We start from the raw sequence: 144,179 nt of genomic DNA, 5'->3' as shown, positions 1-144,179 counted from the left end.
TGCACCATATGCATAGTGCCATGAAAATTAAGATTGTTGCATCATATTATTCATGCACTTGTGCTTCTAATGGTTATGTGCAAGAGAAGAGAACCATCATGATGCATGATGTATTTATCTACCTTGCGCATACGTTCTTTGCTTTTGTTTGTGCATGTGTAGGATACTTGGACTTCGTGTCGCCTTCCATGTCACGTGAGTTGACAATCCGAGCTCTTGAGAGCGAACAACTTTCAACCGACGCGCTTGTACATCGCACTTGCTTGTGCTTTGGCATTGTGAAGGGCGCACAAGGACACACTTTTGAGGTGATATCCTTCTGTTTCGAGAACCCCAAAACCTTGATCATGGATATTGTGGATCATACTACTTGTGTTGCTTCCACCATGAGACTTATTGGTCATCTTGGACCACTTGATTGCGCACATGTTGGAGATCTTGCTTCGACTTGTCATCTCCACCTTTCCATGCCTCATGACATATATACCTTGTGTGTTTCATCCTATTCTTGGATTACTTGCTACTATGATATGCTTGATTGCAACAATGTCATTTCTCCACATATGCCATGTCCCATTTCTTGTCACAAGATTGACTTGATTGCCTCACACACGATGAACAATTGCTCTTTCTATTGTGTTGAGTGCCACACTATCTTCACTACACCCTATGCACGTTATGCTTGGATTGTCTTGCACTTTACCCATGTGCTTAGACATATCATCTTCTTTGGTGTTGTGAATGGTTCTTATGCATACCATAGACCATTTGTTGACCGCTTTATGCATGCTTGCTATGAACTTGAGATAGATGCTTATTCTCTTGTCACACATATTTGCATCACTACCTCACATTTACGTGCTTGTTTCCATGATGACCTTGATTTTTCTCAATTTATGTGCTTACATGACATGCACAATCCTTTGTTACACCATATACTATGCATGATGACGACTTGTTTGGTGAATAACCACTTGAATGCTTGGTTTTGCACTAACGCTAACCATATTTGTTTTTCCAAGTGTTTGTTGTTCTTGCTCCTTTTGAAGGAATCCCAAAATGGTGCGAGATTGGAGCTTGAAGATGATGAGTACTTGGTGAACGTCCACTTCTACATGTCGAGGAGGGGATGATGCAAAGCATCCTACGGACATCACCATGTCAAGAGTTCGTTTGGCAAGTGACACATGCGACATCTACTTCACATACCTAAAGGTGGATCATCTCCTTTACATGTGTTCACTTGACCCCTACGAGGATGGTATACTACTTGACACTCCACTTGTGTGCATACACATGTATTGTCGGAGCTTCGCGGATGACGAGGAGGAGTACAAGCGCCAAGGAACGACTATGCCATCTGCGAGGGAAGCATGAAAGAGGAGACAGAAGAAGTCGGAGCTTCTGAAGCTACAGGATCTGGACATCCGACCCTGACAGCCCGTACATTCGGCATTCCCGTGGAAATTCGGCAAAGGAGTACAGCATCAAAGGCCATCAAATGGCCGGACATCCCGCCAGTACCCAAACATCCGGCATCTCGCGAACAGCCGGACATACGGCCCCCAACACGGACATCTGGTGCCTGCCTGCGCATGGACAGGGCCCGAGGCCCATGTATCCCCTCTCACTTACCCCTTCATGGACTTGCCTATATATACTCCACCTCCACCTTCATTCTAGGTTTAGAAAATGTGATAGCTCATCTTAGTTGAGCTTTTCTCCTACATGTACTTCTCTTGAGAGAGAGAGAGAGAGAGAGACCACTCCCATGGTGTTCAAGACCTCCATGCGAGCATGTGAGAAGATCTTGAGGGATTCAAAAACCCCATTATGGGAAGGATCTACCTAGATCACCAAGACCCCATCTCCTTTGGATTTGGGATTAACTCTACCTTGTATCTTTCCCTTTCATTGTTCATGTACCTTGTGGATCCATGTGTTTGTTACTCTAGTGGATGTGTGATTGGACTTGCTCTTGAGTGTTCTCTTGTGATTTCTCCCCATTCTTCCCCATGTTCTTCGTGTTCTTCGATGAATCCCCCTCCAATTCGTGAAAGCTCGACCCCTAGGTGTCGTGCGTGACGATCTATGGGACCAACAAAGGCCCATTTGTGGTTCTACTGGGAGATCGGTGAGCACAAAGAGCGGAACTAGCAGAACAAACGAAGTATACCCAGGTTCAGGCCGCTGTTAAGCATAAAACCCTGCTCCTTCTTTGGTTGTATTGATTGTGTATGCACAAGTACAAGGAGCACACTTGTTAGCAAGGTTACACGCATACGAAGAACAAGCAAGAAATTGAAATTGCAATCTGAATATTACGAATATAAGAGGAAAGCTTTATTAATGAAGGTGGGGTTCTATGGCGTATTTGTCTGGTCGTTGAACACAAACTAAGTATGCAAAGTTGCAAATATGGCGGACTTTTAATCTAAACAAAACCCAAAGTCTAAACGGTGCCTTAAGGGTTGTATTTGTAGGGGGGAAAGAGAGGGGATTTCTTTCCCCTTGGCAAGGTGGGAATAAAGCACATCCTGAGTCATTTCCCCTACAATGCGGACTCTAAAAAATAGCTTATAAGTAGTATTTTGAATTACATGGGCCTGGCCCAAAAATAAGGTGGCGTAACACCTATATTAAGCTATGGAAGAAATTTATGAAAGGGCATCTTGTATATTCGTCCATGCACTTGTACATCATCATGGTGGCTCCAAGTGTTGAAAACTCCACCAGAAACTCCGTTCTTGTTCCCCTTGCACATGCCATCATCTCCATGCTTGATCATGCTCCAATGTTCATCTTTCTTGTCCAATATAGTCCCTTCATTTGTAATCAAAACAAATGTATCCAATTTAGGCAACATCATATTCTCATGAACATTAGAATCGTTACCGAGAAACGAAAGTACCTGGTAATTTAATTGGCATGTGTGTGCTCTAGTAATTGGTCCCATGTATGTAACAACAGGGGTTGTGGGTGTAACTGTGGTAGTGATGTCCTCATTAGCACTTCTATCCTTACCAGGACTTCTAAGTTCCTTGAGGATAGGACCGCATATTAGGCGTTACATCTAGCCCCTCGAATCGGCCTGAAATTGCTACATGGGAATTGGGCATGAGCACTTTTGCTTTCTGGCGGAGCGATTCTGCCGGGGACACTTCCCTTCGGGAGGGGGAAATTGAAGCCATCGACATTGCCAACAACCCTCTCATCGTGGGAGGATCAATCTTCATCAAAATCTTCACCAGCACCATCTTATCTCAAACCCTAGTTTATCTCTTGTATTCAATCTTTGTCTTAAAACATCACATTGGTACCTGTGGGTTGCTAGTAGTGTTTATTACATCTTGTAGTTGATGCTAGTTTATTTATTTGGTGGAAGATTATATGTTCAGATCCTTGATGATATTCAATACCCCTCTAATCTTGAACATGAATATGATTTGTGAGTAGTTACTTTTGTTCTTGAGGACATGGAGAAGTCTTGTCATAAGTAATCATGTGAATTTTGTATTCGTTCAATATTTTGATGATATGTATGTTGTTGCTTCCTTTAGTGGTGTCATGTGAACGTCGACTACATGACACTTCACCATACTTGGGCCTAAGTGAAGGCATTGTGGAGTAGTTATTAGATGATGGGTTGCTAGAGTGATATAAGCTTAAACCCTATTTTATGCGCTATTCTATAATGGGTTGATTTGGATCCATATGTTTCATGCTATGGTTAGATTTATCCTACTTCTTATTTCGTAGTTGCAGATGATTGCGAGAGGGGGTAATCATAAGTGCGAGGCTTGTTCAAGTAAGAACAGCACCCAAGCACTGGTTCACCAACGTATCAAATTATGAAAGTAGCGAACGCGAATCAAACAAACATGATGAAAGTTACAAGATGAAACTCGTGTGTGTTCTCAAGAACGCTTTGCTTATTATAAGAAACCGTTCCGGCCTATCCTTTGCTATAATGCCTCCAACCCAGTAGCAATAGTAATTGCTTCAGACAAGAGATCAACACCAACTCTGGTACTCACAAATACAACAACAGGAGGTTAGAAGTACTGCTTACTCTTCATTATCTCAAAAAGCTCTTGCTTCTTCTACTTAGACCCCACTCAAATTACCACTTGTCTACCTGATTTGTTTGGTTTACGTGGGTTTCCACAAGAAATATGTATATACCATGGTGTAAGAAAGTGAGTTTGACAATTTCTGAATGTAATGTTGCTGAAAACATCATGACTTGTGGACGTGAGGACATGCAAAAGATCTGCATGCCCTGATCTGATGAGGACATCACTAACAAAGTTACACCCACAGCCCCTACTGATACATATACAGGACCAATTACTAGAGCTCGCGCATGCCAATTAAATTACCAGGTACTTTCGTTTCTTGGTAATGATTCTAATGTTCGTGAGAATATGATGCTGCCTAAATTGGATACATTTGTCTTGCTTACAAATGAAGGGCCTAGCTTGGATAAGAAGGATGATCATTGGAGCAAGATCAAGCATGGAGATGATGGCATGCGCAAGGAACAAGAACGGAGTTACAAGTGATGATTTCAGGACTTTGAAGCCACCATAATGAGTGCGTGAAGCCTTGGACAAAATATACAAGATGCCACTTCATAAATTTCGTCCAGAGGCTATTATAGGTGATGTGTCACCTTATTATTGGGCCAGGGCCATGTAATTTCGAAATACTTGAGTATAGGCTGTTTTTAGAGTCTGTATGTGTGGGGAAACAAGAGTTAGGGTTGGTTTCGGACCCCTCCTCCAAGGGCCACGAAATTCCCCCCTCTTACTCCGTATATACAGCCCTTAGGGCATCGTTTAGACTTCGGGTTTTGTTTAGATTAAAGTTCGCCATAGCTGCAACTTCGCGTACTTCGTTTGTGTTCAACGACCAGACAAAGGCGTCACAGAACCCCACCATGATCAATAAAGCTTTCCTCTTATATTCGCTATATCCAGATTGCAATCTTAGTTTCTTGCTTGTTCTTCGTTTGCCTGCAGGAAGCAGACCTTCATGGTCAGGTTGATCGTGCTCCGGCGTTGTCAGTAACCTCTCGGAGTTGGTTTAGCGATTGCTAAGGCGCGACGTCCTCGCACGTTCGTAGTCGGATCGTCAAAGTCGACTTCCTCCAAAACGATAGCCACCATCTCATCGAAAGATGCGACACCTTTGCCTCTATCAAGTGGTATCAGATTTCCAGGTTGCTCGGTGAGATTTTATAGTTTTTTCGTAGTTTAGATCGAGTCTGTTCTTCATACCTATAGACCACAAAAAAGCCAAAAAAAATTAGGGTTAGTTCATCCTATCCGAACCAATCTGAGCCTTTGCATAATCTTTTCTGTATTTGCTTTGTTGAATTTGTGGTTGCATCATCGTGTCAAGTTGCTGGTCTTAGCGTCTAGTCCTTTAGAGTTTCGAGTTCTGTTCATAGGTTGTCATGTCGCCGCTGCCATATATAACCACCACATCATCATCACCGCTGCTGCCGTATACCACCACCGCATCAACTTCATCGTCGCTGCCATATACCACCACCACATATTCACCGTCAATCCGAGTCCATATACGCCGCCACCTATCCGCTGCCATCACGCCAATCCGAGTCCACCTGCAACATATATCCGCCACCTGTCCGAGTTCCACCAGATTCATCGCTGCCACCAGTCCGAGTTCCACCAGATTCATCTCCGCCACCAGTCCGAGTCCAGTATTTTGTTACTTTGTTTTGGATTTCCAGATCACGCCATACTCCGAGTCGTGATAGAGTAGGACTCCCGAACTTTCGTGATACTCGCAGTAGAAAAATAGTTCCAGTTTAAAAAACTAACTCTGGAAAATTCTGGCTAGGCAGTTTTTAGACCATTTGTAGACTTTTTCGAGAAAAAAAATTGTTGCGGAGCAAAAAAGAGAGGAAAAAGGTGCAAAAAAAAGGAAAAAAATTCAGAGTGTGCTCCTCCCTTGTTTACGTGTAGCGCCGTGATTTTGTTAGTGTTCTAGGCTCGCGTCTCTAGCATGGTCTAGCCTAGGACCAGCAGAGTACCGTCGTTGAGCGTTAATTCAACTTTGCATCTCTGAATTGATTATTGCTGACCCTTTTTGCTACCATATTATAAGCCTTCCCAGCTCCACATACATCTACGTCGTGCGTTTGACTCTCCCTGGTAATCGCTCTATCCAAGCTTTGAGAATTTTGACTACGACGGTTGCCGATCACCGCCTGCTACTGGGTAAGAACTAGTAAGAATTTGAGATTTGCTTGACGGATTTGTGACGCCCGATGTCTACTACACAACCTTCTTCTTGTAGACGTTGTTGGGCCTCCAAGTGCAGAGGTTTGTAGGACAGTAGCAAATTTCCCTCAAGTGGATGACCTAAGGTTTATCAATCCGTGGGAGGCGTAGGATGAAGATGGTCTCTCTCAAACAACCCTGCAACCAAATAACAAAGAGTCTCTTGTGTCCCCAACACACCCAATACAATGGTAAATTGTATAGGTGCACTAGTTCAGCGAAGAGATGGTGATACGGGTGCAATATGGATTGTAGATATAGGTTTTTGTAATCTGAAAATATAAAAACAGCAAGGTAGCAAGCGATAAAAGTGAGCACAAACGGTATTGCAATGCGTTGAAACAAGGCCTAGGGTTCATACTTTCACTAGTGCAAGTTCTCTCAACAATAATAACATAATTGGATCATATAACTATCCCTCAACATGCAACAAAGAGTCACTCCAAAGTCACTAATAGCGGAGAACAAACGAAGAGATTATTGTAGGGTACGAAACCACCTCAAAGTTATTCTTTCGGATCGATCTATTCAAGAGTTCGTACTAGAATAACACCTTACGATACAAATCAATCAAAACCCTAATGTCACCTAGATACTCCAATGTCACCTCAAGTATCCGTGGGTATGATTATACGATATGCATCACACAATCTCAGATTCATCTATTCAAACCAACACAAAGAACTTCAAAGAGTGCCCCAAAGTTTCTACCGGAGAGTCAAGACGAAAACGTGTGCCAACCCCTATGCATAAGTTCACAATGTTATGGAACCCGCAAGTTGATCACCAAAACATACATCAAGTAGATCACGTGAATATCCCATTGTCACCACAGATAAGCACATGCAAGACATACATCAAGTGTTCTCAAATCCTTAAAGACTCAATCCGATAAGATAACTTCAAAGGGAAACCTCAATCCATTACAAGAGAGTAGAGGGGGAGAAACATCATAAGATCCAACTATAATAGCAAAGCTCGCGACACATCAAGATCGTGCCAAATCAAGAACACGAGAGAGAGAGAGAGATCAAACACATAGCTACTGGTACATACCCTCAGCCCCGAGGGTGAACTACTCCCTCCTCGTCATGGAGAGCGCCGGGATGATGAAGATGGCCACCGATGAGGGATCCCCCCTCCGGCAGGGTGCCGGAACAGGGTCCCGATTGGTTTTTGGTGGCTATAGAGGCTTGCAGCGACGGAACTCCCGATCTAGGTTTCTTTCTGGAAATTTCTGTATATATAAGAGGTTTTGGCGTCGAGAACAAGTCAGGGGGGTCTCCAGGCTGTCCACGAGGTAGGGGGGCGTGCCCCCTACCCTCGTGGGCAGCCCCGGACTCTTCTGGTCCATCTCTGATGCTCCGTGGGCTTCTTCTGGTCCAAAAATAAGTTCCGTAAAGTTTCAGGTCAATTGGACTCCGTTTGGCTTTCCTTTTCTGCGATACTCAAAAACAAGGAAAAACAGAAACTGGCACTGGGCTCTGGGTTAGTAGGTTAGTCCCAAAAATCATATAAAATAGCATATAAATGCATATAAAACATCCTAGATGGATAATATAATAGCATGGAACAATAAAAAATTATAGATACGTTGGACACGTGTCAATGCCCCACCACCACCATTTTCTAGTAGTTTGTAGGATCATATTCTTGTGTGTTTCTATTGCTGCTAACCATGGCAGGATCACAAGTCGATGAGACTGACTGGGAGAACATGACGAATAAGGAGTTGCATGATAAATTTTAGCAAATGATGACTGAACTGGTGCAAGATGTGCTGAACAATTTTGAAGAGGCCATGGATAAGATAACTGGCCTTGAGAAGACGTTCGAAAGAAAGCTTGATAACAAATTTAATGAACTGCTTGCGCGTCTTCCACAACCACCACCAGCTGCACCTGCCGCACCTCTGCAACAACAACAACGACGACGACGACTACCTCCACGTCGCGAAACAGCCCTCTGCCGAGCGAGCCGTATCCCTCTTGAGCCTGGCCAAACTGTTGGTGCTGCTGTTGATACTTCTGTGGCTCCTGGTGCTGATGAGGAGGAGGATGATTATGCGGGAGATTACGAGGATGAGGTTGATCAAAATCAGAACTACGTGCAACCACCAGCACCACAACCACCAGGTCGTCCACATGCAAACAATCGCAATGGTAGGGCTCCCCCTCAGGTACGAGATCATGACCATCTCCCTAAACTAAAATTGAATATTCCACCATTTTAGGGTAGATATGTTCCTGATATATATCTTACTTGGGAGTTAGAAACCAAACAACGTTTTACATGTTTAGAATATCCCGAGGAGGGACGTGTTGTTGCTGCACTTTGTGCTTTCACTAGTTTTGCTTCTGTGTGGTGGTCTGAACATCGTAGATTATATCCGAATAATATTCCAACTACTTGGGCTGCTTTGAAAATTGCTATGCGTACTCGTTGGGTTCCACCATATTATCAACGTGAATTACTTCAAAAATTGCAGCATTTAAGACAAGGAAAAAATTCTATAGAGGAATATTATCAGGAATTACAAACTGGCATGATTAGATGTGGTACTGTTGAGGATAATGGAGCTCAGAGGCATGGCATGCACGTTGGGGGCATGCACGTCGATCACATCGGCGGGTGCAGGTGCAGCGACGGGTTCCTGGGAAGACAATAAATCATCATCTACAGGAAACAAGTCAGATGAAAAATATGACAGGTCGTATTTCCGCACATGGACATCCAAAACCGGTTCATTAGATGGAAAAGTGAGGGCATCCTCAAGAGAAGCAATGTCAACCGAAACACCTTGGTTGGAGTAAGGAAAAACTGTCTCATCGAAAACAACATCACGAGAAATATAGATCCTCCCCGAGGTGCGATCAAGACACTTGTAGCCCTTATGCTGAGGGCTATAGCCAAGAAATATGCACATCTTGGAACGGAACTCCAGCTTGTGAGCATTGTACTTGCGGAGACTAGGCCAGCAAGCACACCCAAAAATCCTAAGAGAGGAATAATTGGGTTGAACATGAAAGAGTCGGAACAAGGGCGTGTCCTTGTTGAGAACCAGAGTGGGCATACGGTTGATGAGATAAGATGCCGTAAGAAAGGCCTCATCCCAAAATCGGAATCGGAGAGACGAGTGCGCAAGTAAGGCAAGGCCGATCTCGACCAAATGACAGTGTTTGTGCTCGGCAATACTGTTATGCTGAGATGTATGTGGACACGACACACGGTGGGAGATGCCCGTGCGTTGAAAGTAGCGAGGGAGTTTGTGGTATTCACCACCCCAATCGAACTGAATGGCCTTGATTTTGCAATCCAAAAGGCGTTCGACATGAGCCTGGAACTTATAGAAGACTTGCTCAACATCAGACTTGTGTTTAAGCAAATAACACTACAAAAAAAATACACTTCTGTGATGATACGTGTTTGTCACAGTAGGTCGCGTTTTTTGTCATGCATGTACATCCATGACAAATTTATGACAGAATCAAGATAGTCATACATGTGCTGTCGTAGAAGTGTTCCATGACATTACCAAAATTATCATCACGGAACTGTCCACTTCCATGACGATAAATCGCGCGTCACAGAAGTGCTTTCGTCAAGGGTGACCGACACGTGGCATCCACCGTAACGGAACACCGTTAAGCTATCGGGTCGGGTTTTGGATTCGATAACCCGTTAGCAGCCGCGACCAATGGGGATTTTCCACGTGTAAAATCATCATTGGCTGGAGGAAACATGTGTCGGCTCATCGTTGGGACAGATGTCATCCACTCATTGGACAGAAGGCGCCTATGATATGTCGACACGTGGCACGGCCCATCAAGTTTAAATGGGCCGGCCCAACTAAAGGCCCACAAGATTTTGCAGACCATAATGGGCCGGCCCAGCTAAAGGCCCACGAGATTTTGCAGACCATAATGGGCTGGCCCAGCTAAAGGCCCACAAAATTTCGTGGGCCATAATGGGCCGGCCCAGGTAAAGGCCCACAAGATTTTTGTGTGCCATAATGGGCCGGCCCAGGTAAAGGCCCACAAAATTCTTGCGGATCATAATGGGCCAGCCCAGCTAAAGGCCCACGAGATTTCGCCGACACTAATGGGTCGGCCTAGCTGTAGGCCCACAAGATTTTGAGGACCCTAGTAGGCCGGCCCATTAACTGGCTGCCATGTTTTGGGCCAAATGCGAGCCCATATTTGATCCGGTCCATTAATGGCCTGCCATGTTCCGGGCCTAATAATGGCCCATATGAGATCCGGCCCGTTAAAAGCCTCCCACGTTCTGGGCCAAATCACGGCCCAGATCAGGTCCGGCCCTTTAAGAGGCTTTGGCCTCAATTATGGCCCATATCAGATTGGGCCCGTTAACTGGACGCTATGCTTTTGGGACCACTTGCTAAAGGCCCATTTAGTAATTCGGCCTGATATTAGTTTCGGCCTGTTAAGGGCCCGTTTAACATTTCGGCCCTATATTAATTTCGGCCTGTTAAAAGCCCGTCATATAGTTGGGCCTAACTACGGCCCGGGTTTGCATCCGGCCTGCTCGCAGCCGATATCTGATTGGGCCGAACAAGGACCGAGACAATTTTGGCATGTTAAAAGCCCGTGATTTGATTCGCACAATCATGGGTCGGGGTCCATTTCGGGCTGCTGCCGGCCCGTGAGCTGTTCGGCACGTTTCAGGCCCAACCTACTTCTCAGCCTCCTAAAAGCCCATTGAGTTTTCTTGCGAAAAGAGGGCCGGGGGTTACTCGGCCTATTAAAGGCCCGAATCTACTAGTGGGCCAGTTTGACGAAGCCCATGATGTGGATCATACATCGTGATTGCATGACGGCCTGATTACGTACCGTAATTTTACGGTTTGGCCAGTTTACTGCGAAGACAGGATATATATATACAATAAAATAACTGCAGCATCGTGAATAAGAAAAAACCTAGACTATACAATAAAGAAATTACGACATATTACATCCACTGGGCATCAAAGTTCGCCACTATGATAATAAAGCACAAGCAGACAACAGATTACATACACTGGGCATCAAAGATCGCCACCAGTGTAAATAAACACGCCGATAAAATAATATACAAAACCGACAGCACTTCAATAGAGTTCAAGAAAGGTTAGCCCTGCTGGCGAGCTGCAGCGCAACCACCTGAGCAAGATGATGAGACAGCGCTTGTTCAACACTTATATCTTCCTCACTCTGAAAGATAAACAAGCAAACAGATGACAGGTTTTGCACATAAAAGTATCAGTGCTGACAATTCATCACATTTCTTACTGACGAATAAAGTGACACGGTTTAAAATTGCATTAACACAATATGGTATTGTTCAGGTCAAGACATGGCAGGAAATGACATTGTGAAGGAGTTGGCAGCTTCACGACACCACTGGATTACAGATCAAGAACTCATAAGTATCAATGGTTAGTGTGCTGTCAATTTATCCCATTTCAGATTGGCAAATAAAGAGGCGGTTTAAATAATAGTAGAATGATATGACATTGTTCATAGTTAAGACATTGCAGAATATGACATTGTGTTGTAGTGGGTAGGTTCACCACACCACTGGATTACGGATGAAGAACAGAAGCATACATGCAGTACAAAAGAAGATCACTTGCTTTGTATAGTTTAATTTACATGGTATGAAGAAGGAACTTGGTTGTACAACTGAAAACTTAAATTGAGAAGGACAAACTTTTGTTTATGAACTACATAATAAACTTTAAACATGCAATTTGATGCAAACACCAAAAATAAACAACTGTTGCAATCATGCCTAACCAAATATACACAACAAAGTTTGAAGGCTTGAGAAGGACAAACTTACATTACTGGTGAAGACAGGCTCTATAAAGCCCTTGTCCATGCTGATGGGGGGGGGGGCAATTCAAGAAGTTTACCACAGAATCTTCTTCATAAGCATTGCCTTTATTCTACATTTTGTTAAGAGTAAATATAGATGTGATAATATACGAAAAAATGGAGAATATTTAAGATAAAATGAAGAGTGATGCTGCATAACCAAGTAGCTATAAATGTATGTGCAGCGATACAGGCAAAAGGCACAGCCAAGAGCAATGCACAGCTAAACTTCTTCAGTACCAACCTTATGGTAAGAGTAAATATATATCTGATGTGTAGAAAATGGAGGGCAAAGGAAAATAAGCTGCAGAGTGATGATACATGAACAACTACCTGTCAATATAAGTACACTGATAAAGGACAGCATGTACTTACAAGAACAATGCAGAGCTAAAAAAATCATTGGCATTGGATATATTCTACACTAATGTAACCATTCATACAGATCAGATAATTTGGAGCGAACAATTGATAAGCAAGCTATCATGCATACTGTTGTCACATAATGAACAAGGTATGTATGCAAGTACAGTGATACAGGACAACAGGTACTAACAAGAGCAAAGCAGCGGGCAACATATTTGCGATATCCTGTCGTTCTTTTCAAACCAGAATTCTTCTTCGAGCAGATTTCCTGCAAAAAAGATCCATAAGGCACATGCGGAAAAGTAGAAGTTCAAATTATCATTTGATTTCATAGACAGTACCTCATCCTGGGAATGAGACCAGTGCATAACAAGGTTTTTCCATTCAATGTCTTCTAAATTTAGCACAGGAGACTTCACCGGAAATTCGTTTATAGACTTGCCATCAAAGTGTGATTTCCTCAGGTAACACCGATACTGCTGCAATGCTTCCTTGAAAAGCACAAGCAAGCTTTGCTCGTCATGACTATCCAGATTGACCCTCGCCTAGTTACAACAATGTAATGTAAATCATTGATGTGTTCGATCAGCAGAAAACAGGAAAATAATAACCATGAATAATAGCACTTACATGTAAGTTGGACAGGAAGATGTGTAAATGGTGTTTGTCTTCACTATAATCTTCCCATGATGGGAATATATGCACGTAGTCCCTAACAACATTGAAAGCATTGTCTTTTAAACTGGGAATAAATGGAATGGGGTTCCAATCTGCAGGAATTGGCCGTCTCTGCAGTTGGGATAGTTCTTCGGCCGGTGGACTTGTTGTACTTTTTGCTGGAGTGGGATTTTTCTGTGGTACAGCTGGTGCTATGGCAAATGAAATCGGTATACCTTTTGCTGGAGTGCAGGTCCTGTGTGGTGGGACTAGTGGTGTGGCCAGTGAAGTATGGGTACAGTCTGCTGGAGTCGGTCCTACGTTTAGTGTCACTGGTTGTACAGCCAATGTAAGTGGGGCGTTGTCTGATTTCTCCGGCACCACCACGTTTTTCAAGGACTTTGTTGGTGCTCCTTCAGGTTCGGCAATCACCCTCTTCCTTTTTGATGTCTAATGCACAAGAACAGCATTTGAGTGGAAAAACATGGTATGATGACAGATGGAATATGTATTGATAATGGATGGGCATGGCATCTCGAGTTATATGATGAGTAAACTAAGAAGATGGCGGTGCAACAAAGTAGAAGAAATGCAAGACAACATATGCAAGATACGCGCAATCAATAAAACCTTGCCAAATTAGAACAGGCACCTTGATGGGTGAACAGGACATGCCATCTGCCTTTGACTCCTCGAGGTTAGAATAGTCATTAGGATGATATTCTGAACAAGAATCAGCAGGTGGGGAGTGTATGAGTTTCATTGCTTCCAGAATGGCACTCAATGCCTTGGTGCTAATTTTGTAACTCATTGCAGTGTTCCAGAATATTCTTCTGATGCGCGGATTCTGATATTCACTGTAATTGCGTATAATATCTGAGAACCATGAAAACATAAATAGTTGTGAGATTATCTTTGTAATGCAGATGATATTCTAATATAGGGGCGCCCCTGTAAACACTTGTGTGCTATCACTGGATTCTGATGAGAGAGCTCATGTGTGCTGTAATATGGTGCATGCATTTATATAATCTGGCACAAGTACACAAAAAAATAGGCTCCAGAAGTAAGGATAGCTGGCAGATGATAGGTTCATAATATACTATATAGAGAGTTTATTGCCAAACCATCATAACAAGAGCACACAACAACTAGGCATCATAGTGTACATAACAGGGGTACACCATAACCACGATATATAAATCGGGAAAGTGGAACTGGCTTGAAAATACGGTGTTGTATTGCCGCTAGTAATTGAAAGGCTATCGATCAAGTACAGGCCAGCTCTATCAGCTGTTGACTGCAGATGTCCCTGCGCCCCTTCCTGACAAGGAACATACTGTACGTACTAAATGCAGAATAAACAAAGAGGAACATGTTAAAGAACAGAAGAGGAAGCATATTCTTGAGGTTTCGCTTCATTGCATACAATGTTGGTTGCCCACTCATGATGAATCACAGCGCCCAAAGAAATGCAATTCCATGATGTCTCTCTATATGTGGCAATTTTGAACAAGAGTCATTAGGATCATATTCTGAACAAGAATCAACAGGTGGGGAGCGTATGAGTTTCATTGCATCCAGAATGGCACTCAATGCCTTGGTGCCAATTTTGTAAGTCATTGCAGTGTTTAGCTTCAAGAGTGGACTGCTGCTAGTGCGACACAAAGCAGCTACACAGATCATAGTGTAGATATAACGGGGAAAACCGTAAGCATCAGAGTAAAATCAGCAAAGTGGAACTTGCCGGAATATATGTGCTAGTATTGCCGGTACGGCTAGAAAGGCCTCGGATACCAGCTCTCTTCAAGTGAAGGTGCGGTACTGTTAATATCAGTGTTACTCTCAAAGGTGACACAGCTCCCCGCATTTCCTTGCTATTCTTATAGGATTCAAGTGGGAAGGTGACTACAAATCCTATTCCTATGTTTACAAGATCCTACGAATCAAAGAGGCTCAAAGTGTCCATCACAACCGACCGTATAGACCTCTACACTGCAAAAGTCCCTGCTCATCTTCAGTACAAGGAGCATACTGTACCACTATCATACTCCCTCCGTTCCAAAATATAAGTCTTGGTAGAGATTTCCACTATGGATCACATACAGATGTATCCAGATACATTTTAGAGTGTAGATTCACTCATTTTGCTCCATATGTGGTCCATGGTGGAATCTATACAAAGACTTGTATTTAGGAACGGAGAGAGTACATATTAAAGAAGAACGGAAGAGGAACATGGTAAAGAAGAGCAAGCAGATTTTGGATAACAAAATGTTGGTTGCACAGTGCCCACACATGATGAACCAGAGCGCATTAAGAATGCAACTCCCAGCTGTCTCTCGACCATTTCAGGCGGTTGGATGAAGATCCTACGTCTCCTAACCCATCTTCTTCCTCGTCTCTGATTCTTCCCACACAGAAGACCGCACGGGCTGCCGGCCGGACCACCGGCCCCCGCCGCCAGTGTTCCTCCGCCACCCCCACCCCCCACCGCCGCCCCAACCCCCACCCGCGTCGAGTTTTCTTTGTTCGGCGAGGCCCCACAACCACCCGAGCCCCTTCGTTCGCACCGGCGAACTCCGACGAGCTCTGAAAAATCGACTGACCCAATTTTGAAATTTAGTCTACTATGAACTAGTGTGGAATATAAAAGGGGAAAAGCATAAGCATTGGGAGTATAGTGTTGAGCGTGCCATGGCGGATCTAAAGGTGCAACCGGACAAAGGCAACTTCGCAACCAAGACAAGAAATCAGAGTAAAGCAGTGGCGATCTATTTTCTTGCTGCGATAAATAAGTTGAGCAGATATGAAAGAGTACCGCCTCTGGTGCGGCGCCGTGTACGCATCTGCTGAGAATTTGACGGTGCTGCGGTAGCGATGGCTGTCGGTGGCGTGGAAGCAGATCTAGAGGGTAGACGGTGGCGGCGGGGCACGGTGGACGAGACAGTCGTAGGAGCGGCGCCGGCAAGGTGGACGACGGCGGGGATGAAGCGAGAGGACGGGATGCAAGGATCCCAGTCCGAAGTCGTGGATGAGAGAGGTCGATCTCTTGTAATGGACGGCGGCGTCGGGGTATCAGCTCCGGCATGGTGGAGGAGGACGGCGGTGGATGGGGTGGCGAACGGCGGTGGATGGGGGAGGGTGGGGTGGAGAGGGTGTTTTGGCGCCCACGGAGTACGAATGGGGAAAAGGGGGGTAGAGAGGAAGGGGGAACCATGTATTCAGGGCGCGCTTGTCTCAAATGCGAGGAAATTTACAAACTTAGCCCCCGTTTCAAATTTCTACTACATCACAGCAACATTAGTCGGTTGGGGATAGGACGGTAATCTCGCATACACCGAATATTTGCCGACGAGAGTTTGTTTTTGGTGCCCACCGTGTATGAATATGAATCGGGGAGGGAGTCGATTTCGGCCGAGGACACACTGTGTTTTGGCGCCCACCGTGTATGAATCCGGGTGAGAGGCGGTTACGTCATGTTTGGGTGAAATTACAAACCTACCCCTATCAAAACCTATAGAAATCCAGCAGATAGGCTTTGCGTGGCAGGGATAGGCAGTAGTGATTTCCATCTCGCGGATTTTGGTTTCGGGCGGTTACTGTGACTTTCCCCGCTTCGTTCAAATTTTGCAGAGTGCACGTTTACCGTGCCAACTCAATTCGAATCCCGTTTGTATTCTATTTTTTCTGGGCGGGATCCATTTTCAATTGGAATTACATTCTATATACATCATTTTTTATATATACTTTCAAAAGCACAACACCATTTATACATAAATATGGTTTACAAATGGCATGATCTCGGATTCATAAGATTGTATCCATCAATTTGGATTTTCAAATATTTGAAACCACTTTATGTTGAAATCCAATGTATGCATTCCTCGCTAACTGTCTCCAATTAATGTGTGTTTCATGCGCTTTTTTTACTTCTCAAACATGTATAATGTGTTTCACACACGCAACATATAGTGTAATCCCGTTTAGACATTAATTGCATATAAACCATGCATTGTTTGTAATTGAAGAATCTATGGATCACCAATATTGATAAACTATATAACATTACACATGTACCCAAATTCAAATGAATATGCATGTTTGATACACCAATTTGCATTATGATATTATCGATGTCGTGATCTCTAGTTTAAATATTTGAATCCCCTTCAATCCAGATATTCGTCTCATATAGCTATCACTCATGCTTATATAGGACTAGCTCTCTAGACCTATACGCGTTCATCGTCTCTCAGGTATCTCTCGTGCTACCTGTATGTCGACAATGATCTTTTATCTTCGTAACACACTGACGGTACTCTCTCCCTCGACCTTCATCACTCTATCTCTCTCTAAGTATATCTCGCTCCCTGCTATGTGTCTCTAACTATGATTCTCCATGTGGAATCTCTTTCTCTCACACAAACACAAAACTTTGTCTCCCGGGGTCTCATTTCTCTCTACCATTCCCATGTGTGCCACTCGCACACCCCTCATACAGAGATGTCTTTCGCTCCTTAGATATGAGAACCTACGACTCTTCCTCTTCAATGTATCTTTCTCACACACAAACACAAACTCTGTCTCCCAGGGTCTCATATTTCTCCATTGTTCTCTTGTATGTCGCTCACACACACCCTCTCTCCCTAGAGATATCTTGCGTTCCCTCGTATGTCTCTCTAGCTATCACTCTCGTTGTGAAATATCTTTCTCTCTCGCAGACACAAAACTCCGTCTCTCTAGATCTCATTTCTCTCTGATATCTGTTTGTATGTGACTCACATGCACCCTCTCTCTATCTCTCTCACACCCACACACATAACCCAGCCTTCTGATCCACTCGACTCCTATCTCTAACGCACACTAGCTAGCATCTTTATCTTTCTATTTATCTGTTTCTCCATCAACCTTCTTTCTCGCCCTCACTCTTGATTCCTATCACGCACACCACATATGTTTCTCTCTACATGCAGTCAAGTGCCCTCTCACACACATATATAACTTCACCCTTTGAACCACCTGACGGTCATCTCCAACACCCAAACTAGCGGATGTCCCTCTAGCTAGCATCTCCATCTCTGTATCTATCTGTAGTTTCTCCGTCAACATTTCTTTCTCGCACGGAGTCTTGCTTCCTATCACCCACACTATATATGTCTCTACATACATATGCATTTATAGGTTGGTCTCTTTTGCACAATCGTTGCGCCTCACTCCCTCTGCTCGCCATAGATGCATGCTTCAGCCCACGCCACTATCTCTTAAAGACAAAAACACATGCTCAATTGTCGGGCCTTCTTCCCTGCATTCTCACATGCATGCATATTGTCATACCGATCCGTCTCTCCCATGTCGTTGATCTTATGACTTATGTCTTCTTTCTTTTATCTCGATCATGCGCACGCGCGCACACACACATACTTATGTCTTCTTTCTTTTATCTCGATCATGCGCACGCGCGCACACACACATCCCACGTATACATGTATACCTCTCACACATGCACGATCAAGGTCTCTATGTATCCATACGTAGTTAATTACCCTCAATCCTAACGCAACATCGAATCGTTCTCCTCTTTTGTGCACATAACTTCCGCCTGGATGGGTAAAACACACACTCACACTTTATTTACTTGCATAACATGGACAAATTCCACTTTACTTTAGTAGTCAGCAAACTTATCATCTGTACCCTTATAAAAAAACGAGTCGGCGGTGATGGTGTGCCTGCCATCTTGTAATACATACCGTATGATCTATATCTGAGGATAGGAAGCAAACTATGATAATTTTACAAAAGATACCCGCACCTCTCTCCACATCATTATCTCCCGCAACCTCATTGCTCAGCAATTAAAAAGGAATAAGTCTCTGGAACAATCTAGCATGCATGGTGGCCGCTGCCGGCGCCGTCCATCCCCATGCCTCCGCCCATTCCGACCACCAGTCACCACCACGCTCCACTCCTCCTCGCCTTATCTCTCATCTTTCATTTTTTCGATGACATTCTCGAGATACCAGTTTTCCGATAAAATTCTCGAGATATCATTAGTTTTTACACATGGGATTACTCCTGCATGGGTCAATCACAACAGGTGTTCTGTAAAAAAAATGCATATTGATGTTCCGTGCAATGCACGAGAATCTTGCTTGTAATTATGTAACGCAAATCACGAGCAGGAAGTGACATTTTTTTGACACAACCACGTTAACATGGCCACGTAAATCACTAGCTAAAGTAAATACCATTATACTTATATCCCGATGCAAAAGGTTGAGTACATGTCCGAAGAGTAGAGTCGCACACACGCACTCTGTCTCTCAGAATCTCTCTCACACACACACCAGTTACGTGATGCCCACTTAAGCAGACACGTATGTTACAATTTGTGCACCCGCGGGTACACGTGATGCTGCGCATTTATTTAAGCCGGAAGGCGAACCCAAACAGTAGCTGCATTCATTCCCCTCCCGCCGCCTCTTCTCTGGTCGCCGTCGCCCGGTAGCCATGGGCCGGCCGAAGGTAACAACATACGCCATACTCCCGCCGGAGCGGCGCTTTAATATGGAAATTTTAGTGGTCATGCATGCATCTTTTTGTGCTAGCACTCCTATATAAGGGTTGACCGGTCGCTTCCTGCGGACGTGCGCGGGCAGTGGAAGAGGAAGGAGAAGGGAAGCGGGCTGTGGAGTAACGTTTTTTACCACAATTTCTTAGGAAACTGGGTGCAATAATTGAGTAGTTTTGCAAACTACCAGTACTACACCTGAAACGGTTCAAAACCTATACTCCCTTGCCAGCGCGCGCTTCCCGCGTGAAAAGGTCAGCGTCGCTCTGGAGCGTCAGTGCCGCATTAATGCCCGGCCAAAGCAGAGGCGACCTCTCACTGGCGCCGGCTTTGAAGTGGCGCGACGGCCGAGAGAGCGCCGCTTCCCGGTGCACGCGACTGCTCCGCGTCGAGACTGGCCATAGGCCCTGTTTGGATCCATGGGTTAGAGTTAGTTTGAGCTAGTTGGGGCTCAAATAGCCCTAAAGTATCCAAGCATGAGGGTTTAAATTGGAGCAAGTTGCACCGAACCCACCAAAAAAAACTATCCCACCCAAGAGGTACTAACTCGAGATAGTTCTCATTGGGACCACTGAAAAATCACTTTTCTCTCTCCATGAAGTGCATTTATTGTCAATCTAACCCTGTCACCCAAACACCTCTTTGGCTACAGTTAGTTCAGGGTTAGTCATGAGTTAGTCTAACCTCTAGCTAAGTTAGAGTATCAAACAGGAGCAGTATAGGACATGCAAGTTGCTCAAAGCATACAGGCAAATTCGTACGTGAAAGGATTTTTTTCTTTTTGAAAACGGAACGTGAAAGGAATTTTTTTTAGAATGCTCTTGGCATGTCGCTAACATGTGATAGTTAACCGACCTCAATAGACGGCAGAAACGCCAGCCCGCCGCACTTTGATAGAGACGAGGAGGGAGAAGCGATACAGGCTGCTGGATTACTAGAGATAGGTGTCGCACGGAAGCCAAGAAATATGGTGATAGCGTGGGTTAGCCATGTACTAGTATGATGTAACTACACTGGGCTGCCGTGTTTCGTACTCTTCCAGTCCACTGTGGAGATGATTGGTTAATTTTATATCGCTGAATAATATTAAATATTATGAGTGCAGACGCTCCACCACGAGGTTCCTTGCCCCTTCTCGGTCGTCTGGAATCTATGTTCTTCCACTCTATTTTTTTACGTGAGCTTTGTTCATCCTTTTGCCAACACGCGAGACATCTAGCATCAAGGTGCACGTGTTATGTAAGGATCGTTCCATCTATATGAAGAACACATGGGACTGGAACTACGAGACGGACATGTACCCAGGAGTGGACGTACGAACCTGAGTAATGTAGCGCAGTAAGTGAAGTATAAAGGAACAAATGGTATGAACATGCGTGGCATATAGGGTGTGTTTGGTTGCGTTCTCGTCTCAGCATAGTTGTTCCCTCTTCATGCATGCTCAACAACACCCCTCTTCATGCATGCTCTCTTCATGCATGCTTCTAGTGTATTTGTGCTAAACTAGTGTGGACTCATGCACCCTCCATACACTCTACCAAACACCCAAAAGTAGGTCGAGAAGGGAACTCTTGGGCGGCATTTGTCTCTTACTACGTACTACCACTAAATGTTGTACGTGCAATGCACGGTGATGTTATGGAGTACGTGCCTAAGTACTCTACTACTACTATATTAGTTGGAGGCACATATTAACTTTTATATTTGTTTACGTGTATGCCCCGAGGCCTTCCAACTAGACGTGTCTTTCTCTCCAGGTCGCACTTTGTATCGTTCATACCACTAAGTACTACTACGTGTGGTCTCCGACCCAGAAGTGGAAGAAGTGGAGACGCTCTACCACGCTATTTTTTTACGCTGGGCTCTACCACGCTGTTCATGTCCCACTCCTTTCACTGACGTGTGGGACATCCAGCACGTGCCGTGTTTGGCACCCTTCGTCGTAAGAGTTGAAACGCTAGCATTCATCAGAAATAAAAAACAATTATAAATTGGCAGTGATACTATTTTTTTTGCGAACCAATCAGCAGTGATAGTATACCACGCGGTTTCCTTGCTCCTCGATATCGGAAAGAATACTTCCGTTCGCCAACATGTGGGACGTCGACCATCCTGGTCCACTTGCCATGCACGCATAACTCCAAGGGAGAGTCACCCAGGTCGTCGCGCCGCAGTAACAATGACTAATGAGCCGTCAAATCACAGGCCCACTTCCCACTTTGAAGTTGCTCGAACGAAGGAACCATCATGACTTCGTTGAATTCCGCTTCTTGAAGAAAACTACTGTACCAGCAGTACTGCTAGCTATAGTAGTTACTCCAACAGAGGCCTCCTTTCGTTCATAGGATAGGAATATGAAAATCATAGGAAGTGAGATGACATGCATCTCAATTCCTATAGAGAAAGAGATGCCATTTGATGCTTAGGATAGGAATTTTTCCATTTAGTCTAGGCTAATGTACTGGTAATTTGCTCTAAAAACTACAGTAGTAACTAGTAGTATTGGTACATGCTCGTACTCAGACACAGACACACACACTAACTACTAGTACTACTACTTCTCACATGCTGGCCAAACGCCGTCGTTCTCCTTACCGGCGTTGTCGGCGACACCCCACCATGCTTGGATCTCCGCCGACCTCTCCGCAGCAGCGCGTGCGTCCTTTTCTTTCTTGCGGCAGCGGGCCTCTCTTTTCTTGAGTGCTTTCTGACTTTTCCGCTCCCTCTGTGCGGCTTTGGCCGCCTCTTGCTCTACCGCCCATTCGGCCTTGGCATCTTCAAATTCCTCCCACATAGTTGTGAGGTCGCGAGCGGCGATGAAGTCGGCACGGCGGGATGCCATCGCTTCCCTACCATTTTGTGTGCGGTCGTGGGCGGCGAGGAACTCGGCGCGGCGGGATGCCATCGCTGCCTTACCGGTTAGTGTGTGGCGCGGTGGCATGAACGACGCTTGGTGAGAGCTCTGGGGTGGAGTGGCCGGATAACCGTATAGTGCATTGGTTTGTCAAGAGCTCAAGGACAGAAGACGAAGCAAATTTGGATTCCCCTTCAATCCTGGTCATTTATTACCGAGTAAAATGCATTGACGGTCATCGAACTTGCCTTGATAGCTCACTTTGATCATTGTATACGAGATATGGTGATTATACAGTCACTGGCTCAGCGTATAGCTCCGTATTTATCTGGTTGACCAGTCAAACAGTCTGCATGCGCCTCCTCAGCTTGTGTTCTTTATTTATCTACGCAGGCCTACCTGTCAATGGAGAAAGAAATACTGTAAAAACCAAAATTATGCGTATGTGGGGAATCAAATCACGGACTCGTCGCTGCAACGCACCCTCGTCAGCCAAATGAAAATGAAATACTTCGCGTCAGACACTCACGCTCACGCTGTCAAAGTATGCTAATGCATGCACGTCGCCCTCCAAATCAAAGTCCTGCTCATGGCGCAACGCAAACTGCGAGCCCATCACCTGCGCGCCCCGGCGGTGTCTAACATTACTGTTTAGACGTTTGATGGAGGCCTACGCGAACGCCGAGCATGTATTCACCTAGCTCAACACCAACGGTCATACTCGGACCGCCTTGCTCATGTATATCGTCCATCACAACGACAATCTATAAAACAGCCTAAGCTAGAGAGGGTACTATGGTAGTATGGTACGGAGTATGTACTATCGTGAGCGACCGATCTTAGTGCCACTGCACACCGAAAACCCTTCCATCGCTAGCACGCGCTTCCTGCCTGAAACGGTCTCCGTCTCTCCAGAATGTCAATGCCGCATTCACCAGACATAACTGCAGGTGCAATTGGTGTGTCACTGACATGCGGGCCAGATGCCCGTTGGGCCCACATGTCAGTAACCCAAACGCATCTGCAGTTAAGTCACTGAAGCAGCGTCCGCATTCACGGCGACGAACCTACTCCGGCGCCAGTTGTCCATCAGCACTGCCGTGGCTCATTGCCATTCGCCCGCTATATTAACTTGAGCCCCAGCTCCCAGCCATAGCCAAAGACCCACACTTATTCTCCTCCGGTCCCTTCCTTCTGTCGGCACCACTTCAACCATGGCCTCCTGGCGCTCCGAAGCTCTCTTGGACGTACTGTCGCAGGAGCAGACGAGGGACATCGGCGGCTCCGCTCCGGGCGCGCTCCAAAGCTCTCTTCGACGTACTGTCGCGGGAGCAAACGAAGGAGATCGCCGGCACCCCCCGGGCCGCCCTCCGCGGCCACGACCACGAAGCCGGCGCGCGTGCGCGGGCGCAGCCGGCAGCGAGGAAGAGTAGTACACGGTAGGTCACCGCCGCTCTGGAAGAGGAGGTTATCGAGGCGGATGAGGAGGAGGCAAAGGCAATGGCCGGCTTTCTCGGGTTCATGGCCGGACATGGTGGTCGGGCGCCGGCGATCGTTTAGATTAGGTTTACAGTAGGTTTTAGTACGGTTTGTGCGAAATATGTAATGAATTTCGTCCATTTTGTAGGAAAAGTTTTCGAAATGTAATGAATTTCATCCGGTTAATTTGAAATTTGCTTTGTTTGCACGAATTTCGTCCGGTTAGTTCATATAGTTGTCGAAAGGTATGCGGGCAGCATCGGATGGCATCCATCAGTGTCCTCGGACAGATGCCGGTGTAAATTTGTGGGCCAGCGCTGGAGATGCCCTAACTATCATGCTATAATCGCTAACAATCCTCCATTATTTGGCAGGGAACAGTTATCCCTCGATCAAAATCAGATCCGCGGTGTTTTGCACTCCTCCCGCGTAAGAGTGTAAACTCTTGCTTACATAAAAATGGAGCAAGTGGACGGCACTGTAGCACGTCATATCACTCGAACTAGCCCGCCTAACGAGCGGGAAAGCACCGCCCTCGTCATTTTGTTCTGGATTTCTATCGATCGATCGCGCGAAAATGTTACGCTTCGCAAGTTCTAAAGGAAAAGGCGGCACACTTACGACTTGTACGCGTCGCAACCCCGACAGTCCGGCTCGCACACCGCTCACCAGAGGGGACACACGTTGTCTTGCAATTTCACTGACATGTGGGACCGTAATTGAATAAACTGTCGATAGCCGAAATCTAATCGCTCGGCGGGCGTCGGCTGAGAAGAGAGAAACGGGGGAGGGAGAAGAGATCGCCCGCCCGCCGCGCACGGACTCCAAGAAATATATGGTGATAATGCGAGGTGGGCCATGCTGGAGTCCGGACCGCTTCCGGAGCCCGCTCTCACCGCCCTGGCCCCTCAAGACGCCAGCTGCCCGCCGCATGCATGCATAGCAAGTAGTACTCCTTATGTGGAGGAGAGAGGCATTGACAAAGTCAAGGAGTGGGCTCTGCAAGAGCCCGTCTCTACACGTGCTCCTAGGTATAAAAAAATAATTCTAAAAAAAGGCATAAAAACAATTGTGTCTTAAAAAAAGAAAGGTAAAAAACATTTGAGAGGAAATAGATAGAGAGAAAGTGAGAAAAAGCTGTAACCTGGGCATTACATGAGGAAGGAGGGAGTGGTGCACATGCCAAGTTCACTGGGCTGCCGTGTTTCACACTCCTCCGTCGTAACAGTGGAGACAATAGCTTTCATCAAAAATAAACAATGAATACTCGTTGCTCGTCCTCTATATCGGAAAGAGTACTTTCATTCGCCGACATGTGGGACGTCGACCATCCTGGTCCACCTGCCATGCACAAAATTATCCTGGTCTACCCCGGTCGTATCGCAGGCCCAACCTTTCCCACTGTAAGTTGTTCGGACGAAGGAACCATCATGACTTCGTTGAATTCCGCTTCTTCAAGAAAACTTACTGTACCCGCAATACTGCTACCACACGCGAAGACTGAACGGCACTGTACCACGTCATATCACTGAAACCCACTAGGGCAAACTAGCCTGCCTAGGTCATCTATTTTGGAACGGAGGGAGTACGTCTCTGCACTGCTATGATTTTGTGTTGCACGTTCTCTGTACTTTTGCTATGATTTTCCTACCCTATGAACCAAATGAGGCCTGAATGTATGTCGACTATTGTCTGATCGATCGCTAAGCCTACAATTTTAGGAGCTAGGGCTATTGGTCGATCGACGAGGGATAAGTATAAGCGTACCACGAGCTCATCAGCCCCAACGTTTCTCTTCGGTGAGTGTTTTGCAAGTACTATAGCTCGCACAGTAGCTAGCCTACTAACACCAAGAATCATCAAACAAGACCTGCTAATATGATAAACAGTTCAAACTTACATCTAAGCATGCCATATATTACATCAAAAGCTAGTGAGGATACATCTGTTTCCATAACTCGGAGAGGGTTCGCATGATTCATCGCATGATTCACTATCAAACAAAAGTAGCAAGATCCGCCCACACAAGACAGTGCACTAGCCCTAAGATGGTTTGATAACACGCATTGTTCTGGTAATTAAACACAGGGCAATGCAAACTACCCTGAAGGATTAGCGCGACCAACTATTTCTTGTCATCAATCTCTCGGGCAATGACCACAGCACGGACAGCGGCATGGGAATCGATTTCTGTGGCGATGTCCACAGGACTGACCGCGACATCGGAATCGATCTCTGGGGCGATGTCCACAGGATGGATAGCGGCATCGGAATCGATCTCCGGGGCGATGCCAACAGGACGGGCCACGACATCGGAATCATCAAGGACGTCCACCGGCACCTGCACAACAGTAACGCCCGGATAATCAAGCTACAGTAATCCCACGCTAATGGTGCCTCGTCACCACAGTTACTGTTGCTAATCTACCGTTAGGTCGAACCGTTTCAAAATTCAAATTTAAATTAATGTCGACAATAAAAGTTTTTCAAAAATTGAAACAAAAATGTTCGGTGGGTGCCCAATATTACAAGGGTAATTATAATAAAGAAAACATATTTTTATAAAATTCCTAAATAAATTAAATTGAACTAAAACAGAAAAGAAAATAAATAAAAGAAAAGAAATTACAAAAAAGAAAACAGAACAAAAAAAAGAGGGAGGCCCCCCCCACTGGGCCATCTGTGGCCCAGCTGGCCAGTCCAACTCGGCAAGGGCCCAGCCGGCCGGCCCACCCCACCCCCACTCCCTTATCCACCACCCCCCCCCCCCCGCAAGCCCCCCACCAACACCCCACTCTCCCCCCTCCCTCCCCCGATCCAGATCGGATCGGGCTTGCCCCCGACGCCGCCCCGCTCGCCCCCGACGCCGCCCGGCGACCCCGTCGCCCCGCTCGCCCCCGACGCCGCCCCGACGACCCCGCGCCCCGCGACCACGCTGCCTCGCCGTTGGACGTCGCCACGCCGGAGCTCGTCCTTGCCGGACCTCCCCGCCGGCCTGCTCCCACGTCGCCGTCGTCCCCGTCCCCCACCTCGAGCCCCGCTGCCACTCCCCTACGGCCACAGTGAGCCGCGCCCCTCCTCTCTCTCCCTCGCCCCGTGCTCGTCCCCTCCCATGCTCGCCGCGCCCCCACGCGCGCTCGGCCGCGCTCGTCGCCACGCTCACCGCCTCCACCACCGCGCCCCACGGCCCCCCTCCGTTCGCCCTGCACCACTGGGCCGCGCACGCCTCCCCTCGCCTCCGCCGCTCGCCCCCCGCGCACGTCGACGCGTCGCTGCCGCCCGGCCCGCGCACTGGCCGCACCGCGGCCGGCCTCTGCCGTGGCCGGCGTCGCCGCCCCCTGGTGGCCTCGGGCGCACACGGGCGCCCACGCCCGCACCGGCCACCCGCGCCCCCGCTTTGGCCCCCTGGGCCACTGCCAGGTGGGGCCTCGCCCCCCTGAGCCACTGCCCCTGGGCCCGAACCCCCTTGGGCCACAGACAGGTGGGCCCCCGCGCCCAGAGAACGTTAAAAAAATGATTTAAAAAAACTAAAAATAAAATAAAATAAAAATAAAAATATATAAATAAATAAAGAAAGAAAGAAAAATAAGAAAAATAATAAAAATAAAACAAATAATAAAAATAAATTTATTTATTTAATTAATTAAATTAATTAAGTTAATTAATCATGTTTAAATTAATCTAATTAGTTAGTTAATTTAATTAAACAGTAGTTAATTAGCTAACAGCCCCTGACAGGTGGGACCCACCTGTCAGGTTGACCAGGTCAACTGCTGACGTCAGCATGACATCATGCTGATGTCATAAATTCAAATTTCGAATTAAATTAAATAATTAATTAAATTCCAAAAATTAATAAATTCTTTTGAAAATCATATCTTTTAATCCGTAACTCGGATGAAAATACTTTCTACATGAAAGTTGCTCAAAACGACGAGACGAATCCGATTACGCAGTCCGTTTGTTAGCCACACGTTCCTAACATAGCGAACATGGAACTTTCCCCCTCCGGTCCGTCTGTCCGAAAATGCGAAACATCGGGAATACTTTCCCGGATGTTTTCCCCCTTCGCCGGTACCACCTACTGCCGCGTTAGGACACACCTAACACTGCTCATTGTCATGTCACGCATCGTCATGCTTATGTTTGCATTGTATTTACTGTTTCTTCCCCCTCTTCTCTTTGGTAGACTACGGGACCGACACTCCTGCTGCCCAGTTCGACTACGGAGTTGACGACCCCTCCTACTTGCTAGAGCAACCAGGCAAGCCCCCCCCTTGATCACCAGATATCGCCTATTCTTCTCTATACTGCTTGCATTAGAGTAGTGTAGCATGTTACTGCTTTTCGATATCCTATCCTGATGCATAGCCTATCCTTGCTACTACTGTTGTTACGTTTACCTGCAATCCTACATGCTTAGTATAGGATGCTAGTTTTCCATCAGTGGCCCTACATTCTTGTCCGTCTGCTGTGCTATACTATCGGGTCGTGATCACCTGGGCGGTGATCACGGGTATATACTTATATACTATATACACGACACATGAGATGACTAAAGTCGGGTCGGCTCGTAGGAGTACCCGCAAGTGGATCTTTGTGGCGGAGCGACAAGGCAGGTTGAGACCACCTAGGCGAGAGGTGGGCCTGGCCCTGGACGGCGTCCGCGTTTACTTCGACATAACACGCTTAACAAGTTCTTGGTATTTGATCTGAATCTGGCCATTTGGTCTATACGCACTAACCAGCTACGCGGGAACAGTTATGGGCACTCGACATCGTGGTATCAGCCGAAGCTCTTTTTGACGTCAGCGACGGAGCGGCGCGCGCCGGATTGGACTGGAACGCCACTAGGCTAGGTCTGCTTCCGGCCGCCCTCGCAACGTGCAGGTGTGCAATGGGCGATGGGCCCAGACCCCTGCGGGCATAGGATTTAGACCGGCGTGTTGACCTCTCTGTTGAGCCTAGGTGGGGTTGCGACGTGTTGATCTTCCGAGGCCGGGCATGACCCAGAAAAGTGTGTCCGGCCAAATGGGATCGAGCGTGTTGGGTTATGTGGTGCACCCCTGCAGGGAAGTTTATCTATTCGAATAGCCGTGTCCCTCGGTAAAAGGACGACTCGGAGTTGTACCTTGACCTTATGACAACTAGAACCGGATACTGAATAAAATACACCCTTCCAAGTGCCAGATACAACCCGGTGATCGCTCTCTAACAGGGCGACGAGGAGGGGATCGCCGGGTAGGATTATGCTATGCGATGCTACTTGGAGGACTTCAATCTACTCTCTTCTACATGCTGCAAGATGGAGATGGCCAGAAGCGTAGTCTTCGACGGGACTAGCTACCCCCCTCTTATTCTGGCATTCTGCAGTTCAGTCCACCGATATGCCCCTTTACACATATACCCATGCATATGTAGTGTAGCTCCTTGCTTGCGAGTACTTTGGATGAGTACTCACGGTTGCTTCTCTCCCTCTTTTCCCCCTTTCCTTTCTATCTGGTTGTCGCAACCAGATGCTGGAGTCCAGGAGCCAGACGCCACCGTCGACGACGACACCTACGACACTGGAGGTGCCTACTACTACGTGCAGCCCGCTGACGACGACCAGGAGTAGTTAGGAGGATCCCAGGCAGGAGGCATGCGCCTCGTTCGATCTGTATCCCAGTTTGTGCTAGCCTTCTTAAGGCAAACTTGTTTAACTTATGTTTGTACTCAGATGTTGTGCTTCCGCTGACTCGTCTATGATCGAGCACTTGTATTCGAGCCCTCGAGGCCCCTGGCTTGTATTATGATGCTTGTATGACTTATTTATGTTTTAGAGTTGTGTTGTGATATCTTCCCGTGAGTCCCTGATCTTGATCGTACACATTTGCGTGCATGATTAGTGTACGGTCAAATCGGGGGCGTCACAAGTTGGTATCAGAGCCGACCGCCTGTAGGAATCCCCCTTTCCACACTCCTTGGCCGAAGTCGAGTCTAGACATTACAAAAACTTTTACTAACATGGCTGTGTGTCTTACGGGCCCACGTCGCCATTGGGTGGTACTAGGATCTTTTACTCCTCGGCCTTTACTCTGGGACTCTGAACTCTCTTCTACTTGGGTTAAACGAATTTACTAACTCTAACACTAGGATCCCGTGACCGCATTCAACCCAAAGTTGGATAAGCCATAGTTGTTTCTTAGAATAGTATTTTGAACAATTCACACACTGTCATTTGACTCCTTTGAAACGTCTTTGCTTTCAGATGGAACCCACGAGGCAGGTCATGCGCCACACGACGGCCATTGGTGCCTCGGGATCACCGGCTGTGCTAGCTGAGATGATGACCTATCTGGGTTATCGCTGGCACCCCGAGTACACCGTCTACGAGGAGTACCAGGACTTTAACCAGGAGCAGTATCGTGCCATCGTCCACCTCTACTCGCGGGAGTATGACTCCACTACTGTGCTGCACACCGCTCATGGTGTTGGTGTGACCATCGATATGGCTGTCCACGATGCTGCCTATGCTGCTCTGACACGTCTTCGTGGAGAGTATCGGGAGTTGGACACCTCCCCTTTCAGGCACATTGCTATCGCATCTGATGTTGGTGCGGAGGGATACTATACTGCTGCCTACTCCACTGTCACCCGAGAGCCCTTCTACCATCAGAACCTGGTTCTACATGCTGATGGGCTGGATCGAGCTAACCGAGCTCTTCGCCACGAGATGTACACCACCCGTCAGCACCTTTATCGTGCTCTGACGCTGCTGCACCCCTTTGTCCGATCTGGACAGCTACCGCGTACTGCGATCTACCCAGCCAGGACCGTGATGCCCCACGGTGTCGGTTGGCCAGAGGTGGGAGGCTACTCTCCCGCACTTGGTCCCCTTCTGCCACCTGAGCGTCGGGCTCTACACCTGAGTATCCGCGGCCCCCAGTCTGCTGACGTGGAGGGCTATCCGTTGCCTCACTACCAGCTGTCGGGCTACGATTACCTCCACAGTTCCTCCTAGGACTGATGTAGTCTTGCTTAGTTAGTATTAGATGCATTCACCGCGAGCCTGTGTGCCGCCTATGTTGTTTTAGTCTATGTACTGAACTCTGTGTACTGAACTCTATGCATGACCCTTTTGTAAGTTATGCCGACTACTATGTAGTAGCTATCGTGCTCCTTTCATTATGCATGTTTCATCATGAATGATTCTTGTCTTTGCAAACTTTCTCAATGCTGAACTACCCCTGTTATATATTAGTAGGATGGTTAGACCAGGTGGTCGTGGTCGTGGTGGCAATGCCCCACCACCACCTGAGTACATGGCTGGTATGATCCAACAGTTTGAACTGAACCGCCAATTCATGGAAAATATGATGGCTCAGTTTCCTCGCCCCAATATGGACCAGCAACCAACCCCAGTAACTCTGCAGGATTTCATGCGCCTAAACCCAACTGTGTACCGCAGCTCAACTCAGCCTCTGGATGCTGATGACTGGCTCCGTGACACCACCTATGAGATGGAGTCTGCCGATGTAGCCCCTGCCAGCTATGTCAACTTTGCTTCCTTCTTTCTGAAGGGACCCGCAGCTCAATGGTGGGACAGCCACAGGCGTACTCTGCCAGCTGGAACAATCATCACCTGGCCAGACTTCCAAGCTGCTTTCCGTGCCCGCTTCATTCCTCAGGGAGTCATGGATCGGAAGAAGCGTGAGTTCCGCAACCTCACCCAAGGCAACAAAACTGTTGAAGCTTATCAGCGGGAGTTTCTGGACTTGTCTCGCTATGCTGAAGAGGACATTGCAACTGATGCACGCAGACAGGAGAAGTTCTGTGATGGCCTTCAAGCTGACATCAAGCTCGCACTTCTAGTGCATGACTTTGCTGATTTCGCCACCTTGGTGAACAAGGCCATCAATGTCGAAACTGGCCTGCAGGAATACCAGAGCTCTCACAGGCGCAACCGTGACACGGGCTCATCTTCGGGACCGCCCTCATAGAAGCGTAAGATATGGATCCCGAACAGCATGTACCGTCCAAATGCATCTGCCCCAAGGCAGACCTATGTTGCACCTCATCTGCCTCCACCACCATCTAGGCAGTCAAGACTTCCAGCTCCACCTTCCCAAGCCCCTGTTCCCACTCCCAATAATGGCTTATGCTTCAAGTGTGGTCAACCAGGACACCGTGCTAGAGAATGCAACCAGAACCAGAATCAACTGGCCCTTCCAGCAACTGGCCGTGGTAACAACCAGCCCCGCAACAACAATGCTAAGTCTTATGGTCGTGCTCATGCCAACCACGTTGATCTCAACGAAGCTCAAGACCAGCCTGCTACTGTGATGGGTACACTCCTCGTAAATTCAATACCAGCATCCGTTTTATTTGATACAGGTGCATCGCATTCATTCATGTCAGAAGATTTTGCATTCATGCATGGCATTAGAAGCGAAGACATGAATGCTTCACTATTAGTACACACCCCTGCGGGCCAATGTCGAACCTCCATGATTTGCAACGACGTCCCCGTTGAAATCGAAGGACTGGAATTTCTTGTCTCTCCCATCGTACTGAAGTCTTGTAGCATTGATCTCATTCTGGGAATGAATTGGTTAAAAGCACATAATGCTTCAATCGTTTGCACCACTAAGACCGTCCATCTGCTACACCCTTCAGATGAAATAGTTACTTACCAAGCTCATCTGGTGCAAAATGCCGAGGCGAGGCTCTATGCATTGAATGCATTGAACGCTGCACCACTCGAGGGCATTGAAAACATTCCCATCGTGCGTGAATTCCTCGACGTCTTTCCTGAAGAACTTCCAGGGATTCCCCCTGCTAGAGCTGTCGAATTCATCATCGACTTGAAACCAGGCACCACTCCTATAGCCAAGCGACCCTACAAGATGCCGCCGCATGAACTCCTTGAGCTTAAGGAGGAAATCGACAATTCTCTTCGCAAAGGATTCATTCGCCCAAGTTGCTCTCCTTGGGGAGCACCTTCTCTCTTTGTCAAGAAGAAGGATGGGACAAACCGATTAGTTCAAGACTACCGTCCTATAAACCAAGCTACCATTCAGAATAAATACCCTCTTCCTCGGATCAATGATCTGTATGATCAACTAGCGGGTTCGTCAGTGTTCTCTAAGCTCGACTTGAGGTTGGGTTACCACCAGATCCGTGTTCACGAAGAGGATATCCCAAAGACCGCCTTCGTGACTCGATATGGTTCATACGAGTACACCGTCATGTCTTTTGGTTTAACCAATGCTCCAGCCACCTTCTCTCGTCTGATGAACTATATATTCATGGATTACCTCGACAAGTTCGTTGTGGTTTATCTGGATGATATCCTGGTATTTTCCAAGAACGAAGAAGAACATGCTGAACATCTTCGACTTGTGCTGGAAAAGCTACGAGAGCATCAACTATATGCCAAGTTCTCCAAATGTGAATTCTGGCTACCGGAAGTAACCTATATTGGGCATGTCATCTCTAAGGATGGTATTGCCGTCAACCCTGAACGAGTCCAGGCTATCCTTGATTGGACTCCTCCCAAGAACGTTAAGCAAGTCAGAAGTTTTCTCGGTCTCGCCAGCTATTGCCGTCGATTCGTAGAGAACTTCTCCAAGATCGCCAGGCCTCTGACTAACCTGTTGCATAAGGGCGTCAAGTTCCAATGGACAGACAAATGTCAGGAAAGTTTCCAGGCACTCAAAGACAAGTTGACTTCTGCCCCAGTTCTAGCTCCACCTGATACTAAGAAGGACTTCGTCATTTACTGCGACCCTTCCCATCAAGGATTAGGCTGTGTCCTAATGCAAGACCGCAAAGTGATTGCTTATGCCTCTCGGCAATTGCGCCCTCATGAAGAGAACTACCCAGTTCACGACCTCGAACTTGGTGCTGTCATTCATGCGCTGAAGCAGTGGCGACATTACCTTCTCGGTAATCGTTGCGAGATCTTCACTGACCACCAAAGTCTGAAGTATCTGTTTACTCAGCCAAACCTGAACCTCCATCAGCAGAGATGGATGGAGCTTGTTGCAGACTTTGACTTGGGTATTTCCTATACGCCAGGCAAGGCTAATGCAATGGCTGATGCCTTGAGCCGCAAGTCTTACTGCAACCACCTCCAGGTTCACAAAGTTCAACCCTCGCTTGTTGAAGAATTCAGGAAGCTGAACCTCCATATTGTTCCTCCGGGTGCACTCGCTCCCCCTCCTAAGGAGTTTGGCAAGGTGAACCTCCACGTTGTTACCCAGGGTTCCCTCAATACCCTAGTTGCTAAACCAGATCTCGTGGACAGCATCAAGAGGCTACAGAAGTATGACTCTGAAGCCCACAAGATTAAGCGCTACCTCGCAGAAGGAAAGCCCTCATTCTTCACTATTGCTGAAGATGGCACCTTATACTTCAAGGGCCGCCTAGTGGTGCCATGTGCAGAGAAAAACCTGGATATGACACAGGAAGTTATGGAAGAAGCTCATGATACGCCCCTGTGTATCCATCCTGGTAGTACAAAGATGTACCAAGACATCCGTCAGAGATTCTGGTGGTCTAATATGAAGCAAGACATTGCTCGTTATGTTGCTGAGTGTGACGTTTGCCGTCGTATCAAAGCAGAACATCAAAGGCCTGCTGGAACTCTGCAACCTATCTCTATTCCTGAATGGAAATGGGACCATGTTGAGATGGACTTCGTCACTGGATTTCCAAAATCACAGAAAGGTAATGATGCTATTCTTGTCGTCATTGACCGGCTTTCCAAAGTTGCACATTTTCTGGCGGTCAAAGAAACGATCACTGCTAGTCAGTTGGCAACGCTCTATATGTCCAGGATTGTTTCACTCCACGGTATTCCATTGGTTATCAGCTCAGACCGTGGTAGCTTATTCACTTCAAGATTCTGGGCAAGTTTCCAAGAAGCTATGGGAACTCATCTGTCATTTAGTACTGCATTTCATCCTCAGTCGCAAGGGCAGGTTGAACGCATCAACCAAGTTCTCGAAGACATGCTTCGAGCTTGTGTTATTTCCTTCGGCAAGAAATGGGAGGAATCTCTCCCGTATGCTGAGTTCTCTTATAATAATAGCTATCAAGCTAGTCTGAAGATGGCCCCCTTCGAAGTGTTATATGGACGAAAGTGCCGAACCCCTCTGAACTGGTCAGAAACTAGGGAACGTCCACTCTTTGGTCCGGATATTATCCAACATGCCGAAGAACAAGTCTGCATTATTCGTGAGAATCTCAAGACTGCTCAGTCACGTCAGAAGAGTCAGTATGACCGTCATCATAAAGACATGGTCTATCAACCTGGCGAAAAGGCTTATCTTCGAGTCACACCAATGAAGGGTGCTCACCGCTTTGGAATCAAGGGCATATTAGCTCCTCGATATATTGGCCCATTCACTATTCTCGAAAGGCGTGGAAAAGTGGCATACCAACTGGAGCTTCCACCGAACCTTTCTCAGGTTCACGATGTGTTCCATGTGTCACAGCTCCGCCATTGCTTCAAGGACCCAATCCGAGCAGTGGATCATGAAGTGCTCGAATTGCAGCAGGACCTCTCCTATAAGGAGCATCCGGTCTGCATTCTCGACCAAGCTGAACGCCGCACATGTCAGAAGGCGATCAAGTTTCTCAAAGTCTAGTGGTCGCACCATTCTGAAGATGAGGCCACTTGGGAACGCGAGGATCGCCTGCGTGATGAATACCCCGCACTGTTTCCTTCTACCTCCTAACTCTCGGGACGAGATTTCTTGTAGTGGAGGAGTTTTGTAACGCCCGGATAATCAAGCTACAGTAATCCCACGCTAATGGTGCCTCGTCACCACAGTTACTGTTGCTAATCTACCGTTAGGTCGAACCGTTTCAAAATTCAAATTTAAATTAATGTCGACAATAAAAGTTTTTCAAAAATTGAAACAAAAATGTTCGGTGGGTGCCGAATATTACAAGGGTAATTATAATAAAGAAAACATATTTTTATAAAATGCCTAAATAAATTAAATTGAAATAAAACAGAAAAGCAAATAAATAAAAGAAAAGAAATTACAAAAAAGAAAACAGAACAAAAAAAAAGAGGAAGAACCCCCCCCCCCACCGGGCCATCTGTGGCCCAGCTGGCCAGCCCAACTGGGCAAGGGCCCAGCCGGCCGGCCCACCCCGCCCCCACTCCCTTATCCACTCCCCCCCCGCAAGCCCCCCACCGACACCCCACTCTCCCCCCTCCCTCCCCCGATCCAGATCGGATCGGGCTTGCCCCCGACGCCGCCCCGCTCGCCCCCGACGTCGCCTCACTCGCCCCCGACGCCGCCCCGACGACCCCGCGCCCCGCGACCACGCTGCCTCGCCGTTGGACGTCGCCACGCCGGAGCTCGTCCTCGCCGGACCTCCCCGCCGGCCTGCTCCCACGTCGCCGTCGTCCCCGTCCCCCACCTCGAGCCCCGCTGCCACTCCCCTACGGCCACAGTGAGCCGCGCCCCTCCTCTCTCTCCCTCGCCCCGTGCTCGTCCCCTTCCCTGCTCGCCGCGGTCGCCGCGCCCCCGCGCGCGCTCGGCCGCGCTCGTCGTCGCGCTCACCGCCTCCACCACCGCGCCCCACGGCCCCCCTCCGTTCGCCCTGCACCACTGGGCCGCGCACGCCTCCCCTCGCCTCCGCCGCTCGCCCCCGCGCACGTCGACGCGTCGCTGCCGCCCGGCCCGCGCACTAGCCGCACCGCGGCCGGCCTCTGCCGTGGCCGGCGTCGCCGCCCCCTGGTGGCCACGGGCGCACACGGGCGCCCACGCCCGCACCGGCCACCCGCGCCCCCGCTTTGGCCCCCTGGGCCACTGCCAGGTGGGGCCTCGCCCCCTGAGCCACTGCCCCTGGGCCCGAACCCCCTTGGGCCACAGACAGGTGGGCCCCCGCACCTAGAGAACGTTAAAAAAATGATTTAAAAAAATAAAATAATAATAATAATAATATATAAGTAAATAAATAAATAAAGAAAAATAAGAAAAATAATATAAATAAAACAAATAATAAAAATAAATTTAATTAATCAATTCATTAATTAACTAAATTAATTAAGTTAATTAATCCTGTTTAAATTAATCTAATTAGTTAGTTAATTTAATTAAACAGTAGTTAATTAGCTAACAGCCCCTGACAGGTGGGACCCACCTGTCAGGTTGACCAGGTCAACGGTCAACGTTGACTGCTGACGTCAGCATGACATCATGCTGATGTCATAAATCCAAATTTCGAATTAAATTAAATAATTAATTAAATTCCAGAAATTAATAAATTCTTTTGAAAATCATATCTTTTAATCCGTAACTCGGATGAAAATACTTTCTACATGAAAGTTGCTCAGAACGACGAGGCGAATCCGAATACGCAGTCCGTTTGTCAGCCACACGTTCCTAACATAGCGAACATGGAACTTTCCCCCTCCGGTCCGTCTGTCCAAAAACGCGAAACATCGGGAATACTTTCCCGGATGTTTTCCCCCTTCGTCGGTACCACCTACTGCCGCGTTAGGACACACCTAACACTGCTCATTGTCATGTCACGCATCGTCATGCTTATGTTTGCATTGTATTTACTATTTCTTCCCCCTCTTCTCTCCGGTAGACTACGAGACCGACACTCCTGCTGCCCAGTTCGACTACGGAGTTGACGACCCCTCCTACTTGCTAGAGCAACCAGGCAAGCCCCCCCCCTTGATCACCAGATATCGCCTATTCTTCTCTATACTACTTGCATTAGAGTAGTGTAGCATGTTACTGCTTTCCGATATCCTATCCTGATGCATAGCCTATCCTTGCTACTACTGTTGTTACCTTTACCTGCAATCCTACATGCTTAGTATAGGATGCTAGTTTTCCATCAGTGGCCCTACATTCTTGTCCGTCTGCTGTGCTATACTATCGGGCCGTGATCACCTGGGCGGTGATCACGGGTATATACTTATATACTATATACATGACACATGTGATGACTAAAGTCGGGTCGGCTCGTAGGAGTACCCGCAAGTGGATCTTTGTGGCGGAGCGACAGGGCAGGTTGAGACCACCTAGGCGAGAGGTGGGCCTGGCCCTGGACGGCGTCCGCGTTTACTTCGACATAACACGCTTAACAAGTTCTTGGTATTTGATCTGAGTCTGGCCATTTGGTCTATACGCACTAACCAGCTACGCGGGAACAGTTATGGGCACTCGACGTCGTGGTATCAACCGAAGCTCTTTTTGACGTCAGCGACGGAGCGGCGCGCGCCGGATTGGACTGGAACGCCACTAGGCTAGGTCTGCTTCCGGCCGCCCTCGCAACGTGCAGGTGTGCAATGGGCGATGGGCCCAGACCCCTGCGCGCATAGGATTTAGACCGGCGTGTTGACCTCTCTGTTGAGCCTAGGTGGGGCTGCGACGTGTTGATCTTCCGAGGCCGGGCATGACCCAGAAAAGTGTGTTCGGCCAAATGGGATCGAGCGTGTTGGGTTATGTGGTGCACCCCTGCAGGGAAGTTTATCTATTCGAATAGCCGTGTCCCTCGGTAAAAGGACGACCCGGAGTTGTACCTTGACCTTATGACAACTAGAACCAGATACTGAATAAAATACACCCTTCCAAGTGCCAGATACAACCCGGTGATCGCTCTCTAACAGGGCAACGAGGAGGGGATCGCCGGGTAGGATTATGCTATGCGATGCTACTTGGAGGACTTCAATCTACTCTCTTCTACATGCTGCAAGATGGAGATGGCCAGAAGCGTAGTCTTCGACAGGACTAGCTACCCCCCTCTTATTCTGGCATTCTGTAGTTCAGTCCACCGATATGCCCCTTTACACATATACCCATGCATATGTAGTGTAGCTCCTTGCTTGCGAGTACTTTGGATGAGTACTCACGGTTGCTTCTCTCCCTCTTTTCCCCCTTTCCTTTCTATCTGGTTGTCGCAACCAGATGCTGGAGTCCAGGAGCCAGACGCCACCGTCGACGACGACACCTACGACACTGAAGGTGCCTACTACTACGTGCAGCCCGCTGACGGCGACCAGGAGTAGTTAGGAGGATCCCAGGTAGGAGGCCTGCACCTCATTCGATCTGTATCCCAGTTTGTGCTAGCCTTCTTAAGGCAAACTTGTTTAACTTATGTCTGTACTCAGATGTTGTGCTTCCGCTGACTCGTCTATGATCGAGCACTTGTATTCGAGCCCTCGAGGCCCCTGGCTTGTATTATGATGCTTGTATGACTTATTTATGTTTTAGAGTTGTGTTGTGATATCTTCCCGTGAGTCCCTGATCTTGATCGTACACATTTGCGTGCATGATTAGTGTACGGTCAAATCGGGGGCGTCACAACAACCCTAACATATTAGCAAGCACATTGCAAATAATCAAAAACCACAACTATGGTAATAAGTCATTATATTTTACCTTGTGCAGCTCACCGGGGGATCTCATCCCTCCGGGGGCCATCTCCTCGTCCTCGATGGGGGCCATCACCTTGCCAGGGGAATACTGCTTGTCAACGGCGACTATCTCCTCAAACTCGGTCTTGAGTCTCACATAGGTGGCAATCAGAGTTCCTGGGCTAGGCACGGTGGGGCCCTTGCTGTTCTTCCAACTTTCTTTGAGGAGTTCGTCCGCCAACGTCCTCAACTCTTTGGCCAGTGCTTGTTTCTTGGAGTTCTTCGTCTCCATGGGTTGGCCCGCCAACATGGTCAACTCGTTGGTCGGTGCTCGCTTCCTGGACATCGCTGTCTCCAGTGGGTTGTCCGCCGGCAACTCTTTGCCTAGTGCTCCAGGATCCATCAATGAACTGACAAACAAAAAGCAATCGAAAGGAAACCACAACCGCAATGAAAACGGGAAAAGAATAGGATGTGAGAATCGGTCGGTGCTTCGCAAAAAGAAGATTCTTGGAATGAAAATATAGCAGCATAACTGATTCGCCCACCTTTCCTTCATCGGTACAGAAGAAAAATGGCAGAAGTGAGTAGCCTGGAGTGAGGTTTTCTTCAAGAAAGGGAAGAAAGGGCTTGAACGAGCGTTCCAGTGAAATGATGGTTGCTTCGTCCAGTCCAACTTGGAGGCCACCTTACCACTGCTGGTAAAGGTGTGGGTTTTGTGATATGACGGGTCATGACGGCCACACCGGGGTGACAGGTGAGTCTCGACTGTAGCACCTCGCTGTGATTTGGTGGATGGCACGCGGGCCCGGATGCTTTGAAATGTCCGGCATGTAGATAGAGCGGCTAGTCACATAGGAGTGCTCAATATTGTGCACCGCGACCAAGGCGGAGAGGAAAACGAGAGAACTACGTAATTAATGCATGAGTTTAATTAGGGTAGTTTTGTAAAGTACGAGATACATTCCTCCAATCGCCAAATGCCTTGGTTCATGAGATTTGAGATTTGAGCCCTGTAAACCGGAAGGGAGGGAGTACTGCACACGGTGTAGTCTAGTCACTTGTTGAAATCTCTAGAAAGGCAAATACTCCTTTCCGGTTTACAGGGCTATACTACTCCCTCCGTCTAGGTGTGTAAGTCATCTTACGAAAACCAAATAGTCCCAAAACACTTAGGCGCGGTGCATTAACTTCTACCTTGTTTCTTGTTTCTTGACATATCAAACAATAAGAGATGAGAGGTGTGCATGCTTTTAATGACTTGCAATGGCTAGTTCATTGCATGCAATGCTATTAATTAGCAAATAAACATTGGTGACCCCAGGAGGAAACGGTGCTAAGCGCGTGGACCTATGCAGAATGAGTATCAACCAATGGATAATGGAGTTTAATTGTTAAAAAATAGCAATTTTGTCTCATGCAAGAGCCTGGCTAGTACTCCAAGGAACCGCACCACGCGAGCGTTCGCAACTGCCACGTTCGGGTTGCGCTTGGCTCTTCGCCTCTTCGAGAAGACGAACAATGATGTTACTCCTACTTCTACAGTATTGAATCCACTGCTGCATGTCCGTCCACCTCGTGCGGGAGGGATAGCGTGTAGCGAAAGCTTCTACTTACTGCTCCTGCCTTTGTGTCTATGACAGGTGGGCCCAACAGGTGGTTGGCCCTCCTGTCATGCAGCCAAAGGCAGGTGCAGTTAAGGCACCGGAGCTCAGTCCGCGAGGGAGAGGGCGTTGTAGTAATCAAATTTCTCGGTCTTGTACGAGTTGACGCGACACATCAAAGCACTGCACTCGATATAAGTCTTTTTACACATTTAAAATGGGCTACTTCGTATGTAGGAGTAGACATATTCTGCTTTGTATGTAGTCACTTGTTGCAATCTCTAAAAAGACTTATATTTGGAAACGGAGGGAGTACAACGCATGCATGCATGCCGTGACTTTCCTTTTGATACTTGCATGTGTTGATTTGATGCACCTTGCCAAATTTTGACTATAAATTTAACTAACCAAATTTTCATGCATGTCACAAAAAATTACGGGGCTGTTTGGATTGTGACTATGTTTGTCTTATGTTGCCACATTATTTTTCCCACACTTGCCACACTTGCCTAACCTGAGTTGGTCAAATTGTTAGACACACTTTGGCTTGCCTAAGGGAATCTTGCCACAATTTTTGTGTCTATGACATGTGGGGTTCACTGCTAATAAAAAAATTCTTGTCTTAGGTGTGGCTTATAAAAAAGACTTATATTTAGGAACGGAGGGAGTAGAAAATATAAATAATAATGCATGTTGGGGCAACCCACGTTTCCGCTAATTTTAGTCGTGGGCTTGTTCACAATTTTTACGAGGGGTTGGTTGTTCATTTAATGGAGGGACTTGTAGTACGACTTGAACGATACAAAGTGCGACCTGGCACACCGTAACACCACTTGGAACAAGCGGGTAGCTATCTCAAAAAACAATCAACAACTAAAAAAACCGCGACCTGGCATGTAGTAGTACACAATTTTAAATGATTGTTTTGATGGAGTGAAAAAGGAAAACTACCCCACTACATATATATAGGCCGGAGCCTCCGTGTTTGCTTGCTAGGGTTGCTCTATTCACACACTCTCATCCTCTACAGATCTAAACAAGATAGGGGTAGTAACACTGTCTTTCTCCCTTCAAAAAACACTGGCTTTCTATCCTCACCGCTGGTTACAGATCCGGACGTATCCCCCTCCGCCGGTGAAGGGGAGGAGGGGCAGCATTTAGGCCATCGTCGACAGCGAGGGAGGAGACCCACTGCCGGCCGCACCATTATCTCTGGCCGAGCGCCGGCGCGGGAGGTCCTCCGATCCCTTCGTCGTTGCCTGTGGGTGGATCCGGCCTCCTCCCGCCCACCTATCCACATCCCGACGACCTTCAGGTATATCTTCGTTCGAAACCGCCTTAGCTCTACTTCCCCAGCTCACTACGTCGCTGCATGTGCATCATTTTCTACCTCTCAGCCCCTCTCGATCGGATGGTCCAACGTCACATATTTTTTCTTCTATTGTTAGAGGTAAAGCTACTTCATGGAGTCGAATCTTGTACTCCCTCCGTCCGAAAATACTTGTCATTGAAATGGATGTATCTAGATGTATTTTAGTTCTAGACACATCCAGTTTGATGACAAGTAATTCCGGACAGAGGGAGTACTTGGTTCAAACAAGAAATAAAGTGGGGGTGGGGGAATTTAGTATGTACTCCCTCCGTTCAGAATTACTTGTCTCGGAAATGGATGTATCTAGAACTAAAATACATCTAGATACATCCATTTCTGCGACAAGTAATTCCGAACGGAGGGAGTACATCGGACTTGGTACAAATAGGAAGGAAAGGGAGTGAAAGTAGTACAGACTGGTCATCCAACCGGTCTCTTGGTCGAAAAGGGAAATATAGGGGTAACGCTATACACAGTGGTATGACCAGGACTAGATTTGCTATCCACACATAGGAGTAGGTGGCTAGAGTGAACAAAAATGGGACCAACCCAGATATGTTTCTTGGATGTTTGTTTCTCGGGGCAACAAACTATGAATCACCACTTTATGCCCCTATTTACGTACATGGTGCTGGATTGCTGGTGCACCCACTGTCCCATGCCCTTATACCAAATATTTAGGCTCCGTTCGGAATAAAGGGGCAGAAAACATAGGTCTTGATGAAAATATAGGAATAGGAAAGGAATGTAGGTATAAAACTATGGAACAGCAAACCGGAGGAAACTCTCAAGAGAATGTGTTCGGATGGACTACGAAATGTACAGATTTGTTTTTTTAGAGTAGCATGCTTGGCAGTATGAGATGCTATTTGTTTATTCAGCTGCACAGTGACTACTCTTGTCCTCACCTCATGTACCACACATAGGTTGATTTTTTTTATTCCGGCAACACAGCACAGCAACCTGTCTAACGCATGGCAGCGAGCGCCTACCTCGGGCTTCCGCCCAAAAAATGAGCAGCGCGTGGATGTTTCTAATCCTATGGAATCAGTACTACCAGACCAGCTTTCCTATGAAACACTATTCACCTTTCCCGTGTTTCGAACCGTAGGAATTGTGTTCCTACGAAAATCCTGCACCAAACCTGTGAACCGAACGCAGCCTTAGCTGTTCTTAATCTAATGTCCCTGGTAAAAATGAAGCCATGCCACTGTTATAAGCCATGACAAGTTTAGCCAAATGTTTTTGCCTGTAATTGTTTGAGACTCTGACTGTTTCCTCTATGCCTTTTTGTGCAAACAGGGATATCCAATTCACCTAGTTGCTGTTGTGACCTTTTGGTGCACTGCACAAAACTCTTCTTAAAAGAAGTGACTTTTGTGCTGTTTAACTGGAATGTCAGAATGGAACAGTTGGTTCATTTTGGTGGAACTGCACAAAGGGAGATCTGTGTTCCAATCCTCATCATCCATTTTGGCGCCATAACCTTCCTTTAGGTAAGAATGATATTTAATGCATGTGTTCATCTCTATTTTCCGACTGCCATGAGAAAATAATGTTGTTTTTTACTAGTACACTTGTACTCCCTCACTGACAAAACCAATTCTGAATTAGAAGGCCAATCATGTATTTGGTTTCACCAACTGGTGAGGAGAAAGATAAACAGAGCATGAAGAGGAAGAAGAATAAACAGTGCCAAGGTGATCTTGCTGAAGCCAGAGGCCTCAGCGAGGCCATTCAAGGGCTCCGGCAACGACTACCTTACATGTGAGACGATCCTCCAGGGAGCCCTTCCACTTCTGTTGTCTCACTTAATTAATTAGGAGTACTTAAGTACCACTAATTTATTACTGCCTAATTTTCCTGTTGGAGTTAAACAAATCTTTAGTAGGACCCTATGTTGAATCATGTACGTGTGTATGTTTGTCTATGGAGGTGAATCATGTGGTGGAGCAGGGAGGGAATATTATTAGTGTCATGACATAATAGTGCTATTGTTTTGCATGTCAATTTATTGCCATTGGTTCAATGAGGCAATGTTTTGCGTATTGTCCATCATGAATTTGATGCTACTGTTTGAGTAATATGCTAATGTCTTCCTATCCTTTCTCACTAAGCTAATGAAGGTTTCACCTTGTTCCTACTTGTGCAAACAGGGATCATGTTGTGCCAATCACACATTTTAGTGGAACTACACAAGACAATACAATGAACTGTATCCCAGCCAGTGCTTTAACTCTGCTGGAAGTTCTTGATAATCTTTCGATATAATCTCAGCACTGATAAACAAGAGTGATTTCAACCATACATTTGAAGTGCACAAAAATATATACTATTGTGTGATTCCAGTGAGTGCTTTGTCATCTCTTATGGGACTACATGAATAAGCTTTTTTTCTCAGGTTGGTACGGGCCTAAGGCCTTCATCCATATTAGTTTGCTGTCATCTCTATTTGTATCGTGCTACTGTCATGAGAAACTCCTTTATCTTTGCACGTTAAAGTTTTGCAACCTATGATAAATGGCAATGCTTTGAGTGTTGACTTGAGCTAATTGACACTGATTAAATAAACTAATACCTCTCTTTAAGCAAGACTACTATGTTGCTAACTTTACCCATTAAGATAATGAGGGTGCTTCTATTTGTTAGTGTATGTTTCATCAACTAGTCCCACTATTACAGTAATCTCACTCTCTCAATATATGTGCCAACAGGGATGCTTGATTTTGGTGGAACTGCACAAAAACTTTGGGTGCTTCATTGCCTCGACAGCTTCCGTCCTTTCCTGTCAGTCACTAATCTCCGCTTGCTTTCTTCCTTTGCTGTCAGTCGCTTGGATTATCTCGGCTTCCAGTCAAAGGAAATAGTAATTGATATGCTACCTCACACAGGTTGGTACTGGTCTTTATCCTGATTATTGTGCATGTCATATGTATTGGTAATTTGGTATTGTGCTACTGTTTGCCGATTTCATAAAGGAGTAATTTGGAGCCTGAACTCGCAGGCAAATCATTACATCGGGTGATTTCAGTAGAACTGCACAAAATGATCAGATGGACAGGTACTTATGTTGCTGCTATGTACTCCAAAGTTCACTCAGACAAGCATCGATGTTAATAAGAAGTGCCTATATTCATTCGAGTATCAACCGGCGTCAACCAATTGTCAAACTCCAAGTATTAGGAGAGTGAACGCCAAAAATATTGCTTGGTGCATAGCCCAGAAAAACGCAGTCCAGTCTTTGGTCCCAACTTGTGCCTTTTGGTTATCGGCACATATGGTAGCGAACTATATGGCATGGAGCCTAAAGATTCCAGACAAGTTGGTTGACGCGTATATTCATCTGGCACTTAATCAGTTTGCACGCCAAGGATGCTCCATTTCAGTTGAACTGCACAAAAAATTTGGGTGGTTCATTTTCTCAGCCGCCTCCTTTCTCGTCTGCAATGTAGAATTTTGGCGAGATACAGGACCAAGATGAGCCAGTAAACTAGTTGGATGAAAGTAGTGGCCAAGTTGCTCAAACCTCCCTCGGCACGAGGCCACTATTTGAGGATAAACCTACAAGCAAAGTTCAGATTGTCTGTGCTGCCTCTTATGTACTCGAAAGTTTACTCGTACAAGAACTAATTTTAGCAAGAAGTACCTCCGATTGAACACCATTTACCAGTCTGTACCCTAGGTAATTAAAGTTCGTCCATGGATCATATTGGTTGTGATCTCAATCATTTGGATGCATAAACATACTGAACATGTGTATATCTGAATCTTTTTGTGAATTATGTATGAATATTGTCGTGTGATCTATCAATCATTTGGATGCATAGATATGCTGAACTTGTGTATATATGAATCTTTTGAGTTGTTGATAGTGAATGTTGGCTATGAATATGAACGTGTCCTGTGAACCTGAGTTTGATATGAATGTTTACCTTTTCTGTTGTATTTGTGTGTGAACTTGTTAGTATGCCTACTGTGGGGTATAAAACGCAGGTCTCTTATAAAAGTAATGCTGTGTCCAATTTATGTTTTCCCTTCTAACCACATTATATATATATATTTATATTATTACTATTATCGTATATTTTATAGAGACTTATATATACATTATAAAAACATCCCACGTGTTATTGACTTATAAAAGTAAATGTTTAACGGAAGTTGGCAAGGAAATCCTGGTTGTTTTTGACTCACAGGTAAGGAAAATCCTGGTGATTGCGTACAAAAGCTTGCGAAGATTTTAAGGACCAATTTAATAATAACGCACTCATTTTTATTTTGTGCAATAACTCGATAATTTCTTAATTATATATATATAAAATGTGCCTCTCCGGTTTATTCTTTGATATTAATTGCTCCTTCTAACATAACATTATATATATAACGAGCCCACCTAATACGTGTATTTCAAGGAAGTGCAAATGGGCTGGGTTTTCTTAGAAAATATAAATGGGCCTGATTGATGCGAAATTATTTGTTCACCCAGCCCAGCAAATGGACTGTACATTCTAGAAAACATGGGTTAAATATATGCCACAATTTTGCAGGCTGACATGTGGGCCAATAGGTCGAAGCCTACGCAGGGCGTTGTCAACTTGGTCAACAAATGATTGTGTCATCCACAGCCATTGGATTTATATCCAACGGCCGGCATGCACCTTCAATCTCTCGTCTTCTTCCTCCAGTGTCGCCGGGACCGCCTGGTCCGGCCTCCGGCGGCTAGCGGCTCTGCTTAGCATGCATCGCTGCGAAGCGCTACCCCACCGCCGGCCAGGCTATCCCTCCACCCCTCGACCTCCTGTTATTCTCCACAGACTACAGCCCCACGCCGCAACAGAACCAGCTATAACCCTTCTCCTCCTCTCAATCTGTGACTCCACTGCCGCGTTTTCCCATCTCCGAGTCGTTCCCGTCCGGGGCCTCGCCGTCGTCCACCGCCTCGCTGTGTTCGGTGCGGTGTGGTCAACAAACGAGAGTCATCGGAAGAGGACTGTACGTGGAGAGCCTGACGGCTGGGACCCACGAGGTCCATGGTCGCACGCAAGGAAAGTTCCTCCTTATTAAGCTGAAAAAAATGTTTCCTCCACCTGACAGCTGGGACCCACCGGCTGTATCTTCGCACGGAAGGAAGTGCCTCCTTGTTTTGTGAAAAAAATTATTCATCCCGTTGATAGCTGGGACCCATCAGATTTGGTGACTTACTTGTGGGCCTACTAAGCGGACGTGTACGCATGGCTTTGTCAACTTAATCAACAAATGATTCTAGCAGCTGGACCATTGGATGTTAATCCAACAGCCGTGATCCTTCTTCAACCTCTGTTCTTGCTCCTGTATCCCGTGGGCGGCACCGCGGTTGTGCTGCCGCGCACCCGAACCAGTGAAGTTTCCCACTCCTCTCCATCTGCGACTCCACTGCCCTGTCTTCCCCATCTCCGGGTCGTTCCAGTCTGGGTGCGCTCGGCACGGTGTGGTCAACGTGGTCAACAACCGAGAGTCATCAGAAGATGATTGTACGTGAGAGGCTGACAGTGGGGACGCACCACGCCCATGGACGCATGCATGCAACTGAACGCGGCGAGGTCAACGTGGTCAAGGAACGACTTCCATCGGAAGTATACTGTACGTGGAGAGTCTCAGCTGGGTCCACGGCCGCAGCAAGTAAGTGCCTCCTTATTACACGGAAAATAATGATTCCTCCAACTGACCGCAGGGACCCACTGGACGGGCCACCGTATTTTGCGAAAAAACGTTTGCCCCCTGACAGCTGGGACCCACCTGACGGGCCACCGTATTTCGCGAAAAAAACGTTCCCCCCGCTGTCAGCTCGGACCCACCGGAAGTGCCTCCTTATTACGCACAAAAAAATGAATACTCCCCCGGCTAGCTGGGACCCACCTTGGTGGGAGGCTGACTTGTGGGCCTACTAAGTTGACGGGGACGAAGGGCTTTGTCAACTTAGTCAATATGAACGATTCTAGCTCTAGTGACCGTACGATGTCCATCCAACGGTCGTAGGGCTTCTTCAACCTCTGGTCTTCTTGCTCCAGCCGCCCAAAGCAGCGCCGGTCGTGCCGCATGCTCCTGCCTCCCGTGGCCGGCTGTGCTGCCGCAGAGGCCTCACCGCCCCCTACTATTCCCACTGCTGGCCAGGCCCTGCGGCGACGGCAGCCTCACACCGCAGCCGAACAAGTGAACCCTAGTACTCCTCTCCGCGCGGGCTTCCACTGTCGCGTCTTCCTCGGCTCTGCGTCGTCCCCTTCCTAGGCCTTGCCATCGTCCACCACCGTGGTGCTCTCCGCGCGGCGTGGTCAAGGAACGACTTCCATCGGAAGACTACCGTAAGTGGAGAGGCTGACAGCTGGGTCCACGGCCACAGCCCAAATTTTTTTGTGATTTGCCAAGTAAGTCGCTTTGTTAGGCCTGTTGGGCTGCAAATCTTTCAAGACGAGGAGAGCTTTCATTCGGCTGGCCGAGAAAATGGCCCATCAGTAATGAGAAATGGGCTGTACATTTTTAAACCACATCAAACCGGCAATTAGTTTCAAATATCTTTTTTTTCATTTTGAGATTTTAAATTACATTAATTTTTATGCGTGGAGAATTTGTTGGATTTTATATTGATATACATTTATTTTTAAAATCAGTTTGAATGTGAGTCAAAATTTCGGGATTAAAAATAGTTTGGACCGCACCGAAATATGCAAAATTTCATATAATTTTTTAACCGTGGCCACAATATGGGCTGTAATGCTAACAAAAAGAATATGGGCTCCAAAAAAAACCTTAATAATTAGCAAATGGGCTGTAAATTATTAGAAATAATGGCAGATGGGATGTATACTGTTTTCCACAGATTTGAGGCTTTCCTAAAAAAAGGTTGACGCACAAGCAGTGACTGTTGGATGGCCATCCAACGGCCGTCGTGCTTCTTCAATCTCTGCTCTTCCTGCTCCAGCCGCTCAAACAAGCGTCGGCGGGACTGCCTGCTCCCTCCTCCCCGCGGCCGGCTCTGCTGCCGCGCAGGCCTCACCGCCCCACCGTACTCCCATCGCTGGCCTAGCCATCCCTCTACTCACCCACACCTGCTGTTATTCTCCGGCGATGGCAGACGAACCAGTAAACCCTCGTACACTCGTACTCCCCTTCGCATGGGAAACAACTGCTGAGTCTTCCTTGCCTCCATGTCGTTCCCTTCCTAGGCCTCGCCGTCGTCCACCGCCCTGGTGCTCTCGGCGCGGCCTGGTCAACGTGGTCAACGACCGACATGCATGTGAAGTGGACTGTACGTGGAGAGGCAGACGGCTGGGTCCACGGCCGCACGCAAGGAAATGCCTCCTTATTACGCGCAAAATAATGATTCCTCCACCTGACATTAGGGACCCACCGAAAGGGCCTCTATATTTCGCGAAAAAAACGTTACCGCCGCTGACAGCTCGGACCCACCAGCTATATCTTCGCACGCAAGGAAGTGCCTCCTTATTACGCACAAAAAAATGAATACCCCCCTGCTAGCTGGGACCCACCATGGTGGGAGGCTGACTTGTGGGCCTACTAAGTTGACTGGGATGGGGGCCTTTGTCAACTTTAGTCAATATGAACGATTCTAGCTCCAGTGACCGTACGATGTCCATCCAACGGCTGTAGTGCTTCTTCAACCTCTGGTCTTCTTGCTCCAGCCGCCCAAAGCAGCGCCGGTCGTGCCGCATGCTCCTGCCTCCCGTGGCTGGCTGTGCTGCCGCGGAGGCCTCACCGCCCCCTACTATTCCCACCGCTGGCCAGGCCCTGCGGCGACGGCAGCCTCACACCGCAGCCGAACTAGTGAACCCTCGTACTCCTCTCCGCGAGGGCTTCCACTGCCGCGTCTTCCCCGGCTCCGCGTCATCCCCTTCCTAGGCCTCGCCGTCGTCCACCGCCGTGGTGCTCTCCGCACGGCGTGGTCGACGTGGTCAAGGAACGATTTCCATCGGAAGAGTACTGTACGTGGAGAGGCTGACAGCTGGGTCCACGGCCACAGCCCAGTTTTTTTGTGATTTGCCAAGTAAGTCGCTTTGTCAGGCCTGTTGGGCTGCAAATCTTTCAAGACGAGGAGAGCTTTCATTCGGCTGGCCGAGAAAATGGCCCATCAGTAATGAGAAATGGGTTGTACATTTTTAAAACACATCAAACCGGCAATTAGTTTCAAATATCTTTTTTTTCATATTGAGATTTTAAATTACATTAATTTTTATGCGTGGAGAATTTGTTGGATTTTATATTGATATACATTTATTTTTAAAATCAGTTTGAATGTGAGTCGAAATTTCGGGATTAAAAACAGTTCGGACCGCACCGAAATATGCACAATTTCGTATAATTTTTTAACCGTGGCCACAATATGGGTTGTAATGCTAACAAAAAGAATATGGGCTCCAAAAAAACCTTAATAATTAGCAAATGGGCTGTAAATTATTAGAAATAATGGTAGATGGGATGCATGCTGTTTTCCACAGATTTGAGGCTTTCCTAAAAAAAAGGTTGACGCACAAGCAGTGACTGTTAGATGGCCATCCAACGGCCGTCGTGCTTCTTCAATCTCTGCTCTTCCTGCTCCAGCCGCTCAAACAAGCGTCGGCGGGACTGCCTGCTCCCTCCTCCCCGCGGCCGGCTCTGCTACCGCGCAGGCCTCACCGCCCCACCGCACTCCCATCGCTGGCCTAGCCATCCCTCTACTCACCCACACCTGTTGTTATTCTCCGGCGATGGCAGACGAACCAGTAAACCCTCGTACACTCGTACTCCCCTTCGCATGGGAAACAACTGCTGAGTCTTCCTTGCCTCCATGTCGTTCCCTTCCTAGGCCTCGCCGTCGTCCACCGCCCTGGTGCTCTCGGCGCGGCCTGGTCAACATGGTCAACGACCGACATGCATGTGAAGTGGACTGTACGTGGAGAGGCAGACGGCTGGGTCCACGGCCGCACGCAAGGAAATGCCTCCTTATTACGCGCAAAATAATGATTCCTCCACCTGACATTAGGGACCCACCGAAAGGGCCTCTATATTTCGCGAAAAAAACGTTACCGCCGCTGACAGCTCGGACCCACCAGCTATATCTTCGCACGCAAGGAAGTGCCTCCTTATTACGCACAAAAAAATGAATACCCCCCTGCTAGCTGGGACCCACCATGGTGGGAGGCTGACTTGTGGGCCTACTAAGTTGACTGGGATGGGGGCCTTTGTCAACTTTAGTCAATATGAACGATTCTAGCTCCAGTGACCGTACGATGTCCATCCAACGGCCGTAGTGCTTCTTCAACCTCTGGTCTTCTTGCTCCAGCCGCCCAAAGCAGCGCCGGTCGTGCCGCATGCTCCTGCCTCCCGTGGCCGGCTGTGCTGCCGCGGAGGCCTCACCGCCCCCTACTATTCCCACCACTGGCCAGGCCCTGCGGCGACGGCAGCCTCACACCGCAGCCGAACTAGTGAACCCTCGTACTCCTCTCCGCGCGGGCTTCCACTGCCGCGTCTTCCCCGGCTCCGCGTCGTCCCCTTCCTAGGCCTCGCCGTCGTCCACCGCCCTGGTGCTCTCGGCGCGGCGTGGTCAACATGGTCAAGGAACGACTTCCATCGGACGTGGACTGTACGTGGAGAGGCTGACAGCTGGGTCCACGGCCGCAGCAAGGAAGTGCCTCCTTATTACGCGGAAAATAATGATTCCTCCACCTGACAGCTGGGACCCACCAGACGGGCCATTTTATTTCGTGAAAAAAACGTTTCCCCCTGACTGCTGGGACCCACCAGCTACATTTTCACACGCAAGGAAGTGCGTCCGGGCAAAAAAAAATGATTCGCCCCCCTGACTGCTCGGACCCACCAGCTACATCTTTGCAGGCAAGGAAGTGCCTGACAGTCGGGACCCACCTGGTCGAAGCGTACGTAGCATTGTCATTCTGGTCACGAACGTGTACGTACATACTGGTCGATGTAGAGGCGTGCACGTGTCGTAGTAGAGGCGCGCATGTAGCATGTACACGTACGTACAGCGGCCAGTGTGCAAGAAAGAAAATACGGCCACGTACGTACATACGGGCAGGGTCTCGAACGCCTACTCGCGCATACGTACGGCCACGGCTCGTGTACATGACTGGGTCGGAACGGAGAAACAGCGTCGTCGTCGTGTTCATGGGGAGCCAACCGGCTGGGTCGAAACGGAATGCGTCGTCGTGTTCATTGGGAGGGCTTGGACGGAACAGCCGATGGGAACGAGGCATGGCGTACCGCAGAACGGAGGAAACGGCCTTGTGTTCGACCGGCCACATTTGAAACGGGATCCTGTTCATCGGGAGGGGTCTGGCGTACCGCAAAACGGAGGAAACGGACCTCCTACGGTCGAAACGGGGGTCCTGTTGATCGGGAGGGGTGTGGCGTACTGCAAAACGGAGGAAACGGACTTGTGTTGGAGCGCTACGGTCGAAACGGGGGTCCTGTTCATCGGGAGGGGTGTGGCGTACCGCAAAACGGGACTCCACGGGACACTGTTCATCTCCACCGTCGACCCCCTCCCGCCTCCATGGGCTACTGTTCATCCACCGTCGACCTCCTCCAGCCTCCACCTGCGACTGTTCATCCACGGGCTCCTGTTCATCCAGCCTCCACCACGCGCTACTCCACCGGCTACTGTTCAACCAGCCCTCTCCACGGGCTCCTGTTCAACCACCCCTCCACGGGCTATTGTTCATCCAGCCCTCCACCGTCTACTGTTCATTCTGCCCTCCACGGGGTGGTCCTGTTCATCCTGCCCTCCACGGGGTCCTGTTCATCCAGCCCCAACCGGCTCGATCGATCGGGCTCCTGTTCATCCAGAGGCAACACCACGGGGTCCTGTTCATCCACCCCCCACTGGGAACTGTTCATCCAAACCCCCCCAGCAACGCTCACTGTTCATCCAGAGGCAGCATCGATCGACTTCAGTTAGCAGCAGTAGCGAAGGAATCGCTCGATCGGGTTCAGTTAACAACCATCATTCGATCGCTCGGGTTCAGTAACGCGTAGCCTATAGTGCAATCACTCGGGTTCAGTTAGAGCCCAACGCCTCGCTCGGGTTCAGTTAGAGCCAAGGCCTCGCACACACACGCGCGTACGTGTACAAGAGAAATGCGCATCGCTCGGCCCCCGACCTCCCACCGTAACAGGGAACTCCCCGAAATTTTTCTCACCCTCGCTTCTACCACGGGTTTTTCCGTCATGGACGGCCCAAAGAATGTCATGCAGCTGCGTCTCCGGCCCGCCCAGGACGAAAAGCCCATTTTCTGTCATGATTTTTTGTCATAGAAGTAGGAGCCCACCACATCTATGATGATACCGGGTTTTGTCACAATTATCGTCATAGAAGTGTCATATGTATGACAGAATTTTTTTTCGTTCGGCCCAAAATGTCACGGATGTGTCTTTTTTTTTGTAGTGTAAATCCAAGTGAAACGCGTGTAGTCATCAACAAAACTAACATAATACTTGTACCCCCCCCGAAGACGCAATAGCGGGACCCCAAACATCTGAGTGTATTAATTCAAGAGGTACAATAGTGACATGATAAGACGTAGAATACGGTAGTTGATGACTCTTAGCACGCTGACATGCATCACACACTAATGGTGAATTATTTGAGCTAGAACACGGAAGATCATGGCTCCGAACAATGGAGGTGACCACATTAATTGTAGGATGACCTAGACGCTGATGCCATTGCGATGACCAAACTCGGACACTGGATGAAGCATGGCGAGATGACGAGGACGATGCACGAGCAAAGGGAATCGGGTAGACCCCCCCTGATTGCTACCTTGAAGAATGACGCGCCTGGCTGCTTTGTCCTTAACAAAGAAAAGACGAAGGTGAAACTCAACAAACACGTCATTATCACAAAAAATGCGATAGACAGAAAGAAGATGCTCTGTGATGGGTGGAACATGAAGGATGTTGCGCAGTTTTAGGGATGAACCGGGTAAACGGGAATGACCAATGCGTTAAATAGACAAACCTGCACCATTGGCCACCTGAACCTGGTCCTTGCCATCATAGCGCTCGTGAACCTGGAGACGTTCAAGACCACTCGTCAGGTGATCCGTAGCCCCGGTATCCAGTACCCAAGGATAGTCGACGGTGTTGGTGGAGGCCGAGTTGGCGGAGCGAGTGTTGTGGTCCTGGTCATAGCGCTTGCGGCAATCATCGGCCTCATGACCCCGGTTTTTGCAAATTTGACACCTAGGGCGCCAGCGATTGTTGCGACGGCCACCACCGCCGTTGTTGATGTCGTTACCCCCGCCACCTTGCCGACCGTTGACGGCGTAGCTGGGGTTGCGGTCGCGGCCGCCGTTGGGGCCGCCGTTGTTGCCTTGACGGCCTTGCCCGGGCGGGCCATTCCCATCGGCCGGGCGACCCCCACCCTAGGAGGGGTAGGGCTCCGAGTAGGGTGCATGTCCGCCATTGCCGTAGGAGCCCGAGCGGGTCACGGCGTTGGCAGAGGGAGTCCACCCCTCCGCCGCACTTTGCTGAGCCTGCAACGCTTCGAACGACAAAACGGGCGAGAAGAAGCTGGAGTAGGGCATAGGTGCGTTACTCACACCCAGGGAGGCGCGATGGGGTTGTAGGCGAAGCCGAGTCCTGTGAGGATGTGATCAATGAGCTCATCATCATGGATCGGAGAGCCGACGGCGGCCATGGTGTCGGGGAGGGCCTTCATCTTGTGCATGTACTCAGCCGCGGACATCTCCTCCTTCCTCGGCGTCTGGAGTTGACGCCGGATGTGACAAATGTTGGGGCGGCTCTGCGCGCCGTACATGGCACCAACGGCCGTCCATACCGCCTGCGCCATCTCATAGCTAATGAGCTGACAAGCGATATCCTCCTCCATGGAGGTGAGGAGAAGGCCCTTGACCTTCTGGTCGTGAGTCCACCAATCATGGTACGCCGGATTAGCGGCGGTCGTCGCGGCATCGCCGGTGCCCACGGTGATGGTCTTGTCGGGTGCCGCCGTGGTGCCGTCCAGGTAGCCATGGAGGTTGGCGCCGGCGAGGACGGTGCCGGCGATGCCCCCCACAGCATGAAGTTGTGGCGGCCAAGGCGGACGGAGATCGTCGTAACGGCGAGTGCGGCGGGAACCGTGGCAGCCGCGGGCGAGGTGATGGCGCCGACGTTGTTGGAGAGTGATAGGGTAGCGGACGACATCGCGGTGGCGCGGAGGAGGGCGGTGCACGGCGGTGGAGAAGCGAATTCGCGGCGGCGGCGGCGCGGAACGAGACGGCGCGCGGCAGCGGATGGATCGGGGCGGCGGCGTAGGGTTCGCGGCGGCCCGGTTGGCTAACTGATACCAAGTTAAAGAGGTGAGTTTAGGGTTTTGCGTGGGGGTTACATCCGCCTCACGTCCCACTATATATAGATGATCAGATTACATACGTGTACACGTATAAATACAATATATGCAAACTAGACCCTATTTTACATGTGCAAGAAGATGAAAGACTTAAAACCTCCTATGGTGGTTCTCTGAACTATGTGAAGGATAATAAGAAAAAGAACTACAATCAAAGTGGCAAAGGTTCCCCTTCAAAGCCACATGGAAAAGCTCCCACGCACCATCAGCATCAGCACAAGTCTTTTCCAGTGGACAAAGACACATGTCTCCATTGTAAGCATACCGGGCACTACAAGAAAGATTGCCCTGTTTGGCTGAAGTCCATAATGGCAAAGAGAGGCAAGTCAGGTAACGACATTGTTTCCTTTGTAAATGTATCCTTGTATACACAGTTTTTGAAATCTACTTGGTGAAGGAAATATGCCCTAGAGGCAATAATAAAGTTGTTATTTTATATTTCCTAATATCATGATAAATGTTTATTATTCATGCTAGAATTGTATTAACCGAAAACTTAATACATGTGTGGATACATAGAATAGACAAAACACCATGTCCCTAGCAATCCTCTACTAGACTAGCTCGTTAATCAAAGTTGGTTAAGTTTCCTAACCATAGACATGTGTTGTCCTTTGATGAACGAGATCACATCATTAGGAGAATGATGTGATGGACAAGACCCATCCGTTAGCTTAGCATAATGACCGTTCAGTTTTATTGCTATTGCTTTCTTCATGTCGAATACATATTCCTTCGACTATGAGATTATGCAACTCCCGGATACCGGAGGAATGCCTTGTGTGCTATCAAACGTCACAACGTAACTGGGTGATTATAAAGATGCTCTACAGGTATCTCCGAAGGTGTTTGTTGGGTTGGCATAGATCGAGATTAGGATTTGTCACTCCGAGTATCGGAGAGGTATCTCTGGGCCCTCTCGGTAATACACATCATAATAAGCCTTGCAAGCAATGTGGCTAATGAGTTAGTTGCGGGATGATGTATTACACAACGAGTAAAGAGACTTGCCGGTAACGAGATTGAACTAGGTATGAAGATACCGACGATCGAATCTCGGGCAAGTAACATACCGATGACAAAGGGAATAACGTATGTTGTCATTACGGTACGACCGATAAAGATCTTCGTAGAATATGTGGGAACCAATATGAGCATCCAGGTTCCGCTGTTGGTTATTGACCGAAGAGGTGTCTCGGTCATGTCTACATAGTTCTCGAACCCGTAGGGTCTGCACGCTCAACGTTCAATGACGATTTTGTATTATATGAGTTATGTGATTTGGTGACCGAATGTTGTTCGGAGTCCCGGATGAGATCACGGACATGACGAGGAGTCTCAAAATGGTCGAGGGTAAAGATTCATATATAGGACGATGATATTGGGACACCGGAAGTGTTCTGGGGGTACCGGGTACATATCGGGTCACCGGAAGGGGTTTCGGGCACCCCCCGGCAACTATATGGGCCTAATGGGCCAAGAGTGGACAGACTAGCCCCTAAGGGGCTGGTGCGCCCCCATATAGGCTGAAATAGGAGAAGAAGGAAAGAGGGGAAGAGAGAAGGAAGGGGAGGGATTCGGCCTCCCCCTTCCTTCCCTCCTCCCTCCTCCTTCCTTCCCCCTCCGGAACTTATGGAAGGGGGGAGGCCGAATTGGGGAGGCGCCCAAGTAGGATTCCTCCTACTTGGGGCGCCCCCTTGGCTGCCTCTTCTACACTCCAACCTATATATATATATGTGGGCGGGGGACCGCTAGAACACACACCAACAATTGTTAGCAGTGTACGGCGCCCTCCTCCACAGTCTACGCCTCCGGTCATATCTTCGTAGTGCTTAGGTGAAGCCCTGTGCGGATCACTTTACCATCACCGTCACCATGCCGTCGTGCTGACGGAACTCTCCCTCGACACTTTTCTGGATCAAGAGTTCGAGGGACGTCATCGAGCTGAACATGTGCAGAACTCGGAGGTGTCGTACGTTCGGTGCTTGATCGGTCGGAACGGGAAGAAGTTCGACTACATCAACCGCGTTGTCAAATGCTTCCGCTTTCGGTCTACGAGGGTACGTGGACACACTCTCCCCCTCTTGTTGCTATGCATCTCCTAGATAGATCTTGCGTGAGCGTAGGAATTTTTTTGAAATTGCATGCTATGTTTCCCAACACTTGGTGGATTGACTCAGGTGCAACCGTTCATGATGCAAATTCATTGCAGGGATTCCATTCGATGCGGACTATGCAAAGAAACGAAAGATGCATTGAAGTCGCAAATGGAGTTCAAGCAGAAATTGAATCTGTCGGCGACATCTCCCTAGAGTTAGCTAATGGATTCACGCTTCTGCTTAGAGATGTTTTATATGTCCCTTCATGTCATAGAAACTTAATTAGTGTTTCGTGTTTGGACAAAGATCATTATAAATGTTATTTTGGACATGACAAGCGTGCCATATGGTTTAATAATGCTTATGTGGGTGATGCGTTACTTCACAATGAGCTCTATTTATTATCACTGCGTGAAAAAGTGTATTCTGTGTGTAATGTGAATGAGCATGTTTCCGCGTCGAATAAAGTACAAAAAAAGAAAGATAACTCATGATGCATCGAAATTATGGCACTATCGCTTGGGCCATATTTCGAGGGGGAGAATAGAAAGACTAGTTAAAAATGAAATTCTTCCTCCACTAGATTTCTCAGACATAGAGCAGTGCATAGATTGCATTAAGGGAAAGTATGTAAAACAAATCAAAAAGGGTGCAAATCGTAGCACATGAACACTAGAAATAATTCACACTAACATTTGTTGACCATTTCCGGTGAAAAGTGTGGATGGCTATGACTCGTTTATAACATTCACAAATGATGTATGGTTATATTTATCCCATCAAAGAAAGATCTGAAGCATTGGATAAATTTAAAATATTCAAAGTTGGAGTTGAAAACAGCATAATAAAAGAATAAAAGTCAGGTCTGACCGTGGTGGTGGTGGTGGGGGCGGGGTACTACGGTCGGCACACTCCATATGGCCAAGTACCTGGACCTTTTGCAAAATTCTTACAGGAGACTGGCATAGTTGCCCAGTATTCAATGCCGGGTAGTCCTGGCCATCTCAGGCCCGACCCTGTCGGCCCACCCAGGCCCAGCCCTAAAATCCAGGGCCTAGGCCCGATGGGCTTGCCCATGGGCCAGGCTTGGGCCTGAGTTTTGAGCCCACCAGCAGGGCCTGGACGGGCTTGGGCTTGGCATATTGGCATTTTAAGGAAGAGGCCCGGCCCACGGCCCTAAGCCCTAAGGGCTTTTCAGGGCTTTTTACCAGATGGGTCGGGCTTGGGCTTGAAAAGTAGGCCCGATGGTAGGGCCTGGGCCTCAGTTTTCTGCCGTGGGCTTTTTCAGGCCCGGCCCAAGCCCGGCTCGGCCCGGCCCATGGCCAGATATAATGCCGGGCGAGCCTTAGAAAAATGGAGTAGCTGAAAGGCGTAACCATACACTTATGGATATGGTGCGCAATATGATGATTTATTCCACCTTGCCATTGGGATTATGGATGGAGGCGCTTTAAACTGCCATTCACATTCTCAATAGAGTACCAAGCAAGTCGGTGCCCCAAACACCGTACGAGCCATGGACAGGAAGAGTACCCTCTCCATAGCACTTGAGAGTCTGGGGGAGCCCAGCTGAGGCAAAAGTGTTTAATCCAAATATTGCAAAGTTAGATCCCAAAACAGTCCGTTGCCACTTCATTGGCTATCTTGATAGATCAAAAGGTTTTGGTTTCTACTGTTCAGACAGATACACAAAGTTTGTAAAAACAAGACATGCAGTCTTCCTAGAGGACGAAATGATGAGGGGGGGGGGCATGGTAGCTCGGAAAATTGATTTTGAGGAGAAGCGGGTGCATGCACCTAATCCGATGATTCAGGAGCCGTTTTTATCACTACCTGTTGTGCCTGCACCGACAATCCCTGAGGTTGCGGTGCAAGCACCTGTTGTAACTCCACCCATGACAACTATGGGAGAAGATCCAGAACCTGTCTGTCAGGAGCCGACTGAACCCGTTGTTGAGCATGAAAGGGGGGAGCACCAACCACTTTTAGAAGATGTACCAGATGTTGAGGCCCTTAGAAGATTTAAAAGACACAAAAGTCAGCTATTTCTACTGATTATAAAGTTTATAACACATAAATAGTTCATACGAAAAAAGATCCCACTTCATATGAAGAAGCCATGAGAAGCCCTCACTCATAAAAGTGGGTGAAGGCAATGGAAGACAAGATGAAATCAATGAGTTCCAAAGATGTTTGGGACTTAGAGAATATTCCTAAGGAAAAATAGTAGGTTGTAAATGGGTCTACAAAACTAAGTATGTCTCTAAAGGGAATGTAGAAAAGTATAAAGGATGACTTGTGGCAAAATGATTTACACAAAGAGAAGGGATAGATTACAATGAGATTTTCCCCAGTCTCATGTAAGGATTCCTCCAGAATCATAATGGCATTAGCTGCACATTTTGATTTAGAGTTACATCAAATGGATGTAAAGACGAAATTTCTGAATGAGGATTTAAAAGAAAAAGTTTACATGAAACAACCCAAGGGTTTTATCATGGAAGGTAAGGAAGATATGGGATGCCGCCTGATGAAATCCATTTATGGATTAAGACAAGCCTCTAGACAGTGGTATCTAAAGTTTAATGAAACAATTACAAGTTTTGGATTTAAAAAGAATATTGAGGACAACTGCATTTATGCAAAGTTTTAAAATGGAAAATATATTTTCCTAATCTTGTATATGGATGATATCTTGCTTGCTAGCAGTGATGTTAGTCTGCTACAAGAAACAAAGAAGTTATTGTCCTCAAATTTTGATATAACAGATATTGGTGAAGCATCATATGTTTTGGGCATAAAAATTCACTGAGATAGGGAAAATGGAGTTTTAGGATTATCGCAGAAGGCCTATTTAGAAAAGGTTCTTAAAAAGTATAATATGCATGCGAGTAAAGCCACACCTGCTCCTATAGTCAAGGGCGACAGTTCTGAAAATTCCAATGTCCCAAGAACCAGTATGAGATCGATCAAATGAAAGCAGTACCATATGCTTCGGCTGTTGGAAGCTTACAGATGCACAAGTGTGCACTCGCCCTGATTTAGCTTTTATTACCGGGGTACTCGGTAGATATCAAGACAATCCAGGCATAGAGCATTGGAAGATGGTAAAGAAAGCTTTGTGTTATGCGCAAGGCACGAAGGACCTCATGCTAACATACAGAAGATCTGATTCCCTAGAGATAAGAGGGTATTCAGACACAGATTTTGCGGGGGACAGAGATGATAGAAAATCCACGTTAGGATACATGTTCACTCTCGCTGGAGGGGCTATTTCGCGGAGAAGCTCCAAACAGTTAATAGTTGCATCGCCCACGATGTATGTAGAATTTATAGCATATTATGAGGCCACGAGGCAGGCGATATGGTTAAAGAAATTTATACCCGACTTGAAAGTGTTAGATTGCATTCACAAACCACTAAAGATGTACTGTGACAACCGGCCCGCAGTATTCTATGCTCAGAACAACAAGTCGAGTAATGCTGCCAAAACAATAGAGATAATGTATTATGTTGTGAAAGATAAAATCCAGGATCACACTATAAGTCTCGAGCATATAAGGGGATATGCTTGCAGATCCGCTCACGAAAGGCTTACCACCCAATGTGTTCAAGGAACACATAGCCGGCATGGGTTTAAGGGAAAGCCTATGACTCCTGGATCATGAGAGGCCCAAAAGGAACAATTTTTTTTTTCAAAACAGAGGGGTATGTTGTAGCTGTCTGATTTTATCGGCAATTGAGCTGTGACGATGAAACATGTTCTATGTATTGATCTGTGATGAAACGAGTAAAGTAAAGAGTATATGATTAAAAGTAAAGTTGAGATTAAGGGGGACAATGTTAGGTTGATCTCCTCCCGTGTGGGCCCAACGGCCCACCGGACCCTTAGATCCGCGTCCTGATCGGGGACGCTCAACCCATTTATGGTTGACGGCCCCCTGTCACGCGGGCTATATAAAGAGGTGGGGCCGGGGCACGCACTACGAGGTTCGTCGCACCGCCGCACACCCCACCAACACAACCTACTGGTCTAGGTTAGCCTCGAAGTGACGGGAAGCACCACTGCCACCACCTCGCTCTCTCTCTGTTGTCACCATCGCCACCATCGCCATGGCTTCCAGCTCTGGCTCCACGAGCGCGGGAGAAGGTAAAACCCCATCCCCTCTTACCACTGCTGCCGAAATCCTGGCCTACATGATCCCATGGATCTATCACCATCATCTTATCAGAATATTGTTGCTGCTCTGCCAGCCACAGTCTTGTACCAAACGCAGGAAATTATGGGGTGGGATTATTGGGGAATTGAGGGCCCGTTGGGGGTGTAAAAACACCAGTGCCGAACAAGGCCTTAGAGTATCTCCACTAGTCCCCCCAAGAAGCCTCCCCAAGTCATTTTTTGGGCGCCTGCGGGCAAAAACTGCCCCACTCGGGCCCCAACTCGTTATTTTTTGCCGGTAAAAGCAAAAATTCGCGCCGGCGACCCCCATGCCACACCCAGCGCACCGGGGGCTCCTAGAGGCCTAATCTCGCCTTTTTGTGGGCGCTGGCCCACCAGCCAGCATCTCTCTCCTGTTAACTCACTTTTGTGGGCGCTGGCCCACCCACATGCTCCCTCCTCTCTCTTTCCCTCCACACACACGGGCACCGAACTCCACCGCTCCCGTCCCCGCCGCTTGGCACGCCTCAGCCTCGTCGACGCCGGAGACCTGCTCGTGCCCGACGCCGAGGCGGCGGCCGAGGAGGCCACCACCTTCCGCGCCCGTCCTCCGCGCCGCGGGCGTCGCCGTCGCGGCCTCCACGGCCGCTGTCGACCTGTGCTGCTGAGCTCCTCCTCCGCATCTAGCCACACCCAATCCGGTACAAAGCCCCTAGCAGAGCAGAGTAGCATCCAATTCCAACCCGAGCTTGAGCTTGGGCAGAGTGTGAGAAGCAAGCAGAGGACGATGGGCACGCCGACGGCGACTGTAGCGGCTCTGGCGCTGCTGCTGCTGCTGTGCGTCTCCATGTCCTCCTTGTCCGGCTGCTTGGCGGCGCAGTACAAGGTGGGCGGGCTGGACGCGTGGGGGATCCCGCCGTCCACCAAGCCGGACGTGTACGTGCGGTGGGCCAAGTCCGTCCCCGTCAAGCTCGGCGACGCCCTCTTCTTCCTCTACCCGCCCAGCCAGGACAGCGCCGTCCAGGTCACCGCCAAGGCCTTCGCCGCCTGCGACGTCTCCGACCCGCTGCTCAAGCCCTCCGCGGACGACTCTAGCGGCTCTGCCGAATCCGCGAGGACGACGAGCTGCGCCGGCTTGGCCTCCTCGCCTACTGGCTCGCCTTTCTTCGTTGCCCCGCGGCTGCAGTCCAAGGGCGGCGAGCTGCCTACTGCCGGAGCGCGTGTTCGCGCTCCTCTCCGGCCCGCTCCCTTGCGCTGTCGCCTCCGGGCGGATGGCCGACGAAGGCGCTGCCGCACTGCGACGGAATCGCGGCGGCCGTTGCTGCTTCTGTTGGCGACTCCAATGGGTTACAGGCAGAGCGCGGCGACAAGCACAAGATGGCCGTGGGCGCGGGCGCGCTCTGGGGCGCAACGAGTGGAAATTTTTCCGCTCCCAGTCAATTTTTTTTGCTGGCAGCCCCCAAGTGACGAAAGAAATGCCTCCTAGGAACGCAACGGCTGGAGATGCTCTTAGCAAACAATACTGGGACACGTCTTCGTGGCCGTGGCCGCGCAAAAACCACTGGGCATCGGCGCACGAACGCAGCATCCTCCCCCACCACCACCACCTTCCCAAAGTCCAAACTCCAATCCCCTTGCTCGCCAAACCCCCATTCCCCAATACAATCCCTACTCCCACCGCGATTTCCAAATGGTAACGCCGAGCGCCTCCTTCTCCGCCGCGCTCGTAGTCGAGGATTTCCCATCGGTGCGTCTGATTCGCTTCCCTTGAAGGGAGAAGGTTTTCCTTTTTACTTGATTGAATTTGAACTGGATTTCCCTTCTCGTTGTGCCGCGCAGTTGGAGAGGGATGACAAGATGGAGATGCCACCGGACAAGCACCGGGAGGTGTTCGACCTCGCACAGTGTGGCGCCCGCGCCTTCCGGGAGCGCCGCTTCGACGAGGTAATCCACTAACTTGCCCACTCTGTTCGTCCTATGTAGCCCGATTGCACCCGACGGTGTCCGATGGTTTGACGGCAGCAGCTTCAGTTATCGGGAGAGGATGGGAACTGGATTGGGACTGACTAGGGCAAGTGCATGTAAGATGTAACAGGGCTACGGGCGGCTTAGTTTTGTATGTTGATGCACGAGTGCCTGAATTGGTGAATGGTGTGATGCGAACAGAAAATTTAGTGCGGCATGCTGATATATCTTTTGTACCAGCACCGGAAAGGAAATACTGTGTTCATGTTAGTTAGTCAATTTTTCGAGAAAACGCTTGCGTTTCATTTCGTTGGAAAGATGGACGAGAGAACAATCCTCCTAGGAGGTGAGTTTTACAATGTCATGAGCCCGATCAATGGACATCCCAGGATGTGGGCAGAACAACCCTAAGCCCCTGGGCTCCTGCCTTTGCCCAACATCGGGCCTCGTCTTTGATCCTATCAACTAGCGAATCGATGGAGGGCATCGCATTGTCGAAGACACATGCATTCCTGTGCTTCCATATCATCCAGGGAACGAGCAAGGCGATGGAATCGAGGGCCTTTCGATGCGTCAGCGGCATATGTTCCTTCGCGCGCAGCCACCATTCCATGACAGTGGGTTCCTGATCTGGTGCCTGGATCGGCATGCGCAACCAGTCCAGGATGGTATGCCAAGTTTGTCGAGCAAAGGGACAGGCCAGGAGCAGGTGTTGGATTGTTTCCTTGGCCTGGTCGCAAAGGAGACATCTGGGATGATGCTGCAGTCTGAGCCGCGCAAGCCTTTCTGCCATCCAGCAGCGATCTTGGTTGGCCAACCAGTGGAAGAATTTTACCCGTGGTGGTGCCCAGCTTTTCCAAACCAACTTCCAGGAGGGGCACTGCGTAGATCCCCGGAAAGTGGCCGCATAACATGACTGCGCCGAGTAGATGCCGTTGGCCGTCCACTTCCAGAGCAGCCAGTCTGGCTCGTTCGAGAGGATCGTGCAGTGCACGATCTGCCAAAGCAGTAGGTATTGGCCGATCTCGTGAAGACCGAGGACCCGGCGAGCCCTTCCGCCACCGTTCTCTCTTTACGTCGCCATTTGGGGATGCACTGGTAGAGCAGGGGTGCGAGCTCGCGGACCGACTGCCCATTAATCCAGCAATCCTCCCAAAACAGGGCCGTCGAGCCATTCCCAATGGCTCACATCAGTTTATGATGCTTCTTAATTACAGGAATGGTTGATTTAGTAACTAATGAGGCTTGTCTCTTTGGGACATTAGATGTTTGCGGTTTTACATGTTCTAGTCCTTCTATTTTGGACATTCTTGTTGTCATGGAGCTGGTAGGGCACTGCCTCATTCGACTATGATAACTTTCTGTAACTATGGACAAAACCCAGTAAAGGTTTCGACTATTGTTGCATCACTGCATAAATATTTGAACAATATTGAAACGTTGGCTAAAGGGGGAAGAATCCCTTGCTAACTGCCCGTTAGTTAGATAGGATATGAGACCTCTGTGCAGAAATACCTCTGGATAACACCCCAGCGGAATGCATTTTACGCGGACTCAAACACGGGTGGGTGAGACCACCACCGTGGGCTCTAGCCACTGAGCTAGTGCTTAGTTCTCAATATTCGAATAATGTTACCTCCTTACCTGGCTCAAATGTTAAAATGACATCTAGTTTTATTTATCTTAGCGCTGGCAGTCATTTTTCTTGTCATTTATATCCTTTACTTTTCTGAGATATTCATTGTGAGACGTGCGTATCTCATCCCTTGTTTCATTAGAGATAATTAGTAAGGATATCTATTTAGTTACGAAAGAAGGGGAGCCTTGGCGCAGTTGTAAAGCTGCTGCCTTGTGACCATGAGGTCACGGGTTCAAGTCCTGGAAACAGCCTCTTACAGAAATGTAGGGAAAGGCTGCGTACAATAGACCCAAAATGGTCGTACCCTTCCCCTGACCCTGCTCAAGCGGGAGCTACATGCACCGGGCTACCCTTTTTTATCTATTTAGTTACGAAAGATATGGTTCAGTTAGGAAGACAGAGACATGGTTTGTTAGGAAAGTTGAGATTCTATTCTTTGGCTTCAAGTCGAATCTTCCCTATAAAAGGGACACCATGTACCCTATAAGGATTATGGAACAAATGAGAATAAACTAGTAAAGATCTAATCCCCGTCCCCAACCTTCCCTCCCTGTCATCCCTGGCACCATGGCCGGCCAAGCCTCCCTCCTTGGAGCTGTACCCCCAACCCTTTCACGTTCATCGGCCTAGGACCGTGACAACTTGGTATCAGACTTACCGATCCTCGGCCAATCCCCACCACCATTCCACATTCACTTGCACAAACTTGATTACTCGATCTGTTGACTTCATTGTTTATGATGCTTGATATGGTTCTGTTTCAGGCTATTTCATTTTATTCTAAAGCTCACAATTTGAGATCAGGAGATCCGATTATCCTTAGCAATCGAAGTTCTGCTTTCTGTTTGTAAGTTCCTTCACAATGTTATATTAATGCCATTCTTATGCAATATAGGTAAGCAGTTATGCTACTGCTCAGAAATCCATATTGAAATATTTGGTCTGTATTCATGACCCTTTCGTGGCTGCTTTTATGGCAGGATAAGTCAAGTTCTGAGGGAGAGATCAGCAGCCGACTCAGAGTACCAGCCATTGAATGGCCTTGATCCTACAACACATGCAGAGGTATGAGTAGCTAAAAAGGTCTTCCTCACCAATGTGAAATTCAGATTTGAAAATAAGTGAATGTATGGATCATTAATTCTTATTATTTTGTAAGTAAATTTTGCTGCAGTTAGCTCTGAAGGATGCAGAGAAGGTAGTAACTACCCACGGTAATTCTCCTAGGCCATATCTTCTCAAGGCATACGCACTTATTCTGGTAACACCCTGAAACTTTACTTTTGTTCTTTTTATATATCTTAGCTTCAGCATTATTTCATGGGGACAACACCCAATGCTTACGCCTGGATAGTATAATTCAATTTAGCTGTAGCTTTTCACCATCTAGGATAGTTTATTGGGATTTGCAGGAGAACTTTGGTTGACTTGGTTGACGTTTTGGTTATTTAGCCTCACACTGTATCTTACTCATTTAAACTGTTCCATTGATTATACCTCTAGTTTTGCGCTCTTGCAGACTCCCACCACCACCAGTACTTCAAAATTATTTATTTCTGCTCCTTATTTTCATTTTCTTTCACATGAGTTGAGTTTAAGATCTGTCCACCTGATCCAAAAATATAAGGTGGTAATTACGCACCAAAATTTGGAAGAACATTGTACATGCCGCAGTCTGCCAAATTACAAAGTACTGGTGGGAATTTGCAAAAGCAGAGAAGACAGAGCACACTATTCTCGCACCATTGGTGCAATTATCTCCTACATATCTGTTTCTATGATATTTTGTTCTACAGATTTGCATTGTAATTATATGCTTTGTAATACAGTTATTTTTCATATTGTCAAGACTTACAATATATAAGTTCTAATTTTGTCCAAGCAGAAAGAAGTTCAGTATTCTTACCAGAAATATGCTTCTGTAATGTCATGTTGCTTTATCACTTTATTATGGACAGGCTACCTTTAAGAGGACAATAGCTGATCTGAGAGTCCTTAAGACATAAATTCAACAACTTTTATCAGTCCTCCCTTATTATCATCTGTTGGGGTAACCCTTGGATCGTGTTTCCTTGCATATGCAGCTGGAGCGATATCAGGAGGCACGTGAGTCCCTTCTGGCTGGTCTTCAAGTTGATCCCCTCAGGTACGATTGTTGATCCATGGTGATATTCATATTCACTGAATAGGTAGCAGATATTCGAAGGTGATACTGATCCTCTTGCACATTTTGTAATACTTGTTTGCTACATGTATAGCCATATCCTGCAAACCTGCCTCAGTGATCTGGATAGAAGTACAAATGCTGCAGCCAGAGCAAGATGCCCAAGGCTAGATAGGACTGATGATTTTGAGTGCACATTGTGTTTTAAACTATTGTTTGAACCAGTTACCACTCCATGTGGGCACACGTTCTGTCGCTCTTGTTTACATCAGGCAATGGATCACGGTGAGCTCAGCAAATATTAATATACTTGATTAGCTGCTTTTGTTAGTTTGAGCTTCACATCATGTGCTACTTTCAATAGGCAATAAGTGCCCCATGTGTCGGACAGTTCTTTTTATTGGTCCAAGAACTTATCCTATAAGGTACTTTTTGTTGTCTTACAAAATTAGATTTATTCATTTGAACTGAAGTTTCGTTTCCCTTTAGGCATTCATTTTTCCCTTGATTTCTCTGATGTTAGTCATGTTTCAATGCCTCAGCGTAACATTGAGCAACATAATTCAGAAAAATTTCCCTGAAGAATATGCTGAGAGGAGGTCAGAACATGAAAATATGACATATGCAGGCATTGATTTGATGCCTCTCTTTGTTATGGATGTCGTATTACCATGCCAAAAGATGGCACTGAACATATTTGAACCTCGCTACAGGCTGATGGTACAACTATTGCAATTTAGTTTTTTTGTTTGTAAGATGCATTTGTCTACAGCTATGCACCTTCTGATTTAATCAACATATCTTACTGCATGGTTGCAAGTTGATATGTAGCTTGCAGGTGTAGCTAAGTAAGATTCATCATATTTTCCCAGAAAGCTTGCTGTACAAAATTGTAGGTTGAATAATCAGAACATATATTTTCCCTAAATCCTTATTGTAAACTCTTAATGTAAATAAAACAGAAATAAAAAATATCTTTCTATCCGTCACCTTCTGGTATCAAATCTGTACAAAATTCCAGATGGGTATTTCTTCTTTGTTTACATAGTTGACCATATTGCTATCCATCCATTTGCATTGAGATGTTTTCTCGAATACGCAGGAGAGCTGCCGTATCATTGCACTAAAAAGTCAAAAGTCAAAAGTCAAAATACAACCCCGAACCCCACCCACACACCACTTAATGAGTAAATTACAAGCACGCCACTGACTATTAACGACCTCGACCAAAAAAGCAGAAGCTATAAGGCGGCTACATCATGCTGCCCTATTAAACACACAATCATTCCTGTGATTCCACAACCTCCATTGAGTTGTAACTTAGCTTATTTGCTATGTTTTAAAACACTGCTAGGATATGTTTTATCAATATATTCACAGCCTTGTTTTCCCCATTGGAAACAGGTAAGGAGAATAATGGAAGGGAATCATCGGATGGGAATGGTCAGTTTCAAATCTGAGATATTATGCTTGCCTAAAGAGTTCATTCATTGACTGATTATATAATCCAGGTTGCTATTGATTCTGCGACGGGAACTATAGCTGACTGTGGTTGTGAGGTGGAAATTCTTGAGTGAGTCCAGTTTTCTTCATTTTTTGTCAAAATTCTGCCAACACTTCCGGTCTCACCTGTCTTCATAAATGTGTAGGTGCGAGCCACTTCCAGATGGACGTTTTTATCTAGAGGTAAATTCATGCTCTGTTTGCAAGATTACCAACCATTTGTGTGCACGCCTGTCTTTTCAAGGTTTATATTACACACATTGACTACCTAGAAAGAACCACCAAAATACAAATAGTGCCACAACCGAAGCATTTTAGAACTTGCCCATGCCTGGTCAGGTTGACCTGCTATCCAGCAACAACTCAGCTGGTGGTGTTGCATGTAAAAACTTAGCTGTCAGCGACCCAAAATACTACCAAGGCTAGATCTTCCAGAAGTGCTGCCATGGCAGCCACATCAGCAGCAGCGTCGACAAGAAGCGCTACCATGGCAGCCAAGGCAGCAAGCCCACCAAGCCACTTGTACATGGGCCGGACCTGAAGATGTGCACCCTGCTGAACAGGGCCAAGTACAAATACCAGCACGACGAGTAGCAGGAGATTATCCGGTCTTGGATCTGGCGATTCGGCACGATGGCTCTATCTTCTTCTACCTCCGGCTCCCTCCCCTGTTCGCCTTTCTTTTTCCTCAAGACCTGTATCCGAACTGAATTCCTCTGTAGTTATGTGAGATTAGTGAATTGTGAGTTGGGATCCTAACATCGTGGTATCAGAGCCTCCCTCCAGCCTTCCGATTCATCTCCAATTCGTCCCCAAATTCACACAAATTTCTGCCCAATTTTTTTTCTAGCACACAATTCTATCCACCACCATGCATCTGGAAGTAAAAGCTTACCTGGACAAGCTTTGTGCGGAGACGAAAGCACACTACGACGCCTGGGACAAGCAGTTTGAGCTGCGAGCGACCTTGCTCACTCCAGGAGCTCTGCCTCCGCCATTGACGTGCTCGGCCGTCATGGCCTCCGATGGCGGTCTCTCCATCGGCACCACCATCCCTATGGTTGTTCCTGACGCCTTCTCCGCCACCACCCATGCCCGAGAGGTCCCTGCGGTCGCCCACGACGCATCCCCAATCTGTATCGAGATAGTGCCCTTCACCTGTATGATGGAGTGCTCGACCCAGATCGACGTTGTCGCCAGTGTCGACGAGGTCCACGACACCGCCACCACCATCCACTCTGAGCTCAGGGTTGATCTCATCCTTCGGGAGGTCGAGCAACCCACAACTGCGCAGGCGACACCCTCAATCAGCACCGGTGCATCCTCTACCGCCAAGGTCGTCCCTCCGGTGGCGACCACAACCGATGTCGACCCTAGGGCCAGCGTGCAGGAACTAGATGACTCACCATTGCCCTACTTCAACACCTTTCCTCTAGCAGCGAGCGAGTTGGACTACAACATCATCCTCTTCGTCTCCAGCAACCTTACTGCACCTCCGCCAACCAAGTGCTCGGCATAATCCCTCGCCCATAAGAGCGATTGGGTGATGCCTCTTCTCACTACCAACGATGCCTTTCCCCGGTTGGTTTCCCCAGTGACCAGCGAGGCGGACCACTATGACGTCGTCGACACCATCGGCATTGCTGCCCCGAGAAGCACCACCTATTCGACAGGAAGCCTTGACCACGATGAGCGCATGCGTCCATCCTACATTGAGCAACAACAATGGCTGCCCCCTATTTGAGTGCAGATTGCTGTGAACAACGCTGCCATGTTCCATGGCATAACTCACGACTGCATCTATGGTGATTCTGGATATGTGTGGAGGCCACAGGACCGCCAACCAAGGGCGTGGAATAAATTGGCAGAATGGTTATCTCCTACTCCGTATGCTACTGTGGTTGTGCATCCGTTTTTTGTGCGTGAAGAACCCGGGTGCTTCGAGCATAGAACTATTAAGCACAAATGGTCTTCAGTTCATGCAGTTCAAGTGCCAGATCCAACGGATCAGCCTCTCATTTGCCTTCAAGATGAACAATTGCAGTCTTGGTATTCTCCAGATCGCGCAACACTCTTTTCTCGAGAAAACGCAAAGGACCTTTGCGTTTCTTTGCATTGAAAAAGGTAGGAGTTCAGTTACAAGTGTCCGAGGAAGCGCGGATTACATCAAGATCAGTGCACATCCCAGGTTTGTGGTAACACTATCCTAAGGCCAGTCGCCCCGGCTTGTGCCCAAGAGTGAGCGTCGTCCTTGAACCTATCGACTAGCGTATGAAGGGAGGGTCTTTCGTTGTCAAAGAAGCAGCTATTTCTATGCTTACAGATCATCCAAGGCACAAGCAGCGCGACGGATTTCAGAGCCTTGTGAAGGATCGGCGGCGTGTTCCCCTTGGCGTGCAGCCACCTGTCCATAAGAGTAGGCTTCTGGTTGGGTGTTGGGGCCGAGATGCGCAGCCAGGCCAGAACCTCGTGCCAGGCCTGTCGGGCGAGGGGGCAAATCCAGCAGCAGGTGGCGAAGCGTTTCCGGTGCTTGATCACAAAGTAAGCAGCGCGGGTGGTGTTGCAGGCTGTGGCGAGCCAGCAGTTCAACAGCGGTCCTGGTTGGCTAACCCGTGGAAGAACTTGACCCATGGCCATGGCACGCAACTCTTCCAAACTAGCTTCCAAGAGTAGCAGGTCATCGATCCGTGGAACGTTGCCGTATAGCATGACTGCGCCGAGTAGGTGCCATTCGCGGACAACTTCCATATCAGCCTGTCAGGGGCGTCGGAGAGCTCGATGCTCTGCATGATCTGCCATAATTGCAGGTACTGCCCGATCTCGTTGATGCAAGGGTGCCGTGGATGTCACGAGCCCAGGTGTTGTGCTGTAGGGTGGAACCCTAATGGCCGATCTTTCACGAAATGGAGGGGATTTCCCGAAGAACATGATGAACACAAGAGAGGAAAACACTCAAATCAACGAGATCCAATCACACATGTGCTAAATCCACATACACAAAGGGGAGATACAAGATCCAAAGTCAACAAGGGAGGATACATGGTAGCTAGTTCATCCCAATCCGTGAGGTAAGAGGTCTTGAATCCACTAGGGGGATCTTCCCTCAAGAGGGGTCTTGAATCCACTTAGGGGATCTTCTCCTTTAGGAGGTCTCGGTCTCCAAAGGAGTAGGGATAAGTGGATGAGCAAGGCTCAATCTCAATGTTGAGCTATCACAATGCTAACCCTAAAACATGGGCAGAGTTGGAGTATATATAGTCTAGGGGTAGGTGGAGTTACATGGGCTTCGGCCCAAGTCATGCCCGCAGGCAAGGTCCGGATGATCCGGGTGACCGTCCGGATCGTTCGGATGTGTCGTGGAGGCAGCGGCTGGTCCGGTCGTCCAGGTCCTGGTCCAGATGTCTGGCTCCATCCGGATGATCCGGAGCTGGTCCGGACGATCCGGCTTCGTCGAGGAGGCTGCAGTAGTCTTGGTGCGCGGTAGCCGGATCGTCCGGGACTTGGTCAGGATCATCCGGGTAGCTGCTGACTTGCTCGTTTTCTTCTCCGTCTTCACGTTCCTCTTCTCCCTTCGTTCGGCCTTGCTCTTTAGCTTGTCCATTGCTAGTTCCTTGGTACCTGAGTATGCAAAGTGTCTCTGTTTGAGGTAGTAGCCATGTCTCGTGTGTTTCGAAAGGGAATTGCAAGAGGAGAGATGTCACCTCGGTCTCGAGAGCTCTTGCACGTGCATGTGTCATCGGTCCACTTGGCACTTGGGGAGACGAAGGTAGGTCCATGGGGATGCTCCGCACCACCCCCCCCCCCCCCCCCCCCCCCCGCGGGAAAGATCCGACCTCAGATCGAAAGCCTCATCACCATGGAAGGGAGATAGGTCCGTGACGTTGAAGATGTCACTCATGTTATACTTCGCGTGGGATGTCGATCTTGTAGGCGTTGTTGTTGTATTGTGCTAGCACCTTGAAGGGTCCGTCGGCTCGAGCTAGTAGCTTGGACTTGCGTTCGTCGGGGAAGCGGTCCTTGCGGAGGTGTAGCCACACAATATCTCCAATGTTGACTATCATGGGTTGTTTGTTGATGTTGAGCTTTGTCACGAGTCATTGTACTTGGCGCTCGATCGTTTGCCTTGTATCATTATGCACTTTCTTGAGATAGCTTGCGCCATGTTGATGCGCTCTTGTAGAGGTAGTGGTAGAATGTCCAATGGGGACAATGGATTAAATCCATAAACGACCTCGAAGGGGGACTTGCCGGTAGTAGAATGTCTTGCTCGATTGTAGGCGTACTCGGCGATGTGCAAGCATTCCTCCCACTTCTTGACGTTTTTCTTGATCAAGACTCGAAGAAGTGAAGATAGCGTCTGATTGGTGACCTCCTTTTGGCTGTCGGTTTGTGGATGGTATGCTGAAGAGAAGAGTAGCTTGATTTCGAGCTTGGCGCATAGGGTCTTCCAAAAGTAGCTAAGGAACTTGACGTCGCGGTCCGACACTATAATCTTGGGCACTCCATGCAGACGCAAGATTTCCCTACAAAAGAGATTTGCAACATGTGAAGCATCGTCTATCTTGTTGCATGGAATAAAGTGTGCCATTTTAGAGAAACGGTCCACAATAACAAATACCGAATCTTTTCCATTTTGAGTTCTAGGCAAACCAAGCACAAAGTTCATACTAATATCTTCCCATGGGTGATACGGAATAGGAAGTGACATATAGAGACCATGAGATTGAACTTTGAACTTAGTTTTGCGACATGTAGAGCATCGGTTGGTGTAGCGGGAGACGTCGCGAAACATCTTGGGCCAAAAGTAGTTCTTGGAGAGCGAAGCGAATGTCTTGCCGCGTCCAAAGTGTCCCATAAGTACTCTGCCGTGAGCCTCTTGCAAAAGCAACAAACGAAAAGAAGACTCAGGGATACTGAGTTTGTTAGCTCTCATAAGATAATCATCCTTGATATAATATCGCTCCCAAGTGTGATGTGTTAGACATTTTGCAAAAGGAATGGCAAATGAAGCATCATGTGCATATAAGTCTTTGATGTGCTAGAATCCTATGACATTCAATTCAAGTTGAGTTACAAGCATGCATTTGCGGGAAAGAGCGTCCGCCACAACATTTTTCTTACCCTTGATATACTTGGTAACATAAGGAAATGACACAATGAACTCACTCCATTTGGCATGTCGCTTATTCAATTTTGTTTGACCTTAAAGGTATTTAATCCTCTCTTGCTCCATTTGGATGACAAATTGACGAGGATGAAGATAATGCTCCCAAGCATGCAAGACTCACCAAAGCATACAACTTCATATATGGGGTAGTTAAGTTGTGCTCCGGAAAGTTTTTCACCAATGGGTCGCTTTTCTTGCATCAACACACCACCCATGCCATTACCTCTAGCGTCGCAATGCACTTTAAAAGTTTTATCAAAATTAGGTAAAGCAAGTAATGGATCATGTGTAAGCAAGTTCTTAAGCTCCTCAAATGCGGTAGCTTGAGAGGGTCCCAAACAAAGGGTGCATTCTTCTTGCTCAAAGCATGTAATGGTGATGCAATAGTGCTAATGTCCTTAACGAATCTATAATAGAAACCGGCTAGGCCAAGGAAGCTACGCACTTGTTGCAAGTTTGTTGGTTGTGGCCTAGTTTTAATAGCATCAATTTTAGCTTCATCGACATGATCACCCTTAGAAGACACAACAAAACCCAAGAAAACAAGCTTGTCAACACCGAATGTGCATTTCTCCATATTAGCATAAAGTCGTTCGTTTCCAAGAGTTTGCAAAACGGCCCTAAGATAGGTGACATGATCTTCTAGAGATTCACTGAACACAAGTATATCATCAAAGTAGACCACAACAAATATGCCAATGTATTTGCGAAGAACATAATGCATAACACACATGAAAGTGCTAGGTGCTTCAGATAAGCCCATAGGCATGACTAGCCACTCATACAAGCCAAACTTGGTTTTGAAAGTGGTTTTTCATTCATCACCCTCTTGAATGCGAATTTGGTAATAGCCACTTTTAAGATCAATTTTTGAGAAAATGGTGGCTCCGCTAAGCTCATCTAGCATATCATTAAGGCGTGGAATGGGATGCCTATAGCGAACGGTGATAGCATTTATTGGACGGCAATCAGAACACATGCGAAAACTACCATCCCTCTTAGGCACAAGAATAACCGGAACGGCACAAGGACTTAAGCTCTCACATACATGCCCATTGTCAATGAGGCGTTGTACTTGTTTTTGTATTTCTTTGGGGTTGACGCGGTATGGTGCCTGTTCGGTAGGGGTGCACCGGGGATGAGGTCGATGCGGTGTTCGATGTCACGAAGTGGAGGTAATCCGGGAGGTAGCTCATCGGGAAACACGTCCTTGAACTCTTGCAATAGATTAGACAACACTAGAGGTAGATGGTGAGAGGTGTTAGTTCTTGCTGCTTCATCTTTGCACACTAGGACAGTGAAGAACACTCGATGGGCGCTCACACACAACTCTCATATCTCTTTTGGTGGCTAAAAGCACTAAGTTTTTCCTGTCACTTATCGTGGAGGCACTCAATTTTGGCTTGTGGCGCTCACTCTCTTTGGTGGCTCACTCTCTCACTATTCTCTCCATGATAGGTGGATGCTTGCTTGTCGGTGATCACTTGGCTTGGCGACATGGGTCGTAGCACGTACTCCTTTCCTTTTGTCGTATTCAGGGCTCCGTAAACCCAAGAAGGTTTGAACTCTGGGGCGTGTGCGAAGATCTCCACCAACTCTAACCTCAAGCTCACCACCCCACGGCCTAGCCTCGTCGAGTTCGTGCGAGCGGGGAAGATGAAGATGGCAGTTTACCCAGGTTCGGGCCACCTTGCGGTGTAAAACCCTACTCCTGCTTTGTGGTGGATTGGCCTCACGAGGAGGCTGAGGATGAACTAGTACAGTGGATGAGCGGCTTCGCGAGGGCTCGGGTAGTGGAGGTGGAATGGATCCGATCCCTCTCTACGGTGGAGGCTAGCCTATATTTATAGTGGCCTTGGTCATCTCCCTCATAATTTAGGCGGGAAGGGATCCCACAATGGCCCATTTTGAAAGGGGACAAGTAGTACATCTTATCCTGACGAAAGGTGGTCTTCACCTGCAAAGCTTCTGGCCATGATGCAGCGGTGGGCTTGGTGATGACATTCGTCCCGTCGAGCTCGTGGTCTTGATCTCATTGCACCAGAATGGAAAGCTTTCGGGCCTTCCTCGGGAACTTGCGCCTGGCCTTGCTCCCTTAGCACCGAAAAGGAAACTGTCCTCCTCTGCGCCTGCTGGCGCCCGCTTGGCCTTGGTCGTCATGGCTTACGTCATGGAGAGCCTCGTGAGGCTGGGTACCTGCATAGAAACCTCCGCTCCTCGGGAGGCAGGCTCGGAGAGCTGCCCCTCGGGAGGCCTTGATGTCGTTCTCCTTGCGAGGCCGGGGGGCCCTTACGAGGGTTTTTGGAGCATATCACGAAGCATTTTGAGCGAGTAACCCATTAAGCAACACCTCACCCCCTTTTAATAGTATTGACTTTTCCTATGGACTCAATGTGATCTTGGATCACTAAAAGTAAAATGTAGAGTCTTGTGCTTTGAGCTTGAGCCAATCTTTTGTCCTTAGCATTTTGAGGGGTCCACTTTCTAATCCATGCCATGCCAATCATTGAGCTTTCCTGAAATATTTATCTTAAAATAGCATTAGCTCAATGAGCTATATGTTGTTAGGAATTACCAAAACCACCCAGGGATAGTTGCACTTTCATCATGGTATCAGACGTTTAGGTTTTCCGCACCTCACCATGGCTCCGCCGTCAAAACCTCCACCGTTGCCGTCGCGGCCTCTCTTCACCGTTGCCGATGCTCGCGCCACCGGTGCTCTGACTCTTACTACCTCCAGCTCCACCTTCCAACATCCAATGCAAGCAGCTCCGATCTCCCTTGCTGACTCCATTGCTGATGTTTCTCCTTTCATCCCTATTTGCCTTGATCTAGCTTTGCATAACTATTATCATTGGCGACATCTTTTCCATATTCATCTCGACAGATGCGGTCTTCGGCATCACATCGAGTCTACGTCCGCAGCCGGCAAATCCACGTTGGGTCCAAGACGATCTAGCAATTATCCAATGGATATACACCCGCATCTCGACAGAGCTGTTCAATCTCGTCTCCAACGACGGTGCCACTGCAGCCGAGCTATGTGCCTCTCTTCGTCAGCTCTTTCAAGATAACAGCGACGCCCGGACCAACGCACTTCACACGGAGCTCCGCACCATCGCCCAAGGGGACTCACCGGTCACTATCTTCTGCCAACGGATCAAGGCCATCGGTGATGAGCTTTGGGAGCTTGGCGATCATGTGGAGGTTCGCACCCTATCAATGCTCTGCTCGTTGGCCTTGGAGATCAATTCGAGAAGCAAGTCGCCTTCATCCCCATGATGCGTCCTCATCCTTCTTTTGCTGAGGTTCGCTCTATGCTGCAGCTTGAATCTCTCACACAAGCCCGCAAGGCCGCTCGTCCGCACCAAGTCTTCCACACAAGCGCAAGGCCCTCTACTCCCGTCACCACTACTGCGCCTCCGGCATCTGCAACCTCCTCAAGGCTGGCGTCCAAGCCCTAATTATCGCGGCAAGAACCCGGTGTATCGGCCGCCGCAACCTCGGGGCGTCACTCCTGCGTCGCCAGGCAGCTCCTCTACATCAACACCAGCGCCTCTTCCGGCCGTGCCTACTGCTCCATCAACATGGCGCCCATCTCATGATCCTTGGACCGGTCTCGTTCAAGCCTGGCCCATGCCATGGACGGCCCCGTCTCCCTACGGTGCTCCTCCTGCTTATACCAGCACCTGGAGTCCTGGTCTTCGCCTATCGACAGGGTCCCCCGGTGATGTAGGGCGGATCCCTAGGTGGCCGATCTTTCACGAAAGGAGCGGATCCCAAAGAGGAACTCGAAGGACACGAGGGGGAACACGAGGGAAAACACGAGAGAATCACTCAACCAACAAGAATAGATCACACATGCGCTAGATCGATGAACACAAAGGTAAGATACAAGATCCAAATCCAACAAAGGACGATACAAAGGTAACCGGTTCTTCTCCGTAAGGAGGTCTTGATGGGGGTCTTCTCCATGAGGTCTTGAATCCAAGGTGGATCTTCTCCGTAGAGGGGCCGCGGTCTCTCTCGTGGAGTAGATCCGTAATGGATGAGCAAAGCTCTATCTCACATATGAGCTAATCCTTTGCTAACCCTAAAACATAGGTGGAGGGGGAGTATATATAGTCTAAGGGGCGAAGGGGTACATGGGCTTTCGGCCCGGATACACTGCACGCAGGCAGGAGGGGCCGGATGTTCGGGCGATGGGCTGGATGTCCGGGCTTTCCCGAGACGCCGGATGTCCGGGCGCTGGGCCGGATGTCCGGGCTGGCGAGATCCAGCTTCTGGACGTTCTGTGATGGGCGCCGGATTTCCGGGCTGGTGTCGGATGTCCGGGCTTGCGGGAGGGGCCGGATGTCCGGGGCCTGGCCGGATGTCCGGGCCCTGTAGCACTTCGGTTGCTGGGCTGCTGCTGTTGTTGACATCTTCAGGGGCCGGATGTCTGGGCCAGGGCCGGATGTCCGGGGCCTGTAGACTTTCTCCGGTTTCTCTCGTCGTGCTCCTTCATCCTTGTACTTGGGGACTTGTCCATCATTCCGAGCATCTCCGAGAGGGTCTCCTTGGTACCTAGGCATGTGTAGTGTCCTTGCATTAGGTAGCAACCATGTCTCACATGAATGGAAAGGAGAAGCATTTAGGAGCGGGTTCATCTTAGGTCCAATGGCGTAGGCTCGAGTGTACAAGGGGATGATCGTCGGATGCTCCGCATCATCTCCCCTCCCTTGGGAAAGATCCGACCTCGGATCGAAAACCTCATCACCATGGAAACGATTGGCGTGGACGGACTTGTAGTTGGACGAAGTGGAAGACATGGCGCAATCCAAGTACTCCAAGGTGTCTCCGGAGTGGTATTCATACAAAAAGAGCAAACACAAACGACACTCGGAAATACAATGGTTAGCGCACACAAAGTGTCCATCATGTAAGAATGAGTCCGTGAGGCAAGATTGTTCACGACAAAGCACATGAAGCTTAGCAAGATGATATGAAATGAGATGTAAAGCATTCATGGGAGCAAAAGCATTCATTGTGCACACAAATGTGGTGTGAATGTGATCAATGCAACCACGCTGCAAAATAATGTCATAGTGAGACGGTTTATCAATAGCATGAATATGGCAATGGATGCTCAATATGATTATGTTATCATGCAATTGATGGTAGGCAATGTGATCATTATGTATGAATATGCCAACAAGAAAGATCACAACAAATTTGCTAAGGAAATGCACAAGCTCATGTATCATGGATGACATGGAAATAGATGCAACAAGACAAGCATAATGTGAGTTAATCCATGCATAGGGTGCAAACTTGTGGTGACTATGATATGTCCATCGAGCATGACATGTATGAGCACAATCAACAAACATGAAGGTGGGGGTGCAATGTGTCAAAGGAGTGTCGATGTACCAATGCTCGATGTCGTGGCATGAGTGGAGGTTCGAAGGTGCATCCAATAAGTCCGAGCGCTCCTCAATGTGAAGGCCCATAGAGTCGATCTCCAATGTCGGTCCTTCATCCAATAGATGTATCATGTAGACAATAAGAAGGAAACAACAATGAAAGAATGACCCGTCCAATATGCATATATGAGAATGGCTCAAAGGGAAGGAGGTCACCTTTAGGAGTTTCTCAAGGATGATGGAGTTGCACATCTTGTATGCCTTCACATAACCAATATGTCTCGTGATGGTACCTCCTTTTGAATCCTTCAAAATGAAAGAACATGACAAACACTCGGAAAAACAAATGAGGTTAGCGTAAATGCAAAACCTATCATTCAAGTGGTGAGATACCCAACAAGTGTTCTCATCATTCTTATCATAAGAAAGGACAAGGGAGTATTTCATAGCATGGAGGCATAAGATGCGATAACAACCAAAGGCATTAGGCTCAAACAAACAAGCATGCTTCACAAGTAATATGCCCAAGTCTCCAAGATAGATAAGCATAGCATGGGTGCACTCAATATAATGGCATATGAAAGGTGCAACTAATGGAGACAAGAGACAATGATCAAGATATATCATGTGAGAGGCATGAGCATATATGTCATCAACCCAAGAAAGCGAGTAATAATGGAACATGGGTGATGCGACAAAGCAATCAATCATAGTGATCAACTCGAGCAAGCTAGTAGTGTGAAGATGCAACGTACTAGGAGGAATCATGGCAAGCATGTCATGTGTGCAAATAATGGTCATGAATAATGCACATAACATATCACAAGCATGAAAGCAAGATATGAGCAAAATAGCATCAATAGCATGAGGCACATGATAAACATGGCAATAGCAACAAGAATCTCCACCAAACATGCAAATACACATAGGAGTAGCATAATGGTGAATCATGGGTAGATGCAAGCAAGGGTCACAATTGCATGGCAAAATCATAGAAAGAGGCATAGCATGCAAAGTGAACACGGGAAAATGGGCATAACGTAACAAGTGATATATAGCCCAAAGCCGTGTGAGAGCCAAGTAAAAGGAATGCGCGAAGTCGTTACGCGAAGGGAATGGTGGGAAGGACAATCCACGGGACCCCAAATCGTCGTTGCTCTCAAGAGCTCGTTTCGTCAACTCTTGGGATTGAGAGGTTGACGAGTATACGTGAGTACCTACACAAAACAAAGACAAAGGGAAAATTGTGTGTGCGTGGTATATGTACACATCATCCATATGATGCGCACGTGCAAGTGTTGATTAGCACAAAATAGCCAATGCTCAAATAAATGAGATGCGTGATATAGAAACATGTCATCCATCATGATAGGTTTGTTATTATGTATAGCATAATGGAGACTCAAATTATGTAATGCATCGTGAGAAATATGTAGAGCATTGTTATTCATGGAATGCATATGGTGCACGCAATTATGGGAATCATGCAAAGTATGGAATGCATCAAAATCTCCTAATATGTATGAGGAAACTATGGGGGTCTCCTCATGAGCATTAGTGGAAACATCCTATGGAGAATATTGACAACATCCAAAACAATGCATATTTGGAACAATGTGATCATGGCATGGCATAGTAGATGAATTGCGCAAATCATGTAAAGGAAGCATAGCAATATCATCACATGAAAAACAAAAGCCAATGACCATCATCTCGTCATCTATGTCATAAGTGCAAAAGGATTTATTTTAATGGGGCATGCATAGTTACTATGTTGAGATTGAAATGAAGCAATATGGGAGATCTCACTCATAGCATATGATAAGTTCAATGGATTGTCAAACATGAAGTGACCAATAGAATTTTCACATGATATCCTATGAAGCATAGCATCACAACTAGGCAACTCAACATGCTCATCATCATATTCATCATAAATTGGTAAGTCATGACATGAAGAAGTTGCACTAGCATGAAGCATGGCAATAGGTGTGTCAACATCATGCAAGCAATCATTGGTAAGATAGTCCACTAGTGGGACAAGAGAAGCACCATCACCTATGTTACCTTTGGAGCATCGTTCATGTGTTGTAGGTGAGGTGTCGAAGACCAAGCCGTGGTCATCTTCATCTTGATGGAACCATGTGGGGGGTGCATCATCGTCCATCATGGCCATTGTCGTCTCCATTGGAGGTATGGACTCGTCGAGGATAGGCATGTCGTCATGTAGGAGACCTAGCACCAAGGAAAACACACTCGGAGTAGAGGTTAAGTTGTTAGAAATCAAAGTGGCCTCACATGCCGTGTCAACTACCTCACTCACTAAGTGTTGTGGCTCACTCACTCCCGGTAAGATGCTCTCACTCATATGGTTGGTGGAGTCACTCAAATGGCTCTCAACCTCACATAGGATGTGTGGTATGCTCTCAAGTGTGGGGCTAGTGGTGGTCACACTCATCCTCTCATAGGAAATGCACTCAATGTCACATATGCTGGAGCCACTCATCTCACTCATGGGTTGGTGGCTCTCCTCACATGGCAATTGGGCATGATATGTGGGTGTCGGAGAGATGTTGGTGCAAATGTCTCCATGCTCAATCATGTCGTAGTCGTAGCCGTGGATGAAGGCCGAAGATGGCACATCATCACTCTCCTCCAAGACCAAAGATAAGGTCTCATGTGCGGTCTCGTAGCTTGACTCGGAGTATGAGTCCAATATGGGCGCCGTCTTCGTGTTGTTGAAGAGGTTCATGCTCGTGGCCGTGGTCGAAGGGGATGGCCCTTGCTCGACCTTCTTGTCGCCGTCTTGTTGTTGGAGGCCCATATGATGTGGCACCTCGTAGCTCGTCTCCATGACCGAAGGGAATTTTCCATGCTCGGCCATCTTCCTTGAGGGGCTTCCGAAGATGGAAGTGTTGCCCTCGCTCGTAGGTGGTCGCCTTGTTGTTGAAAATGTCGATGTAGGCGAACTCATGGGAAGTAGGCGAAGATGCCGTACGTCCAAAGGCGAAGATGCCTTCATAGCACTTGGCGAAGATGTCGAAGTGGTTGTTATAGCCGTAGCTTCGTCTTGGTGCTCGTCTCGCGGTCTTCTCTTATGCTCATGAAGTTTGGACTTGGCGTGAAGTAGGGCTTGTTGGGACTTGTACGTTTGCGCTTGTGGAGCATCTTTATGATGATGGTGTCGTTTTCGCACTTGAGCTCGTAGTAGATGTCGTTCGTCGTCGTGCACAAGATGCTTGGAGGTGACTTGCCCTTCATGATGATGTTTATCACGAATGTGATGGTGGTCGCCATGTATATGTGGACGTGGACGACTTGCGCTTGCATCGCGTGGGCGCTCCGAAGATGATCGACTTGCTCGCCGCCGCCTTGAGGATGATGAAGGGGAAGAAGACTTGTAGTCGGCCACCATGTTTCGTAGTTGATCCTTTAGCTCGCCCAACTTGGTGTCGATGTAGTCCCTTTTCCTTGCTTCGGAGTGGTGTATGTCGATGGCGAGGTTGTCGAGGCGCTCTCGCAAGGTAGATTGTGCACCTTGCATTTCGTGTTGTAGTCCGAAGATGGACATTTTGGTGATGTAGTTGTTCGCGCCGTCGTTGTTGTCGAAGACCGGAGATGAAATGCCTTGCCTATCCATCACAAGACTCGAGCAAATATGAGTGGGAGAAAGAGGAGCAAATATGAGTGGGAGAAAGAGAAAAACGATACCAAATGTACCTTGACCGATGTTGAAGATGGATCAATGATCACTCAATAGTGTAACAAGGAAATAGCACAATTGGTACAAATTCTTGTCGGTTTCTCACACCTACACAAGTAAGGCTTATGGTGGAGCTCGGTGAGGATAGTGGCATAAAAAATTTGATGCAAAATGTTAGCAAAAGTCAATAATGTTGAAAGAGATTCACAAATTCGCAAGTGAAACAAGTAGACCAATAGCAATGAATGGCACACGGAAACACACACACGGATAGATAAATGGGGTCGTGCAACCAAGGAGTGAGCACAAAATGTGAAATCCACGGAAAACGCTCGTGTTGCACAACTCAAGAGAGACGCTAGCACGATTGCTCAATATGTGGATACGACACTTGTGCACAACCTATAAGATGCAAAATGTATCAACTTCTATCCCAAGTATGCTATGTATGTATGGTTCCCGGTGTTTGATCCAAGATGATCGGATATGAAAATCTTATATGCAATGTGGTAAGATGCTATGGCTATTGCTTACAAGCTTCTTTGCTCTCTCTTTTTGCTTAAAAGCTTTATTTCTTTTTTTTTTGTATGGCCACTTTGCGAAATGCACAAACCAAGATAGCAATTGTGTATATGCGGGAACAATCTTGTGACACAAGGGATGATATGATACCAATATGATATGGTATGTATGCAATGGAAGGTATAGATCACTAATGTGCACAAGTAACGTTGCCGGCAATACTCAAATGGCTAGTCTCGATAGGCAAGTGACGCAAAATGGGCTAGGGGTTAACAATGCAATGTGCAAGGGAATATACAATGGAGGGATACCACGATACCAAGATGATATGGAGGTTACCGTCCGAGGCGATGATGAGTAGCGGTATTCTTGATGTAGATACCAAGATGATGGAGACTCGTCCCTAAGTAGCCGAAACACCTTAGGAAACGGAAAAACCGCGAACTCAAAATCTCAAATGTCAAATGGTGGTAGCGGGAATGCAGTGGTGGTTTTGCGGAAACTCCATGGGATTGCGGAAATGCAATGATGGGTTTTGAGACACAATGCGGAAGTGGAGGGTAAGGTGGTGAACTATACACGATGTCGGAGTTGGAAGCACGGTCCCTAAGTAGCCGAAACACCTTAGGAGACACAACTCACAACACAAGCAAAATTGGGTTAAGTTGGGTCGGCGGAAGTGTATTGTGGGTAAGCCTATGCGGAAGTTATGGTGGTGGTTGATGAAGAAGCAACCGTCCCTAAGTAGCCGAAACACCTTAGGAGACTTGAATCACAACTCAAACAACCTCAAATGCAAAGGGGAACAAAATTGGTTAGGTTGCGGAAGTTATGGTGGAAGCCCTAGGCAAAGATGCCAAAGTGCCAAAAATTCGATGGAGTCAAATGGTGATGGGACCTATCTAGAGGGATAGAGGATGTCAATAGCTACTCAACGAGCCAAAGAACGCGAAAATCGGACTCCGGATGTGAAAGTTACGGTCAAAACGGTGAAACGGGAAGGCTGAAATCCCAGGGGCCGGACATTCGGGGCTCCGGCCGGATTTCCGGGACCTGATGTCCAGAACCGCGCGCGAAATTGCGCTCCAGGAGCCAGATGTCCGGGGCTACGGGCCGGATGTCCGGGCTCCAAATCCGAGGATGAACTCGAGGAACTCGATTTTGTGGGCGGAAATTGATGATTTCGGGGGCAAAATTGCGGAGATTTCGTGGATGGAAAGTGGGGAAAATTGGGGGAAAGCTAGATCCACTAGTAACAAAGCAAATCCATGGATCAAATCCAACAAAACATCATCACACCAACAAATCACAAAAAAAATTTGGGGCTATTTTTTGTGGGGATTTTCGAAATTGGGGAAGAAATCAACAAAACTAGGCTAGAAAACACAACGGGGAGGCTCCAAATTCGTGATCAACGTGGCTCATGATACCAAGATGATGTAGGGCGGAACCCTAGGTGGCCGATTTTTCACGAAAGGAGCGGATCCCAAAGAGGAACTCGAAGGACACGAAGGGGAACACGAGGGAAAACACGAGAGAATCACTCAACCAACAAGAATAGATCACACATGCGCTAGATCGATGAACACAAAGGGAAGATACAAGATCCAAATCCAACAAAGGACGATACAAAGGTAACCGGTTCTTCTCCGTAAGGAGGTCTTGATGGGGGTCTTCTCCATGAGGTCTTGAATCCAAGGTGGATCTTCTCCGTAGAGGGGCCGCGGTCTCTCTCGTGGAGTAGATCCGTAATGGATGAGCAAAGCTCTATCTCACATATGAGCTAATCCTTTGCTAACCCTAAAACATAGGTGGAGGGGGAGTATATATAGTCTAAGGGGCGAAGGGGTACATGGGCTTTCGGCCTGGATACACTGCACGCAGGCAGGAGGGGCCGGATGTCCGGGCGACGGGCCGGATGTCCGGGCTTTCCCGAGACGCCGGATGTCCGGGCGCTGGGCCGGATGTCCGGGCAGGCGAGATCCAGCTTCTGGACGTTCTGTGATGGGCGCCGGATTTCCGGGCTGGTGCCGGATGTCCGGGCTTGCGGGAGGGGCCGGATGTCCGGGCCCTGTAGCACTTCGGTTGCTGGGCTGCTGCTGTTGTTGACATCTTCAGGGGCCGGATGTCCGGGGCCTGTAGACTTTCTCCGGTTCCTCTCGTCGTGCTCCTTCATCCTTGTACTTGGGGACTTGTCCATCTTTCCGAGCATCTCCGAGAGGGTCTCCTTGGTACCTAGGCATGTGTAGTGTCCTTGCATTAGGTAGCAACCATGTCTCACATGAATGGAAAGGAGAAGCATTTAGGAGCGGGTTCACCTTAGGTCCAATGGCGTAGGCTCGAGTGTACATGGGGATGATCGTCGGATGCTCCGCATCACCCGGCCTGCTCGGAGCTCGGCCACCTTCGCAAGTCTACACCGCAACCACTCCGCCAATGTACGGCGCTCCTGCACCAGCACCAGTCTACTCTACTTCGCTGATGTACGGCGCTCCTGCGCTGGCGCTCGTCTACCCCAGCCTTCCGTATGGCTACACGGCTCCATCGACTCCCACACCCTACACGTACGGTGATCCTCCAGCCCTACCGTACATATCGGCACAGTCGGCTACCCCCGCACCGTCGACTCCGTCCTCGCCGCCAAGCTGGGACCAAGCGGCATTCATTGCCGCCGTGAACAACTTCACGCTAAACAACGAAGGTACAGATTGGATTTTCGATTCAGGTGCATCATCGCATATATCTTCAAATATGAATTTGCTGTCATCCTGCTCTCCTTCGGAATTTTCTTCCATTATCGTTGGTGATGGCTCTTCTATCCCCATCACATGCACTGGTCACTCTTATATTCCAAATTCTAATACATATTTTGTCCTCAGCAATATTCTTGTTGCTCCATCCTTGATTAAAAATCTCATCTCTGTTCGACAGTTCACTATTGACAATTATGTTTCTGTGGAATTTGACCATTTTGGCTTATCTGTGAAGGATCTGACCACCGTGACGCTTCTCGCTCGCTACAATAGTTCGGGTGATCTCTATCCTCTTCAAGGCGCGCCTTCTTCCACTCCACATGCCCTACACGCCTCTGTTGATATTTGGCATGGCCGACTGGGTCATCCCAATAAAAATACACTATCATCCCTACTTCAAGAATTCTGTATTTCTAGCTCTAGCTCGTCTCACGACTCTAAACTTTGTAAGGCATGTCAATGCGGCAAACATGTTCGCTTACCCTTTAGCACGTCTACTACAGCTAGTTCTTTCCCTTTTGAGTTATTACATTCCGATCTATGGACATCTCATGTACCTAATGTTTCTGGTTTTAAATATTATCTTGTTATTCTTGATGATTATTCCCATTATATCTGGACGTTTCCTCTACGTGCCAAGTCGGATGCTCACACTATCTTCCTCAATTTTCGCCAATATGCTCTTGTCCACTTCGGCCTTCCCATTCGTTTTATACAATGTGACAATGGTCGTGAGTTCGATAATGTTTGCAATCGCACCTTCTTTCTCTCTATTGACACGCTTCTTTGTTTCTCTTGCCCATACACCTCTCCCCAAAATGGGAAAGCCGAACGATCTCTTGGATCCATTAACGACATTCTTCATACCTTACTCATTCAAGCCTCGCTTCCTCGCTTCTGGGCGGAAGCGCTCCGTACTGCCACCTTCCTCTTAAACATTCGACCCACCAAAACGTGTCCTCTTTACACACCTTTTCAATCTCTTTTTCTCGACCATCCTGACTATTCTTCCCTTCGTGTCTTCGGATGCTTATGCTTTCCAAACACCACCGCCACCACCTTACACAAACTCGAACCTCGCTCCTTGCCATGTGTTTATCTTGGACCTTCTGATGATCACAAGGGTTCTCGCTGCTATGATCCCTCTTCTGGACGTGTCATAATTTCCCGCCATGTAAAATTCGACGAGCATGTTTTCCCCTATGCTGCTACCTCCTCCTCTACCGCGCCGCCTACTCCTTCCTCGCCTGTATCTATTCATGTGCCCAGTCCTCTTTTACATACTCCTGTAGCTCATAGTTCTCCATCCTCTTCCGAGCACGTCTCTCCGCCTCCCATGGACCAAAGACCCATTGACCCGAGTCCCACGTCTTCCCCAGTATCTCCTCCAGTCTTGTTAACTCCATCTTCATCTACCGAGCCTCACTCATTGGAGCACACTGATTCCACCGGCCTCTAGTTCTTCACCGCCACTCGATCTTCCTATTCCTCCTCATGCAGTTTCTGTTCCAATCCCTCAAAATGACCACGTCATGCGCACTCGAGGCAAGCGCGGCTTTCATGTTCCAGTGCGTAAACTCAACCTAACCGCCACACCGACTATTTCTCCTATCCCCACATCATATAAGCGCGCTCTTCTTGATCCTCTCTGGCTTGCTGCTATGCGCGATGAGTTTGATGCGCTTACTCAAAATCACACCTGGACTCTCGTTCCTAAACCTGCTAATGCTAATGTAGTCTCTGGTAAATGGGTTTTTCGGCACAAGTTTCATGCTGATGGTACACTTGCGCGTTACAAGGCTCGTTGGGTCTGCCGAGGCTTTTCTCAACAACATGGAGTTGATTTTGATGAGACATTCTCTCCTGTTGTCAAACCAAGTACTATTCGTGTTGTCCTCAGTCTTGCTGTTTCCTCTTCCTGGCCAATTCACCAGCTTGACGTTAAAAACGCATTTCTTCATGGTACTCTCAACGAAACTGTCTACTGTCAGCAACCCTCAGGTTTTGAGCAACCTTCTTCTACGGATCTTGTTTGTCTACTTCACAAATCCTTATATGGTCTAAAACAAGCACCCCGGGCATGGTTTCATCGGTTTGCAACCTTTATTCACACTCTTGGTTTTACATCCTCTAAATCTGATTCTTCTTTATTCATTTTTCGCTCCCCCGAACGGACAGCCTATCTTTTGCTTTATGTTGATGATATTGTTCTCACCGCATCCTCTGATTCTTACACCACATCATCTCATTGCTTAACCGTGAATTCTCTATGACTGATCTGGGAACCCTACATCATTTTCTTGGCATTGCCGTCTCTCGTTCTACTAATACTCTTTTTCTTTCTCAGCGATAATATATCCTTGATTTATTAACTCGTGCTGGCATGTGTGACTGTCAGCCCTCACGCCCGCCCGCCGACATTGGAACCAAATTATCGGCTGATGGCGATCCTGTTCCAGATCCTAGTCTCTATCGTAGTCTCACTGGCGCACTACAATATGCTACTCTTACCCGTCCCGACATATCTTACTCCGTCCAACAGGCATGTTTATACATGCATGATCCTCGTCTTCCTCACTTCAATCATGTCAAAAGAATACTACGGTATCTCAAAGGCACTCTTGACCATGGCTTACTTATCAACTCTTCTTCTCCTACAAGTTTGACAGCTTATTCTGATGCGGACTGGGCAGGTTGTCCTGATACTCGAAGATCTACATCCGGCTATTGTGTTTATTTGGGCGATAATCTTGTTTCATGGTCGTCCAAAAGGCAGGTTACAGTTTCCAGATCATCGGCCGAAGCGGAGTACAGGTCCGTTACCCATGCAGTGGCCGAATCTATTTGGCTTTGCCAGCTTCTCGCTGAGCTAAATCGACCGATTGAGCGTGCTACTATTGTCTATTGTGACAACATATCTGCAGTCTACATGGCGTCCAATCCTGTCCATCATCATCGCACGAAGCATATTGAGATTGACATCCACTTCGTTCGTGAGAAGGTTGCTCTTGGTGAAGTTCGTGTTCTCGATGTTCCGACAAGTGCCCAATTTGCAGATATATTCACCAAGGGTCTTTCAACTGCACCCTTCACCGACATACGCTCCAGTCTCAACATCGTGACACCAGACGTTGACACTGCGCGGGGGGGGGGGGGGGGGGTGTATTAGCGATATGTTTCCGAATTGGACTAGAATAGCCAGCGTGTTGGAGTAGGATAGTCAAAGCCCCAACCCAAGTCGGTTCAGTACATGTAATATATAAACGCTGTAACCCTGATTGATCAATACAAGCAATTGTTCTCTCCAATTATCACTTCATTTAGAGCACGTTGGGCTTCGAGGCTTGTTCGTCACGGCTTTGTTGCTCTTATTGAAGTGCGTCGCCATCTTGGTTTACTTGGTGATCTTGGCGTATTGGAGCTTGCTCTTGATCCATGGGATCATTTGCTTGACGACGATGTCGTTCACGTTTCCGAAGGCGGTCTTGTAAACCATTGCCATGAAACGGGTTTTGTGGAGCTTGATGATCTTCATGGTCTTGGTGACGATGCAGACGAGCTCATGGAAGACTCCGAGGAAGAATCCGGAAAGTGTCGACTTGAATGGCGCCGTCTTGATGACGAAGTTGTAGAAGAACGGTTGACCATCAAAGCATGGAACTCGTCCATTTGCGATGATAGCTTGTCGTCAAGGTAGTCCCTTGTGCGTTGCTCGGATTATTGCAAGTCGGTGGTGAGTTGGTCGATGCGGTCGCCCAATGCTTCATTCGCTTGGTGCAAAGCTCTATGTACGCAGAATAGTTGATTCTTGGTGATGTAGTTGTTGGGCTCCTCTTCTTACTCGATGAAGAGTGGGTTGGTAGAAGTACTTGACCTATCCATCATCTCAAGCAAATATGTGAGTGGACGAAATCAAAGAACTAGACCAAATATACCTTATCCAATGTGGAAGATGGATCAAAGATCACCCAATGTAGTATTATGGAAGTAGCACAATTGGTACCGGATCTCAATTCTCACACCTACACAAGTAAAGCTTTTGGAGTAGCTAGGTGAGGATGGTGGCACAAAATTTATGCAATTGTTGGCAAAATTCAATAATGTTGAAAGAGATTCACAAATTCGCAAGTGAATCAAGTAGACCAAAGCAATATGTGGCACACGGAAACACACACACGGATAGAGAAATGGGGTTGTGCAACCAAGGAACGAGCTCAAAATGTGGAATCCACGGAAAATGCTCTTGTTGCACAACTCTAGAGAGACGCACGATTGCTCAATAGGCGGATACGAAACTTGTGCACAACCTATAAGAGACAAAACATATCTACTTTCTATCCCAAGTATGCTATGTATGTATGGCTCCCGGTGATTCTCTCACGATGATCCAAGATGATCGAATATGACAATTTGATATGCAATGTGGCGATGCTATGGCTATTGCTTACAAGCTCTTTGTTTTCTCTTAGCTTAAAAGTTCTCTCTTTTGGTAGTTTCCTTTGGCCACTTGTGCGAAATTTTCGAACCAAGGTAGCAATGATGTATATGCGGGAACAATTGATAACACAAGAGATGATACGTGTTAGAGTTATAATATAAGTCATGTACCCCTTTGTATTTATCCCGTTGTATAAGGGGTTTCCTGCATATGTTCCACACCTGTACATGTATATATCTCGGCCTATGGCCTCATGGGAATACAAGTTGCTTATTCCTAACATGGTATTAGAGCTAGATCAATTTTTTTGCACGCTGCAACTCGTGCTATTGATCCGTCTCGATCGAGTCCGGCTCGTCTTCCTCTCGCTCGAAGCCTGAAGCCGCCGAAGCCCTCCCGCTCGAAGACTCCCTCTCGCTCGAAGCCGCTCGAAGCCGCCGTCGCTCGCAGGTTCCCGCCCGCTCGAAGGCTCCCTCCACCCCTGCCGTCCGGCGCGGCCCCTGCTGGAGCTGCCGCCTAGTCGCGTGCGAGGCCTGGCCGCCGCCTGCGCTCCTTGTGGAGGAGCTCGCCTTCGAGGCCTATCTCCTCGCTCCGCGCTGCTCTCCTCGTTCCGAAGCGCTGGCACAGCAACCCACCTCCCGTCCTCCCCTGCCTCCTCTCGTCCGGGATCCCGTGCCAGATCCCGCTCCCAGCCGCTGTCCTCGTCCGGCTTTCTCCTGATTTCGGATCTTTGCTAAAAAAAAATGTCTGCTGCATCGGGCTATGTTGCTGTCCCTCGCTGTCCGGTGATCTTCGATGGTACCAACTACATCGAGTTCGCTGGCTTCATGCGCATTCACATGCGTGGCATTCGTCTCTGGGTGTTCTTTCTGGCGAGGTCTGCTGTCTGCCACGTCCGGTCCCTCCGGTGGCCCCTACTCCGCCGACTCCACTGGTTCTTCCTACGGACGCTACTCAGGCCGCCAAGGATGCGGCTAAGCTTGCTGATGAGACTGCTGATCGTGCTTATGATGAGAGGGTTTTGGCTTATGAGGAGGCTCTTCAGACGTATCATGGTGCTTTGTCTGTTTACACCCAGTGGCTTGATGATGATGCTCGTGCTGCAGCTGTTCTCATTGCTAGTGTTCTGCCTCAGTTTGCTTCTGAGTTTCTGGGTCTTCCTACTGTCTTTCAGATGTGGACCTGTCTTCGTCAGCGCTATGAGCCCTCTGGTGATGCCTTATACCTTTCTGTGGTTCGTCAGGAGCATGCTCTTCAGCAGGGTGACTCTACTGTTGATGACTTTTATGCACAGAGTTCTGCTATCTGGCGCCAGCTTGATTCTCTCCGCAGTGCTGGTTGTCGTACTTGTCCCTGCTGCCAGGCTGTCCAGGCCAACTTGGAGTTTCATCGCGTCTACGAGTTCCTGTCTCGGCTCCGTAAGGAGTTTGAGCCCCGGCGTGCTCAGTTGTTTGCTCGTGGCCGTATTTCTCTCATGGAGGCGCTTTCAGAGATTCGTGCTGAGGAGACTCGCTTACGTGGTGCTGGTTTGCTGGAGGTTCCCTCTGTGCTTGCTACTCGGGCTTCTTCCACTCCACCTGCTGCACCGCCCCATTCTCGCTCGAGTGCTCCACCGCTCTTGCCCACTCCTTCTGGAGGCTCAGGTCGCCCCCGTCCACATTGTGACTACTGCAACAATGATGGTCATATTGAGTCCCAGTGCTACACGAAGCGGAAACACCTGCGCAAGGCGCGATCATCCTCCTCAGGGACTTCGTCATCTCCCTCGACAGCTTCAGCCATTGCTTTGACTGAGCAGGATATTCTGAGACTTAAGCGTCTGCTCGCGGCTTCAGGTTCTTCCTCGACGGGTACTGCTGGTTCTGTGACTGATGCTTCCCGCACTGAGCACCTGCCCTCTACACAGTCAGGTACTTCCCCATGGGTTCTGGACTCTGGAGCTTCTTTTCATATGTCTTCTCATTCTTCCGCTTTGTCCTCTCTTCGATCGCTGGATTCTCCTGTTCATGTCTTCACTGCTGATGGTACTCCACTTTCTGTTGCTAGTAGAGGCCATCTTTCCACTCCTTATTCTGTTCCTGATGTTGCTCATGTTCCTCGACTTACCATGAATCTGTTTTCTGCCGGTCAACTTACTGATTCTGGTTGTCGTGTCATCCTTGATGTTGACTCTTGTTCTGTCCAGGATCGTCGCACGCACACTCTGGTTGGGGCTGGCCCTCGCCGCCGTGATTCTCAGGGTCTTTGGGAGTTGGACTGGCTTCATGTTCCTTCCGCTGCCACCACCATCGCGAGTCCCTCCGCTGCTGTCGCCTCTGTTACTGGTTCCTTCAAGCAGTGGCATCATCGACTTGGTCATCTGTGTGGTTCTCGGTTATCGTCTTTAGTTCGTCGAGGTCTTCTGGGGTCTGTCTCAGGAGATGTCTCTTTAGAGTGTCAGGGTTGTCGTCTTGGCAAGCAGATTCAGTTACCATATTCACATAGTGAGTCAGTGTCTAAGCGTCCTTTTGATTTAGTCCATTCTGATGTATGGGGTCCGGCTCCTTTCGCTTTGAAAGGTGGACATAAATACTATATTATTTTCATCGATGATTTTTCTCGTTACACATGGCTTTATTTCATGACTTCTCGTAGTGAGGTGTTGTCTATTTATAAGCGTTTTGCTGCTATGGTTCATACTCAGTTCTCTTCACCCATTCGTGTTTTTCGTGCTGACTCTGCTGGCGAGTATATCTCTAAGATGTTGCGTGGTGTCCTTGCTGAGCAGGGTACTCTTGCCCAGTTCTCTTGTCCTGGTGCTCATGCTCAGAATGGCGTGTCTGAGCGCAAGCATCGTCACCTTCTTGAGACGGCTCGTGCGATGATGATCGCCGCCTCTCTTCCCCCTCATTTTTGGGCCGAGGCTATCTCCACTTCCGCCTATCTCATCAACCTTCAGCCGTCCGCTGCTTTGCAGGGTGGTGTTCCTTTTGAGCGTCTTTTTGACCGTTCTCCTGATTATTCGATGCTTCGCCTGTTTGGTTGTGTTTGCTATGTTCTTCTTGCCCCTCGCGAACGCACCAAACTGACCGCTCAGTCTGTTGAGTGTGTCTTCTTAGGCTACAGTGATGAACATAAGGGCTATCGTTGTTGGGATCCTATCGGTCGTCGGATGCGTATCTCTCGAGACGTGACTTTTGATGAGTCTCGTCCTTTCTACCCACGCCCATCTTCCTCGATCTTTTCCGTGGAGGATATCTCTTTCCTCACTTTTCCTGACTCACCTATCACCCCCGTCGCGCCTGTGCCTATTCGTTCCACTACCTCTGCTTCTCCACCCCTCGTCGATTTACAGCCACCATCTTCCCCGGTCTCCTCACCTAGCATGTCACCGGATTCTACACCTTCATCTCCGGTGACTTCTTCGTCGCCACCCCCCGATTCTACCTTGGCGATTCCTCCTTCTATTGTTCCCTCTTTTCCTCAGCATTACACTCGTCGTCCACGACCTGTGGATGCTTCCTTGGATGAGTCGTCCTCTTCCTCTCAGCCTACTTATGGCTTGCGTTCTCGTCCTCGTCCGCCTGTTGATCGCTTTGGATTTCCCACCGCTGGTGCTGCTGTTCTTGAGCCGACTTCTTACCGTCAGGCTGTTGTTCATCCTGAATGGCAGTTTGCGATGGCAGAGGAGATTGCTGCTCTTGAACGCACTGGTACCTGGGATCTTGTTTCTCTTCCTCCCGGAGTTCGTCCCATCACTTGTAAGTGGGTCTACAAGGTTAAGACTCGCTCCGATGGTTCTCTTGAGCGTCACAAAGCTCGTCTTGTGGCTCGTGGTTTTCAGCAGGAGCATGGTCGTGATTATGACGAGACTTTTGCTCCTGTGGCCCATATGACCACTATTCGTACACTTCTTGTTGTTGCCTCTGCACGCCACTGGTCTATATCTCAGCTTGATGTTAAGAATGCCTTTCTTAATGGTGAGCTGCGTGAGGAGGTGTACATGCAGCCACCCCCTGGGTATTCTGTTCCTGATGGCATGGTATGTCGTCTTCGTCGCTCTCTCTATGGCCTTAAGCAAGCCCCTCGCGCCTGGTTTGAGCGTTTTGCCTCTGTGGTCACTACTGCTGGTTTTTCAGCAAGTGCTCATGATCCAGCCTTGTTTATTCACCTTTCTCCTCGTGGTCGGACTCTTCTTCTCTATGTTGATGACATGGTCATCACTGGGGATGACCCCGAGTATATTGCCTTTGTAAAGGCCCGCCTTAATGAACAGTTTCTTACGTCTGATCTTGGACCTCTTCGCTACTTTCTTGGGATTGAAGTCTCTTCTACCTCTGATGGCTTTTTTATATCCCAGGAAAAGTATATCCAGGATCTTCTTGCTCGTGCTGCTCTTACTGACGAGCGCATTGTTGAGACTCCTATGGAGCTCAATGTTCACCTCCGTGCTACTGATGGTGATCCTCTCCCTGACCCGACGCGTTATCGTCATCTTGTTGGCAGTCTTGTCTATCTAGCTGTCACTCGTCCAGACATCTCTTATCCGGTTCATATTCTGAGTCAGTTTGTCTCTGCTCCCACATCGGTTCACTATAGTCATCTCCTTCGTGTTCTCCGATATCTTCGGGGCACGATCTCTCACCGTCTATTCTTTCCTAGCTCCAGTTCTTTACAGCTTCAGGCCTATTCGGATGCTACGTGGGCTAGTGATCCTTCTGATCGCCGTTCACTTTCTGCTTACTGTGTTTTTCTTGGTGGTTCTCTCATTGCCTGGAAGACGAAGAAACAGATTGCAGTTTCCCGTTCGAGTGCTGAGGCTGAGTTGCGAGCCATGGCTCTTTTGACGGCAGAGGTGACTTGGTTACGGTGGTTACTTCAGGATTTTGGTGTTTCTGTCACTACACCGACTCTGCTCTTATCTGACAGTACAGGTGCTATTAGCATTGCGCGCGATCCTGTGAAGCATGAGCTCACCAAGCATATTGGTGTTGATGCTTTCTATGTGCGCGCTGCTGTGCAGGATCAGGTTATTGCTCTTCAGTATGTGCCTTCCGAGTTACAGTTGGCAGATTTCCTGACGAAGGCCCAGACTAGAGCACAACATGGCTTTTATCTCTCCAAACTCAGTGTTGTTCATCCACCATGAGTTTGAGGGGGGGTGTTAGAGTTATAATATAAGTCATGTACCCCTTTGTATTTATCCCGTTGTATAAGGGGTTTCCTGCATATGTTCCACACCTGTACATGTATATATATCGGCCTATGGCCTCATGGGAATACAAGTTGCTTATTCCTAACAATACGATGATATATGCACGCAATGGAAGGTGCAGATCGATTATCACTAAAGTGCACAAGTAACGTTGCCCGGCAATACTCAAATGGCTAGTCTCGATAGGAAAGTGACGCAAAAATGGGCTCGGGGTTAACAATGCAATGGGAAGGGAGAGTATCCGAAGATGTCGTCGAGGTTACCGTCCTTGCTCACGGTTGATGGTGTCACGAAGGTAAAGCGGTTGTTGTCGATGACGGATCCGTGGCGAAGATGAGCGGCGGTGATGTCGGTGTCGAACCGTCCCTAAGTAGCCGAACATGTTAGGAAACGGAAACCGCAACTCAAATTCTCAAAACAAACGTGTCAAAATCGGAGGTGGTAGCGGATAAGAGATGGTGATTGTGGAAAGCGGTGGTGGTATGTGGAAGAGGTGGTAATGCGGAAGTGTGGGCGGTGGCTGAAATTTCTGTCAAAAAATTCAGTTCTGTTAGTGGAAGCCGGAAGATCCGGGAGAGGATCCGGCTGATCCGGGCAGGTCAACTTGCTCGGGATAGGGCTCGGGATGAACACGAAAATGGTGGAGAGAAAGAAAAATTGTGGGATTTTAGGTGGATTTCGTGGTGGGGAGGTGGGGAATAGATAGATCCACTTGCAACACAACAAATCCACAGATCAAATTCAACAAAACATCATCAAACCAACAAATCACAAATTTTTTGGTATGGCTATTTCTTGTGGGGTTTTTTGAAATTGGACAAAAACACACAAAATTAGGCTAGAAAGCTTGAGCATCACTCTCGGGGCTCCCAACTAGTGCAACGTCTTGAGCGATTGCCTCACGAGGACATAGTTGTCGTGGAGGCTCCGTCCCGTGATGAATATGTTTTGATTGCGGCTGACAAGGCAATCCAACTTGGGGGCGAGGTGGATCGATAGGACTTTGGCGAAGATCTTGGCCACAAGGTGAATGAGGCAGATCGGACGGAAGTCGCGCAGCTCGTGTGCATCAGCGGCCTCGGTAGCAAAGCCAGGAGGGCTTGGTTTAATTTGCAAAACCCCCTGCCTCGCCGGTTAAAGAGCTACTGGAACACATCTAGGAAGTCCTGCCTGACGATGCCCCAACACACGCGCAGAAATTAGCCGTGAACCCGTCGGGCCCAGGCGCCTTGCATACTGGGAGGCGATTGCCGGCTTCTCAGATATCCTCGACGCTGAATGATGCGTCAAGGTCGGTGAGGTCGCACTTGAGCTGCGCATGTCAAGCGTGTGATCGCGTTCTGCGGCTATGCCAAGCAGAGCGTCAAAGTGGGAGAAAGCCGCTTGAGCCATCTTGGCATGCTCCGTGAACACCATGCCATTGGCGGTGAGATTGAAGACGCGGTTCTTCTGCGGACGGAAGGAGCACTGCCGGTGGAAGAAGGCTGTGTTAGCGTCGCCGTCCCAGAGATTGGCTATGCGGGAGCGCTATCGGGTGATCGTTCGCTCCATGGACGCGAGGCTGAGGTGAAACTTTGAGCTGCTTGCGTAACCAGTCCTTCGGGGGCGAGAGAGTGCGGTCCTCCGGGGCTTTGTTAAAGCGCAAGGCTAGCTCGCGGGAGATAGCCATCTTGGCCTGAATGTTCCCGACTGATTTGGAGCTCCAAGCGGCGGAAAGGGTCGGCGTCGTAAGTGGATGCCCAGGCCGCAGTCACAGTTTCGTGGTCTCCCTTGAAGCGCAGCCAGTATTCCTGGAAGTGAAATCGTTGGTGGGCCTTGGGCATTGGCGAGCAGTCCGGCAGAAGTGGGGAGTGATCCGACACGACAGACGCGAATCATCGGAGGTGGCACTCGCCGTGTGCATCGTCTCAGTCCGAGGTGCATAGCACGCGGTCGAGATGCACCAACGCCGACGGTGACTGCTCGTTTGACCATGTGTAGCGCCGGCCGGTGAGGTAGATCTCCTGGAGCGCTAGATCGTTAGTTAGACAGCGAAACTTGCCCATCATGCGCCGGTTGAGGTTGTCCATGTTCTTGTCCTCGTCGCGGAGGATGAGGTTAAAACCACCACATAACATCCAAGGCCTGGGGCAGTTAGCCCTGACATCGTGGAGCTCCTGTAAGAAAGCCATCTTGCCGGCGTCGTCTTGTGGCCCGTAGACCACAGTTAGCCACCAGGGCGTGCCTGCGATCATGGAGATCTTAGCAGTGAGAACGTTAGTGGTGAACAATGGGTTCGTGATAGTCACGTCCCTGCTCTTCCACGCAAGAAGTATGCCACCCGGCGTGCCCTGTGCCGGAAGATACGTGTAGTCATCGAATTCTGCACCAAGCGTGTCGAGGACAACCGACGAACAGATCAATGCCATTTTTGTTTCTTGCAAGCAAACAATCGAGGTCCCTGTGGTGTCTAGCAATGCTCGAATGGCATGGCGCTGTGCCCGTGCATTGAGGCTGCACATGTTCCATATCCATATTTTATGGCCGTGATCCATGTAGACGGTATCGGCTGCGACCTAAGTCCCGCAGGCGACTCGACACACGCCGCGGTGGTCACTAGCGACGCCATGCATGCTGGGATCTCTCGATCAACCAATGCGGCAATTGTTGTGAGGACCGTTAGCGGTATAGGTGCGGCGAACACGTCATCCTAGGCCTTCATCTTTGCCGCGGTGATTTCCTGGTTGGTTCCAAGGATTCCAAGCGTCCGAAGAATCTGCATGTGCGTGCCTCTCGGCGGTGGGCGGTGCGGATGCGGATATGGTCACCCCGTCTGTACGAGCGTTGCGGCCGCCAGCACGCCATGCCAGGTCGTCCATCACCATGCCATCGACGCAACCGGAGGGATGCGCGTCCGTACGTCTGCGCTTGTGCCCGTGGCAGCGTGCGGGCCCTGGGCGACGGCCATGAGCCGGGTCATGGTCGCCGCCGGCGCCTCTGTCTCCGTCGGGGCCCACACCCGATAGCACGGCGGGTGGGGGATCCCTGATCATGGCGGCGCGAGCGAGTGCGATCCTGATGGGGTAGGCCAGCATCCGGATGGTCGGTGTGTCGGAACTCAGGCGCGCAGGGACCTGTTCGTCAACCTCGAGGATGGCGGCGCGATGAATGCCAGCGGGGGTCATGCGTGCGCCTCGACAGCCGGGACATGGCGAGGTCGGCGTAGGAGCTGGTTTGTGGGTTTAGGTGTTCGATCCAGCAGCTCTGCCCAAGGATGTGCTCGGCGATCGACAGGTGCCAGGTTTGGGCCAGGATTCCGCGGAGTTCGAGCTCGACGTGGCACTCAAACTCGTCGGAGCCGGTGTGGGCGAACTTGCACCATGGATGCATCGACAGGGAGAAGCGGGGTGAGTGTATGAAGTGGTCACCGGCAAGGCGGTCCTTGGTGTCCTGCAAGCTGAAGAGGATCAAGAAATCCTTGGGATGGTGCACGTCGACGGTGAAGTTGCGTGTCGACGAGCTTGAAGGAATCTAGGAGCACCTTGGTGACCTCGTTGGTGGAGACGGACGGGTGGTTGCCGGTGATGGGCACCACCATCACACAGGACAGGACTATCTTCGCTGCCTCCATCTCGATGGTGCGCGACACGATGACCCGCACCGGCTCTGGCAAGCGTGCGCTGGTCGTAAAATTGGAGCCCCCGTGGATTCTTCTTGCAAAATTAAGGCCATAGGTGATCCACGGAGGTTAGAGGAGGGGCCTGGGTGCACGGAGTCGAACAGGGGTGCAGGGAATTGCTCAGTACGGACGAAGATTGGGCCGAAGAAAATTGGATAGGGCGACCGTGGTTGGAGGCGAGCAAAGTGAGCTCCTGTGGTCAAATTGATTGAGGGGAAAAGGCGTGGCCTTGCGCCTTGTTAAGGGAGATCCTGGCGAACTTACGAGGCGCCGGGTGCGTTGGATGCATGCCTCTGCACCTCTTCCTCCTGTGCTCTGCAGCTCCCGTGGTCAAGCCCGCCAGTAACCTCCTATCGCTCATGACGCGTATATGACCGGCCCGAACCGTACCACGACACTTCAGGCTCCGTGTTGCCAGCACAACCGCCGCCGCTCTTCGTGCTTCAACGGGCTTTCGCTCCGCTTCTAGTTGCCGTCTTGCCGCTGGTCCGTGCGGAGTCACGGGGCCTTTTCTGCTCCTCCAGCAAGCGCGCCCGCAACGCCGCCTTCGGCCTGGACTCATTGTCCTGTGTTATCCTTGAGGGTGAGCATGGCGTCCTTCAGCACAGGCGCGTGGCCTTGTGCACGCATTGCTGATGACTATGCCATGCTCGGCCATGCCCGACTTATCTCGCCATGCTCAGCGTCCTTATTTTTTGCAGGAGGAATCCGCAGGAAGCCCGCTATGGCTGTGGTGGTGAGGGGCTCGGACTCGGGCATGGGGACAAGTGGGATGCCGGCAGAGCTGCAGTGCTGCTGTTTGTAGGTCGCCGGTGGCTGACGGTGGCGGGCGTAGCGCCGGTGGCTGAGGCAGCTGCTGCTGTATGCGGGAGCTAGAGAGAGAGAGAGAGAGAGAGAGAGAGAGGGTAAGTTTGGGGTATTGGTCCACCGGTTCGGTTTCGAAGTTCAGAGTTACAAATTAAACAGCGTGGTTAATTCGAGGTTGTAATGTGGACTTCTCTCTGAACCGAGTGGTTAGTTTAGGGTTGTAATGTGGACTTTTCTCAATATTGATCAGTTTGAGGGTTTGGCCTCTTTTCTTATTGACTTGTCAAAAACAATTAAATTTTAAAATTGAAGCTATTATCAGAGGGTAAATAATTCTTTTGTTCATAGGTGGAAGGTTCACGACGGTTTCGTATCTTGCGATCCTGGGATGAAGATGGGTGAGTCCAGAATGCTCTATATACTATGTTTATGTGATGCATAATTTATCTGGAAGAACCTGTTGTCTTGTTCCAGCCCTTTTCGACAATTTCTTACTTTTGTTGTTTTTTATTGTAGGTACCGTGTTGCTGAAATTGAATGGTTCCAAGATGTTTCTTTACCAGAAGGATCACAAGAGAGAAGAGATGTAAAAACTAATTACCTTATCAAATTTATCTCCTTTTGTTACCAGAAGTGCTTGAAGAAGTTTCAACTGTGGTGGAATATGTCATTCTATCTTCTAAAACCAAAAGAAGTAAAAGGAAAACAACTATATGGAAATAGATATTTCTTTGCCAGCACATCTCAAACTTTATACACATATCTACTTACACAAGAGCTGATGACTGCTCTTAGTAAGTGGTTTTGTGACAAATACATAATACTGCAAAAAGCTACAAGTACTGTGGAAAGTGGCGTACATTACTTTTTTCCAGTATAATTCATGCATGCGAATTTTTCCAGTATAATTTTACTGTGGAAAGTGGTTTGGCATCTGAATTTTATTTTTTGTACATTGTGTGGCAATTGGTTGTTCCATTAAGAAATTAATGCCTTGTTTGTGGTTTCTTTTCTCTGTGTTTGTGGTTATTGTTCTGCGTGCATCATGCCATCATCTCCACTTCAATGGAAAATAAATAGCATGTTTAACCACAATGCAATGGTAAACAGATAATTCTACCTCAACAATTGTATTGAGTTGTATATTTGATCTAATTCTTTGCAGCTAATTGAAAGGGCCAATGAGGCTTCAGAACTGGCTAGGGCGTACATTAGGCGTACCAGAGAAACCATAAGGCCTGGTATGATATTTTGAATACATTGCATGAATATCCTTTTCAATTTAGTGATTCTGATGAACAAAGTTCAAGTACCATGGGAACTGGGTATGATGCATTTCACTCTCAGGCACGCTAGGCAAACCATAAGACCAAGTATGCATAGGTCGTGAAGCTAGGCTTTGGAACCCGTAGTACCTTATGCATATATGTCAGGGTATTAGGATAACGGTGTATTAAGGATTTATTATCTAGGGGCATTATCATCATTTCTCATGGGATGTTATCTTGTACCGGCCAGATTCTTTATAAGGCTATCCTTGTATCATTGTTCAGCTAAGAAATCAAAACCCAAATTTTATCATGCATTTATTTCTTTATCTCAGTTCTTAAAATTCCAGCATTTTATCTTCTTTGACCTGCAATTTATCACTGTTCTACTGAATCTTGTTGAATTCCGAGTTCTTGCCGATCTCTCCTTGTCAGATCCATCGGGATCCTGACAATGTATACATATATTTATAGTCTATTGTCTTAAACTTCAAATATTTCTAAATCTTTCGGGATTCTACTTTATTTTGGGGTCTTACAAATAAGACTGGGCTTTTATAGACCCATGACTTAAGGTGCGTCCACCACTGTCAGTATTCACATTGGATCTGACCAGCTTCCACGTCAATTCCTTCGACCTCCTGGACCTCGAGGCCCCTTTCTCTGAGGACGAAATTTGGCGAGCCGTGAAGAGCCTTCCAACGGGAAAGGCACCTGGCCCCGATGGCTTCACCTCCGAGTTCCTACGCGCCTGCTGGGACATCATCAAGCAGGATATTTGTGACGCCTTCGACAAGCTCTACACCTTGAACGGGCGCGGCTTCCAAAAGCTCAACGAGGCCCTCCTCACGCTGCTCCCCAAGAGACCAGATGCCGCCTCCCTCTCGGACTACCGGCCCATAAGTCTCATCCACCTGATTTCCAAGCTTTTCGCCAAAGTACTAGCCTTGCGTCTCGCTCCAAGGCTTAGCTCGATGATCTCCACGAACCAAAGCGCGTTCATTGCTGGACGGTGCATCCACCACAACTTTCTTCTCGTCCAACAAACTACGCGCCTCCTCCATAACCTCAAGACCCCCCGCATGCTACTTAAGCTCGACATCGCCCGAGCCTTCGATTCCGTCTCGTGGCCCTTCCTGCTTCAGGTCCTGCAGCACCTCGACTTCGGCCACCGTTGGCGTGACTGGATCTCAATCCTTCTCTCCACCGCGTCGACACGGGTCATGACCAACGGCCACCCTGGCCCTCCTATCGACCACGCTTGCGGCCTCAGACAGGGAGACCCCATCTCCCCCATGCTGTTCACCATTGTCATTGATGTCTTGAACTCGCTCCTCCTCCAGGCGGTCGACACTGGCCTCCTTCAGCGCCTCACGACACGCCACGTGGCCTCGAGCATTTCACTCTACGCGGATGACGTCGTCATTTTCTGCCACCCCGACAGTCACGACATTGCCACCGTGCACGAGCTCCTTCGGGTGTTTGGGGTGGCCTCGGGGCTCCGCACCAACTTCGACAAATGCTCCGCAACACCAATCCAATGCAGTGATGACCACATTGACACGATCAGGGCTGAGATGCAATGTCCGATCAAGCATTTCCCTATCCAATACCTTGGGCTGCCGTTCTCCATCCGCAAGCCACCAACCTCGAGCCTTCTTCCAGTCGTCCACAAGCTCGAGAAGAAGCTTTCCACTTGGCGCGCTTCCCTTCTCTCGAAAGGTGACAGGCTTGCCTTGGTCCGCCATGTCCTTTGCGTGATCCCAACACACTTCCTCATCGCCATCGCGTTCAACAAGTCGATCCTCAAACGGGTCAATCGGATCATCCGGAGCTTCCTTTCGGCCGGCAACAAGGACGCGACCGGCGGAAAGTGCCTCGTTAACTGGCAAAAAGTTTGTAGACCCATCTCCCTCGGTGGGCTAGGCATCCGCGATCTATACCGCGCCGGAATCGCTCTTCGTACGAGATGGCTTTGGTTGCAACGCACAGATCCCTCCAGACCCTGGAGCCGCCTTCATATCCCGCACGAGGTCGACGTCACCGCCATCTTCAGGGCGTCCACCACCTGGCGCATTGGCAACGGCGCCAGCTGCAAATTCTGGAGCGACCACTGGATCGATGGGAGATCGGTGGCTGAGATCGCCCCCCTCGTGCACTCGCTTGTGCCTCGACGCCAACGAAAATCTCGCACCGTTAGCGAGGCCATGCACCTTAGGTCCTGGGTTCAAGACATCAGGGGAGCACTGGGCCCAGCGGCCCTGCTACAGTACGTTGACCTTTGGCGGCAGATCCGGCATGTCGAGCTCTCGGCCACCCCCGACACCCTTGCTTGGAGATGGATGGCCTCTGGCCTCTACTCGGCCAGCTCCTGCTACCAGGCCCTTTTCTACGGGTCCTGCGGTGACGATCACTGGAAACTCACGTGGAAGCCATGGGCACCTCTTCGCATCAAGTTCTTCATGTGGCTCGCGATGCAAGAGCGCTGCTGGACAATGGACCGCCTACTCCGACACGGCCTCTCTGACGACAACATGTGCGCCCTTTGCGACCAAGAGCCCGAGACCATGCAGCACCTCCTTGCGGGCTGCTCCTTCTCCAGGCAGATTTGGCACGAGATCCTGGCCTGGGCACGAGCTCCTACTAGCCTTCCCGATGGCAACACCCCCTTCCAAGCTTGGTAGGCAACCTCTATAAACCATGCGTCCACCCCCGCTCGCAAAGGCCTTGCCTCCATCATCATCCTCACTGCTTGGGAGATTTGGAAACACCGCAACGGTTGTGTCTTCGACCACGATCGGCCATCCCTCTCCCACCTGACCACAGCCATCAAAGACGAGGCGCGCCTATGGGCCAAGGCCGGCGCCGCAGGGATTAGCAACATCATTCCCGAGAGTTAGACTTTTTGCGTTTTTGGGGATGAGCAGCCCCTTGTTCTGTCTGCTCCACCGCCCGCGATCATGCCTCTAGCGTACATGGCTTGCGTGTGGTTGTAACCTCTTGCTGTAAACTCTTCTTCTATCAATGCAAAGATACGCAACTTGAGTATTCGCGAAAAAAGAAAGCTGTGTTTGTTGTTTGGTGCTCAACCGATGCCCACAGTGTTCTACTTTCACCTGTTTTACCGAATGCAGTGGGCCGGGCAAGACACTTTGATCTTGAGAGCATTCCTGCACCACAGGACCCTGAGAAGTTCAGTTTTTGGGTAAGCCTTGTTCCTGCAGATTCTTAGGTGAAGGATATAATATCTTTGGTGCCATGTACTTATGTCTTTTCTGCAGCTTGTCAACTTGATTAATTTGAGGCCATCGGATAAACTAGAACTATTACGCCTCTGTGATACTCGGGAGGTTAGCTTCAAGGCTAAATTTGCATTGGAACCTTACGGGAGATATCATGTTTTAATGTTGCACTATTTTTTGCCCCTGCAGAGAATATCTCTTAGCCTTAGATTGCTGGGCAATGCAGAACAAGGTTGCCGTCTACAGTAACGGATTTATATTTGGCTCACAACCATTGACTAACAATGTTCATTTGTAATATTCTTTTATCACATATTCTGATGCTTGTGAAATTCTTATGATCTTTATATATGTTCTTATATTCTCTTACCTGCAGAAAAAACTATATAATTCTTGTACTTGTTCTTATTATTGTGAAACCATTCGATGTTTGGCGGAACACTCGTATTCCTGTAGGGGCGTTGGGTCCAGTATGAAATGATGCTTCAAAAGTTCTCAAAAGATTCAGGGATGTAGTGCACAACGCCTGCAGGTCTACAATGCGGCGACCAAGTGCACGCTAGGAAATGGAGAGGTGGCACTGTTTTGGACATATTGGTGGTTGTGGAAAGAGCGAATCCAAGACCTCCTGCCAAACTTATTAGCGGCAGTTAAGAATAGGGCATGGGAGAGAACAGTGAAACAAGCCATTGTTGATGGATGGTGGCAAGACGTGTCGCCTAGCAGGTGCCCTCAAGCACTAAGCGAGTTCTTGCATCTCGTAGACAGAACCTAACACATTCAGCTCCTGTACGGTATTGAAGACAAACAGATGCTTCCCGGCATGATTGGGAGAGAGAGGAGGCCAATGGAGCCATGCAAATCTGGCGGTCGAGAGTGCCGGCGACCAGCAAGTTTGCGTTGCGGGCGGCTAGGGAGAGGTGTTGGATGGCATACAGTACTTCATTGATTACTGAACATCACAGCAAAGATCGTCCCTGATACAATCCGGAACCACACCAAGATAAAAAAGATTAACAGAATGCTCACAACTACGAGCTAGTTTGTGTGCCGCTACATTCATACCACGCCTGACATGTAAGAAAGAACATCGAGTAAACCCAGACGCAAGAGACTTGATGTCCGAGACAACAATGCCCACTCTTGATCGATCTTGAGTCGTAGACTTGATTTTGTTCACCATGGAGAGGCAGTCAGATGCCAAAACAATTGACAAACAGCCTTCAGATCGACAAACCTCAAGAGCACGCCGGATGGCAAGCGCCTCAGCCAACTCCGGTTCAGAGAAGCCTTGAAGCTGCTCATTGCCCGCAAACATGCACTTCCCAAGATGATTCCTAGCCACAAAGCCCATGCCCATCCGTCGGATAGAAGGAAACAGCGCCGCATCAACATTCACAGCCACCACACCAGTAGGTGGCGGAGTCCAAATAAGAGTTGAAGAAGAAGACTCACGCCTGGGACTAGGTTTAGGCTTAGAACAATGCTGCAACACCATACGGACATAGGCACGAACTTTTAAAGCAGTTCTAACAGGATGCACATCGGTACCATTATTACGTACCTCATTTCTAGCTTCCCAGATATGCCATAGAGTGATAGCCACAACAGTAGCTTGGAGCTTCGAAGCATGAGCCAGGAAATCGAACATCCATTGACGGCCATTAACCATGTCCTTTCTACACAGCCTGACACTGAACTCCTCTTTAACCCCTTTCCAAACGGAACGGGCGAAGGGACATAGCAGGAGGAGATGCTCCACACGCTCCGTCCGGTTGCAGAAAAAACAGCCATCATCAGCTGGAATGTGACGCCTCACCAGCTGGAAACCTGTAGGCAAACAATTATGCATGAAACGCCACAAAACGATCTTCATTTTGTTTGGACAATTGACTGACCAAAGGGCCTTCCACTCCTTTTCTTGCACCTGAATATTGGAGGCCAGACCCTTGCCCTTTTCACTTGTAGAGGAGAAGAAGTTCACACTACGAGTAAGATTATAGCCAGACTTGACCGAGTAGGTGCCAAGCTTGTCATGAGGCCACGACAGGAAGTCATCTCCCCCAAACCGACTTATGGGAACTTGCAGAATTTGTTCCGCAATAGGATCAGCAAAGAAGCTTCGCACAAGGTTTTCGTCCCAGGTCACCAATGACTCGGCCAACAAGAACTGAACTGAAGTTTCAGCCGGAATAGGGAGAATCGAGTTGAAAGTTCCAGGAGGGAAACCTGGAATCCAGTTGTCTTCCATAACTTTGATCCGGGTGCCATTTCCTACACCCCACCGAGCTCCCTTCTGAATCAGCTGACGCCCAAAAAGCAAACTTCGCGAGGTGAAGGAAGATGATCTTGGCTTGGTGGCGGTCCAAAAATCCCCATCAGGGAAGTAGCGTCCCTTTAAGACCCTCGCACACAAAGAGTCGGGTTAGGTCAGGAGACGCCAACACTGACGCGCAAGCATCGCCTGATTGAAAAGTACCAAGTCGCGGAAGCCCATTCCGCCGAGGAACTTTGGGGTAGAAAGCCACGCCCAAGAACGCCAATGCATTTTTTGACGGCCGTCTTCGACACCCCACCAGTGGTTGGCGATGTAGGTCTTCATTTGCTCACAAATGGAGACAGGCAATTGGAAGCAACTCATCACATAGTTAGGGATGGCCTGTGCCACAGATTTCAGAAGAATTTCCTTTCCAGCCCACGACATCGGCCTATCATTGCAGCCATTGATCCTCTTCCAAACCTGGCCTGGTAAGAAAACGAAGGAGTTGGTGGCTGCATGACCAATCTCAGTGGGCATACCGAGATAAGAGTCGTGGAGAATTTCATTGTCTACCCCAAGGCACCCCTTTACAGTTCCCTTGACACCATCAGGGCAGTGCTTCCCAAAGAAGATCGAAGACTTTAGCAAGTTGATCCTCTGCCCAGAGGCCTCACAATATTGATGGAGAGCAGAATTCAGAGCCTCAACACTTCTGTTATCACTGCGTGCGAAGAAGATGCTGTCATTTGCAAAAAGCAAGTGAGATATAGGAGGGCCTTGCATACCATTTTGAATCCCTTGTAGCTCGCCAAGGCTCTCCCTCCTTTGCAGTAATCCAGACAAACCTTCCGTACATAGCAAGAACAGGTATTGGCTGATGGGGTCTCCTTGGCGAAGCCCCCTAGACGGCACCACAGCAGAAGTGAGTTCACCATTCACCTTCACTGCATATCTAGCCGAGGTAACGCAGCGCATCACAGTTTGTATCCAAGCAGGAGCAAAACCCAACTTCTGAAGGCATCCATGGAGGTATGCCCATTCGATGCGGTCATACGCCTTCATCATATCCACTTTGAGAGCAAAGAAAGGCCTCTTGGAATGTTGTTTCCGAACAGTGTGCAAACATTCGTAGGCAACAAGCACGCTGTCCGTGATCAAGCGGCCCGGCACGAAAGCACTCTGAAACTCCGAGACAATGCCATTCAGAAAAACCTTCAGTCTATTAGCAAGAACTTTAGATGCAAGTTTGTACAAGACATTGCACAGGCTGATGGGGCGAAATTTAGAGAGGTGTTGGGCATTTTGAACCTTTGGGATTAAGACAATGATTGAGTCGCAAAGCCCTTCGGTTAAATCCTCGCCACTCAGGAAAGAGCGAATTGCATCGCAAATATCATGCTGGATCAGATCCCAGTGAGTTTGATAGAACATGGCCGGCAATCCATCTGGCCCAGGGGCCTTTGTAGGCCCCATTTGGAAGAGAGCTACCCTGATCTCCTCATTACTATATGGCTTGCACAACGCAGCGTTCATGTTGTCATCCACCTTCCTCGGGATAGCATCCAACACCCTATCCATAGAGGTGCAGTCCTCAGCAGAGAAGAGATCCTCGTAAAAATCATGTACCATCTCTTTCAACCCGTCCTGAGAAACACACTTGGAGCCGTCCTCCCGCACAAGAGCCTTGATACGGTTGGTGCGCCGTCGTGCAGAGGCCCGGGCGTGGAAGAACTCCGTATTGCGGTCTCCCGCACAGAGCCAATCGATCCGAGACCGTTGTCGTGCCATGATTTCCTCACGCTCAAACAATTCACATAGCTGGCATTCTAGCTCGCGTTCCTCCTTCAGCCCAGCAGCATTTACGGGTGACATGCGCAGAGACTTGAGTCTCCTTTCGGTTCTCTGGATCTCACGTCAGACGGAACCAAAGGCCTCCTTGCTCCATTCCTTCAGAGCACCCGACACATGGTTCAAAACTGACCATGTTTCATGCAGCGAGCGAGTTCCAGTGGCATGGGCTTTCCAAGCATTCTCCACTACCCCAATGTAGCCCTCGGCACGACGCCACATAGCTTTGTAGCGAAAATTGTGTTGTACAGGGGGCCGATCACCCATCATTTGCTGGGAGTCGAGGGAGATGGCCACCGCATAATGGTCAGAAGTGGTAGTAATTATGTTTTCCACATGATAGAACTCGAACATGGCGATAAAGTCACCGTTAGCCACAGCGCGGTCAAGTCTGACCCGCACATTGCATTGTGCGTCCTGCCGATTAGTCCAGGTGAACTTTGGACCAGAAAAACCAAGGTCCACCAGCCCGCAGTCATCAAGACAATTTCGGAAAAGCTCCATCTGGGCATCCGATCGGTCACGAGCCCCAAAGTGCTCATCATGGCAGAGAGCCTCGTTGAAATCGCCACAGCAAATCCATGGGCCCCACGACTGGGACAACCTTCTTATCAAGCTCCAAAATTCATGACGAAGCTCACGCTTTGGTTCCCCATAAACAAAGGTCACTCGCCAGGGAGCCAGATCATCCGATGACACCGTCACATCAATGCAGTGCGAGTTAAAACCCTTCAGCAAAACTGAATGTGGCGAGGACCAGAAAAGGGCCAAGCCTCCACTAAGGCCTTCGGAGCTAACAGCGAAAGAACCGGAGTAGCCCAGAGACCACATAAAGTTCTTTGCTTTACGATCCACCATCTTGGTCTCCGACAAGAAGAGGATCGAGGGTCGATAAGTCTTCACTAACCAGCGAAGCTCGCCCACTGTCGCGTCCGACCCCAAGCCGCGACAGTTCCAGCATAGGATACTCATTATGTCTGGCGGGGCTGCTCCGCAGCCGCCGCCGGATCCGCCGATCGAGAGAGTGTTGTTCTCAGTTTCTTGTTGGGGTCATTTCCTTGGTACTCCTCAGTATCAAGATTCCCATCGCTTGCATTGGCCGAGACCACCAGAGCAAGGGCATTCCCTGCATTAGGAAGTTGCTCATCTACCGTAGAAGTAGTAGCCTGGTCCTTTGCCTTTTTTCTTTTCTGCCCACTCATCCCATTCTTGGATTTCTGAGCAGGAAACCGTTCTTTTCCAGTGCCAGCAGAACGACCTCTTCCGCGTCTGCGATTGGAGCGTCCCTGCCCTGGCTGGTCATCCGACCACCTTTGATGGGGGAGGAAACCTCCCCATCCACATCTCCAGCAGCAGCCATGCCGAAGTTCGGCGCCCTACTTCCAGCAGCAGATGACCGGGAGCCCCCAGAAGGAACCTTGTGACTAGGGGGTTGGGAATCATAGTCAGCAGACGACGAGGCATTGCCTGACTTTGTGCCGTTTGACCTTCGTAGCTGGTCAACGATAGCGCATAGTTTCTTCGCCGCATAGGGCAAATCGTCATTAGCATCGCGTTCCGCCGGGGTAGGGCACAAGATTGAGGAGTGTCCGAGAAGCCCACAGGAAAAGCAATAGAGAGGGAGGCGCTCATACATCACAGAATAAGTTTCAGTGGTCTTGAGCTTAGCTGAGGTCACCGTCACATAGCGCACCAAAGGTTCCTGCACCGCAATTTCTGCTCTGACACGCATAAAGGCTCCCCAGCAGCGCCCTCCTGAGTCAGCTTCCACCCGGAGAATTGTTCCGATTGGCTTGGCAACCTCCGTGCCCAACTTTGAGTTCATCAGCCTTGGTGGGAATGCCATAATCCTGGCCCATATGGTCAGCCGGTCAAAATTAACCTGCATCGGCTGGATGTCCGCATTGTAATTCCTGAGCAGGACGGCGTGCTTGCCGACCACCCATGGTGAGTTTTCCATCACACGCACACGGTCCTCTCTTGTACCAAATTCTGCAACGAACAGATTGTCCCCCGCAGGGTGGAATAGCAGTCCTTTCGGATTGCCCCAAGCTGGCTTCATCGCGGACGAGATCGTCTGAATATGAAGAACGCCAGGGGAAAGTACCTTCCCCACCAACGCACAATCGGGGTCGACCAGATCGGCGTCGTCTTCATCGTCCAGCAACACCGGTTGCGCCTCGACTGCAGTCAGCCGCAAGCGTTCCAACAGGTCTTCTACAGGTGCAGCGGAGCCGGAGCCACCCGTCTCCCGCACTGGATCGGAGGCCGCCGCCGCCTTACCCGAGCTGGGAAGCAGCGACCCTGACGGGGCGCCGCCGCTGCACGGGGTCAAACGGGTGACCGCCTTACCGCTCATCCCCTTCTCCCCTGTAGTCTCCGCCATGAGCACGCCGATAGATCCTAGTCAACAATAGCCAAGGGTGGGCAGCAATGCAAGGATTGCCCCGTAATCACCCCGAACCACGGCCAACTAGAAATCCAGCCGGCGGCGCCGACCAGCGAGAGAAAGAACAGGGAAAGGTGGGGGAGCAAAGAGAGAGATTGCAGGCTATGTGCAATCCCAGACGGAGATCACCTCCCAGAGGCCGCTAATCGCCGGCGCGCAACGCCTCTAGGGGAGCCATCAGATCCATCCGCCGACCAAGCACGAACGCCGGCGGGGATCGGAGATTCGCCCCCGAAATCGCCTCACGGTACTGTAGCGAGGGGAAGAGATAAGGTTCAGACAGGCTTGTGCGACGACAGCTACCGCATCCTTCGGCTTGTCCATTCGGTGATCAAGCATCGGAAACAATCAACCACATCCTGCTTTGTCACGTCTTTGCTAGGCAAGTGTGGCTCACCATCCTCGACCACGGGGACAAACCAGCATGGCTACCAAAGTGTGGATGCCAGTATGATGGAATGGTTGACCTCCATAGATCCACAACCAAAGCTCAGGAAGGAGACATGAACCTTGATTTGCGCTGGTTGCGTGGATGTTGTGGAAGCACATGAATGATGTTGTGTTTAATGGAGCGACTCCTTCCACGAGTGAACTTCTCAAGAAGATCGATTTAGAAGATCAAGACTGGAGGATGACAGGACTGTTGCGCGAGGCGGGATCGCTTCCGATTAGAGTAGATGAGTGGGCTATTAGTGAGTTATTCGTATGTCAAACATTGGCTAAGCTAGGCGTGGCTAAGTTGTAAAACTATCTGCTTTCTATCTATGATCTCGAACCTTTGACGTATCCTTGAAAAAGTGCACAACGCCTAATTTGTCCATCTTCTCGAGACAAAAAAGACAAGCAGCTAGTCATGAATAGAGCACCCACTTGCCATCTGTGAAAATTATCACTGGACATTTTAGGTCCTTATTGGGAGCCATGTAATTTGATGCTTAATCCGTTCACAAACACACTGCAGGAATGCCTAGCATTTGCGAGCGCAAAAAGTCCAGCAGTGGTGGGTTAGGCTCCTAGGGGCGTTCGCCATTGACCTTCCACCACTACTATAATGGCATTACTATAATGGCATCAGTGATGTGCACGCGTCCGCCATTGGTAGAGTCTTTGCAGTGGCGGGCGAGCTATGTTGCCCGCCGCTGCTTATATTGTTAGTTGTGGCGGGCATTCTAGGGCACCTGCCGCAACTACTTGTTCAACCGCCAGCCCTGCCAATTGCCAACAAACAACAGCCAATACACATTACAACATACAAATAACATAAGTGATCATACACCTTACATTTAACATAACAATAATCTAAACTTCATACAAATAGATGTACGCATTAGAGTACAACAACTCACATCGCATCATTAGTACACATACATATAAGAACTCATGACAACAACAACACCATAATGACAATGAACTGGATAAAGATAATTAAATTCTTTACTCGTCTACTTGTCCACACGATCTTGCATACTTCATAGTTGATTTTCTCTTTGTGGACGTAGTTGGCATAATGATCATCAACTTCTTTTTTAGTCTTATATCCTTTATAGCAGTTGTTCTTGTAACCGTCCACTTGTTCCTTACATATCTCCCATGAATCATATACTCTTGGATTCCTCCCGGTGTACACCACATACCAGTTCCACTTCATCTACGAAGATAAATAAACAAGTTAACAAGTCAGTTTCATACTTATCCAATCACATAGAGCAAAGTCAAGTCACAATCTTCATAGCATCATAGACGATACAAATGACCAAGTTGCAGTTCACTAGTAGTTCGGAAGCAAAAGTTTAGCTCCATCATAACAACTTAGAATTAAGTTCACATGCATCAATCATATAGACACATGAAGGCAGTGCACTAGTTGTTCAGAAGTAAAACTTCAGCTCCATCATGAGCTATCCTCGCCTTCCATTATCTTCGTGATGTCGGTTTGAGTGGTCCTCACACCTTCGACGGCTACTCGCGCACTCTCGGCGGCTGCTTGTGCACTCTCAACGGCCGCTCTAGCGCTCTCAATGGCTGCTCTAGCGCTCTTGGAATATGCTTGAGCGCTCTTGATGGCCGCTCGAGCACTCTCGACATAGGCGAGCACGATCTCCGTGTACTGAGCCACCCTCGTGACGATGTCTACGGCGGTAGAAATTTCATCTATGGGTGTAGGAGTCCTAACGAGGCGTCTCGGCTTCTTCATCTAAATCGCATTAAACAAGTTGACATTTAGATAAAACATTTACATGTCTTCATAAGTAGCTCATCCATAATCATGGGACTCTACCGTGCCGTGTTACGCTGGCGAATAGACACATTAAAACTTCGCCCGTTTGCCCAACATGTCCAAATGGGCCAGAGGATACTAAACATGTGTTGTTTCTGTGCCAAAAGGCTAAAGAAGTGTGGAAAATTTTGGGGCTATATGAAGTGATTAAAAAAAATTGTGTTGCGGACCGAGCGGGAGAGGCAGTACTGGAAGCATTACTCCTTATGCCTGATGATCAATTACCTACTCTGGTTTCCCAAAATGCACGGGAGCTGATTGCTATAACCGTGTGGTATTTATGGTAGAATAGAAGGAAGCTAGTTCATGAGGGAAAATCGCAAGAGGCTTTCCAAACATCGATTGGGATTCGGGCTATAACAGCAAATTATGTAAATGCCTACTCACCGAAGGCAAAGAGGAAGGATGAAGGATGGACGAAGCCCCCCAGAGGTTTTGTTAAATTGAATGTGGATGCCTCTTTTGACCAGGATCAGCTAAGGGGCACGACAGGTGATGTTATCAGGGATGATAAAGGAACTTTCATTGTAGGTGGAAACTGCAAGATTGAGTGGTGTGCGGATGCTGTGACATCGGAGGCGTTAGCACTTAGGTTTGGATTATTGCTGGCTCAAAAGGCGGGGTGTAATCGTCTCATAATCAATCTGACAACTTAGAAGTCATTGACACAATGAAGAATGGAGGTCATTCTGCTGGAGCGGTGGCTGCAATTTTTGAGGATTGCTTTCTTATGGCTTGTGATTTTCCTCTTACTAGTTTTGAGCATTGTAATAGAGAAGCGAATAAAGTTGCCCATGAGCTTGCTAGAATGGCAAAATGTTCCATGGCTAGGGATTGGTTTGAGGAGCCCATGGAAAATATTGTATCTTTTCTTATAGACTATGTAGCCATTATCTCTAATTAATAAAGTTGATGTTTGTTTTTCAAAAAAAAGTAGCTCATCCATAAAAAAGTAATACGGAAAAAATGACATGACCTTTGATAGAAATTGGACATATTAAGTACTCGAAATTAAGCAACTTAAACTTAAACCACGCTTCGCAAAAACATTGGCACTCACTATGAATACCTGCATCATGAAAATAATATTGTACTATATGTTCATCCATATGTAATACATTTTGTCTAGCACACACATTTAAATTTAAGAAATCTACTTATTGGAGATTCAATGGTACATCATACATCAAATTTTAACTATACTAATAAAATGTTGTACTATATGTTCATCCATATGTAGTACATTTTGTCTAGCACTTGCGTTCAAATTTAAGACATCTACTTACGAAGATTCAATGTTACATCATACAACAGATTTTAATTACACTAATAAAATGTTGCAGATCTACAAATACAATAATGGGAGCAACTAAAATCACCATTAACAGAGAGAAGGGAGGTGTGCTTACCTGGCCGAAGTCGGATGGCAGGCTGGACGAGGCCGAGGTCGATGGCGGAGGCGTCGGCGGACGGCGAGTTCGATGAAGATGAAGACGATGTTGGATGCGGAGGAAGGCGCGGGCGACGGTCACAAGGAAGTAGTTCGAGGTAGCGTTGCTCGGCGATGCCGACGAACTTGGAGGCGGGGACGGACGGCGTGGGCAACAAAGAAGATTAAGTCCTTGACGCCGTTCAAGGCGGTGGACCGCGACCTCGCTGGGTGGCGCCGAACGACGCCATGACGCCGGCGAGGGCAAGACAGCGTAGAGAAAGAGATGTTTGCGTTTCGAATGACTAACTGGCTGCGGGTGGGGGGATGCGGTGGATAAGGTCATGTATAGTAGTGACGGGCGCCGAGCAATGCCCGCCACCACTATATATGTGTAGTAGGCGGCAACGTGACCAAATGTAGCTGTGACGGTGACTGCCAAAGCCTGCCACTACGCACTAAAAAAATTGAAACAGTTTGGCGCGTGGGTACCGAAATATAGTTATGGCGGGCGCTTAGTCGAACCCGCCACAACTATGCAATGGACCGATGGTGGGCATGTACTACGCCCGCCACAGCTGTTTGTCAGCTATGAAGGAATTAGAAATCGTATAGCTGTGGCGGGTTCTTGATCGAGCTCGCCACTGTTACTTGTATAGCACTGGCGAGCATTTTTTATCACCTGCCATTGCTAGTTTTAAAATAACTGTGATGGGTGCCACGCCTCGCCGCCACTCAGTTGGGTTCACCTATAAGCCCTTTCCTAGTAGTGACACAAGGTGTTTTGGATATTTCAATATGGACGACATACGGATTGAAATGAGTGAACAAACCACTAAAACGTGTCTATATACATTCAATTTAGAAAAAAATTACTAGAACATCTTATATTTGTGAATGGATGGAGTATGATCATAAATAATTATCAGAACATCTTATACTGAAGGGCTTAATATCTGCAGCAAAGTATTTAGTAGCAAAGTAGTATGGAAGTAGCGATAACGATGGCAAAAGTAATAGTAGCAGTTTTGTAGTGATTGTAACAACAGTAGCAACGAAACTAACTTAGCAAAGATCAATATGTGAAAAGCTCGTAGGCAATGGATCGGCAATGATAACTGTGTCGGATGATATTCATCATGTAACAGTCATAACCTAGGGTGAAATTGAACTAGCTCCAATTTATCAATATAATGTAGGCATGTATTACATATATAGTCATACATGCTTATGGAAAAGAACTTGCGTGACATCTTTTGTCCTACCCTCCCGTGGCAGCGGGGTCCTAATGGAAACTAAGGGATATTAAGGCCTCCTTTTAATAGAGAACCGGACCAAAGCATTAGCACTTAGTGAATGCATGAACTCCTCAAACTATGGTAATCACCGGAAAGAATCCCAATTATTATCACCTTGGGGTATGCGGATCATAACTCATAATAGGTGTCTACAACTTGCAAGATAAGATCAAGAACTCACATATATTCATGAAAACATAATAGGTTTAGATATGAAATCATGGCACTCGGGCCCTAGTGACAAGCATTAAGCATAGCAAAGTCATAACAACATCAATCTCAGAACATAGTGGATACTAGGGATCAAACCCTAACAAAACTAACTCGATTACATGATAAATGTCGGGACCCCGATTCCAAGTCACACCGATCTAGCCTGTAACACCTCATATCACTTTGCGGCCTCACGCACGGTACTCCCACGGGTGTCGCCTTACCATGGCCCGGGACCGTTTGCGTCTTTTGGCTCACGTATATGATAGTGTCGCTAGCATCCATATGACCGAGAACCCGGGCCGACATGACTAGTCGTGAACCCAAAGTGGCACTAACTTACGGGGACAGGCATACATGAATCAACATCGAGCATGTCGGTCAGCAGCGTGCGAATCCGGGCTGTAGCACTGGGCTAACAGGACTCCGGTGAACCGGGCTGTAGCAGGCTAGGCAGGACTCCGGTTGTCACCGCATGACATTTCCCCGAAGGGACAGACACAGGAACGAAGTGAATCACATGCCGGCCAGTCAAGTGTTCCGGAGCAGTAGTGCTGGGCTAGCAGGACTCCGGTGAACCGGGATGTAGCGGACTACTATGGCTCATGGAAGCACAAGACTACATTTCCCCATAAGAGAGGCTACCAAGGATAAACAACTAGGTTGTCGGATCCCACACATACCAAGCATTTCAATCATACACACAATATGCTCGATATGTGCGAATACAACATGGCATCACAACAAGACTCTACGACTCAGAGTATTTATTCATTAGGCTCCGAAGAGCCAGATATTACAAACATGGGTCTCATGACCCAACATTCAGAGCATACAAGTCAAAGCACATGCGGAAGCTTGACATGTCTGAGTACAGACATCTACAAATGAAAAAGGCTGAGAAGCCTGACTATCTACCAGATCCTGCCGAGGGCACAAGATCGTAGCTGAGGTATCAAGCTAAACGTCGAAGTCCACACGAAACTACTAGCGAGACTGACGTCTCTCTGCAAAACATAAAATAGGCAAACGTGAGTACAAATGTACCCAGCAAGACTTACATCAGAACTAGCTACATATGCATCGGTATCAACAAAGGGGGTGGTGGAGTTTAACTGCAGCAAGCCAGCTTTGACTCGGTGGCTATCCTGAACTACGACTGCAAGTAACTCTTTTGAGGTGGCGCACACGAGTCCACAAATTCACCATATCAATACACCACTATGGATCTGCTCCCGTCTCCCTACGAGAACGCCATCCATAGCACTCACGCTTATCTTGCGCATTTTAGAGTATCCACTTTCACTTGTCTATGAACTGTACAGGCAACCCAGAAGTCCTTTACCGCGGACACGGCTATTCGAATAGATCATATTAACCCTGCAGGGGTGTACTTCGTCACACACGCTCTCGCCACTTACCACCATGTACACGTCGTGTACCTCGGCAACCTTCAAGCGGAAGCCTGGCGAGGGAGTCGTCCACGACCTGACTAACCACACAAGTCTCTCGTCCAGGTTTATCGCCTATTCGGGTTCCATCCGCAAGGAGATCCGGCCGGGGTGTCGCTCACGGCCCCAAACGATGTGTGCAGGGTTCCCGAGCCCACCATCCGGGTGCCACTCGGTACACCAGGCCACGTGTGCCTAGTCTGTCCCAAGCCCACCTGTACCGGGTGCCACTTGGTAGACTACTAACACTACCTACAAACACCAGAAACTAGTTGCAACTCCTGGACAGAGATCAAGTTGATTAATAAGTCGAGAGGGGTCGAGTTACCGGAACCCAATGTGTGGTAGTAACTGTTCATGGATCACAAACACAGAACTCAGTTCCTGGGGACGGTTTCAATGAGACAACCCACCATGTACTCCTACATGGCCTCTCACCGCTACCTTTACCAAATCGTGTTCACACACTTAGCTCTCAACAGTAGGACATGTTCACCACATTCCAATTCATCCCCGATGAATCAGACCTGACTCAACTCTAAGCAATAGCAGGCATGACAAACAAGCATGAATGAGTAGGCACATCAGGGCTCAGACAACTCCTACTCATGCTAGTGGGTTTCATCTATTTACTGTGGCAATGACAGGTCATGCAGAGGATAAGGGGTTCAACTACCGCAGCATGTAACGGTTGAATCGTTGTTATCCTAATGCAGTAAAAGAGAGCAGGAGCGAGAGAGTGGGATTGTATCGGAATGAACAAGGGGGTTTTGCTTGCCTGGCACTTCTGAAGATAGCATTGAGTCTTCATTAGTGTCAACGATCACAACGCCGGAACATCGTCTACCGAGAGGGGACAAATACCGGCAACAGAGAGGAAACACAATCAATGCAATGCAACAATATGATGCATGAATGTGACATGGCAATATGCTGTGAATTGAGCTAATGCAGCTAGCAACATGTTAAATGGATTTGGTTTGAACCCTAGGTTCAAATTCAAACTCCATATGTGAGGGTTTAAATGCCATTTATATGATTTGGCCTAAACAGCAGCCATAAGTTGTTCTAACATGCATGAAAACAGTACAGATGGATAGATTGGATTTTTCTGATCATTTTTCATATATAATTTGTTTCATTTGGAGTTATGGTTGAATTTCTATGAATTTTTGAAGTTTGTAGTATTTTCTGGAATTTCCTGTATAAGAATAATTCCAGTAATTAAATTACTGCGTCAGCACTACGTTAGGGTGACGTCAGCATTGACCAAAGTCAAATCTGACTGGTGGGACCTATCTGTCAGTGTAACAGTGCTAATTATGTGGCTTATTAAATCCTAACTAAAAATAATTAGCCCGGCGGGGCCCACCGTCAGTGACTCTAGGGGGGTTAGTTAGGCGCTAATGACGGTGCCACGTCATCGGTCGCCGGAGCCTTGCCGGCGGCGACCAAAACGACGGCGGCTCGGCTCGGATTTGAGCTACGGGTGGTTGTTTGGTGAGCTAAGGGCACCGGGGAGTAGCTCTTGCTCGTCCGCATCCAAAGGACCGGACGGGAGGCAGCGGGGTGGCCGGGAGCAGCGCCGATGGCGAGCAAGGCGGCGGCCGGAGTTCGGCGTCGGTGAGGACGACGCTGCGGGGCACGGGAGGAGCTGGTGCGTGCGTTCGGCTCCTGAGAGCATGGTTAGCAGGCGGGTGCTACTGGGGCGAGCGGAGGAGCTCGGGAGCGCGGGGCTCGCTGGCCATGGCGATGGCCGGAGCTCGGTTTCGCGGGGGGGGGGGGGGGCGGCTAACGGGCGAGAACGGAGGGGGTGAGAAAGGGGGGGAGGAGCAGGAGCTCACAGCGATGCGGTAGAGAGGGTCAGCGGCCTCGGGGACGGACGGAAACCGACGAATCGACAGAGACGATCTCCGGGCGCCAGCGGTGAAGACGAGGACGTTGGCGACGAAGCAAAGTCCTCCGGCTCGTTTCCTTCGGCTTGGGGATGTGGTGCTCGATTGCAGAGCTGCTGGGCACGATCACGGGACAAGGGGTGGCCGGTGGTCATGGCTACGGCGAGCGGCGCTCTCAGGTGCGTTCGGTGACGAGAGGAAGGGAGAGCAGAGGAGGAGGAGGGGTCCAGAGAGCGAGGGAGAAGTGAGAGGGGGTCGGGGAGGTGCCGTGGCACTCGTGGAGGCGTCCAGAAGCGGCGGAAGCAGGAGGTGGCCTCGCGCGCGGCGACCACACGCCCGGCGTCCCTCTGGCGTCCTTCTGGCGCGAGGTGGGAGACGGTGGCGGCTCTGGTGGGCTGGGCCAGCTCCTGGGCCGTGGTGGGCGCCTGGTAAGTCCAGGTGAGGGGCCCAGTGGCCTTCTCTCTCTCTCTTACTTAATTGTTTCTGTTTTCTATTTTATTTCTCTGTTTTGAATTAGTAAAAATACTAATTCATTTTGTAAGATCCTGAAAATAATTGTGGGCACTTTTGAAACTATTTCCAACAGCCCTCAAATGCTTTCAAGATTATTTGGACATTTAAAATATTTTATAGAATTTAAATGTCCAAATTCAAATACTTATGATTTAATTCAAAAATCCAGAATGTCCTAGAAAAGTGTGCACCATTTTTGCCAGGGGTTTTAGCCCAATCCAGAAATGATGAACATTTTGTGAAGGGCATTTTGGGTTCATTGAAACCAATTTTAGTAAACCCTAGTTGGTTTCAGGGGGGTGCTGGGGGTTCTGTCATCCCCATTTCAAGTTTCTGCAAAATTCAAACATGATGCACACATGAAGCTAGCCTAGTGCAATACGAGAAGCTAGGGATGTGACAATAAATCTCATCCAACCCATCACCATCCAGCAAGCCTACGATGAAATTACTCATGCACGGCGGTGAGCATCATGAAATTGGTGATGGAGGAAGCTTGATGATGGCGACGAATCCCCCTCTCCGGAGCCCCGAACAGACTCCAGATCAGCCCTCCCGATGAAGTACAGGAGGCGGTGGCGGCTCCGTATCGTAAAACGCGATGAATCCTTCTCTCTGATTTTTTCCCTCTCCGAATAGGGTTATATAGAGTTGGAGTTGAGGTCGGAGGAGGTCCAGCGGGCCCACAAGCCCTCTAGGCGCACCCCGGGAGGGCCAGGGTTGTGGCCTCTGGGTGGACCCCCTCTGGTTAATTCTTGCGCGGGTATTTTTATATATTCCAAAAATATTCTCCGTAAATTTTCAGGTCAATCCGAGAACTTTTATTTCTGCACAAAAATAACACCATGGCAAGAAAACAATGTCAATCCGGGTTAGTTCTATTCAAATCATGCAAATTAGAGTCCAAAACAAGGGCAAAAGAGTTTGGAAAAGTAGATACGATGGAGACGTATCAACTCCCCCAAGCTCAACCTATTGCTTGTCCTCAAGCAATTCAGTTGATAAACTAAAAGTGACAAAGAAAAACTTTAACAAACTCTGCTGTTGCAAATATGTCTAGCCAATATTCAGGTTTTCAGCAAAGATTATGAACTAACCATATTCACAATAACATTTAGGTCTCACATTTACTCATATCAATGGCATAATCAACTAGCGAGCAATAATAATAAATCTCGGATGACAACACTTTTTCAAAACAATCATGATATGATATGGCAAAATGGTATCTCGCTAGCCCTTTCCGAGACCGCAATACATAAATGCAGAGCACCCCTGAAGATCAAGGACTGACTAGACATTATAATTCTTGGCAAAAGAGATCCAGTCACACTCATACTCAACATCAATTAATAACAAAACATACAAATAACAATGGTGCTCTCTAACTGGTGCTTTTTATAAGAGGATGATGACTAAACAATAAAATTAAATAGATAGGCCCTTCGCAGAGGAAGCATGGATTTGCAGAGGTGCGAGAGCTCGGAGCTTTTAAAACAAAGATGAATATAATTTTGAGCGGTATGCTTTCATTGTCAACATAACAACCAAGAGATCTCACTATCTTCCATGCTAGATACATTATAGGCGGTTCCCAAACAGGATGGTAAAGTTTTTACTCCCCCTCCAACAACAATCACACTCCACGGCTGGCCGCATCCACGGGGACCGTCCATACCAACAACAGTCCTGGGGGAGTTTTGTTTTAAGATTATATTTTGATTTGATTTCGAGCATGGAACTGGGCATCCCGATTACCAGTCACTTTCTTGTGAATGACAAGTGAATAAACACTCATCGTGAGAATAGCCCACCTAGCATGGAAGATACTGATAGCCCCCAGTCACTACATGAGCGATTCGGGCATACCAAACAGATTATTATTTGAAGGTTTAGAGTTTGGCACATGCAAATTTACTTGGAACGGCAAGTAAATACCACATATAGGTAGGTATGGTGGACTCATATGGAACAACTTTGGGTTTAAGGAAGTGGATGCACAAGCAGTACTCCCGCTTAGTACAAGTGAAGGCTAGCGAAAGATTGAGGAGCGACCAAGAGAGCGACAACGGTCATAAACATGCATTGAGATTAACCAACATTGAGTGCAAGCATGAGTACACTACTGGAATTAGCTAATTTGCCGTCAGCCAAGTCTTTGCCGTCTACTGGCTGACGGCAAAGAAGGTCTTTGCTGTCCGCTTACAGAAAACGGACGGCAATGAACTGGCTGATGGCAAAGAACGGTCTTTGCCATCAGCCTACTCTTTGCCGTCAGCTAGCGGACGGCAAAGAATCTTTGCCGTCAGCTAGCAGACGGCAAAGAGAGTGGTGGTCCCCACTAACGAGCTGATTAAAAAAACTTAACGGCCCCCCCTCTTTGCCGTCAGCTAGCGGACGACAAAGAGAAAAAAAACCTGACGACAAAGGTTTGGCGGACGGCAAAAAACTAACCTAACTAACGGCGAGACCCACCCCGCCCTGGATCCATCTCTCTGTTTCTCTCCTCTCTCCTCGACCCGAGCCACCACGCCGCCGCCCACGCCGCCGCCCCCACCACCTGCCGCCGCCCCCGCCACCTGCCGCCGCCCCCGCCACCCGCCGCCACCCCCACCAGCCGCCCCCACCACCTGCCGCCGCCCCCCAGCCGCCCCCGCCACCCGCCGTCACCCCCACCACCCGCCGCCCCCGCCACCCGCCGCCGCCCCCACCCCGTGCCGTCGCCCCACCACCCCGGCGTCGCCGCCGCCCCCGCCACCCGCCACCGCGGCCCCATCGCCCCCGCCTCCCTGCCGGCTCGGGGCCGCCGCTCACCGCCCTCCCCCCTGATGAGCTACACCACCCCTCCCCCATGATGAGCTCCACCGCCCCGGCCGGAACCCTACGGCCCCCGTCGCCACCGCCACCCTTCCGTTGCGAGGCCTCGGCCCCCGTCGGGTCCGGTGAGTTATTTTATTTTTTTATTTTTTCTTTTGCTGTTTAATTGTTAGTGTTAGGTTTAGTGCTAGATATATATGTGTTAATGTTAGATTTAGTGCATGGGTTTTAGATAATTAGTCATATAATTAAAAGAAGTAGAAAAAAGATGAAAAAAGAAGAAGAAGAAAAGAAGAATATGCAGAAGGGGAAGAATAAGAAGAAGAAGAAGAAGAAGAAGAAGAAGAAGAGGAGGGGAGAAGAAGAAGAAGAAGAAAGTGTAGGAGAAGAAGAAGAAGAAAGTGTAGGAGAAGAAGAGGAGGGGAGAAGAAGAAGAAGAAAGTGTGGGAGAAGAAGAAGAAGAAAGTGTAGGAGAAGAAGAGGAGGGGAGAAGAAGAAGAAGAAAGTGTAGGAGAAGAAGAGGAGAAGAAGAAGAAGAAGAAGAAGAAGAAGAAGAAGAAGAAGAAGAAGAAGAAAAGAAGAATATGTAGAAGGTGCTCTTTGGCCTTCCAGAGGCCGGCGGGGTCATATATTTGTGAATTATGAGTTAGGTCGTATATTTTTCGATTTTGTTATGCAAAACATCATACATATTTGTGTTTATCGGGTGGATTCAAATGTGCAGTTGTTTCGTCGCTGCGAGGGTGTGGTGTTTGACGACCTCCCCGTGCGTTCGACGAGCTCCGCCCCTGCGTTCGTTGGTGAGCACAAATGACATCTCCTCCTCCCCCCTTCATGTGCTCTATTCCGGTCTTCGTGCCGATGAAACTTGCTAGCTATAGGTGTCAATCATCAGTATGCGTAACCACTATGCGTCTCCCGTTCGAAAGGGTTACGTCTATAAATATGCATGCATTTGCATATTTATAACCGTGATTCTTTCAAATTGTCCAACGCTATCCATGGACAGCCCGAGTATGTGTAGATTGGGTTCGTTTTCCCATATGCTTTGCTCCGGATCCGACGCATAAATTTCGTCAGTGTCTCCCCTGTTGTTCTCCGGGTACACATCCTCTCTGTTTATTGCAGAGACGTGTATCAGGAAAACGGCGGGGAGGTGCAGCCGAAATTTTGTGTCGGATCCGGAGCATAGCATGGGAAAAGGAACCCAATCTACACATACTCTGGTGGGATTAGGACCTATCATTACCTATTAGAGTGTAGGTTGCATGGACGTAATAAAATTGACAAACTAGATCAACTGATGAATATATACATGGTGAATTATATATATATATATATATATATATATATATATATATTTGTTGTGTGTCCAGTAGCTCTGAAAGTCAAGATGAGTGATCGTGCATGGATGTACACCGGTCACACTGGTCAGAACAAATGGAGCACTGAATGGTTCACAAAAACCAAGGCGTTTGTGCAAGCCGCATTTGCAAATGGCCAGAGGAAAACCTGGTGCCCCTGTTCCCGGTGCGACAATTGGGAAAAGAGGACAGAGGCTGAAATGGGCAAACACCTGCAGAAGAGTGGTTTTACGCCCAATTATATGGTGTGGACATTTCATGGTGAGTCTGCCCAACGTGACTGAGCTGAGGTGGTTCGTCGTCGCACCGACGAGCATGGTACCGGGATGGAAAACATGGTGCAAGACTTGGATGATGCTCGGGATTCGGACGAGGAGATGGAGGAATCTGCAAAGGCCTTCAATGAAATGTTGGAGTCTTCAAAACGTCCGCTCCACGAGCACACTGAGCTTTGTCAGTTGGATGCCATCTCACAAGTAATGGCTCTGAAGGCTCAGTTCAACTTGGGCAGAGAATGCTACGACGCAATTATGACAGTATTTGGACGCTTTCTACCCAAAGGCCATGTAATGCCTGCAAACCTGTACCAGTCGGACAAAATCCTCCGTGCACTGAAGATGCCCTATGAGAAGATACATGCATGTGAGAAAGGATGTGCCTTATTTAGGCTTGAATATGCGGACTTGAACTATTGTCCCATTTGCAAGTCTTCCAGGTATGTTGTGGTAGACAACGGTATGGGTGAGAAGACGCAGACCAAAATCCCCGTTAGTGTTCTTCGGTATATGCCAATCGTACCAAGACTTCAATGTCTTTTCATGGTTGAAGAGACGGCCAGACAGATGACATGGCACAAAACGGGCAAAAGAACCGAACTAGATGCAGATGGGAATCTGATGATGGTACACACATCGGATGGTGTTGCGTGGAAGAAGTTTGATGAATTACATGTTGACAAAGCGGCAGATCCGAGGCATCCTCGAGTCGGCGTCAGCACGGATGGGTTCAGTGTGTTTGGTCTGACGGCAACCCAATACAGTTGTTGGCCTATATTTGTCTTTCCACTCAATCTCCCCCCCGGACAGATTATGCAAAGAAAGAACATTTTCCTGACGTTGATAATTCCAGGGCCCAACTATCCGGGGGGAAATATGAATGTGTACATGCAGCCGCTTAAGGACTAATTGCAAGAAGCCTGGGATAATGGGTTCAAGACATACGACGCCTATAGCAAACGGAACTTCATAATGCGTGTCTGGTACATGTACTCGACGCATGACTTGCCGGCGTATGCGCTATTCGTTGGCTGGCGTGTGCATGGAAGGTTCCCGTGCCCCACATGCAAGGGAGCTCTTGAGTTTCGTTGGCTTCAGGCCGGTCGCAAGTTTTCCTGCTTCGACATGCATAGACAGTTCCTGGATCCTCGCCATAAGTTCAGGAAAGACAAGAAGAACTTCATCAGAGGTAGAGTTGTCAAAAACTCTGCACCACCTGCGTTGACAGGCCAACAGACCCTGGATCAGTTAAATGCTCTCGAGCCAGATCCAGAGCGTCCAGGGTACTTCAAGGGGTATAATTCTAAGCACGCCTGGACTCACAAGACATGCTTATGGGATCTGCCTTACTTCAAAGACCTCCTTTGCCCACACAACATCGACGTGATGCACACTGAGAAGAATATCGCCGAGGCACTTTTTGGTACATTGTTCGACATAGATGGGAAGTCAAAGGATAATACTAAGGCTAGAGTCGATCTGGAGGCGCTATGTGATAGGCCGTTACAAAACATGAAAGAACCGAAAGGAAAGCAGAACTGAACGAAGCCAAAGGCATGGTTCAATCTTGGAAGGCCAGCTATGAGGGAAATTATCTTGTGGGTGAAAATGCAGTTGATGTTCCCCGATGGGTATGCAGCGAATCTAAAGAGGGGAGCGAGTCTTGATAAATTGAAGATATTTGGTCTCAAGAGTCATGATTGGCACATATGGATTGAGCGGGTAATGCCGGTGATGTTGCGTGGCTTCATCCTTGAGGATGAATGGCTAGTACTGGCAGAACTCAGCTATTTCTTCTGTGTTCTTTGTGCGAAAGAACTATCGCCTGGCGTGCTAGAAGAAATGGAAGAGTTGGCGCCGGAGTTGATCTGCAAGTTAGAGAAGATATTTCCACCGGGCTTCTTTAATCCAATGCAGCATTTGATTTTGCATCTCCCGACCGAGGCAAGATTGGGGGGGCCCGTGCAAAATCATTGGTGCTACCCAACTGAGAGGATGCAGAAGACGCTTCGACAAAAATGTAAAAATAAACGTATAATTGAAGCATCGATGGCTGAGGCATTCATCACTGAGGAGGCGGCAAACTTCGTGACAGCACACTACGAAGCCAAAAATCGTCATTTGCATAATCCGAAGCCTCGGTACAATGCTGACGAACCTCAAAAGGGTGGATCCAACCTCAGCCTATTCAAAGGGAATCTCGCACCAGCTAGTGGTTCGAAACCAGTATCTTTGGATAACGAAGAATGGCGGACCATTACGTTGTATATCTTCAACAACCTGACAGAAGTGTGGCCGTACATCGAGTAAGTTCTCGGTACATTGTTTCGCAACTTCTATTTCCTTTGAACTGCTCTTATTCCTGGATATTTCATACAGTCGATACGTCGCCATATTCTCATATGGAGCGGTGATCCAAAAGGATTTCGTCGAAGAGTATGAGCTTCTCGCAAAGCAAGGAGGCGGCTATCCCGGTTTCATCTCTTGGTTCAAACAAACCGTAATTTCTATTAGACCATTTCATTTCATTCGCTAATTTCTGCCTAATGCAACAATCCTTTCGTATTAAACTTGTAGGCTAATTCAGAGTCTATGGACGCCGAATTGAGACAAGTCGCTAATGGTTTTGACTATAAGGTCCATTCATTTGACAAATACGACATCAACGGGTATCGCTTTCGTACCTATGGCCGACCGAAAGTCTACAAATTGTTGTGTATGTGCTATCGGCGAAGGAGGTACCGAGTATTATGGGAGAGTTGAAGCAATTTATGAACTTCTATTGTATGGTGACAACCCACCGGATGTCGTACTCTTCAAATGTTATTGGTTTCAGCCGAAGGAGAATAGAAGGACTCATGAACATATAGGGCTAGTTGAAATCAAACAAAGCACCCATTTAGATGTTCCTGATGTCTATATTACGACTCAATAGGCGACCCAAGTATTCTATCTACCGTGGGCCTGCCAAACTAATCCAAATCTGAAAGGTTGGGATGTCGTTTATGAAGTGCCGCCACGTGCTAGACTATCTCCCCCAAAGGAAGAGGATTATGAACCTCACATTAACCCAGACACATATGAAGGAGAATTCTTCCAAGAGACCCGTCTTTCCAAAAAGCGTTTCAAGAACCGCTATACTTCACCCCAAAACATTGAAGTAGACAGTGACAGTGAATCCGACATCAACCCAGAGGAGGAACAAGAAGAGCGGAACAAGAAGAGGTTACTGCTGCGGATGACCTGTCAATGCTTGACCGATTACGTCAAGGTGGCCTTCCACATGTTGATGCCATTGAACCCTATGAGCCCGTCATTGATTATAGTGATGATGATGATTATGCATTTATTGATGATAGTGATTGAGATTATTAGTAGTGTCAGGTATTCAATTTTTTTATGTTGTACTTAGATGATGATACACTTAAGTGATATACATATTATTATTCATGTCGGTATTTTTTTTTATGTTGTACTAATTTCGTTTACTCTTTGTCATGGCAGGTGTTGAAAGATGATGGGCGTTGGTAAGTTTCTTCTAGTGTTTTGATTAACAAATGCATAAAGACCTAGACTTAGCCTTATTTCCTCCAATATGCTTACCACAATGACCTAGAGTTAGCTTCTTTTCCTCCAAAATGACCTAATAAGCTTACTGACCTCCAAAACCATCCATTTTACCTAAGTTAGCTCTAAAACGATCTATACTTAGCTTTGTTTCCTCCAAAATGACCTAAGTTAGCTCTAGTATGCTTAGTTAACTAGGTTTGCTCAATTATGACATGTACTTAGCTTACTTATGTCAAAAATGGCATAATTAGCTTAGTTAGCTCATAAACAATCCATTTTACCTAAGTTAGCTCTAAAATGACCCATTATACCTTAGTTAGCTCATAAATGATCCATTTTACCCAAGTTAGCTCTAAAATGGCCCATTTTACCTAGACTAACTCCAAAATGATCCATTTTACCTATGTTAGCTCTAAAATGACCCATTTTACCTAGGTTAGCTTCAAAATGACCCATCTTACCTAGGTTAGCTCCAAAATGATGCATTTTACCCAAGTTAGCTCTAAAATGACCCATTTTACCTAGATTAGCTCATAAATGATCCATTTCACCTAGGTTAGCTCACAAACGATCCATTTTACCTAGTTTAGCTCCAAAATGACCCATCACACCTAGGTTAGCTCTAAAATGATGCATTTTACCAAAGTTAGCTCATAAACGATCTATTTCACCTAGGTTTGCTCATAAACGATCCATTTCACCTAACTTAGCTAAAAACGATCCATTTCACCTAGGTTAGCTCCAAAATGACCCATCTTACCTAGGTTAGCTCTAAAATGATGCATTATACCTAAGTTAGCTCATAAATGATCTATTTCACCTAGGTTAGCTCATAAACGATCCATTTCAACTAAGTTAGCTCATAAATGATCCATTTCACCTAAGTTAGCTCATAAATGGCATATACTTCTTCTTCTCGTGACCTTTTCCTAACTTTCTTATTTGCCTTTTTGCAGATTTCATTCACTTCACGGAAGCTAGCCTGCTATGATGGAGTGCTTGTTTTTTCTTTCATTCTCCTCTAGTATTCTTCTAGCTTGCTATGATGGAACTTGCTATCTTGATGAAACTTTGCATTGTAATATGTATGGATGGAACAATGTGTATGTGCAACTTGCTATGTATGAATGGATGGAACTATATATGCATGCACGATGAAACTTATGTGCTGGATATGTCATATGTTTGCTGTTAAATAGCCTTGTGAAATATATATATATATATATATGTCATATATTTGCTGTGAAAATTGCTGGATAAAAAAACAGAAAAAGAGGCACCTTTGCCGTCAGCCGCTGATGGCAAAGGCGCCTTTGCCATCTGCCGCAGACGGCAAAGAAGCCACGCAACGGCGGACGGCAAAGGCTTTGCCTATAGTGGCAGACGGCAAAGGCTTGTCCCGCAGTGACGTCCAGCTGACGTCATTCGGCGGATGGCAAAGGCTGCCGTTAGCCGCCTAACGGACTAACAGAACATTTATTGCCGTCGGCTTTCTTTGCCGTCAGCCGCTGATGGCAAAGGCCCCTTTGCCGTCCGCTTCAGAAAGCAGACGGCAAAGAAGCTCTTTACCGTAGCCTACTTTGCCGGAGCCTTTTTCCGTCCGCGGCAGACGGCAAAGGCCTTTGCCGTCCGCTGTGGCAAACGGCAAAGTAGTTGATTCCTGTAGTGGTAGGATATAAATCACCATGAACATAAATATCCCGGAGGCTATGTTGATTTTGATTCAACTACATGTGTGAACATGTGCCAAGTCAAGTCACTTAAATCATTCAAAGGAGGATACCATCCTATCATATACATCATAACCATTTTAAAAGCATGTTGGCACGCAAGATAAACCATTATCAACTCTTAGCTAATTAAGCATGGCATGAGTAACTATAATCTCTAATTGTCATTGCAAACATGTTTCATTCATAATGGGCTGAATCAAGAACGATGAGCTAATCATATTTACAAAAACAAAATAGGTCGAGTACGTACCAGCTTTTCTCCATCTCAATCTTTTCATCAAATATCATCATTATTGCCTTTCACTTGCATGACCGAACGTTGTGGATAATAATAAGAGTGCATGTGCATTAGACTAAGCTGGAATCTGTAAACATTTATTCAAAGAAGAAGACAAGGTAATATGGGCTATTTGTTAGATCAACAATAATGCATATGAGAGCCACTCAACATTTTCATTGTGGTCTTCTCCTTACGACCCAAATAAAGGAAAAAAGAATTTCAAAGAAACACACTAAAATATCATTTTGAGTTTTTGTTTTTCTGAAGGAAGTAAAACAAGAACGAGAAAAACTATTTACACGGGAAAGCTCCCAACAAGCAAAAGAAGAACGAGAAATCTTTTTGGGTTTTTTAATACTACTACTAAACTGAAAAGAGGAACTAAAAAGAAGCAAGGACTATTTTTTTGGATTTTCTCAAAGTTTTTCACACAAGAAGAAAGCAAGAAAAATAAACTAACATGGATAATACAATGGAAAAGTATGAACAACGACAACTGAAATAAGTGTGTGAACATGAATGTAGTGTCGGTGAGAAATACTTACTCCCCCAAGCTTAGGCTTTTGGCTAAGTTGGTCTAGGGCCACGGCTCGAAATAATCCTCTCCTCGATACTCCGGCGGGTCCTGAGGGTTCCACTGGTTGGCGAGCTCCTGTGGCTCCCACTGAAAACAAGCTCCTGATATGGATCAGGAACTGGTTCTGGCTCAGGTGCTGGGGGTTGTGAAAGACCCCAAAATTTGTAGATGTCCTCGGGCATAATAGTGTACCTGCCTGAATAAATATCGAACAAAGAAGGTGCAGGCAGAGCAATAGTCTCACAAGTACCCTGACTAAATACTAGGTTGTAGAGGAGTCGTTTGTCATCGTCTTTCTTAATAAAATCATGTGCTACCATACTATTACAGTTCAAAAATTTAGTGGGTAACAACATCTCCCTCCTCCTCCTCATGCCTAATGGGTATCTCAAAATGTCTAGCAAGGCGGGAGGCATAGATGCCTCCAAAGATAGGACCCTTCGTGCGATTTGTGTTTAACCGCCGAGCAACAATGGCACCCAAACTAAAAGTTCTATCACAATATAGAGCATGGTGCAAAATAGCAAGGTCAGGGGCACTAAGGCCTCCACTCTCCCCACGACCAATGAAACATCTCCCAGCAAATAATGAATAATAGCGTAAAATAGGAAAATGTAAGCTAGCCACTCTCTCTTCTGACACCCCTCTCTCTTCCCCTACGGTAGTTTCAGCAATAAAGTCCTCCACGTCTCTAGGACGTGGTTTACTAACGCTGCCCTCATAAGGTAATTTGCAAACATTGCAAAAATCATACAGTGTCATTCGCTTGGGCACATCATACAAGTGAAATTCTACCATGGGAGGATCCTTCCTATAGTGAAAGTGGAAATTTTGCATGAAGGTATTTGTGAGTAAGAGGTATTGTTCACACTTATCTTGGAGGAAGGCGGTGATGCCGGCATTCTCTGCCAAGTAATAGAAATTGTTGGGGATATAACTATTGGGCATAACCCGCCCAGGAGAGCCGGGTTATACCACTAGCGAGTTAATAAGTGAAGATGGCGGGTCATGAAAGAAGCCTGTTGAAGGCCCAAGGCCCAGAGGCGACTTGAGGCCCGAGAGGATGAACCGCCATATGTGTAACTTGTATTGTAAGGCAAGCTTAGTTAGTCATCGAGCCGGACACGTTGTGTATGAGCCGACCGGGACTCTGTAAGCCGCCGGGCATCAACCTGTGTATATAAAGGGGTGACTCGGCGGCGGGTTAACTCAAGAGAAAACAAGTCGAGAACTAGGTCAAGCGTATTCGCTCCCTGGTAATCGAAACCCAAGCAATACAACCCCAAACCGGAGTCAGCCTTTACCTCGCCGCCAGGGGCCGAACCAGTATAAACTCTCTGTGTCCTTTGTTCTGATTAACCCCTTTAAGCTAACCTAGTTGCGATGGCTCCACACCTAAGTCCTTTCGCTATGACATCTGACGTGTTAAGTCCGCGACAGTTGGCACCCACCGTGGGGCCAGCGCACGGTGTTTTTGAGTTCTTGAAGGGAAACTTCACATGGATCAAGGGATACGCTGTGGGCCGGATGACCAAGAGTCGTCACGGCAAGCTCTACATCGACGATGCAGGCTGGGGCCCCGAGTCCGACTCAATTGAGTACGGGTACCGGGTCTGAGCCAGACACCTGCACCGACATCATCGAGACGGCTCCGCGTGCACGACCCACCAAGGTTCAAACTGCTATGAAGCACGCCTTTGTGGGTTTCATCCATGGGGCGAAACTTGAGGAAGGATCTATATCTGAAGGAGAGAAGACCATCTACTATGATGATGAGTCTTCGACCGGTGAGACTGGCTCAATGTATCAGCTGCAAGACGGCGGTCTTGGGGGCTATTCCGATGGCAACAGTATTCTGGACCCTTATGAGCCGCCAAGTAGGGCTGTGATCTTCATGGTCGGCACCCAACCGGCTCTCCGTTCCTCAACTGCTGCGGCGATGACTTCCGGTTCAACAACCGAGGCAACAGCCAAGGCAAGCGGTTCCGCGCGCTCGCCGACTCAGGTTTTGTCTGAGCTCCTGGACGCCTTAGCAGCTCTGGTGGGGGTGGAGGTGACCCCAGAGACTCAAGCGCAGCATAAGGTGGACGTCGCGAAACTGCGAGAGGAGATAGCTCAAGCCAAGGAAGAGCTGGCGGCTGAAAATGCTAGGATGGCCACGGAGCGAGCTGCTTTGGACGCTGAAGCACAACGGATTCATGCAGAGTCTTTCCGGCTTACCTTGGATCAAAACGCCTCAAATGCCATCATGAGAAGTAGGCACCAGAGTCGCCTACCTCCGGAGTACGATGCAAGAAACCTTTTCAACAAACCTGGGAGAGAAGGCTATTCCTCTGTATCAGATGATGAAGAAGGCAGATCATTTTGTTTGGAGTGATGTTGCCAACGAGGCGTTCGAGGCACTTAAAAAGCAGCTTGTTGAGCTGCCGGTTCTCGCAGCTCCCATTGAGAAGGAACCATTGCTCTTGTATGTAGCGGCAAACAGCAGAGCCGTCAGCGTTGCAGTCGTGGTGGAATGGAAGGAGCCTGGTAAGGAATATCTGGTTCAAAGGCCGGTTTATTATGGCAGTGAAGTTCTGATTGAGTCAAAGCAAAGATATCCGCATTGGCAAAAGCTAGTATATGGGGTGTTTATGGCCAGTCGCAAATTGAAGCAGTATTTTCTTGGTCATCCTATTAGTGTGGTTAGCTCAGCCCCTTTAGGTGATATAATTCAAAACAGAGAGGCCACAGGACGAGTGGCCAAGTGGGCCATCGAACTGGGACCTCATGGGTTGAAATATACCCCAAGGAAAGCTATCAAATCTCAAGCCCTTGTGGATTTCGTCAACGACTGGACAGAGTTGTAGATGCCTGAGGATAAGCCGCGCAACACTTACTGGACAATCCATTTTGATGGGTCTCGGCAGCTTGAGGGCTCGGGGGCTGGAGTTATTTTGACTTCCCCGCATGGTGATAAATTTTGTTACGTGCTACGATTAATGTTCCGTTGCACTACCAATGCAGCTAAGTATGAAGCCTTGCTTCATGGTCTACGCGCGGCTAAGGAGATGAATTTAAGCCGGGTCAGGTGCTTTGATCTTGCAATCCCTGACCCGGAGGCATAATTGGTGGCGGCTCTTCATGCCACCCCAGATTGGACAGTTCCTTATTTGGCTTATATGACCCGGGGAGAATTGCCTAAGGATGAAACTTTAGCCAGGCAAATAACCCGGTGGTCCAAGTCAATGACCATTGTCAATGGAGAGTTACACCGATGCAACGTCACAGGAGTGTTCCAGCGGTGTGTTTCCCCTGATGAGGGCCGTGAAATCCTATGGGAGATTCATGAAGGAGATTGTGGTCATCATGCCAGCTCAAAGTCTTTGCTGGCTAAAGGTTTCGTCATGGGTTTTACTGGTTGACGGCTCACGCTGATGCAGAAGATCTGGTTAGCAAGTGTGATGGTTGTCAGAAATTTTCAAAACGAGCTCATGTGCCGGCTCAAGAATTGAGGATGATTCGAATTACTTGGCCATTTGTGGTTTGGGGGCTGGATATGGTTGGGCCTTTTAAAAGGTCTAAGGACAAAAAGACTCACCTCTTGGTGGCAGTTGATAAGTTTACAAAGTGGGTGGAGGCAGAGCCGGTCAGTAAGTGTGACGCGGCAACGGCGGTTCAATTCATCAAAAAGGTGATTTTCCGTTTTGGTTACCCACACAACATTATAACTGACAATGGCACGAATATGTCTAAAGGCGCTATGAAGGAATTCTGTCAACGAGAGCACATCCGGCTTGACGTTTTATCAGTGGCTCACCCCCAGTCTAATGGTCAAGCTGAAAGAGCCAATCAAGAAATCTTGAGAGGCATAAAACCCCGGCTTATGGTCCCTCTGAAGCGGACGCCAGGTTGTTGGTTTGAGGAGTTGCCTTCAGTGCTTTGGAGTATTAATACTACCCCAACAGATCCACGGGCTATACACCTTTTTTCATGGTTTACGGCGCTGAGGTGGTTCTCCCTAGTGACATCCGACACGACTCGCCCCGTGTGGCGGCTTATGTTGAAGCTGATAATGAAAAGGCACAACAAGATGCTCTGGACCTTTTGGATGAGGAGCGTGACCTTGCAGTGGCTCGTTCGGCGATTTATCAACAAGATTTACGTCGGTATCACAGCCGCCGGGTTAAAACTCGAACCTTTCAAGAGGGCGACTTGGTGCCCGGCTCATCCAGGATCAAACAGATATGCACAAGTTGTCCCCTCCTTGGGAAGGGCCCTTTGTGGTCAGCAAAAATTTGAACAACAGGTCATATTACCTCATTGATGTTCGAGAACACAAGGACTCCCGCAAGTCGGAGGAGGAGACCCGCCGACCGTGGAATATCGCTCATCTGCGGCCATATTACACTTGAGCTTCCAGTTCTAGTATTGTACATACTTAGACCAATGTATATATTACGATTCAGTTTAATAAAGCCGGCACCCCTGAGAATTCGGGGCCTCTGTCGTTTTAGTTTCCAGCAAAATTGAGTATTTGTTCCCTGATTTACTCGTCTCATGGGGGCATCCTGCTCATCGAGCATAGCTGTTCACACCCATGAGATCCGGTTCTCAAGCCGATTCATTGGACATTTGGGGGCTTCCTGTTCAATGAACATAGCTCGCACACCCATCTTGATCCAGCCTCCGGACACCTTATTAGACATTTGGGGGCTTCCTATTCAATGAACATAGCTCGCTCACCCATCTTGATCCGGCCTCCGGCCACCTTATTGGACATTTTGGGGCTTCCTGTTCGCTCACCCATCTTGATCCGGCCTCCGGCCACCTTATTGGACATTTGGGGGCTTCCTGTTCAATGAACATAGCTCGCTCACCCATCTAGATCCGGCCTCCGGCCACCTTATTGGACATTGGGGGCTTCCTGTTCAATGAACATAGCTCGCTCACCCATCTTGATCTGGCCTTCGGCCACCTTATTGGACATTTGGGGGCTTCCTGTTCAATGAACATAGCTCACCCACCCATCTTGATCCGGCCTCCGGCCACCTTATTGGACATTTGGGGGCTTCCCGTTCAATGAACATAGCTCGCTCACCCATCTTGATCCGGCCTCCGGACACCTTATTGGACATTTGGGGGCTTCCTGTTCAATGAACATAGCTCACTCACCTATCTTGATCTGGCCTCCGGACACCTTATTGGATATTTGGGGGCTTCCTGTTCAATGAACATAGCTCGCTCACCCATCTTGATCCGGCCTCCGGCCACCTTATTGGTCACATGGGGGCTTCCTGCTCCCCGAGCATAGATGTTCACACCCATGTGATCCAGTTTCCAAGCCGAACATTGAGTTAAACCTGCTTGTTTGCTTGATGCTGCTCCGCTAGGTGACCTGTTGAACTTTTGACAGTTACTCTTTTAATAAGACCCTGAACTTGTCAAGGTTAAAACGGCGGCCTTTGTCACGTGAGAGCCGCCTTACAGAGAGCTAGGATAAAGTCACCCGTTCTCGCAGTCTCTCCACCATGTGGCCCATTTGTACTCTTGCCAGTTACTCTTTTCAATAATACCCTAAACTGGTTAAGGTTAAAACAACGGATTTATGTCACATGAGAGCTCGCTTATGGGATAAAATTGAAATTTTTGAAAAACAGAATATAGAGCTTCCGGCTTGCAGACTTACATATTTATAGCATCAATATGCTATTGGTCTACAAGGCATTTTTTTCTTCCATGTGTGCAGATGCATTATGAGATAACATGATCTACTTTCCATAATCTTTCACGACAAAAGAACAAGTACCATCAGTTTTCCAGAGGATAAAACATGCATGATGGCACGACCGATCATTGTTTTACTAGTCTATTACATGGCTCCGCGAGCCTAAATGATTAAGTGTTTTTAGGCGACGTCTGATGATGCAGATTATGAGCCGTCCAACGGATCAATTTTCCTGGTCTTGGCGGGTTGAGGCTTCCGGGTCATCCTGCGCCGGTTCTTCTTCTTCCTCCATCGTTTAGAAGTTAGGTGATGACCAATTGATGCCAGTCAAGGCTTGAAATTCAGCTTCATCATCGATAAGTTCAGACGGATCAATTTCAGGATCAGAAGTATGCTTACGGATTGGAGGGATAAGATCCACAATTTTATAAGCGGACATTGGTAGTTTCTGATTGTCTGCTGTATAAGCCGCCTAATATCTTGATAAGTCTGTTTCTTCGATGAGTTGACTCGCCAGCGGATGCATCTCTTTCACACAAGCAGCAAAATCCTTCTTATCAAAGGGAGACCCGTCCTCTTTGAAACTGGGGCAGCCAGGAGCTAGCTCGGCCGGGTCTAATTCTGCCTGCCATGCCTTAGCCCGGCTTAAAGCCGTAATGGCACCGGCTCTCGCAGCCGACCGCTTGATTTCTTTAATTCTTGTGGGCATGACAGAAAGTTTGCTTAAAACATCACTGAGAAGGGATGGTGCTTGATTGGTTGGTGAGATGGTGGCTATTGTGCGCTGAGCACTAGTATATAATTGTTCCACCAGCTTGTAAACCGCCTTGAGCTTTATCAGCATCTCTTGACCAAGATTGCTGTTCCTGGGGCCTGTATAACGTAATGTGGTTAAGTTACTAGGCGGCTTATAAAGTGGAGTGTGGAAATTCATTACAATATTTAAGTCTTACTTACCAAAAATGGCAGAGGTCATCTGTGTCATATGATGCTTTAAGCCGGTAAGTTCTGTGGTGACCTCTTGCGAAGAAGCTTCAACTTTTTTGGCTCTTTGTATTAGGGCAGTTTTCTCTTCGGCCCAGGCGGCTTTCTCAGTGTTAAACCCGGTTTTAAGCTTCTCTGCTTCATCCAAGCTAAATTTGAACTTGGAGTCATCCTTCCGGGTCTCAGCTTCTTGCAGTTCAAGTCGTTTTTTTACATCAGCCAATTGAGATTGAAATTGAGTTGAGGCTTCTTGTAACTAAAAGGTTAAATGATTATCAACAGTTATGTCACAGTACAAATTCAGAAAAAGTCCCAAGCCCTTTGCAAGCAATAGCACTTGGCACTTGGAGGCTAATGGGCACAGAAAGTTTCTTTTATGAAGCAGTGACAGATAAATCCGGTTCATTTTTTCAAAGATAACTCGACCTGTGAGGGTTATAAGGTGAGATTTTATTCACTGTAACGGTGATAAGTCCCGGCTTATTCATGTTGATTAAACCGGACCTTGGGGGGCTATAGGTAAAATTGATCACTACTATCTGAAGCCTCGGCTTAACTTGATAAGTTTACGCCGGCCCTTGGGGGCTACTGGTTTTGACTTTGATACATATCTAAGGCTATCTAAAAGTCTACAACATATTCAGTTCTATCATATTCAGTAGACTTGGGAGCTGAAGGAATATATCTTAAGTAGGTGAATCAAAATTTTATACCTCATATTTCTGATGCATTTGTTTGACCATATCAATCTCAAGATCACGGCTACTGTGCACTTGACTGAGGTAGCCGGAGAGTACTTCACTGATGTTGAGATGAGAATAAATGGCCATGTCAAACTTGACTTTGCGTTTCTCAATCAATTCTTCTTTGACAGAGTGTTTCACCAAGGCAGTGGGATTCCCCGGTTCTTGGAAACCAGTGCCGGTGATCAGAACTTCTTTAGTATTTGGTTCTAAAGGCTTGATTGGGCTTGGCGGTTTAGCACCCAAAGGATCGATAATTGTATGATCAATGGAGGCGTCAGGATTCTTTGGTGGCGCGTCATCAGCAAGCTCCTCCAGGTGTTGCACGGAGGCTTCAGATACTGGTGCTGGCTTCTCTGGTTCATGAGTTTTGGGGTCTTCAACCGGTTTGTTTGTTTTCGCCTTCTTGCTAGGCTTTGCTATTCCACTGCAAGAGAATTGACGGGGTTAGTATATGTATAGAAATGTGCAAGTAGCAGAAATAAAATCATTACCCAGGGGCAGTCTTGAAAGCCGGCAACTGGGTTTGAGATGAATCGCCAGAGGAAGAATGAGAAGTCCCCTCATAATTGGAGTCGGAAAGATTAAGTGGTTGGCGAATAAGACCCGCCTTTGGATAGAAAGAGTTTGAATTTTGAGGCACCTCTATCCGGCGCTTGCGTGGGGCTGGTGTGTTGGGTAACCCGGTGGATAGCTCTCCGCCTCCACTAGTCCGAGTTCTGCGCCGGTTCTCATGCCGTTGTTGCTTCAAAATAAAGTTGGGATCCAAGTAAGCTAAGGGGTGAGAAAACTTCACTTTCCGGGTTACTTGTCGAATTTTCTGTCTTGGCAAAGGCTCTGAGTCGGAGGAAATAATGGTTACCTCTTCATCACCCGCCTGGCTGGTTTCCGCGTCATCCTGATGGTAATCAGTATCAATAAGATAATTGAAAAAAGAGCCAAGGGAATCAAGATCTACCTCCGACTCATCCTCCTCCTCCAAGTTTAAAAGTTTTGAAGAGGTTAATTTCTTCTTATTCTTCTTAAGGGCTTTAGTCTTAGCCCTGGCTTTCTTGGCCGCCTTCTCGTCATACTTCTTGTTCCAAAAGGTGGATGTTGCCTGTGTAAGTCATATGAAGGTAAGAGATATGCAGATCATATAAACGGTGAGGCAAAATAAGAGAATTGAGGAACTTACCTCAGGTGGCGGGTTAAGTTTGCAAAAGGGGTTCAGCCCCACTTTGCTGCAGCTTTCCAAGCTTTCCCCTAGAAGGGTTTGGTCATCTCATTGATCGCTTTATCAGACAAGCGTGCTGGGCAGTGGCGCAGTGGATCTTTGGCATCACAAGTATATGTGCACATTAATCCGGACCAGCGGCTCAAAGGTATAATCCTCCAAGCCACCCTGCAGCGGACCAGGTCGACACCACTCAATCCATTGGCCACAAAAGCTCTAACCTTTGAAAAGGTAGGCATATACTTGGCTCATTCAGCGGTAGTAAGCTGGTCTAGAAGAGGGTGCTTTGCGCTGAGCCGGGGGTCGCGATAACACGGGCAGGGATTTTCTTCAGCTGGGGATGTATCTTGGCAATAGAACCAAGTTTGATTTCATTCTTTAGGATGACTTGGAAGCACAGCAGAAGGGAAAATGGCGTCTCTTCGTCGCTGAATTGAGACCCCCAAGTTCTAGGCTGGGTCCATCAGTGAACTCATTCCGGCAGTTCAAATAAAAATACTCTCTAAAGAGTTCGACACTAGGTTCCTCTTGAAGATATACTTCGCAGAAGACATGGAAATTGCAGATATTGGAGACGGAATTGGGTCCGATGTCTTGAGGATGAAGTTGAAAGAAATGCAGAACGTCACGAAAGAATTTTGACACGGGCGGTGAGAAACCCTGGTTCATGTGATCAGTAAAAACAATAATTTCATTATCCTGCGGCTGAGGTCTGACTTCATTTGGGTTTGGAACACGCCAGTGAATGACATTTTTCGCTGGTAAGAAGCCGATTTTGACATATACCTGAAGCATTTCTTCTGTGACGATAGACGGGACCCAATCGCACGACGTTACTGTCTTGGTCATGATTGGGGTGCATGGACTAAACAAGATGATTTAAGACGTGATTAAACCGGTAAGGTGTAGCTGATTATGTCAACATTGAGTTGGTGATTTAAAAAGCAGTTTGGAGTTAAACCGGCAGGTACCTGGCGGGTTACAAGTTATCATTTAAACCACCATGAAGGGCTAATGGTTACAGATCTGGAGCAAAGCAAAAATTTGACTAGGTTTGCTGGTATAATGTCGCATGGCGGGTCATGGTTTGTGATATAAGCCGCCATGGCAGTTATGGTACTTCAGACCCATCAGAGAAATTTTTGCTAAGAGGTGGACAAACAGATTCTACAGATTGGTTCAGTAAGTTTGGGATCTGACGCTGTCTGGAAAAGAAAATAAATTCTAAACCTAGGGTTGCGACAGTGAAGGAACTTGTGTGCTTGCGGGATTTCTGTGACGGAAAAATGTGTTCTGTGATTGAAAAGGAGTGTTAAACTACTTCCGCACAACTTCCGCAGTGTTTTATGATCAAACTAGGGGTGTTATGAAGGAACAATGAAGAACATGGAAGAACTCTGATGAACTGGACAAACCCTAATGGAGATCTAATAGATGGGAGAAGGAGTACTTACAGGTGCTGATGGATCGCGGTGGCGCGCTGGCGTTCTTTGGTCTAGTCAGGCTGATGCAGCGGACTTAGTTGATGCGGCAGACGGAGGTCGACAACGGCTGAGCTTGGATCTGCAGAGGGGTCGCGAGGAGGAAGACCAAGACGACGAGGTGAGGGGGAAAAAGTGAAGACCAGGACCCCCTCCCTATTTATAAGGTAATGATCAGATGACGTGCATGGGAATCGAGGAGGCCAAAAAATGGTTATGAGGCTATGTGAACGCCTCGATTTTCGGGATATCCACTAAAGCAAAGATCCGTTGAGATATACTAGGATCTATGTGAAGTTAATGCATGATGATGTCATGGCGGGTTACCAAAGTTTTGTGAGGTGACGTCATGGCATGTTACTATGAGTTGATAATGGAAGAGTTTGCTAAGTCAAGAAGATGAAGATTGATGTGAACACGTTCAAATCAACCTGGGCCTAATGTTGGGGATATAACTATTGGGCATAACCCGCCCAGGAGAGCCGGTTATACCACTTGCGAGTTAATAAGTGAAGATGGCGGGTCATGAAAGAAACCTGTTGAAGGCCCAAGGCCCAGAGGCGACTTGAGGCCCGAGAGGATGAACCACCATATGTGTAACTTGTATTGTAAGGCAAGCTTAGTTAGTCACCGAGCCGGACACGTTGTGTATGAGCCGGCCGGGACTCTGTAAGCCGCCGGGCATCAACCTGTGTATATAAAGGGGTGACCAGGCGGGGTTAACTCAAGAAACAACAAGTCAAGAACTAGGTCAAGCGTATTCGCTCCCTGGTAATCGAAACCCAAGCAATACAACCCCAAACTGGAGTAAGTCTTTACCTTGTTGCGAGGGGCCGAACCAGTATAAACTCTCTGTGTCCTTTGTACCGATTAAACCCTTTAAGCTAACCTAGTTGCGATGGCTCGACACCTAAGTCCTTTCACTAGGACATCTGTCGTGTTAAGTCCACGACAGAAATCATTATAAATTTCGGCCTCCCACAAGAATACATCACTTGGTCACTCACACGGCCGAACCTCCGCGGCAGGAGGAAGGTTGTACTTGGGCTTCTTCTTCTCCTCATTCTCATTTCGCTCTGAATTCCAGCTTGAAGAACCCCTTAACAACCTCCTCATGGTTTTTCTTTTCTCTGAAAATTTCTCAAATTTTTAGTGACTCAAAATAAAAGTGAACAAAACTCAATAAGATTTATAGCAACTACTCCCACAAGTGTCTAGAGGCTATATCATGCAACAAAACTACTTTGGACCATATAAATTTGACATGCAAGCTCAAGAACAAGGTCACCGTAGTAGCAAAATTTTGCAATACATAAAACACTAGAACAAAAACTAATTGGACCATTGGAGGAGTCACATACCGATGAACAAATCCTTGAAACAGTTTCAGAAACGGAGTTCCGAGCAAGGAGATCGAAAATGGCAGCAAAATGAGCAAGAACACGGGTTTGAGCAATGGTGGGATTTTTTCTAGAGGAAGATGAAGTGGATGGGTGCTGGAATAAATGAGGGGGGCCCATATGGCACCCACAAGCCTTGTAGGCGCGCCTATGGGGATGGGCGCGCCCTGTGGGCTTGTGGCCCACTGGTGCACCCCCTGATGTGATTTCAGTGCCAAAAATTCTTAAATAATCCATAAAAAAGCATACTAAATTTTTAGGGCATTTGGAGAACTATTATTTTTTGGTCATTTTTTATTGCACGGATAATTCAGAAAACAGACAAATAATAGTATTTTTTGCTTTATTTACTCTAATAACAGAAAGTAAAAAGTGGGTACAGAAAGTTGTGTTTACTAGATTCATCCATCTCATGCCCATCAAAAGGAATCCATTAACAAGGTTGATCAAGTCTTATTAACAAACTTCTTCCGAATGACATGAAATCGGAGAATCTTCGTATAACACTAGGTTACCTCAACGGGGATATGCATGTCCCCAACAATAATAATATCATATTGGTTTCTGAACCCATGGTTCTCTTTCTTTGCCATGTTTTCTAGCAATGAAGTCTCTCTTATCATATCTTTTATTCTTAGGTTGTGGGTTATCAAGATCAACAACAGGTTCTATCTCCACATCATTATCATTACTAGGTTGAGCATCAACATGAACATCATCATTAACATTATCACTAGGTTCATGTTCATCACCAGATTGTGTTTCAACATCAGAAATGGAAATATCATTTGGATTCTCAGGTGTGTCTATAACAGGTTCACTAGAAGCATGCAAA

At 48.0% G+C, this 144,179-nt stretch overlaps 3 protein-coding genes across 5 annotated transcripts; 2 read left to right on the top strand and 1 right to left on the bottom strand.

Moving 5' to 3' along the window:
* The first annotated feature begins 62,646 nt into the window (after nt 1-62,646).
* On the top strand, nt 62,647-63,621 carry LOC109771983 (uncharacterized). The gene has a single exon (XM_073496465.1). The coding sequence runs from the start codon at nt 62,923-62,925 to the stop codon at nt 63,619-63,621; it is 699 nt and encodes a 232-aa protein (XP_073352566.1). The 5' UTR covers nt 62,647-62,922.
* LOC109771972 (uncharacterized) lies at nt 62,916-105,961 on the top strand. Of its 3 annotated transcripts, XM_073496464.1 has the most exons (19): nt 62,916-63,882; nt 63,975-64,079; nt 66,504-66,586; nt 66,720-66,804; nt 66,914-67,000; nt 67,824-67,885; nt 67,998-68,188; nt 68,268-68,328; nt 68,446-68,623; nt 69,308-69,346; nt 69,415-69,476; nt 69,553-69,589; nt 82,073-82,171; nt 101,402-101,451; nt 101,570-101,639; nt 102,219-102,294; nt 105,456-105,526; nt 105,603-105,671; nt 105,753-105,961. In XM_073496464.1, the coding sequence occupies exons 1-19, from the start codon at nt 63,826-63,828 to the stop codon at nt 105,810-105,812; spliced, it is 1,542 nt and encodes a 513-aa protein (XP_073352565.1). In that variant the 5' UTR covers nt 62,916-63,825; the 3' UTR covers nt 105,813-105,961. The 3 variants fall into 3 exon arrangements, 2 of the variants coding, with proteins under 2 accessions (XP_073352565.1, XP_020186258.1); XM_020330669.4 differs by lacking the exon at nt 82,073-82,171; XR_002234999.4 differs by lacking the exons at nt 62,916-63,882; nt 63,975-64,079; nt 66,504-66,586; ... (11 more) ...; nt 101,570-101,639; nt 102,219-102,294 and having other exon boundaries at nt 102,337-105,526.
* Nucleotides 105,962-109,737: 3,776 nt separating this feature from the next.
* Nucleotides 109,738-110,175, bottom strand: LOC109771982 (uncharacterized). The gene has a single exon (XM_020330678.1). It carries the CDS (start codon nt 110,173-110,175, stop codon nt 109,738-109,740), a length of 438 nt encoding a protein of 145 aa, XP_020186267.1.
* Nucleotides 110,176-144,179: the final 34,004 nt, after the last annotated feature.

Source organism: Aegilops tauschii, chromosome 4 (assembly GCF_002575655.3).
Source record: "Aegilops tauschii subsp. strangulata cultivar AL8/78 chromosome 4, Aet v6.0, whole genome shotgun sequence".
In the NCBI taxonomy this organism is placed as follows: Eukaryota; Viridiplantae; Streptophyta; class Magnoliopsida; order Poales; family Poaceae; genus Aegilops; species Aegilops tauschii.
Note: the sequence above shows the minus strand (reverse complement) of the source record. Positions and strands in the feature narration are given on the sequence as shown.

Coding starts and splice junctions, on each gene's coding strand:
- LOC109771983 (XM_073496465.1), top strand. CDS start 62,923: ATGGGCACGCCGACGGCGACTGTAGCGGCTCTGGCGCTGCTGCTGCTG.
- LOC109771982 (XM_020330678.1), bottom strand. CDS start 110,175: ATGGAGCTTTTCCGAAATTGTCTTGATGACTGCGGGCTGGTGGACCTT.
- LOC109771972 (XM_073496464.1), top strand. CDS start 63,826: ATGGTAACGCCGAGCGCCTCCTTCTCCGCCGCGCTCGTAGTCGAGGAT. Junction 64,080..66,503: donor GGGAGCGCCGCTTCGACGAG/GTAATCCACTAA, acceptor GTTCTGTTTCAG/GCTATTTCATTTTATTCTAA. Junction 68,189..68,267: donor ACATCAGGCAATGGATCACG/GTGAGCTCAGCA, acceptor TACTTTCAATAG/GCAATAAGTGCCCCATGTGT.